Consider the following 124,885-nt stretch of genomic DNA (forward strand, 5'->3'; position numbering starts at 1 on the left):
TGATGGAACACACATGTCATTATTTATCATCCAATCTACACCTAAATTTGTTTTTGTCTCTCCTTTCCTCTTGAACCCCATCTAGCCTATCTTCATCTAGGTCCTAGCATATCTCGAACTATGGCGAGGTTAGAGCTTGGGTGTTTGGCTCCGGCAAGCTGTCCTCTAATCTCCATATTTAGAGGGAAGCCTAGGGGAAGGCCAGCTTTTGGTGGAAGTGGTTGGTGGGTAGGTCAACGAGGTAGATTATGAATTGCCAATCCGAACGGGCCGGGAGAGAGTATGGCCAATGAGGAGGCTTGGAGTGAGGCAACACATCCTGACAAGTTAACGCAATTGTGGACACGGTAGAGGGAGCCACCAGAGACTCAAGAGGGAGGGCTGCACGCCTGCACATGGGCAAGGCACGATGGAGGGGTGTTGGGTGGTGACGGAATAGAAACATCACACTAGTGGAAGGAAGACGAAACGGGGCAGTAAAAGAAAGTATGAGAGCCATCGGATAGGGCAATGGAGAAATTTTGAGCACTTCAAATGTAAAATTTAGGAAAGGAGGGAGTACAGTCAGGCGAAGGGAGAGACTCGATCCCTGCACTTCTTGATAGCTAAGAAGGGCAACTTGAATCGGAGGCTTGGAGCAACCTTATTATTTTCTAACAAAAATGGAATAACATCCCAGGATCCACATCATGACAGAACCCTTAACTTACGATATATGTTGTAGCATAATAAAGTTTTAAAGTTTGAAACTAAGAAAAGCAAAAAAGCGTTCACATGCCATTTCCGCATGAAAATAACAAACATACATTATCACAGATTTTTACTCTCTCCATTCCAAAATGTAAAATGTTTAAGTTTTATCATTAGTCAAACTTCTCTAACTTTGACAATGTATACAGAAAAATATATTACCAAATAAATACACTACTAGGATATATTTTATGGTATATTTAATGAAACTAATTTGATATTAGTGAAACTTACTTTGTACAATCGCCTCCACTTGAATCTCTAATGCACCAGTAATCATCTAGCTAGGCATCTACGACCGAAACTTACTGCGTACCTAATTACCTATCAAGCAATTGTATAACGAGATGCACGTATCTGTACACGCGCGGCTGTTGAGAGATGCACGCACTGATGCTAGTAGCGCAACTTGGAGAGGAGAAATTAAAGGGAATGGAATCTGCATGCAGGTCTCACGATTGGTCACATGCAATGGCCGCTCGCCCGCTCCAAGGATCGGGGCTCTGGAGTCTCTGGACTGTACTGGTCGGCAACAAGTTGTAACAAGCATTTGCCCCCAGGCTTTTGTTTATTTGTGGTGCCTTTCTAATAATTTGATGCCCTATATACTTTGGGTAAGGATTCAACCTGACGCTATATATACATCTAGATTAATCAAATCCATGCGCATTTTCCACATATATATCGCTCCTTTATGCATGAGATGTAAAATATTATATTATGGAGTTCTCCTCTTCTTATTAATTTTCTTATCATCATTTTCTTTCTTAACTGGCCCGAACATTTCTACTGCGCCACATGCATGTACGGAAACCATATGCTGCTGCAGGATGTGAGCTTGTATTCTTAGGGGCGTTAAACTCTACCAGTGTGCAGAAAATGTTCAAGGCCACACGAGATAGGTTTTCTCGAAAGGATGGTGAAAGTTTTTGCTTTTCCGTGCTATTATTAGAAGAAGAGAATTGACCCAGTTTGTAAGGAAAAAACTAGTCCAAAAAAACGATAACTATAGGGGGTAAAAATCCAGAATATAGCATACATCTTTTGGATAGTCTAAAAGGGAGAGAAGTGGACATCAGACTAGATTCAGCGTAGCAGCACAGAATCCAGAATACCGAGCTGAAAGTTTGGAAAAGTGGAAAAAGAAAATTTAAAAACGCCGGAGAACGAATCCTGGATGGACCCTTCAATGCGATATTATTCTTTTTGAAAATCAAAAGGCAAGATATAGATTCTAATACACGAGAGCCCTCTTCTGGTCATGGAATATACTGTTGTGCAACTTGCTCTTTGGAGATTATTCCCACTTAGTGCTCTCGGTGGAGGAAATATATAATTCCAACTTACTACACGAGAGCCTTATTAAGTTTTTGGTTTGTACTACATGAGAAATATGATTTCACCTCAAAAATTAAGAAATGTGAAAAGGATTTCATTGTCATTCGTATAATCATTTGTATCTACAGATTGTTTGCTTCCATCAAGATATCAACTTTGACTTACTCGTAGTCGCTATCAATAGTTATATTTTGAAAAGTGGACGAACACATTAGCGGTTAGCCAACGATATAGTTCTCTATATTCTCAACCACAATATTTGATTAGCCTCTGCTAGCAGAGTATAGCAATTCAGTCCAAATGAAAAGTCTGATAAGAAATTTCCATCCTCGGTGAGGACGTACTATATGTACAGATCCAATGATCAAAAAGCCGTGTTAGGATCAGCACTAAAACGGAACTTGAAGCCACACACCTTCTTGGAGCTAGTGTAGACGTGCAGTACAAGCAGGTCTCAAGATAGCCAGCATGCGCCAAGCGCAAGACTACAAGCAACACATAGAGCCATTGCAAGTTTTACAGCACATGTACAGAGCTATCGGCAGCCTGGTCGCCAATAATCTGCACAGGAGCTCATGTGGTCTCCAGTGCGTACACATGAGCAGCGAGCACGAGTGCCCAGGTGCCCCCTGGCCGGACCAGTCGCAAGTTGCCAGGGATTCTGCACAGTTCGGCGGGGTTGGGTCACGACACGACCTGACTGTCCAGTGCCCATCCGTCCATGCATCTAAGCCGGTAGCTAGCTACACAGCAGGACGGGCTGAAGCGATAAAAAGGTAGACGAGATATATCCCCCACTTCCCTGGGACACAAATCTTTGTTCGTCCTTGGCGACACTCATTCTGGCTCTCCAGGCTCCGGCTCACCGATGCGGCGATGCCTTATTCTCCCGGCTTTCCCGTGGCCCCATCCCACCGGAGAGCCTGCACAGCACAGGCGCCATCCTTCACGGGCCGCCTCCCTATAAGTAGCGCTGCTTCCCACGCTCCTCTTCTCATCACAAGCCACAAGCCAAGCGAGCGAGCTAGCCCTCCTTGTCCAGCAGCTCGCTAACATATCTCAGAGATGGCGTCGATGTCGATGAGCTCGTCGAGGCCGCAGTGGACGAAGAAGCAGGACAAGCTGTTCGAGCAGGCGCTGGCGGTGTACGACAAGGAGACGCCGGACCGGTGGCACAACATCGCGCGCGCCGTGGGGGGGAAGTCGGCGGAGGAGGTCAGGCGCTACTACGAGATCCTGGTCGAGGACGTCAAGCGCATCGAGGCCGGCAAGGTGCCCTTCCCCGCATACAGGTGCCCCGGCGGCGGTGCCCCCGCCAACATGACCATGGGCGGCTACTAGGCCGAGACGACATGACAGGTAAAGATCGAGCTACAGTTTAATGGTGATCCGATTAGTTTTCGGTTCTGACACTGTGTGACAGTGTGAGTCAAGTAGTCAACCGCCTCTTGGAGGGTGTTTGGATAGTAGGTGTTAAATTTTAGCAGTGTCACATCGGATGTTCGGACGCTAATTAGGAGGACTAAATATGAGCTAATTATAAAACTAATTGCATAACCCCTAGGCTAATTCGCGAGATGAATCTATTAAGCCTAATTAATTCATCATTAGCAAATGGTTACTGTAGCACCACATTGTCAAATTATGGACTAATTAGGCTTAATAGATTCGTCTCGCGAATTAGACTCCATCGGTGCAATTAGTTTTGTAATTAGCCTATGTTTAATACTTCTAATTAGTATCCAAACATCCGATATGATAGGTGCTAAACTTTAGCGGGTGGTATCTAAACACCCCTGGTACTCCACCGGTGGAGTAACTAAAAAGGCTTAACGGCAGCTTGAAGCTCAAGTTAGCTGAAACAGATAGTGCTAGGCTACTAGCTCAAGTCTAGTTCTGTGCTAGAATTCTCCTGTACCATACTGATGCTGCAGCTAGTTATTGGAGAGGATCAAAGTTTCTAGAACGTTTAAGTTCGAAAATTGGGCTTCAAGACTGGAATAAGATCCCCAAATTAGTAGGCCCCTCGCAGCTGTTGGGTTGGGTGTCCGTGGCCTCTGATGGTTAATTTGTATGGCAAGTCAAAAGACGACTACCTCCCTAATACATCGTGCTGGAGAACGATTCAGTCATGCCGGCTGCCACCTGGGACTTGCTGAACAAATACCCATTCGTGTCAATTTGTCAGCTCTTGAATAGCATGCCGGTGTATATATGTACTACCATTTCACCAAGGCATCAACTTCTAGACTAGAATCTGCTGCATAGAATCTGTAAAGTCGCATGCAGCTGATCCACGACTCTACTCTTTGTGCAGGATGAACTCAGAAGCACCTGAAGAATCTAGGCGACATTCAAGTCGTCAGTGGGCGTGCCTACAAAGAGAGCAACTCAAGCAAAAGCAAAGTGGCCGGAGCATCCGATCCGAGCCCGCATGTGAATATCTACCACTATCTAGCTAGTTTGCAGATCAATCGATCTCCCATGTAGTATGCAGTAGTCTGTTCATCTATTGTAAAATCTCTGTATGTGTATAATGTATCTTTGAGTAAAAGTGAAATAAAAAGGTCCTTCATTCTGCATCCAGTTAATCAACCTTTGTCCTCGTTCAAATTTAGTAGATTTGTTTCATACTATTGTATAAGATGTGCCGACATTAATGCGCCGAGTCTTTACCTCTCTTTTGCTATGTTTTGCAGTACTCAACGGCACCCTATAACCAAAATCTTGCACATTATTATCCCATGTAAACCGCCAAATTGCACATTGGTTGGACACGCAACAATAATTAGGAATGTAACTTAAGGACACCAAGCAGTTAGATTTTTAACTATACGACCTGTAGCCCGTTAGGCTCAAGTTACACTAAAAAGATTCTGATACTCACCCTAGCTACGGTCACAAATCCTAACGTTTTGGGTAAAATTCAGTCAAAAAATTGAAATATTTGGTTTGGAAACATGAAATTCCTGTTTAGATTCGCCTTAAAAGATACTACTATATCTTATAAATTCACTGGATCTTAAAAAGTATGCTTAGCAGAAATATAGTTATCAAAGGCATGCATTGAAAACTATGCCACACGTCCAAAACATCATGTAGGTTTTTTTTGCTGAAGAGAGTATAATCAAAGTTTCCAAAACATTCTTTACGTTTTTTTGCTGAAGAAAGTATAATCAATTCTTTTTTGCTAGAAAAGAGAGTCTTCATTGATTAAGTCATGGAAGAGTTACAATCTCCGAGCGCTAATTGCTCGATATACTCAGGAATACCCCTAACCACACCATTGTTGAGTTAACTGTGGGAGAGTACTTGTGGGAAAGTATAATCAAAGTTGCAAAAGGAACAACACATGAATGTTGGAAAACTGTGGGAGGGTACTTGTGAATGGGACACTTTTATTTTTAGGAACGCACAAGGAGACATCCTTCGGGCTTTTCCAATTTAAACTAAATATTGGGCTTCTCCCTCTTTCCCTTTTCATCCTAAGTGCATTCTAAAATTAGATCGAATATGATGTAGCCTTTGCGATCACACTTATCTTCCTCTTCTCTCTTGAATCCATACACCGAATCTTCTACAACCTAGAACAAAATATGAGACAAACGTTTAGCTCAAAAATATTGAGGAAAAAGGTAGTTAGAAAAGTTAAGTTTAATCTTTCAAGCCAAAATTTCCAAGCAAAACTTAGTAAAATTTCAAAAAGATTTAAAACATTTTAGAAAAAAGATATTTTTAAAAATGTTTTTGAACTAATTTATGGAAAATATTTTACTAAATTTCTAGCAAAGACTTTCTCCAAAACATTTAAAAAATTTCTATTTCTTCAAAATGTCAAGGAAATTTAAAAAGGACCATCACCATTCTTCTTTGGTGTCTATTCCCCTTTTCAGCATCACAACCTCATCTTACATCTTTTTTACAACAAAAGAAAAGCTCATCTTACAGTTAAAAGGGCATGCGCCTTGTCCTGTATGCCCTTTTATGCCTTAGAGAGGGAGCGATGAAGCCATGAAGAAATAGGTTTTCAGTAGAGGTGCATCAAGGCTTTGCTCTCGTCGGATTCTAGGGTCAGAGTCAGGGTGTAGCGAAGTCATGGGAGATAACATCCATTGTTTGCCCATGCACAGAAAAAAAAAAGAAATTAAAGGGTTCGATTGGTTGTTGGTTCATGTGGGGGATACACTTGTCCGATAAAAAGGTTGCACCATAGGAGAATGGCACACACTCATATTAGGAATTTCACCATTTTATAGGCTATGCATTACTTCGTGCGTGCAGATGAATGAAAATGAATTATGTATGAGAAGCAAAATCTTGGCAGCTTAATGAAAAAATAATGAAAAAACGTGCAGCTCCGCACACGGCAACGCAGAGCGGGTGCAGCTCCGATGCCGGCCTGCACCCCGCCATATGGGCTGAGAATCCGGGCCCAACCGTCGTGCTCTCCCCAAAAGCGTCCATCCCACGCGACCTGAATCCTTGGCCCGCGGGCTGGCGCGGCCGCGCGGGGCGTCAATCTCACGCAACTCCCCTCCCAGATCCCTGTTAAAAAACCAAAACCCTTCCAAAAACCTCTGAAATCCCGGCCTCTCCCCTCCCCTCTCCTTCCCTGTCTCCGCTCCCGAATTCGGCGAACGCCTCCCCACCGCAATGGCGAGCTTCAGCCCCGCCGGCGCCACCGCCGCCAATCAGAACCCTAACAAATCCGTCGAGGTGCGTGCGCGCGCTCGTGCGGCCGCGATTGTGACCGCCCTTCCGCCTCACCGGGTAGAAAATGCCTTCTCCGGGGTTCGATTTGACCCGGTGCTGTTTCCGTTTTCTGCTGCAGGTGACTCCGGCGCCCGAAGACTCGGTCTCCAGTCTCAGCTTCAGCCCCAAGGCGAACCATCTCGTAGCTACCTCATGGGATAAACAGGTGAGCTCCCCGCCGCTGTCAGAAGCCTGTATACGGGGAAATATGCGGTTGGCCTGATAGCTTCCGCGTGCAGGTTCGGTGCTGGGAGGTCCTGCCTGGTGGGGGATGCCAAGCTAAGGCCTCGATTTCGCACGATCAGCCGGTATTGTGATTCATCTTAGCATTTTTTTCACAAGTGATTCATTGCTCCCATTAGCTAATTATATGGATGCAGAGCTGTTTGGTCTGGGGCATTTGTGGGCTTCTAGATCCCTCTGTCTTGCCTGCATTTTGTGATGATGTGACCTGTAGGCTGATTTTGTTCCACGTAGGTGCTGTGCTCGGCATGGAAGGATGATGGGATGACCGTTTTCTCGGGAGGATGTGATAAGCAGATTAAAATGTGGCCGCTGCTGTCTGGTGGGCAGCCCACAACCTTATCAGGCCATGAGGCGCCTGTCAAAGAGCTCGCCTGGGTGCCACAGATGAATCTTCTTGTCAGTGGAAGCTGGGACAAGACTTTGAGGTATGGAGACAAGATAAATTCGATTCCTCTACAATTAGCTCACACAGTAATGTCTGGTCCAGTTCAATGTTTTATTGCTGATGTATTGCATAACAATGGAGGTGCAGCGATGCAGTGTCCACGTAAATAACTTGTAGATAACCTCAACATTATTACCGACAACTTTTGTTTTCACCAACAACTACATATTTTCCTGTCCTAATGCTTACATATGTATAAAACCAAAGAACCCATTAATCGATTTGGTATTATCAAGATGGCTATCCTCGTATTATCAATCTTTTTTCAATCTGTTAAGGTACTGGGACATTAGGCAACCTCAACCAGTGCATGTTCAGCAACTTCCTGAGCGATGTTATGCTCTATCTCTTTGTTATCCTCTCATGGTGGTTGGCACTGCTGATCGCAATGTAATAGTCTTCAATCTGCAGAATCCACAGGTAAGTTACATTATCCTCATCTCCTCTGTAACTCTTTAGATGATTTTGGTTGTATTCTGGCTATACAAATGAATGGTAAGGAATTTAGAACTTCCAACCTGATGTCCTGATCAAATATGTGACCATCCATTTTCATGAAAACTGATTTATTGTGAGTTAGTGAAACCAATACTTGAGAGGAAGGCATACAACCACTTGAGAATGTCGACTGTAATCTAGTCTTACCCTGGTCAGAAAATTTTAAAAATAACAATATGCTGTTGCATTCAGTGCCTCAATCCCGTTCAGTTTTCAATGGGTAAAATGGTCCAATGGTATGAGAAACTGTGGAAGAAAATAGTTTGCATCTCAGTTGTTGAAACATTTATGAGTTCAGAGCTGAAAACTATGATATATTCTCAATCATGTAACATTTCTCATGCGACCAGCATGTGTTTTGAGTAACAGGGTGAAGGGAGTTGCAAACAACGATGAGGAGACAAAATTATTCCTTTTTGGGTTATCTTTTGGCAAAAAGTAGATAAGTAATTAAATGTTGTCTAGTTGCCTTGTTTGTTTTTTATTTAACAAAACAATGGGGTTGAGGCACCCACCTGAACCTGTTTCATCTAATCGAACTCTGCAGGTTTATCCACTAAGGCCTGGTTTGGTTCACTTGCTTAAATTTAAGCACCCGTCACATCGAATGTTTAGATACTAATTAGGAGTATTAAACGTAGACTATTTACAAAACCGATTACATAAGTGGAGGCTAAACGGCGAGACGAATCTATTAAGCCTAATTAGTCCATGATTTGACAATGTGTTGCTACAGTAAACATTTGCTAATGATGGATTAATTAGGCTTAATAGATTCGTCTCGCTGTTTAGCCTCCACTTATGTAATGAGTTTTGTAAATAGTCTACGTTTAGTACTCCTAATTAGTATCTAAACATTGATGTGACACTTGCTTAAAAATAAGCAAAGGAACCAAACGGGCCCTAAAATAATATAAGCAAATCTCTATCATATTTGCACCTTTTGATTTTCTCAGTACCTTGTAACAGGCTGAATTCAAGAGAATTGTATCACCTTTGAAGCTCCAGACGAGGTGTCTTGCCGCATTTCCTGATCAACAAGGGTTTTTGGTAACACTCCAGTTTGGTTTTTCTGTGTATTTCATCTCTACAATAGTCTATGTCGCTAACTGGTTAAATCTTGTATAACACCCAAATGTGGCCTCCATCAAAATGCAAGAAAAAATATATATGAGCTAGTGGGCTTGTCCTTGTAATGTCATACAGGTGGTTGTTTTTGTTTTGTGAAATATGATAGAAAGGTGTTGTAAAGAATTATTATATATTCTTAAGGAGCTAAATATGAAAAAAATATATAGTGGTTATTTCATAAAACAAGTTATTATTGTAAGTATTATCCCAACATTTTCCCTCTGAACTAAGGTGTGGCTAATCCTGCGTTGTTTTTATCACCATTTTGCACACGATTTTCCAGAGTGCAAAGTGGCTATTTTTCAGAGCGCAAAGGAATATCGATGTCAACCCTTTTAGAATTCTTTAAAACAACTGCTATTAGGCATTCATTTCATTTCTCATCAGCAGAGTTTCTCACTTGAAACAATTTCTCCCAATGTTGCCGTAGTAAATAAATTTTATTGACTCGGTGTGATGTATATGATATTCCTTGTTCTTGTTTGCTTGTACCTGTTGCTAACAGTTTTTTAGTGTTTTGGTCCAGAATTGTTAGCGATTGAATCAGTGATCTATGTGGCAGTGGATGAATGGCCAATTACTTGTTTTGCACGGCTGATTGATCTTTTACTTGTTTTGAAGGTTGGATCTATAGAAGGAAGAGTTGGTGTTCATCATGTGGATGACTCTCAGCAAAGCAAAAACTTTACATTCAAATGTCACCGTGATGGCAATGATATATACTCTGTTAACTCACTGAACTTCCATCCTGTGAGATCTTTTTCTTCTATAATATGTTATTCAAATATTTTGTATTATCACTTCCTTAGATTGAATATAGGTTCTTCGAGATCCATAAAACCTTTAATGTTTCAATTTCGAGGTAGAAATTTCACAATCTCACCTTGGACTTCATTTAAATACTGAATACTCCCTCCGTTCCCAATTATTGGTCACTTTAGTTTTGTCCTAAGTCAAACTTGTCTAACTTTGATTAAATTTATAGAAGAAAAGTACCAACATCTACGACATCAAATTAGTTTCATTAAATCCACCATGAAATATGTATTGATTGTGATATATTTAGTACTGTGGAAATTAACAAATTTTTCTATCAACCTGGTCAAAGTTACAGAGGTTTGACTTAGGTCAATAATTTGGAACGGAGGGAGCACTGGCTAACCAGCATAGGAGCAGTTAATTTTAGCTACTTCACAGTTCATTCAACTAAGCAATTCTAATTGTCATGGTATGCATTCCATCCAGGTGCACGGTACATTTGCTACTACAGGATCTGATGGAGGTTTCAATTTTTGGGATAAGGACAGTAAGCAAAGGCTGAAGGTGTGTTTCCCCTAATATTCTTTAAAGATATATCTTACATTCTCTATTGGTCAGAGTAGTTATTGTCATTGTTTTTTAACATATATTTTTATACGAACCATTATATGAAAGGGAATTGGAAAAATAATGTGTAGTAACAATGACCTGGTGGTTGTTCTCTGTGAGCTATTCCATTCTGTCAAAAGCAATTTATATCCTAGAATGCATGCAGTTAAACCATTTTAACTTTGACCTACATGTTTTCATGAATGAGACTGATCATATGAAGATTGTGTAAGTAGACTTGTTTAAAAGATGCTAAAATGGATGATGTAACTATTTATCAGTTTTACAAATTGGAATCGGGGATTGAACTTATGTGTTAGACTGTTTGTTTACAATAACATTTACTCATGACTAGAGGACCTTAGTGATGTCCTTGTACAGTTGTACTATCCCTCTGATCTGAAATATTTGTCATTTTAGTCTAATCCATGTAGAATAAAGGGGGAGTTAAAATATTCCTTTCAGTAGTTTGCCCCTGTTGATTACTCTGCCAGCTCTCTTAGCCCACTGGACATTTGCTAGGAGGTGTTGCATTGAAAACCCCAAATGACATTTGTTTGTAAACTAATAACAACTTTCTAAAATGGTATCCATTTTAGAACAGTGGGATTTGTTGAAAAGTCGGATTTATCTGAATATTAAATGTAAGTTTTCTGCACTCAAGTTCAGATATCGCTCAAGTTCTCTGTTGCTCAACTGTGAAACTGCTCGTGCCTGTGAATGGTACTTATTTTCTAATGAGTAGCAAAAGACCGCTAGCTACTTCAGTGAAACTGCAAGTCTGCTATGCTATATCTTCCTTGTGCTTTGTTTCAACGCCCTGTGTTAAAGAATAAATTGCAAATGATATACATGCACATTGTTAACAGATTGTTTTGAGCATTGTGGTGGTTGGCTACGAAGAGGGGAAAATCTGCTCAATAACATATCATTGATTTGCCAACAATTTGAAACCTTAATATGGAAATTTGTATGTACTGTTTAAAGGTTTACCTCTGATTTGCCCTTTTCTTTAACAGGCATTTAGTAAGTGTCCAGCGCCCATCACATGCAGTACATTCAATCAGGACGGCTCTATATTTGCTTATGCGGTAGGTCATCTGTTGATTTTCAGCATCTGCAGACTGAACTGGAATAACTTATCAGATACACATGGTTGCTTTTGATACTTATTGTTCCTACATGCTTCATAGTAGTTACCAACCATAAGTCTTTCATTCCTCAAGTTATTAGTCTGAAAGTTTAATGATTTCTCATGCTTTATTATATTTCTTCTTGCTGAGACGTGTGTACTAAAAGTCCAAATTTGCTGATCATTTGTTTAGGTATGTTATGATTGGAGCAAGGGCGCTGAGAAGCATAATCCTTCTACTGCAAAGACAAATATCTTTATACATAGCGTGCAGGTTTGTACCCTTTTTACTAGATGTCTTGTGCACAATAATTTTTTGTGTGGTTCATTTGATTTTAGAAAAGCTACAACGGACATGATAAGCTCAAATTGTATCTGTGCTCTTTTTTTTCTTCTCAAACAATTTGAACTGTTAATATGGACCAACTGCAGTTGGTTGATTTGAAGTTTTCATATGTTAACTCGGTGTAATTTTGAATGATCATTTCTATGCGGCTGTTTTGCTTGGATGATGGTAGCTATCTTTTGTTTATTCCTTGTCTGATAGTTTCTTCTTTGATCGTTGCTGTTTTGGTTTGTAGGAATCTGATGTCAAAGGAAAGCCCCGTACTGGAAAGAAGTAGTCATGCCAATGGCAAATTGAAGATTGGTGCTCGTAGACTGATAAAAAAAAGATGAGCTCACTGCTGCTGGTCACTCACATGAGTGGTCCGCTCTTGATTGTTAGGGTATTTCTTCGTACATGAGACTGAAAGCAAATTCAATATCACAACAATTGCTGTATGTGCGACATGTTAGCTGGAAGTAGCCTTAGATATTGTTCTGACGGTAGCTTATCTCTAGAATGGATCTTACTATTAGTAGGTGGCATGAAAAGCACTCCTATATGCAACGTGAGACGCTGGTTACCATTTTTGTCAGATCCATTCTGGTACTGCATCAAAATTTGTTCCCGTCTGGTTCAGAATTTAGGGGCAGGCGAAAACTTGCCTGCCAAATTCTGTGCTAGTCATGCCAAATTTTGCCTGCAAAAATCTGGGTAAAAGTTTTAGGATGGCACTTGGTTGGGTGCCAAAATGTGGCAGCCAAAATTTTGACCTCCAATTGGTTTGATGCCAAAACACAATTGCCAATGTCCATGATTCATACTAGCACACATTTTTAGAACATGTAGCTTGCATAACAAATGTTCACTATTGATAATATATTTACATGTTATGTAAAGGAGTTCAGGAGTTCATCAGATCCAGACATCTTCATCTAAGATCAACACAAAATAATAAACCTTGTGCTATAGCAGTGTACTACTCTCCTAACCACCTACAGCAGTTTTACGTAGGACAAGTTACAATAGCATACTCCTAACAATCTACTACACTTTCAAAATATCACAAGCAAGTGCATTAATGTGTCTACCTAGAGCTCGTCCAAAATGCCACAAGGTTTAGCATCCATATTCGTACAAGGCTACCATACAGTCCAAGATAAACTTCAACATCCATATTCACACAGGACTACTATATGGTCCAAAATGCCATCCATATTCACAGCCTAAAATACCACAAGCTTCAATATCCTTATTCACACACAGCGATCATGTAGTCCAAATTACTACAAGCTTCAATATCCATATTCACGTAGAGATACCATATTCACCTACATACCCACCATTGGTACCATACTTCGGCACGGCAGATTTTTTGAATTTGAACCAAGCGAGTGCCAAAATTATTGGCATTGCCCTGATTTTGGTTTGGCACATTTTGGAGCCCAACCAATCAGACCCTTAGGGCCTAGAAGAAGTCATCATAGCCAAAAAGCACATTTTTTTTTAAATTGAGCTATGGATCCTCATTGTTTTAGAAGCCATTGATGAAAGTACCTTCAGCTCTAGGTAGGAGTATATGTTCCAACATCTAAGACAATTTTGGTTGTCCAAAGTAAAAAAATATACAATTTTTAAAAAGTCTACAATATTGTCTAAGACATATTTTATGGTAGAATAAATAAAACTATTTTGATATTGTAAATGTTGGTCTATTTTTCAACAAACTTGTTTAAAGTTAGGAAATTTTGATTCAGAAGAAAATTAAAACATCTTTTATTTTGGAACGAATAGAGTAAAACAATGTGTGTTGTTTGGATCAGTGACTATTCGTCTTGTGCCTCCAAGCACGTCTTATTTACATTGATATTCTCACAACTTGTGCAATAACAAAAACAATATTGAAGCTTGAAACGACACTGTGAAACTATAAACTGAAGACATGTTGCATAGATATGTTAATCATAAAAAGTAGTCTCACGACTCTTGTTACATGGCATTGTTATTGGATACCGTATACAATTGTTTAGTGTAATGTCTAGTCGAGGGGAGTAGCCATGTTACCTCCACACTACTGATAGACATTTGCCAATAGTATATGCAGTAAACAAAAAAAAAAGAAGAGGAAAATCTCTGGAACCGGTTCCGCAAAAATGAAGCTCTGAAATCGAGCATATTGCAAAGATATCGCTGCTGCAATGGCCATCTCTTCTCTAGAGCTCCTTCGACGATGAACCATAGCCAAAATCCCCTCCGCCTCCTGATGACTTGCTAGCTCCAGCGGCAGCCTTGCCTCCACCAGAAGCGCTTGCGCTACCGCTGCCACCAGTGTAGGCATCACCACTTCCTCCAGCATTTCCTCCGACACCACCGCTAATTTTGGCACCGCCGGATCCACCAGCTACCGCACCAACACTTGCGCTGCCGCTGCCACTGCCGCCGGTGTAGGCATCGCCACTCCCTCCTGCATTTCCTCCGATGCCACCGCCAATTTTGGTACCTCCCGATCCACTAGCTGCCACACCAGCACTTGTGGTGCCACTGGTACCGGTGTAGGCATTGCCACTCCCTCCTGCATTTCCTCCAACACCACCGCCAATTTTAGCACCTCCAGATCCACCAGCTGCCACACCAGCACTTGTGCTACCGCTGCCACCGGTGTATTCATCGCCGCTCCCTCCTGCTTTTCCTCCGACACCACCGTCAATTTTGGCACCTCCAGAGACACCAGCACCCGCATTTGCACCAATACCGGCATTGGCATCGGTATTGGCATTGCCACTTCCACCAGCATTTCCTCCAATAACACCACCGACTGTAGCACTTTTGGAAATACCCACACCAACACTAGTGCCAGCATTCGTGTTGGCATTACCGCTACCAGCTATGTTTCCTCCAACACCCCCAGCAACTTTAGCACCTCCTGAAACACCGATACCTGCACCAATACCAGCATTTGCACCAATTCCGGCACCAGCATTAGCATTGCCACTCCCGCCAGCATTTCCTCCAATACCGCCACCAACACCCCCACCAGCTTTAGCACCTCCTGAGAAACCGATACCCGCACCAATACCGGCATTTGCACCAATTCCTGCACTAGCACCGGCACCGGCACCGGCACCGGCATTGCCACTCCCACCAGCATTTCCTCCAATACCACCACCAACACTTCCACCAACTTTAGCACCTCCGGATACACCAATACCAGCATTTGCACCAATTCCAGCACCAGCATTAGCGCTGCCACTTCCGCCAGCATTCCCGCCAAAACCACCACCAACACCGGCACTGCCACCAACATTTCCTCCTACAGCACCACCAATTGTTGCGCTTTTGGAGAAGCCTATGCCAGCACCAACTCCGGCATTAGCATTCCCGCCGATGTCCCCACCAACTTCAACAGATTTCGCGACATTGCCACTTGCACCAATTCCTGCACCAGCTCCGGCGTTGGCATTGCCACTCCCACCAACAGCTCCTCCAATGCCCCCACCAATTTTAGCGCCTCCAGATATACCAACACCAGCACCAATACCGGCACCAATGTTAGCATCAGCACTAGCACCAGCGCCAGCGCCAGCACCGGCATTGGCTTTACCACTCCCACCAACGCTTCCTCCTACTCCAGCACCAATTTTAGCACCTCCGGACATACCAACACCGGCACCAGCACCAATGTTAGCGCCTGCACCGGCACCAGCGCCAACATCAACATTGGCTTTACCACTCCCACCAACCTTTCCTCCAACTCCAGCACCAATTTTAGCTCCTCCAGAGATACCGGCACCAATTTTAGCGCCTCCGGAAACGCCAGCACCGATACCGGCACCAATATTGGCATCAGCACCGGCGTTTCCTCCAACGCCACCGCCTACCTTAGCGCCTCCGGAAAGAGCTGCATCGCCACCAACTCCAGCACCGGCTTCAGTCTTACCGCCTGCGTATCCTCCTGCACCGGCGCTCTTACTTGCATCTCCAGAAACAGCTTCGTCGCCACCAGCCCCAGCACTGGCATCAGCACCGGTGCTACCACCTGCACTGATACTAGCGCTCTTGCTTGCTTCAGCTACCCCTCCAGCCCCACCGCTAACTTGAGCCCCAGCAGCAGCAGCGGCGGCGGCGGCTTTAGCACCAACGTGAGCGTCAATACCAGCACGGAAATGGATGTTGCCGTGTATGCCAACACCAACTGTTACCCCACCGGCGACTCCTACAATATAAGCAAAGCCATTATATATGTTACGTTTCATATGGTAAAGAGGTGAACCTTGAGTTGATGGTTGACAAAAAAAAAGTGTGAGAATGATTAAGCATTATTACCAGCTGCAGCTTCAGCCATGATTCTCATGCTGGCGGCTATGTCTCCTGCAGCTTTAACAAGGTCGTGCGCCACGCCCTTCAACATCTCTTGCCTCGCCTTGTGTGTCATCGCAACATCATGGGAGATAGCCTTGCAGCTTTCCGAGGCCTTCCTCAGGATGTCCTGCTGAATCTTGAGCGCCGCCACGCAGTCGGCCGCGGCGACCTGGGCGTGTGCCTGGGCAACCTTGGTGAGGTGCATCGAGACCTCGCCGGCCATGGCGCTCATGAACTCCGCTGACTTAATCAGCAGCGCCGCCTTCAGCTGGACCACGAGCTTCACGCTGTTGATGATGATCTCTATGTGCTTCACCATGCGCTTTGCCATTTCTTCCTTGGCCCTGAGCAGGATCGCAGCGTCAGCGGCTGCCTGGTTGCTGGGATGTACCGGTCCTCCCTTATTGGTAACTGCCGCGCTTGGTGTCGCCTTCGCCCTAATTAAGCCCCCAGAAAGAAACAGATTAATTACTGAAGAATAGATCAAGAAGAACAGATCAATAGCACACAAGATATGAGCGATCTACATGCATGGCAATGGAGATCAAGAAGAAAATGTCATCGTACCGGGGCCCGTATTCCAGCTCCGGCTCGGCCGCTGGCTTGCTGGGCTTGGCATGGGACAGCACCGGCGTCGTCCTCCATGCTGCGATGAGCAGCATTAGGAGAACTACGGAAGTATTAGAAGCCTTCGCCATTGCTGAGCTCTCTCTCTAACTCGCCTCCGCACTCTTCTAATGAAAGGAGGATTTTGATCTGAGATGCATGAACGAGCGCGCATTTATATAGGATGGGACTCCCCTCCTAGGCTCCTATGTTTAGTTGTTTCTGACCAAGATGAGCGGCTGGAACGGTTGTGGACGAGAACATTGCTCGGAACGGTAGAGTGCAGAGAGGCAGAGGCTCTCCATTTGTGGTCTTGATTCATGCTTCCTCCGATCCAGAAATGATAGGCGTATTTGAATGGGAGAAAGGTCTTTCAAAATAGATTTTGACTTTTAATTTCTCTTATAATATAATGTCAACCACTAAAAACTCAATATCATCTCAAAATAAATTTAAATACAAATATGTAAATGCAAAATTTATATACTAAATATGCTTATAATTTAACTAATTATTGGTCAAAGTTTGTAAAGTTTGACAGAGGGAGTAGTTTCCAACGTTCCCCTCCATTTATCTGCTCTTTATGAATAGATCTGTAAATAAATAAAAACTGAAGCTGTGGCGCACAATATAGTTATGCATGCGTCTGTGTATTAATTTACACGGATACCTGTATTCAGTCGTAGAACGATTGTTCTACGTACATGCGGAAGCAAAAGGATAAAAATGGCCGCACAATTCACACTCAACAACACTCAGTTGTACAAGCAAGCTTCAGAGAGACGATTGCAAACGCAGGCGGTGACTAGCACTCCCGCTGGCCATGACGACCATGCCAGCAACCTCCCCTCCGGCCTCCCCTACCACCCAACTCGTCCCACACACCTCCATGTCATCGCCGCCGCCCCGTACGCACGTGGCGTCTTGGTCATAGAGCACCTCGAAAACCTTGGGGATCAGTCTGCCGGCGAGCATCTCCCTCGCCAAGCCTCGTCGCAGCTTCCCCGACGTAGTCTTCGGCACGCCGCCGCTCTCGGCCAGCACGACGTGCCCGACCTTTACGCCTTCTTCTTCCCACACGGCTCGTCTTATGCCGTCGCAGATGCTACCCGGATGCGCACTGTTGCCTCTTCCCTTTTGGAGCTCTGCCACGACCGCCACGGACGACGGCGACGTGGCGAAGGCGGCGATGCAGCCTCCTCTCAGCGAATCCGCCGAGCTGTCGAAAGCCGCCGTCTCGACGTAGTGCGCGTGCACGCGCCGCCGTTGCCCGTCGGTGGCGATGGCGTCCGAGCTCCGGCCGAGCACGTAGAGATACCGCTCCGTTCCGCGCACCACGCCGCAATCGCCCGTGCGCACGAAGATCGCGCCGCCGGCTCTCCCGCCGGGCAGCCTGGCGCAGAACACCTGGCGGCTCGCTGACGGGTTCCCGAGGTACCCCGACGCGTTGCTCGGCGAGGACACCCAGATCTCCCCCTCGACGCCGTCCGCAACGGGGTCTCCAGTATGTCCGTCAACGAGGACGATGTCGATCTCCGGCTCCTCGCCGGAAGACGCCAGGGACGGCAGCCTGGCCGACGGCAACAGCTTCTTGTACGACGGGAGGCTCAGCTGGCCAGTCCAAAGTCTCGCTTCCGTTCCGCGCCACGCGGTGGACACGAACGTGCAGTTCTCGGCTAGCCCGAAGGACGGCGAGATGGACGCCGCGTCGAGCCCAGCACGGCCAAACACTTCCACGAACTCGTCGACCGGTGACTTGTAGATGGGTTCGTTTACCAGGATAAGGTTCCGTAAGCTGCCGAGGTCGAGCGGCCGCGTCCCGTGCTCCGGACGTCCTCGCTTGAGCACCAGCGGCAGCGCGAACGACGGGACCGGCGTGCAAGTGGCCCTGAACTCGGAGATGAGCTCGAGCCAGAGGCGCGGTCGCCGGACGAAGGCCGCGGGCGAGGCGAGCACGCAGGTGGCGCCTGCGACAACGGTGAGGAGAAGGAACATGAGGCCGCAGTCGTGGTACTGCGGCAGCCACGACGCGATGACGCTGCCCGGGTGGAGTTCGTAGGCCTTCCTCGCCGCGCGCACGTTGTGCGCTGCGGCGCCCGCGGTGACCACGACGGGCTTCGGGGCGCCGGTCGCGCCCGACGTGTACTGGATCAGGTACGTCTCGCCCGGCGCGCAGCCCCCGTAGCCCGTCGTTCGTCCCGGCTCGTCACCGGCAGCCGCGTCATCACCCGAACCCCGGTGGCACTCCAAGTCACCTACCGACACCCACCGCAGACGCTTCAGCGCGGCGACCGGCGAGTTCATGACCGCGCCAATGTACCCCGCGTCGGCGACCGCGGCGGCCGGCCTCGTCTGCGACACGGCGCGCAGGAGGTGGCGGTGAGCCGCGCCCTGGGTCGCTGTGCCAATCTTGGACGGGTCGGGCGGTACGATGGGCACTGCGACGAGCCCCGCGCGCTGGCACGCGAAGATGAACTTGACCAGGCGGAGGCCCGGCGAGGCGAGCAGGAGGACGGTGTCGCCCCTGCGCACGGTCTCGAGGAGGCCGCGAGCCATGCGTTGCACGGCGGCGTTCAGCTCGGAGTACGTCAACGCGGCGTACGACGGCGTGCCGGCGCGCCGGTCGTCATCGTCGGCCCAGACGAAGGCGGGCTTGGGGCCGAATGCCGGCTGCCTGGCCCATACCGGGAGGTACTGGTCGACAACCGGCTGGTCGGGGTAGTACGGGTCGTAGTTCTCGGTGGACATGGCTGGCGTCGTGCCGTTCTGCCGTGCTGTGCTTGTTACTCGGGGAGCATGCGTGATTCTTGGAGATACCTCCGTACTGGTCCGGTATTTATAGAGCCCATGGCAGTGTGGTTGCTGAGCGAACGTGTACGTGTCATGTGTACTGTACGTCATGTGTACTGTACGTCATGTGTACTGTACGCCTAATGTGCTTGCATTTGCAATCATGTACGTCTAATTTTGTGGACGCATCCCCCAACATGATCGAGAGGAAGGTTGCATCGAAACTACCGGCATTTCTGCACAACCTGTCATTCTGCCATTCCGTGGTAGTGTCTCCCAAAATTATGAACTACCAGTAGTTGCTTTAAAAAAAAGGGAGAAAATATTAGCACGGGATTACATAGAGAATGTGTTCAGCACAGCGAAAGGTCACGTGGTAACCTCCAACGGTAAAATCTGTCAAGTAGAACAATTACCAAATGATTACTCTCTACTGCTTGCTCTTTTACTGACGTCCGGAAAGCGAAGGTAAGAAATTGACATGCGAGGGACGAGGCAAAAAGCAGTGGCTTCTCGTCCTCGTGTCGAACGAAGTTACCGGTGGACATTGAGGCGAATATCCGCGAGATGCCTAGGTAGTTATCCCATCCAGGCTCGCGTGATCGGGACTTGGCAGCTCAGGTTTCACAGCAGTTGCCATTGGTGTCAGTGTCTGTTGAGAGAAGAGATTATCTTTGAGCAGCCTGAACGAACTTGCCATTCCACAGAGAGCGGATTAGTTAATGGCCCGTCTGATGGCCGGTGATATTAGTGATGCGCTTTGGAGGGTAGCGTTGGAAAGACATGTCGCCGTTGATGCCGAGGAAAAGGTGGTTTAAATTAGTGGTCAAAATGCTGGATTGGTGCAGGACATCTAAGATGGAATGCTGTATATATTATGCAAAGACAAAAAGAAAATTATCGCTGGTATAGCCTCGTATCCGGAGTATATTCCTCATGGGCAGGCCTAGGTACGGCCCTTTCCAATATGTTCGTGTTTGCAGAAAATAAAAGTTTAAGAGTTTTTCCCTTTTTTTTTTGTTGCAGCAGAAAACAACGTGGTGTGGAAGTGTGGAACGCGTCACAACGTCAGGCAGGCCGCCAGCCCATATCTGTCGCTCGCACCTGAGCGAACCAGGTCCAGGAAGCCTCGACCATCCCTTGCTGGGCTTCTGTGCCGGCTCAACAGTAACGATGAGCGAATCTGCTGCCTACGGCCTACCTACCACACCCGCTCCGACAGGGAAACCTCTTCCGGCAGTTTTTTTAGGCCCGTTTGGTTTACATTGGTTATGCATAAGCAAATAAATAAATTGCTTATTTGTAGTTGCTTATGCATAAGCTAAAGGTGTTTGGTTTGAGTTGCTAAACTGCATTGAGGGCCTATTTGGTTTCACATGCTTATGCATAAACAACTTAAAATAAGCAAATAAGTTGCTTATGAAACCAATCACTCTTGCTTTTGGGGTTGCTTATTTTTAGCACATAAGCAACACAAGAGCTGCTTATGAGGACTAAAAGGTGCTCTTTACCCCCTACCCTCATTTACTCCCCCTTTCTCTCTCCCCCCGTCCGCACTCTCTACCCCCAGATCCCCTTTCTCTCTCTCGTTCTCTCCCCCAGATCTCGCTCCCCTGCGTCCCGTGCGCCATCCCTGGCGGCGGCGCCCCTGCGCCATCCCTCCGTCGGTGCCCCTGTGCCATCTCTTCTCCGGTCGTTTCCACTCCCTCCGCCCCTGCGCCATCCCTCCGTCTCGCCGGCGACAGCCCTGCCACAGCAGCCACAGCACCTTATCCGCCGCCGCCCACCTCTGCATAGTCCCCGCCATCGCCGCCCCCTCACTATTCAGCTTTGCTTGCCGCCCCCCCTTGCGCACCCACACCACCGACGAGCCCTGCGCTTCGAAGCCAGCGACGGTCCCTTGCGCATCCAAGGCGCCGCCCCCTTCCACATCGACGCCACCGACGGGCCCTGCACATCCAAGCTGCCCCACCCCCTGTTCAATCTCGATCCAAGTGAATCTCCATCCACCGCCGGCCGAGGTCCTCCAGCCACATCTCGATCCGCCACCGGCCGAGGCCCTCCAGCCACATCTCAATCCGCCGCCGGCCGTGGTCCTCCAGCCACATCTCGATCTGCCGCCGTCTGTGTTCCACAACCCAGCCCCAAACCCGAAATCATGGACGGTTACCGTGATTTTTTTTGCAGGGGGCCTCATCCTCGGCAGGTCCATCCTTCCCTCAACCCCCTGGCATCCCCGACTCCGATGAGTTGGAGCTCCTGTCCCAATAGCCACATCACGCACGGGCAGCTCCTAGTGTATTGTTGGGGAGGGTTGGGATGGAGAATCTTGATCTCAACTCGCAGCAAGAGGAATTCCCCTACATCGATGAGTACTCGGCATTACTCGATCGTGGAAGAGGTCATGGCGATGGCGGGAGACTAGGCTCGTTTCAACCTCCCCGTCAAAGCGCAAGTGGTGTTCCGATCGGCCGGGGAAGGAGTGCTACACGAGGTAGTCGCCGTGCTCGTGGAAAGAGTGTCAGCGCTTCACATTCGCCGCCCGCAGGTTCACATTCTTTCCTTCATCATGATTATGGTATGGTTCATTTGTATGGGAGACTTGTAGATATGTTGTACATGTGTTGTCCAATGCTACCATTGGGAGAATTGAAACAATTTAGACATGTTCCAATGCTACTATCCAATGCTACTGTAGGTATGGTTAGTTGTTTGTACAAATGTTGTAGATGCCATGTGTTGTGCAATTCTAATGTTGGGAGCCTTCAAACAATTTAGGCATGTTCAACTATACATAGTTATTTGAAACAATTTAGGCATTTGAAACAATTTAGAAACAATTCTGATTTAGTTGTTTCACTCAATTAGTTATTTGACTAATTGAGTCATTGGACTCAATTAGAATTTTAAACAATTAATCAGAAGCAATTTAGTTATTTGACTCAATTAGAATTGCACACTCAATTAGAATTGTGTGTGCAATTTAGTTATTTGACTCAATTAAGAATTCAAACTCAGTCCTGATCTGATTTTTTCCCATAAAGTGTGTGCATAAAGTGTGTGCAATAATCATGATCTATTTAACTGTGTGCTTACTGTTTGGACTATATTTTCAAAACTGTAGGTGTAAGTCCTCCCCTCCGTGCACCAGTACGGGGAAGGTTATCTCAATTTAGTGGCTGCACACGTGGCACATCTTATTCAGGTGCTGCGGCCTTTCCATCGTTCACGAACACGGTGGATGAAGCAGAGATGGATGATGAAGATGTTGACTCCTTACCTTCTGTAAGCATTCTTATCTTAGCTACCTTTCCATGGTCATGTGTGTTAGAAAAGAACAATTTGAGCTATATTTATCTTCCCATGTTATGTGTTAGAACAAGTATGACAAGGCAAATTGGAGCACAAAAAATACCGGTATCTTTTGTGAACTAGCTGTCGAGCAAATGAGGCTAGGAAATTGCCCAGGTGGGAAGATGAATACAAGGGGTTACAAAGAAATGGTACAAAAAATCAAAGAAAGGACAAACCTGAACCATGCCCCCAAACAATTCAGAAATAGATGGACACAATGCAAGAAACTTTATGAATTCTATAAGTTTGCAATGTCACAGTCAGGATTAGGTAGAAAACCAAATGGTGCCATTATAGCTGACGAGGAGTGGTGGAAAACAAACATTATGGTATTCTAGTTTCCTGAAGAAATTTCAGTATAAGGTTATATGTTTGTGAAAGATCTTAATTGATGTTTTCTTTTGTATTACAGAGTTCAGAGTGCATGATATTTTCAAGATACATGCCACACTATATTGATGACTTACAGGAGATGTACCAGAAGGTGGTTGTGGGTGGGAATTCGTCGACTATACCTAGAGATGTCGTCGAGGAAGAGGAATATGCAGAAGAAGATGATCTTGACCTTAAGAAAGATGGAACTGATGTTTATGCAAGCCCATTGAGTAATAGCAGTCGCAAGAGGAGTTCTAGCACAAAAGATACAACATCTAGTCCGCCAAAGAAAGGGAAAAATCAGTTCCTACACATATTCAAGGGTCTTGTCCACACCATGCAAGCAGAAAGCTCTGAAGACTCAAACACAATAAGAGTTAAGATGGAGTTAAAGATGAAGCAAAAAGAGATGGAGATGGAACAAATAAAGAAGCAGAGGGAAATAGAGATGGAAGTAAAGATGAAGCAAAAGGAGATGGAGATGGAATACAGGAGGAAGGAAAAGGAGATGGAGATGCAAGAAAGATGGAAAATTTAGGAAAGGGAAGATTATGAGATAGAACAAAGCCTCAAGTTGGCAATGGAATGTGGAGCATCAGATGGTACAGAAGAATTTTTCATGGCCACTGAGTTGTTTGCCACAAGATACAACCGAACTATTTTTTTCAACATTAATACAATGAAGCTAGGTTGACATGGCTGAAAATGAAGTGCATCAGGAACAAGTTAAGCTACTGACCATTTAGATTGAAGTTGCTTGAGAGGAACCAAAAATAATGTCTGAACTATTTGAACTAGCTTGTTTTGTGAACCCTTGTTATGTGTGAGCAATCTTATTTTGTGAACCCATTTGTGTGTCATCTGTTATAATTGTGATCCCATTTGTGTGTCATCTGTTATATTTGTGATCCCATTTGTGTGTCATGTGTTGTATTTGTGAGCCTATAGTTGTTTGTGATTTGTGTTCATGAAGTCTGATCATTTTTATTTTGTTTGTACAGATTCCTATTGCTCATTCATCATTGTCGTCTGATTCCGATGAAGAGTGGTTGAAAAGAAGGAAGAGGAGGAGGAGGGCACTTGCTACTGTTTGTGCAGCTGTCGGTATGTATTATTACGACACATACCTAGACAAAGCTAAATATAGGGTTGCAAACCAAACTGGTTATGAATGGGTTATTACTACACTAGGAAATAGGACATCTTGCTACAACATGTTCAGGATGAGTAGGGATGTGTTTGATAGGCTACACAATATCCTAGTCCAATCTTATGGGTTAAAGTCAACAAGGAGGATGACATCAGTAGAGTCTTTAGCTATGTTTGTGTGGATTTGTGGTGCCCCTCAAAGCATGAGGCAAACTGAGGATCATTTTGTTAGGTCAACTGAAACATGCAGTAGAAAGTTTGAGAAAGTATTGTGTAGTGTTTGCAAGCTAGCAGGTGATATCATTAGGCCATTGGACCCAACATTTAGTATCGTGCATCATAGACTGCAATCATCACGATTCTCCCCCTACTTTGATAAATGCATTGGAGCAATAGATGGAGCACATGTGCCTGTTGTTGTGCCAGTGGACAAGGTTGTCCAACATACGGGACGACATGGGTACACCAGCCAGAATGTATTAGCAATATGTGATTTCGACATGAGATTTACTTTTGTTGTTACGGAATGACCTGGGTCGGTGCATGACATGAGAGTCTTCAAAGATGCATTGATCAAGTAAGGCGACAAGTTTCCTCATCCGCCTGAAGGTGCTTCCCTATTCTATGATCCAATACTTGTCACAATAGCTATCCATTGGTTGAATATAACACGAAAATAAATGATTGTGCAGGAAAATTTTATCTGGTGGACTCGGGTACCCAAACAGACCGGGTTATCTTTCACCATACAAGAGTACGAAATATCATATCCCAGAGTTTTGACAAGGACCACTCCCAAGAGGTAAAAAAGAGCTTTTCAATTATGCCCATTCATCACTAAGGAATGTGATTGAGAGGTCTTTTGGAGTTTTGAAAAACAAATGGCGTATTTTGCGTGATTTACTGGCATATCCAATGGTAAAGCAAAGCAACATAATTATCGCTTGCATGGCAATTCATAACTTCATTAGAGAGAGTGCACTTGCTGATGTGGACTTTGAGAGGGCAGATTGTGACATCCTGGCCCAAGACTTAATAGGATTGATAGAATACTCATACCAACAAGTTGCAACTTCTTTTCCGGAAGCTCATCCTCAAAGAACTCCGGGGTTAAGCGTGCTTGGCCCGGAGCAATTTCGGGATGGGTGACCGACCGGGAAGTTCTTCCCAGGTGCGCACGAGTGAGGACAAAGTGCGCAGAAAAGACTTGTGTTGGTCTGTGAGGGAATTCTTGATATCCTAGAGAGCTGCCAGGTGTAAGCGGGCCCGGCCCCAGGGGGGCGGGACGCCACACGGATCATAATGAATGCTATGTGGCGCCTTCGGATGCATTGTCATCACAAAACAATGTGGATACTACTCAACACGGGGATGAAGATCAGGATATGAACCAATTTAGGGATTGGATTGCCGATGGACTGAAGGAAATGCATACATTGGGGAATTCCGGACAGGCAAACGAGGGAAATACAGAAAAATAGATCGTAGCTTTATTGCTTTGTAACGATGGTATTTGTAGAATGTTGAACAACATTTGATTTGAATAAAAAATTTAGCTCCCAGCACCGTGGCAGCCAAAAGAAACTCCGAAAAAAAACAGGTTGCTGGGCGCCAACTCAAATACAGTATGCTGGGCGCCAGCTCCTGGAATTGGCACCAACTTCATCTGGCGCCAAGGGCCAGGCAGCTCCTGCCAAATTCAACTGGCGCTAAGGGCCAGGGTACTTATTAGGGGTATAATTGAAATGGGATGGCCTGTACTTATTAGGGGCAAATATGTCAATAGTAGCCTCATTTAATGCAGATAAGCAACCCAAACCAAACACCTAGAGCTTAAAAATAAGCAACTACAATAAGCAACTTACCCAAACCAAACAGGCCCTAAATGAGGTTACTTTTGATATGTTTGCCCCTAATAATTGAGAGAGACAAAGAGGGAGTCATCCAGCCATAAATAAGGGCAGGGGGTAAAGAGTACCTTTTAGCTCCATAAGCAACCCTTGTGTTGCTTATGGGCTAAAAATAAGCAGCTCTATAAGCAACTCAATAAGTAAGGATGTTTGGTTGCATAAGCAAATAAGTTGCTTAAACTCAAACCAAACACCCCCTTAAGCTACTCTGTGCAACTCTTCTCAACCACACAGCTGTCGGAATAACCAGGCCATGCATGCGCCCAACTGACGGTGCACGTTGACCAACGAGGCATGATTTGCTAGTTGGTGGCTGTTTCTATGGGATTTCAAACTTCGAACTATTTTTTCTCCCAAATCGTAAATTCATTTTTGAATCCGTTTGACTACTATCTTGCTAAGAATTAATGTAATATGAATATATTTTACCATTTTTTAAAAATCAACATTTTGGATAGTCTATCTCAATATTTTAAGTACACTACTTCAACATTTTTAATCAAATGTTGAAATACTTTATTCAAAATGTTGAATGAATCTAATATTTAAAATGTTAAGTATATTAGTTTGATATTTTGAATATATGAGATCACAACAAAAGTCTAAATAACAGCACACGTTGCCTACCTGTAGGCCTGTACCCTTGTGCGTGCTACTAGCTTGCCTCCTCCCTCCTCCTGCCGTCCTGCAGGCTGCGGGTCATGGTTGATGCGAGTGATGCCTCCTCCTCCTCCAGCTATCCTGCAGGCCACAATATGCAATAGGCGTGCGCAAATTGGATCATGTCATAGCTCCTATCCGGCTTCCGGAAGCCAGATAGGAGCCCCGCTCCAACTCCAATTTCATGGTAACAAGCTACCGAAACCTCTGATCCTTGCAATGCAATTCTGTTTGTAGAGTAGCATGTTCATCTTGAACGACAATTAATCAAACTCAACTAGTACAAAGGCGGGAAGCGTCTATTCTTGTACTTAGGCTCATGCTCACAAGTCGTCCCAAACAACAGCGATGCAACAGATTTGTGGAGACATTCGTGACATCAATCGGCATTCGTGGCTTGTCTCCAAACGTAGGCGACCAAACAATCAAACTAATTCCAAATCCTTCCGAATTCCCTGTCGTCACTGCTTGGTGGTTTCGGTGCAGTGACGGACGCGAGAAACTCCTTAATGTATCGGTTGTAGACGCAAGGTCTCTCTAGGTGCACGAGATGCCCTGCCTTCCTTATGCTATGCAGTATCGTCTTCTCGCCTAGCTGCCTGCAGGGCGCAAATCAAAACTCATCTCAACTGTTAAGACATATGCTGATTTCTGGAAGAACAAAATTCAGGTTCCAACTTCCAAGCTTACTCTTTCAATGTCTTGGCGGGCTCGATGTTGAAGATGTTGTCATTCTCTCCCCACAGCAAAAGTATTTTCTGCACAGCCGTTTAAGCGTTTCATCTTATGAGGGAGAAGCGAACCAACTGAAACATTGAATTCAAGTGTGGCGCAATAGTAGTAGTATGGGCTACTATACTATACGTTCTGTTTGGTAGAGTTCCATCTGATTATGATTCTCTATTGAGCTGATTCTACAAGAGAAGTGATTCTGTGGCTGAAAAGTGATTAAACTCTTAAAATCAAGATGGAGAATCACTTCACAGAATCAGGAGAAACTACTTTTTCCTGCTCCCAGCCTCTTAATTCAATTCAGAGAATCACTTCACAGAATTAGCAGAGAATCACTCCTCTTTAAAAAAACTATTTAGCAGAATCATCTCCGAGAACTCTGTCAAATGCACCCTGTATTGGATCATTAAGGGGGTGTTTGGATACCCCGCTAAACTTTAGCACCTGTCACATCGGATGTTTGGATAATTAGTAGTATTAAACATAGTCTAATTACAAAACTAATTGCATAGATGGAGTCTAATTCGGAGACGAATCTATTAAGCCTAATTAGTCCATGACTTGACAATGTGATGGTTATTGTTGCTAATGATGGATTAATTAGCTTTAACAGATTCGTCTCGCGAATTAGACTCCATCTATGCAATTAGTTTTGTAATTCGCTCATGTTTAATCCTCCTAATTAGCATCTAAATATCCGATGTGATCTTGCTAAAGTTTAGCAGCTCGTATCCTAACACCTCTAACTTCTACTTCATGGTATGCTAGGGACCAACTGGTGACTGGCGAACCATTTCCAGCTCTCTGATGGGATGGCTGCCATGCCTATACGTCGAACAGGAGCGGCCGGTTTCCATTCCTCTGATTGGCCAGTTCACCAGGCAAGCAGGTACAGGTGCAGCCAACCAGTCAGGGCCGGCGCAGTCACTGCGCTTGACTACACAGCTCAGAAAGGCACGAAGAAGCATTGACGCCGCAGTCAGACTTAAGGATGGTAACAGGCGGCTTTGAATCGGGTGGAGTGTCGGGCACCTAAAATCGAAATTCGAACCTAAAATCTGAATCCATCTCGAACATCAATTCAGGTGAAAATTCATCCCCGAAATGGAAACCCCCGGAATCGAAACCTGTTCTAGTTCCACTAGACTTCAAGAGGCTCGCGAGCTGCGCGGGCCGAGGCTTACAGGACTTTGTGCATGCGCAACCATCCATGGAGCAAGGAGGCCCGGCAACTTGCAAAGCACGTCTCTGGACCGTGATATGAGCCGAGCTCAGAACAAACTATTCAGTCATCATGACTCATGACACGCACTCGTTTTCTGATAGGATTCCTGTTGATGTCAAGACCATAAATTATCAAACCGAAGCAATAAAGTTCATCCACAAAATTTATTCATATCCAAAATTTGCAGAGTAGGTGCAAGCAAAATCAGGATTTTCTGTTTCAATTTGCACCAAAGTGTCAGAGAAATGTACGCGAAATCGAGCAAAAGAAACAACTTTCCCCATTGTTCGAATTCTCGTTACATCGATCTTGAGGTTAGAGATTAGTAGACTTTGCTGGCGTACAACGAACAAAACCGAATAGATCGGAGCCGGCCGTCACACCATGGAAACGCCGTCTGGGATCCGAGCATCGCTGTCCTCGCGCGCCTTCCTCTCACGGCGCCTGCGGCGGACCAGTGTGAGGATGAGCGCGGCAGCCGCGACGCCCACGAGGTCCGCCGCGGCATCCTTGGGCGAGGCACTGGCGGATCCAAAGAGGCCGGCCTCGTCCAAGGCCTCCTTGACGGCATCGGCCGCGAGCGAGGGCGCGGACCCGACGACCGCGGCGTGGCGGCGGAGCCAGGGGCGGGAGCTGCGGGTGGCCATCGCGGCAGCGAGCAGGGAGATGAGGAGTGCAGGTGGCCTGGGTGGGTGCGGAGTGCTAAGTGTGTTGTGCCGATAAGGATGTTGTCATGTTATATAGGTAGGGTTGCTAGTGGGCTTTTAGTGGGCTGAATGATTTTGAGGTCCCGATGGAGCTCCACGGGTGATTTTAAAAACCCACTCCAAACCCGTGATATTGTGGGTATCCGAACCCGAAAAATTATGGAAAAAACTAGAAACCAAAACCGAAACCCGCAGACCCGAAATCCGCGGATATCCGCCCCCAAACCGTCCCGTTGCCATCCTTAGTCAGAATGCAGTCTGCACCGTGCACTTGCTCGTGCAGGTGCAGCGATTTGTTGAAGACCATCAATGCTTACACCGGCTAATACTATAGGAAATTTATTTCCCACTGTTCAAGCTAGGCCCGGTTTAGTTCTTTAAGAACTCCGAGAATCCCTATCACATCAAATGTTTAGATACTAATTAGAAGTATTAAATCTAAATTAATTATAAAACCAATTACACATATGGAGGCTAATTTGCGAGACGAATCTATTAAAACTAAGTAGTCCATAATTTGACAATGTGGTGCTACAGTAAACATGTGCTAATGATGGATTAATTAGGCTTAATAGATTCGTCTCGGGAATTAGCCTCCATCCGTATAATTAGTTTTATAATTAGCTTATGTTTATTCCTCCTAATTAGCCTCTAAATATTAAATGTGACGTGAATTTTAGTCCGGACTAAAGATCCAAACACCCCTAAGATTCTCAGCTTCCTGGAAAATGCATCGACCAGCTCAGCCGCCGGAATATGGCCAGGGACACCGACCTACAGTGGCATGCCGGCGACCGGCACCTAGTACGGGTCGTCAACGGGAGCGGTGGACAAACCGTACCTGCGGCAAGACGGGGACGGTGGCGTCGTTATTGCTGACCACCAAACCTTCCAGCAGCTCCGCTCTCTCCTTGCGGTTGGAGAACATCACCTGCGATGCGTGCACAAAAAACCACACCGTCGTTCCGTCTGTTACTACTGCAGTACTGCTCAGCTGCAAGCTGTACGTACAAAGACGATACCTCGAGGTAGTCCCTGTGGAGGCGGTCGGGGAACCAGAGCTTCCGGTGGGTGGCGATGGAGAACAGCGCCTTGAGCCCCTTGACGGACTCCGGCAGCAGCAGCTCCGCCCACGACTTGACGCCGATCCGCTCCAGCATCGTCTCGCTGATGGAGTCGGTCATGGCCACGACGGAGCCCGACACCACGAGCGACCGCACCAGGTCCGGGTGCGCCTCCGCCATCTTGAACGACACCATCCCGCCGTAGCTGAACCCGACCACCGCGCAGGACCCCACGCCCAACTTCCGGAGCGCCGCCGCCAGGCACTCCGCCTGGAACCCCGGGGACCGGTCCGACGACGGCGACGTCGAACCCCCGAAGTAGAGCAGGTCCGGCACGTACACGTCGTAGTGCTTCGCCAGCGCGCCCACCTGCATGTATACGTACGCACGGCGTGTGTGTCACGACATGAGTAGTGGACAGGAAAGCCACAGGATGAGCAGGATGATGTCTGAAACGAGTCGTTGCACGGCTGGCGAACCTGGAACAGCCAGGTCACGATGCCCTCGGCGGCGAAGCCGTGCACGAGCACGACGGCGGGCCTGTCATTCTTCGCCACCGGCGGCGGCGGCGGCGGCAGCTTGTTGGTGGCCTCATCGGCAGAAGCTGGCCCGGACGTGACGTCCCGCACGGTGGGCTTCTCCTTGGGCACCTTGTCCTTGGGCACCCAGAAGGTGATGACCGTGCCTGCGCCGTCGACGTCGACGGTGTGCTGCCGCAGCCCGGCCCTCCGGACCAAGAAGTGCAGCAGCGGCTTCCGCGCCTCCACCAGGTTCACCATCCTTGCGCTTTCGAGTTTACAAACGTGTGAGAGCCAATGCTACCGGAACACTCTCTTTGTGAATGTGGCAACAGGGAAAAAAATAAAAGGAACCCTTGGATTGTTGCAAGATGTTTGGGCTGTGGTGAGAGAGCCGAGTCTTGATGGTCTGACCTTATATAAGAGCGGCAGTGCGTAGGATGGAGGGTAGTAGTATTGAATTGTTTGGGTCAGGAGGTAGTTGCGAGTTCGTTCAGCACAGCTCTTCTACCATTCCGTTTCAGCGGGAGGGATAAACATTTTTTGGCCCGCGAAGCGTGACCATGCCTAGCGCTAGCAGCCCAGCACAGGCGCTACTAACATCTACTCTGACACTCTGACTTTGACCGCTTCAATAAGTGCGACGGGGGCGCACGGTTGACCTGCTAGCGTGCAAAAATTTCGTTACAGATGCTAGGAGCCAACCGTGGTGCACCCCCCTGAAATTGATTTCGTTACACCAAATTTGATTTCGTGGTGCATCCCCTGAGGTGCTCCACCAAATCCATGGATCTGGGGGTAGATCCACCATTTTCATGGAGCAGATCTGTGGTGGAGTTGTTGGATCTAAAATCATTTGGCTGAAAAAAATCTAGAACGAAGTTGTTTTTGAGGTTCTAAAGCTGCGTGAAACTTTGCTAAATAGGCCCTGTATCGATCAATGATGAAGGCACGACACAACTAGCACGAGATCGGTTTGCAGCAGTGGGAGATACAAATGGGTGCTAACGTGTTGTTTAGAAATAGGATTTTTTCCCCTATGTGATTTGTTACAAACTTAATTGCCTTTCAAATTTTCCGGTGAGTAAAGTCCATCGGCCATCCTCTAACTTATCACGGTGTGTCGTTTTTATCCCCGAACTCGCAGATTGTAGATTTCGCAGGTGACGTTCCCAACCGCAAATGGGAAATTCAAATGTGATGTTCACCAACCGCAAATGGGAAATTCAAATGTACTTTTGCAAAATAAATGGTTTGTGCACGCATCGCAGGTGATGTTCACCGACCACAAATTTGATTTCAGGTGTCATTTAAGTTTCCAAACTTGCAAATTATATTATTTCTCCATTTATTTTTTTAGTTTGAAGGAAAATTCAAATGGGAAATGCTTATTTCATTGCCAGTGGCATCCAAGTCTTAAAGTATTTCGTACATATTTTCAGATGTATTTTCTCTTATTTTTATAAAGGAATCGGGTGATGTCATACTGCGTTACCGACTAATCGTCTCAACTACAAACATAGCTCTTGACTGGAAACAAAGCACACGCCATGGCCTACGGCTTTGACACCCTGCTATGTTAAGTAGCTGGTACAGGTCACTCGGGCCAAATTTCTTTACAAAATATAAAAGAGAAAATACCTCTGAAATACGTATGAATACATTAAGATTTGGACCTCACCTGCAAATGAAATAAGCATACGAATTTCTAGTACAATGTTGAATGGCGAATTTTGCAATTTGAAAGTTCGAGAACTGAGATGACACCCGAAGCTAAGTTTAGGAAGTCAAATCTTCAATTTGCAAGTTGGGGGTCCGGGATGATCCCAAGTTAACTTTAGGAAGCTAAATATGCAATTTGCAAGTTCAGGAACCGTGATGACATAGCTTAACAAGTTTTAGGACTGTTGATGGACTTTACTGTTTTTCAATTACCAAATCGTAATTAATTGCAATATAAATCAAACGTATAGTTTCTAAATATAGTGCATAGTAGCCATCAACCATGTGAGATACACATGGGTATTTAATTAGATCTGGATGGCCAAGATCAACGTGGACCTGCTTTAAAAGAAACCTTGATGCCTTTATAGTTTAGATTATTGTCTTTTAGCTACATGCGACTGTGCTAATTTCATTGAGCTCAAGATTTCTCAAAACAATTTTTTATACGTTAATAGGAGTGTATATATGCTAATAGGAGTAGGATGTGCGTATGTACGTTTATAGATTTGAGCGTAGGTGTAGGGGCAGATCTAGGGGTCTTTATCGGGGTCAGCTGACCCCGATAAACTTTGGTAAATGCTGTGGAAAAATCACTGCCTAGCATTGTTCAACAAGGGAGATGATCATTGCGTGCAATAGAGCTGACCCTGGTGGCTTTCTCGCCTGGATTCGCCCCTGCATACGAATGCACGTGTCTGTATTATGTTTTGCAAAAAAAAAAGAAACAATATGGCAACATATTTTGTTTTGCAAAAAAAAAGAGAGAAAGAAACAACATGGCAACATATTTGCCAACATGGTAGGCCCCCATATTAGTAGTTCTTTGTGGACTAAAAAAATGGAACAACTTGATGCATATGTCACTATACATACTTGGAATTAGAAATTATATCCTAAACCTCCCTAGTGGAGGAAAGTTATTGTTAAAGGACACTTTATATTCACCTAGCATGAGAAGGAATTTAGTCTCTGTCTCTTAGTTGGAATCTGTTGGATATGATATACTATTTGGAAAAGGAAGAGTTAAAATATTGCTCCATGGGAAATTAGTGCATACCGGTGTTCGTCATGATGGCCTTTATTTTCTTGATGATTTATTAGAAGATGACAGCATTGATTGCTTAGTTGGTGAAGATAACTCTACAATGAGGAATACTAATGATAGGAATACATGCTCGGAATCTTATTTATGGCATTTATGACTTGTCACATATTAAAAAATAGAATTAAGAGGCTTATTAATTCTAGATTTCTAAACTTTAAGTGGGAGGATTTTGGCACTTGCGAGGCTTGTATAATGGGTAAAATGACCCCTGCACAATTTTCAAAGGTGGAAAGATCTAAGGAACCTCTTGCTATAAATCATTCTGATATTTGTGGTGAAATGTCTACTTCCACTAAAGGTTAAAAAGTTTATTTTGTCACATTCATCGAATGATTATTCTAGATATGGTTATGTGTATCTTCTCAAACACAAGTCGGAAGGTTTTGATGCAATTAAGACATTTAAAATTGAAGTGGAAAAGCAGTTGAATAAACAAATTAAGGTTTTAAGAACTGATCATCGGGGAGAAAACACTTCAGGAATTTTAAATGACTTTTGTAAAGAGCATGGAATTATACATCAGTACACTATACCATACACTCCGCAACAAAACGGCGTAGCCAAGCGGAGAAATAGAACTGTTATGGATATGGTTAGATCAATGATGGCATATTATGATCTCCCTTTGTTCTTTTGGGGTGAAGCTTTACATACTGCTATCTATTTATTGAATCATTCACCGTATAAAGCTGTTACAATCACTCCTTATGAAATGTGGACCGGAAGGAAACCCTCACTTCGCCATTTAGTTGTTTGAGGTTGTAATGCTCAGATTAGAGTTCCAAATACTTATCGTGGTAAGTTGCAACCCAAAAGCACATCAGGAATTTTTAGTGGCTATTCTACAGAATTTTTAGGGTATCAGTTTTATAATCTTGAAAATGATAAACTGGTGAAAAGTAGGGATGCAATTTTTTTTAGATCAGCACACACCTCGCCGTGCTAAGCGAGCAAGGGTAGAATTACTAGCAACTCCAAATGAACCACAGATGGATACATCTGGAATTAACGCACGTGGTGAGGAAAATTATACCCCGGAAGGAGACACAAACTAAACTCCCAACACTAACATAGTTAGGAGAAGTGGGAGGAATATACATGCACCATCATATCTAGATGATTATTATGTGTTTTTGGGGGAAGTGCACTCTAAAATCTCAGATTTAGAGGAAGATCCAAAGACTTACACTGAGGCCATTAGTTGTCCAAAATCAAAACTTTGGGTGGAAGCAATGCGGGAAGAATTAAACTCGATGAGGAAAAATAAGTTTGGAAACTCATTTCTTTACCAAACAACCGCAAGCCCATAGGTTGCAAATGGATTTTCAAAAGGAAACTTAATGCAGCAGGTCAAGTGGAAAAATATAAGGCTAGGATTGTTGCTGAAGGCTTTACACAAAGGGAAGGTGTTGACTTTGTGGAAAATTTTTCTCCTGTTGCAAAGTTTATTTCTATTCGTGTTATTAGTGCTTTGATGGCTTATTATGATCTTGAACTCCACCAAATGGATGTGAAAACTGCTTTTTCTTAATGGGCATTTGGAGTAGGAAATATATATGTTACAGTCGGAAGGTTTTGGAGAGAAAGGAAATAAAAACATGGTTTGCAAATTAAATAGATCAATCTATGGTCTTAAAAAAGCTTCACGCCAATGGTACATTCTTTTTGATAATGCTATCACGTCATATGGTTTTTTCAATGATGGAAGGTGATCATTGCATATATACTAAAGTTAATGGTGGCAACTTTGTGTTACTATCTTTATATGTTGATGATGTTCTTATTGCTTCTAATGATAAAGTAACATTGATGGAAGTAAAAGTTTGGTTGTCTTCTAAATGTGATATGAAAGATATTGGGGAAGCTTCCTATGTTTTAGGAGTGGAAACACATAGAGATTGGAATAAACGACTTCTTAGTTTGTCACAAAAGACTTACCTTTGAAGTGTTCTGAAAGAATCTTCTATGAAATATTGCAAACCTGCTACTGTACCTTTAGTAAAGCGAACTAAACTCAGTGAGGAATTATGTCCTTGTACTCCTGAGGAAAAAGAAAGAATGAAGGGTATTCCTTATTCTTCAGCCTTGGGATGTCTTATGTATGCCATGTTATTTGCACGACCTGACCTTAGCCATGCTATTGGAATTCTTAGTAGATATCAAAAGAATCCTGGCGAAGAGCACTGGAAACAAATCAAACATGTACTGCGTCATGTCAAAGGAACTTTGGACTATTCTTTATGTTTAACGATCATAATCTTCAGCTGCATGATTGGCAAGGGGATTTGGATGACCGAAAGTCTACATCTGGTTATATATTCACTTTGGCAGGAGGTGCAATTTCTTGATGTTGCAGGAAGTCGAATTCGGTTGCTCTTTTCATCCATGGAAGCTGAATACATTGTTGCATCTGAAGCAGCAAAGGAAGGCATATGGCTAAGGGAATTTCTTGCATCACTTAAGGTCGTGGAAAGTGCATCAGAACCTATCACTACTTTCTATGATAATATGGCGGCGATCAAGGTCTTCAAAGATCCTAAATTCCAGTAAAAGTAAACACATTGAGGGTAGGTATCATTGTATTCGTGATGTAATAAGGGCCTGTTTGGTTTGAGTTGCTTATGCATAAGCAACTTAAAATAAGCAAATAAGTTGCTTATGGAACCAATCACTTTTGCTTATAGGGTTGCTTATGGGGTTGCTTATTATAAGCAAATAAGCAACTCTTGGGTTGCTTATGGTTGCTTATGGGGAGTAAAAGGTGCACTTTACACCTTTTGCCCTCATTCAATGCACCCTACCCTCCTCTCTCTCTCCCCCTCCCGTCACCGAGCACCACTCCCCTGCCACCCGCTGCCGCTGGCCGCCGCGCCCCCCGCTGCCGCCGGCCGCCACGCCACCCGCCGCCGCCCGCCGCCTCCCGGCCTTCGCGCCACCCGCCGTCACCGGCCTCCGCCCGCCGCCGCCCGCCTCCGCTGCCGCCCCGCCACCCGCCTCCGCGCCGCCCGCCTGCCTCCGCGCCATCCGCCGCCGGGATCGGGTAGCGCAGGAAGAAGAAGGAGGGTGGGGAGGCAAATTGGAGGGTACCAACACAAGGGGCAAATATGACAATGTCCATCTCATAAGCAAGGGTATCCAAACAGCTTAGACTAAAAATAAGCAACTCCAAATAAGCAACTTTAAGTTGCTTATAATAAGCAACTCAAACCAAACAGGCCCTAAATAGACTCAGGAGTATCCGTTTGGTTTATTTGCCTAGGACTAGTATGATTGCAGATCCACTGAATAAGCTACTTAGTCAGGAATTATTTTCTAAGCATACTAGAGACATGGAACTTCAGGTTACTGATTGAAATATTTTAGCCAAGTGGGAGATGTTGGATTTTTTTTATTTGTGGCTATCAACATTTATTTCATATCATATATTATGGTCATTATATATATCACCTCAATGTGGAATTATGTTTGTGCTGGAATACAGTAGAAGAATAAGTTGAGATCAACTCTACTGGAATATTTATTATGTCCGTACATGTTTGACCTGGGTACAGCATGACGGAAGAGTTAGGTTTGTTTTGCAGGATCGGCTCTGCAGGTTGTTAACCCAAGAGATCAGATTGGAATTGATCTCATATATATAACTGATCATGGCACATGATTCACTCATGTGTGCTAGGGACTAATATATTTTAAACTCATTAAACTGACTTGTCTGATCATGGTTGGTGACATGGTTCAGGAGTCACACAGATTTCTCCGTAACACAGATGGAATATTTGTTACATATGAAAGTGGAGTCTATAAATAGGTCCCTACCCTCTAGCCTCATTATGCATTGTGAGCGGTACCACGGATAAGGCAGAGGAATAGAGGGTAGACCGCATAGCTCACAATTTCCAACACTGTCGTCACTGCTTGGTGGTTTCGGTGGCCGTGACGGACGCGAGGAACTCCTTGAGGCATTGGTTGTAGACGCAGGGCCTCTCCAGGTGCACGAGATGCCCTGCCTTCCTTATGCTCTGCAGCATCGTCTTCTCGCCCAGCTGCCTGCAGGGCGCAAATCAAAACTCGTCTCAGTCTCAGCTGTTAAGACATATGCTAATTTTTGGAAGAACAATAATTCAGGTTCCAACTTCCAAGCTTACTCTTTCATTGCCTTGGCGAGCTCGATGTTGAAGATGTTGTCGTTCTCTCCCCACAGCAGAAGTATTTTCTGCACAGTCGATTAACCAACTGAAACATTGAATTCAACTATGGCGCAATAGTAGTAGTAGGGGCGGAGGTCTGTTTGGTAGAGCTCCATCTGATTCTGATTCTCTATGGGAGCTGATTATATAAGAGAAGTGTATCTGTAGCTGAAAGTGATTCTCTTTTATTCTCTAACATAAACTCTTAAAATCAAGATGGAGAATTACTTCACAGAATCAAGAGAAGCTAGTTTTTTTCAACTCCCAGCCTCTTAGTTCATTTCAGAGAATCACCTCATAGAATCAGCAAATAATCACTTCTCTCTGAAAAACTGCTTAGCAGAGCTCTACCAAGCGCACCCTGTAGTGGATCATTATCTTCTACTTCATGGCATGCTAGGGACCAGTTGGTGGCTGGTGAGCCATTTCCAGCTCTTTGATGGGATGGCTGCCATGCCTATACGTCGAACAGGGGCGGCCGGTTTCCCTTCCTGTGATTGGCCAGTTCATCAGGCAAGCAGGTACAGCTGCAGCCAGCCAGCCAGGGCCGGCGCAGTCACTTCGCTTGACTACACAGCTCAGAAAGGCACGAAGAAGCATTGACGCCGCAGTCAGACTGCAGTCTGCAGCATGCACTTGCTCGTGCAGGTGCAGCGATTTGTTGAAGACCATCAATGCTTACACCGGCTAGGAATTTTATTTCCCACAGTTCAGGCTAAAAAGATTCTCAAATGGAAGCCATCATGCTTCGTGGAAAATGTATCGACCAGCTCAGCCGGCGGAATATGGCCACGGACACCGACCTACAGTGGCATGCCGGCGAACGGCAACTAGTACGGGTCGTCAACGGGAGCGGTGGCCAAACCGTACCTGCGGCAAGACGGGGACGGTGGCGTCTTTGTTGCTGACCACCAAACCTTCCAGCAGCTCCGCTCTCTCCTTGCGGTTGGTGAACATCACCTGCGATGCGTGCACAAACAACCACACTGTCGATCCGTCTGTTACTTCTGCTCAGCTGCAGGCTGTACGTACAAAGACGATACCTCGAGGTAGTCCCTGTGGAGGCGGTCGGGGAACCAGAGCTTCCGGTGGGTGGCGATGGAGAGCAGCGCCTTGAGCCCCTTGACGGACTCCGGCAGCAGCAGCTCCGCCGACGACTTGACGCCGATCCGCTCCAGCGTCGTCTCGCTGATGGAGTCGGTCATGGCCACGACGGAGCCCGACACCACGAGCGACCGCACCAGGTCCGGGTGCGCCTCCGCCATCTTGAACGACACCATCCCGCCGTAGCTGAACCCGACCACCGCGCAGGACCCCACGCCCAGCTTCCGGAGCGCCGCCGCCAGGCACTCCGCCTGGAACCCCGGGGACCGGTCCGACGACGGCGACGTCGAACCCCCGAAGTAGAGCAGGTCCGGCACGTACACGTCGTAGTGCTTCGCCAGCGCGCCCACCTGCACGTATACGTACGCACGGCGTGTGTGTTACGACATGAGTAGTGGACAGGAAAGCCACAGGATGAGCAGGATGATGTCTGAAACGAGTCGTTGCACGGCTGGCGAACCTGGAACTGCCAGGTCACGATGCCCTCGGCGGCGAAGCCGTGCACGAGCACGACGGCGGGCCTGTCATTCTTCGCCACCGGCGGCGGCGGCGGCGGCAGCTTGTTGGTGGCCTCATCGGCAGAAGCTGGCCCGGGCGTGACGTCCCGCACGGTGGGCTTCTCCTTGGGCACCTTGTCCTTGGGCACCCAGAAGGTGATGACCGTGCCTGCGCCGTCGACATCGACGGTGTGCTGCCGCAGCCCGGCCCTCCGGACCAGGAAGTGCAGCAGCGGCTTCTGCGCCTCCACCAGGTTCACCATCCTTGCGCTTTCGAGTTTACAAACGTGTGAGAGCCAATGCTACCGGAACACTCTCTTTGTGAATGTGGCAACAGGGAAAAAAAATAAAAGGAACCCTTGGATTGTGGCAAGATGTTTGGGCTGTGGTGAGAGAGCCGAGTCTTGATGGTCTGACCTTATATAAGAGCGGCAGTGCGTAGGATGGAGGGGAGTAGTATTGAATTATTTGGGTCAGGAGGTAGTTGCGAGTTGTTCAGCACAGCTCTTCTACCATTCCGTTTCAGCGGGAGGGATAAACATTTTTTGGCCCGCGAAGCGTGACCATGCCTAGCGCTAGCAGCCCAGCACAGGCGCTACTAACATCTACTCTGACACTCTGACTTTGACCGCCTCAATAAGTGCGACGGGGGCGCACGGTTGGCCTGCTAGCGTGCAAAAGTTTTCGTTACAGATACTAGGAGCCTACTGTATGGATCGATGATGAATGCACGACACGACTGGCACGAGATCGGTTTGCAGCAATGGGATATACAAATGCGATCTTTGTGGTGGGAACTCCCCATGTGTTGGCATCTCGGTAATGGGTGCTAACGTGTTGTTTAGAAATAGGATTTTTTTCCCTGTGTGATTAGTTACAAACTTAATTGCCTTTCAAATTTTCCGGTGAGTTTAGTCTATCGGCGGTCCTCTAACTTATTAAGATGTGTCGTTTTTATCCCCGAACTCGCTGATTGTAGATTTCGCAGGTGATGTTCCAACCGCAAATGGGAAATTCAAATGTACTTTTGCAAAATAAATGGTTTGTGCACGCATCGCAAGTGATGTTCACCGACCGCAAATTTGATTTTGGGTGTCATTTAAGTTTCCAAACTTGCAAATTATATTATTTATCCATTTTTTTTAGTTTAAGGAAAATTCAAATGGGAAATGCTTATTTCATTGCCAGTGGCATCCAAGTCTTAAAGTATTTCGTACATATTTTCAGATGTATTTTCTCTTATTTTTATAAAGGAATCGGGTGATGTCATACTGCGTTACCGACTAACCGTCTCAACTACAAACATAGCTCTTGACTGGGAACAGAGCTCACGCCATGGCCTACGGCTTTGACACCCTGCTATGTTATGTAGCTGGTACAGGTCACTCGGGCCAATTTTCTTTACAAAATATAAAAGAGAAAATACCTCTGAAATATGTATGAATACATTAGGATTTGGACCTCACCTGCAAATGAAATAAGCATACGAATTTCTAGTACAATGTTGATGGCGAATTTTGCAATTTGAAAGTTCGAGAACTGAGATGACACCCGAAGCTAAGTTTAGGAAGTCAAATCTTCAATTTGCAAGTTGGGGTCCGGGATGATCCCCAAGTTAACTTTAGGAAGCTAAATATGCAATTTGCAAGTTCGGGAACCGTGATGACATAGCTTAACAAGTTTTAGGACTGTTGATGGACTTTACTGTTTTTCAATTACCAAATCGTAATTAATTGCATTATAAATCAAACGTATAGTTTCTAAATATAGTGCATAGTAGCCATCAACCATGTGAGATACACATGGGTATTTAATTAGATCTGGATGACCAAGATCAACGTGGACCTGCTTTAAAAGAAACCTTGATGCCTTTATAGTTTAGATTATTGTCTTTTAGCTACATGCGACTGTGCTAATTTCATTGAGCTCAAGATTTCTCAAAACAATTTTTTGGTACCTTAATAGGAGTATATATGCTAATAGTAGTAGGATGTGCTTACATACGTTTATAGATTTGAGCGTAGGTGTAGGGGCAGATCTAGGGGTGTTTATCGGGGTCAGCTGACCCCGATGAACTTTGGTAAATGCTGTGGAAAATCACTGCCTAGCATTGTTCAACAAGGGAGATGATCATTGCGTGCAATAGAGCTGACCCTGGTGGCTTTCTCGCCTGGATTCGCCCCTGCATACGAATGCATGCGTCTGTATTATGTTTTGCAGAAAAAGAAACAACATGGCAACATATTTGCCAACATGGCAAGCCCCTATATTAGTAGTTCTTTGTGGACTAAAAAAAGAACAACTTGATGCATATGTCACTGTACATCCTTATGGAAAGCCAAAAAAAAGCCGTCTTTGGGATCACGGCAAGATCTATGATCTCGGCGTCAGGAGATTTTATTTTGACAGATGGATCGGTAAACCAAACACGCGCTCATGCATGAGCTCATTCCCCCCCGAGTGCACTGTACGTCTGTGGACATGCGAATTCTGTGGGGGCTGCTGCCGGAAAAAGGAACAGGCAAGGCAAGTTGCCCGGCTTCAAATTCCCGATCGATATTTCTAATCCACGGAGCATAACGAGATTGGAGTGTGTCAATGGACATGGAGCGTGAAGTCGACCGCCGAAGAATCGTTTAGTACCAGTACCACGCCACTATCTGGCCGGTCAATCGGGACAGGTGTACGTAGCAGTCGCAATCAGGCAAGTCTGCATGAGCCTTTTGAGTAGTGGCGGTAGCAGTGCTAATTTAATCGGTGCGTGTGGAGTTAGATGAGCGGCTCCCGCCTACCCGAAACAACCGTGGAACGGAATGCTCCTACGCCATCTTTGGTAGCCTTTGCGTGCACGAACAAAAGTTTTCCAACCGCGGAGGCGCGGGGACGACGAAGCGGTCGCTACCTTCTCGAATCCCAGAATGACGGCGACCTCCACCGCAAGGCAAGTCTCTGTCTTTCGATCCCCTCGCCTCGCGCTCGTGCCAGCGATGAAGTGGTGGTTAGGCTCCCGCGGGTAGGCCGGCCGCGCGCCGCCGGACCTGACCCCGCACAGCCCAGCCGCGCCCCGCGCGTTACGTCCCTAGTCCTGTAGTCCACTACCATGAAGCAAAGCTCTCCGGCACAGCACTGGTCCGGCATGGCAGCTTGAGGACCTGGGGCTCCGCGAGTAGTTGGGACGGCGCCGCTTGCGTTGGGAAGAAGAACGTCGCAGCGTTGGGAAGAAGAACGTTGCAGCGGTCCTTGCTAGGTTGACCACTGTAGCATATGCCCTGTGGTATTTGGTACCTGACCGCGCCGGAAAACCTTCAAGACGTACGAGCCTTTGCAAGTGATCTGGTCTCCATTGGGATATATCATATACGGAACATTGGAGGTAGTCAGGTCACACACAAAGCTCCAAGTGTAAACTGATCCGATCGCGGGGGCGTTGTGCAATCATGGAGAGGAACCTCTCCTCATGAACTCGCGCCCCCCCGTCAGTTACCTTTTTTTAGACTGTGTAGTTTGATATCTCTGTTCTTTCTCCGGCCCACGACCGTGGTTTTAGGAGACTGGATGCTACTTCCAGCCCATCAACTAATTCGACCCGTTGTTTGATGGGTTAGGACTTAGGCCGCCGGTAGGTTGGGCCAAAGAGCCCATCCCAGGTTTTACGGCCAGCAGACTGCAGACCAACGACTTGTCATCTTTCATCTCGGGGCATATGATCGGCACAGGTTTGCAATCGAGAACTTAACCAAAAAAAAGGAAAAAGGAATTTGATCAATCCATTTTCACAATATCGATTGTGCTAGCACGCGCACGCTGAACAGTATAAAAGTAGCTTTGGCCTATATATCGTTTTTAAAAAAAAATGGCTTATATATAGGTGCTCTCTGCAAAAACCAACGTAACTGATGCAAAAGACAAAGGAAATCAACAGGACTTCAAAGTACTCGGATCTCGTCCTGTGGAATCAACAGGGATATCTCCATTAATTATACCCAGAACCCATGCAAGTAGTATGCCATTCCGGGTTCACAGATCATACAGGTCGTCGAAAGCCACATCTTGATCGCAGCGAGTGCGTACGGACCTGATGAGAATCCTCATCGATCTGTGCTCCCACCCATTTTAAAACAAGAAATGCCTAAAGTTATCAGGCTAATCGAGATCAAGCATACCCATCACTTTTTTTTAATACGCATACCCATCACAAGCATCTCACAAATAAACGAGTTAGCACTTGACAACGCCGCCAGCTCGAGGCGTGCAGCCAAGCATATACCGCCACAGGCGAGCGAAACCAATGTGCCAAGGGGAGGGCCAGGCCATGACGTGGGACGAAGCGGATGCGAACCGGACGGATCGAGCAGAGCGGAGGGAGCTGCAGCTCGCGGCGCGTGGGGGAGGATCGAGTTCACGAGCGTCCCTCTCGCGGTTCACGAGCGCTCGCGCGCAACCGGACAGCGCTAGCTAGCTAGCTAGCTACTGGTGGAGGCTTGCCGCTACACACCCGCGCCCGGACGCCTTTTCCTAATATTCACCCGTCCTCCAAAGCAAAATATAGCTAGCGAACCATATCGCTGCATCGGTCGCCATATGCAGGGCGTTTTCCTGGAGTTGCAAAGCACGCACCAACCGCAGCAGCCCCACGGGATCCAAGCTGCCTGGAACGCCTGCGCTGTAGTGTTTTCTTGGCCTGCTTTGGGGGTTGGGAGGAGCGGCCGTGGCCGGGTGGGGTACTGGGGTTTGGCTATAGCTGCTTAGCTTTCCCATGGCTACTATATGTGTGTGAAGATGAAAGCTTTGTGGGATGCATGAGCTACTGCAGACGGATGGGTTTCCGTGGGCTGTGTGTTGAGCAGTTGAGGTATGCTAATCAATGAGTGGTGGTGGTTGACATTGCGAGGCTTCCTTTCTCTCTTCGAATCAATATCATATCGTGTATGAGTATGACTTGAGGAAACCGGACACATTGTCGTCCTGTAGTGCAATGAGGCTGCGATTCGGACCATGCGCATACTCCATAAGAGATAAGCATGATGTTCACCTGCTCTTGACACGATTGCGCTACGCTACACACCTTAGATAGCATACGCATGCCTCGTATATGCATGGTTCCAAATATCAGATGTAGCAGGCAATATAATGTCAACGTCTAAAATGGCTTTTATTTATAGCAGATGGGACAATACCCCTGTCCCTACAACCGTAGATAGAGTGCTTTATACAACAAAAAAAAAGTTAAAACTTTCGTAGAAAACAAATGTGGCCATTACCATATATATGCACATACCATAATCTCTATATATAATTAGTGCCATCAGCAACAGGGCAACATTCTCACTACGTATTACTAATCATCTCTGCTAGTATTAGTTTTGCTCTAACAATGCAACAAGTTTGTTTGAGGAAATAAAAAGAAGATTGCAACTGTCTAGCTCCCAGCTAGAATTGCATGCTGCAGTGCTGTCAAAGAGCCAGAGCACGACGCACACGCGTGTGCAAATGGACAAACAAGCGGTGATGAAGCTGTCGCCTTGTGATCTTCTGCATTAACTCGCATATAACTAAAGAGTCACATGCTATAGCTGGTTCCATACCCCGATGGCCAAGGGCAATATATGCCACCGTAACCACCACATATTTTACGACCTAGATTTAGGGCCCCAGTTATGCGATCCAGGATCTACCCGGCCAGAAGGACAGACGACCAAGCTGACACAACGACGGACGGACGGATGGAGCCGCATCTGCATGCATGCATGTTTTGCCTAGTTGTACCGATATCGTCTTGCGACTGTCAGGTTGATCCAGATTCCAGTTGGAGGCGTGAGCTCGTGAGCCTTTGACAGCTACTGAAAGTCTGAAACAAGAAAGCGTAGGTACGGTACGTATACGTGCGTACGTACCGGCGACTGTTGCAGGCCGCTGGCCGGGTCGTGTAACGTTATTATACGTACGTTCCAGCTGCGTTTTTGTAGGCTTACTGCCTACTAGTACAAGCAAAATGTTTCTATCTGGCCCCTTGATTATTAATTAATCTTCGAACGCGACTTGTCGGTGTACTTGTTGTCTTTCAGAGGGTGCTACATGCCGCGACGCCGATGTATATGTGTGTGTGTGTGTGTGTGTGTTATCGTCGAACCTTGCAGGGGATCGATCTCCCATTCCATCTCGTGAGTGAAGAGCACGCACGCGGTCAATTCGTTGGTGGAATGAGGCCCTGATTGACAGAGTATTGTCTCAGACCTACTACACTATAGGTTCCTGTGATGAATAACTCATGCAGATGCAGACCCGGGTCGGCCTATCTGTGTACCGGCGACCAAGCAAGTAGCTGCGCCAGCAGAGAGCATGCATGCATGTGAACGATGTGATGCGCCGCAGGACAGAGAAGCTAGCGAGAGATGTAGCTCGGCACGTACGTGTCGGCCTCTGCGTCTGCGAGAGAGCAGAGTACGCACTGCAGGTCTGCAGCACTGGGTCTGGGTGTAAGGTGTTGTACCTCGACATGTGGAAGGAAGGAACCAACCAACAGCGAGTTGGGTTCAGGGCCTCTTGATTTGGTCCCTGTCTCCTACCGTCACAAGACATGCGCACCCTCCGTACCTCGGTTCTGCTCCAGCTAGCCTCCAACATATCACCGATGTAAAAAAAGCTTCACAGGAGATTTGCCTGCCGCATGCGTTTTGAATGGACTTCACAAGAGGGAGTGTGGCATTTTACGGTGGCAGCACGTAGATCCTAGGAGCCTGGGATAAAGCTCGCTAGGATCTGAACCCGCCCTCGATCTCCGGCGCAGCAGCCGTGTGTCTTGCGAGCCGTGACCTATGGTCTATGGAGCCAGAACCGCGCGAGCGCCCCCGACCCGATGTGGAAGGGCGGTGACGACGGCGCGGGCGGAGGAGGTCGATTGATTGCAGGCGGATGGACGGATGATTGGATGAGGAGTGGAGGACGCAGACTTGCAGAGCGTGGCTGTGCTCGGTTGCCTTTCGCGTGGCTGCGTGGGGGACCCGGCGGGGTTAGTCCGGTTGCGGCAGTTGGGGTCCGCCGGCCGAGGTGCGGACAAGTACGACGCTTCCGCCCGTGACCGTTGCCATGTGACCCCGGGAGAGCACATGTCCATGCGTGATGCCCTCCCATCCCATGGACGGACGGCCGGCCGGCCGGCCCCCGCGCGTGGACGCTTGCTGGCTTTGGCAAGAATGACCGCGCTGCCAGGACTGGTGGGAACGCTGGCACGCGACACGCCGCGGCCTCCCGTGTGCAGCGTGCGGTCATTCCTGGCCACGCATCGCCGGCCGGCCGGCCGGCTTGCCGCCGCCGGTGTTCCACACCACCACCGTTAATTTCTAGCCACATAACCCATCAGCTACTACTCCATGGATTACCTAGGTCATTCCGAGCCACACATGGGCAGTTTCAGCGGCAGCGCCTAAAAGCTCGGAGTAAACTGAGTTCAGCCTTGGTGAGTGGTGAGTCATGGGCAGTGAATGCGAATCGGTCACCCACTCACCCACGCATGCCCGGCTTTGGCTTTCTGCAGCCAATTTGTGGACCGGCCACATACATGTGCGTATGGCTGTACAGTAGCCATGGCACGATGGCAGAAGCGCAGTAATGCTCCTTAAATTGAAGAAAAGGGAGGGCAGGATGACCCATCTTGGGATCAAATGTACGGAGGATCGTGCGTATATTGGAACATGGGCACATGGCAAGGATGCCAGGTCGAGGCAACATCAGTAAAGTTCTGTGAGTTTTGATCATGCTTTGTGTTTCATTCTACAAACCCCTCACTAGGAGGTAGCAATCGCCTTGCCCTCAGCAAAATTTCTACAGATACCTCATTCTAGACAAGTTCAAATTTCAAGCATACTCTTCCTCTCGCACACTAATTATACGCCATACATTGTCCATATGTAAATTGGGATATTTCGTTCTAGCAACAAATCAAAACCAGAAAGATTCTCCATTTTTGGTAAATCAATCCATATCGCCTAATCTTTAGTGCCCTAAATTACTAGTCAAAGACAAGATCAACGCTATAATAACAGGGCTGAAGTAAAAATAATGCCAGATTATTCCCTCGCCTAAAGATAAACAGAAACGGCAGATTATCATGTACTAATAGCACAACAAAGGGAATCAAACGCTACAAATGACTACGGTGGTGACGGAAAAAGTAACAAGGGGTCGGTACAACTTCACTGAATCACCGTGCAGATACAAGATTGCAGCAAATGTCGCCCTTGCGTGCAAGTGAGTTGGGGTCCCATTTCCCAATCATTTTCCATTTCATTTTCATCTAAAATCCTGACAAACGGGAACATGGCCGGCTCTGAGGTTTGCTATTTATACCACCTCTCTTTCCCTCCGCACAAGCCTCTCGCTCCGTGCTCTCTACCTCCTTACCCAGCACATACACACTCCAACCTCCGCACAGCCAATAGATACAGACAGAAGGATGAAGCTGAGAGCAAAAGGTCTAGGCCTCTTGCTTCTCCTTGTCTTGCTTGCTCTTTGCTCCACCATTGATGTCAGCGAGGCGAGAAGAGGCAAGCATTGGAGGCCTAGGAGCTCACCAAGCTCCTCGCAGCTGAAGAAAGGCAAAGGAAAGAAGAGTACCTCCCACCGGCAACATGGCAGCAACCGGCCAAGCCCGAAGCCACCAGTCAGCTCGACACCAAGCCCTGGTGCTGGCAAAGGAAATCAGAATCCGTACCAACCAAGCCCAACTCCGAGTGCCCCTGTCAGCCCGAGTCCAAGCCCTGCCAACGACAGTAGGCATTCGAGTCCCAAGCCGCCGACTCCAAGCTGCGGGAAGGGTCATCAGCAGACATCACAGCCACCGCCATTGCCACCAGCCTCACAGGGTGAGGTCTTCAACGTGGTTGATTTTGGAGCCAAGGGTGATGGAGTTACGGATGATACTAAGGTCGACAGCTTTGCTCTCAAATGCTCTGTTTCAAACTAAATTCATAAAATTATTAAGCACCATGCATTCTCTGAGTTAGAAATTCTCAATACCAATTCCTTTTGTCCAGTTTGTCCTTCAAATGATTTGTTTCAAACTCACCACATGACTTGCATGAGAACTCCATGTTGATCACCTCCAGGGGAACTGTGATATCAACATCTTGTGATTAGAATTTATCATGTATATTTTTATTACTAATTCCTGAATGTTCAGAAATGTGAATTTAGCATGAATGCTTTTGCTATTCCGAATTCATTTGCCAGCACCACCACAGCCTATGATGATGGTTGGCATTTCAATGTTTCCTATGAACATAGTAACCAGTTTACTCTCACTACCTCACATGGTTTCTAGTGCAGAGCCCAAGAAAGTTGTCACTAGTGCCATATTTTTTCTGGAATCTTTTTTTGCGTGTCTGCATGTGTTGCCAGCAATTTGATTTGTTCCCTACTTTGGCTTGTTCTTTCCTTCTCACATGATTGTTTAATCTAATGCATAAACAGATACATTCACACATCTAGCTGGTCAATTTTTTTTTGTATATTTGTAGTCATGGAGAGAAGAAAGGTTACATATCAAGCAAGTTAGGATTCACAATACGAGAACCTTTTCCACATCTCTTACAAGACCTTTCTGTGTGCAGAGGAAACAAACAAAAAATTATTCTAATCTTGAGATTCCCAGGCTTTACAGATAGAGAATATAGCAAAAACTCTCTTTGGCATTAACATAGTCCCCTTTTTTTCCTTTTGCAAGAACACACTGCATGAACCAATAGTACATTTTTTTGTTTTAATTATAAAGCAAAAAAACTAATGGGAAATTTGTAGTGAATTTGCAAGAAAATAAACCTCATTTTAAAATAATCTGAGATATGCACTGTGGCCTTGTTTGAAAGCTCTATCAAAACTCATTTCTTTTATATTTTCAGTAAAACGAACTTAGATTTTCAATTTCTTTCTTAGTGGTTGCAAAATGCTGCTTGTTCCAACATGGAGACCAAAATAATAAGACGCACAGTGCAATTTCTGACTATCTAGCTTAGGGTCTGGGCTTTACAGAGTGTGTTTTCACCTCCTGCTCAATTGATTTTGTGATGCTAGATTCCAGAGGACTGTCTTTTCAGAAGAAGCTACAGCTAATATTTGTGCATGCATTTGCATACAGGCTTTTGAAGGAGCGTGGGCTGCTGCCTGCAAGCAGGGGGCATCTACAGTTCTTGTACCACCAGAACTAGAGTTCCTTGTTGGGCCAATCTCGTTCTCTGGGCCTTACTGCAAACCAAACATTGTCTTCCAGGTAAATTATGCTGTGTCCCAAATAAGATACTCAAAAAAGCTTTCCTGATTACTTTCATAGCCTAAACTGATCAACAAAATGTAGGACAGGTTTGTATTTTGTCTAGTTTGATAAGCATATTGATGGAAGAATAAGTGCAGCAAGTAATTCTGTTTAATGATGCACTCATTTTGCAGCTGGAAGGAACAATCCTAGCTCCAACCAGTGCTAAAGCCTGGGGTTCTGGCTTGCTCCAGTGGCTTGAGTTCACCAAACTAAATGGAATAGTAATTCAAGGCAATGGTATCATAAATGGCAGAGGGCAACAATGGTGGACCTACGCAGACCTAGAGGATGAGGATGAGGATGACACAGTAAGAGATGGCCGCCAAGTGTACCATTGTCTATAAATTACTCAAATGAAAAGTTGATTGTGTTAATTGCTCACCTTGGATACTTTCTTTCAGTACGATGTGGAGCTCGAGACAATGCCACATATTAAACCTACAGTAAGAATATCACTATCTTTCTGCACATAATTATCACATATAGAAACAAAGTAATCACAAATCTGATTTCGTAACCTGATGCAGGCATTGAGGTTTTATGGTAGTTTCAACGTTTTAGTAGCTGGCATCACTATTGTCAACAGCTCACAGTGCCATCTTAAGTTTGACAACTGTCAAGGAGTGATGGTCCATGATGTGACTATATCCTCCCCCGAGAACAGTCTCAACACTGACGGAATACACCTGCAGAACTCAAAAGATGTCAGCATTCATCATACAAACATGGCTTGTGGTAATTCCTTGTTGCATCTAAATTCAAGAGGCATCTAGGCTATACTCAGTAAGCTGAAAAGTTTTGTTTTGCCCAGCTTTAACGCAAAGAAATTTTCAACAACACAAGGCAACTTATATGTTCTAGATATACTCATGAAACTGAAAAGTTTTGTTTTGCCCAGCTTTAGCACAAATAATTTTTCAACAACACAAGACAGCTCATATGTTCTAAAAATATATAAGGCCTTATCTACAAGATAACTCATATGTTCTAAATATATAAGCCTGAAAGGATATACAAAAGTGTGACTTAAAAAGAACTACCTAGGGTCAACTGAAAGCCTGCGCCTCAGTTCTATCACTCCTGTATTCTCTATTCTCTGCATGCCAAAGGACAGATTTCAGAGTAAGGGTACATAAAAAAACTGTTGTAGATAGTACTTGAAACTTCCAACTGCCTTTTACAGTTAATCCAAAGTAGAATAACATCAAGGTGTCCCATTTGTCTTCTTCAATGCAGGTGACGACTGTATCTCCATCCAGACAGGATGCAGCAACATAAATATACACAACGTGAATTGTGGACCAGGCCATGGAATCAGCATAGGTGGACTGGGCCGGGACAACACAAAAGCATGTGTATCTAATGTTACAGTAAGAGATGTCAACATGCTCAGAACCATGAATGGTGTCAGGATCAAGACCTGGCAGGTAAGCTTGGGCACAGACATACAAATAAAATCCTAGGTCAACAGCAGACACTAGTACATGACAATATCACAAAGAAAAACTGAAAAAGGAAAGAACATGCCAGCTTTTGATAGCTACACAAGAGGCAACCTTGGAAGGTTCTAAGAAGAAAAAAATGATGATGCCAAGCAAAACAAGAATACTTAATCAGCTAAATAAATTGAACTTTCGTTTCTTGCAGGGTGGTGTAGGATTGGTTCAAGACATAAGGTTCTCAAATATACAAGTCACAGAGGTCCAAACGCCTATTATTATAGATCAGTTTTATTGTGACAAAAGCACTTGCAGAAATCAAACATCAGCAGTGGGCGTATCAGGGGTCCAGTATGAGAACATCAGAGGGACATTTACAATCAAACCTGTCCACTTTGCATGCAGTGACAGCTTACCTTGTTCAGGCATCTCTCTTACTGGTGTGCAACTCAGACCAGTGCAAGTACCCCACTACCACCTGAACAACCCATTCTGCTGGCAAGCTTTTGGGGAGCTCTACACTCCAACTGTCCCTCCCATAGCTTGCTTGCAGCTTGGAAAACCTGCTGGGAACAACTTACAGACATATAACGATATATGTTGAGACACCTTCGTCTGTTTATTGGTGCTTACTCATGAGTGGTCGTTGTGATACATCCGACCCCTTCGCACCATTGCTTGCTTATGTCCATATATACAGTTATTTTGAGGTCATGTTATTAGATCATTTTAACATTTACATGAAAGAAAACACACATATAATCATTGGAATGGTCATACAGCAAGAGTATGTACTTGAGTTTCCAAAAATGAGTAAGCACAATGACAAAGATTGTTTGCTTAATTAAGCGTAAATAGAGCTACAGCAAAGGATTAAAAGGAAATTAGTAAATACATAACCTGAAGAATCAAATTAATACCTAGAAGTCTATTGCTAAGGATATATAAAAGGCAATAGCTTACCAGAAGTTTAAGGGGAAAATTACATGAACCAAACATAAAAAGCAAATGGCTGTTCAAGGATACTAGAAAATGGTTAGAAAAAAGAGGAATTATAAAATAGCCAGTTTCTGGTTGACAAATGCCACCTGTTAATTGCAATATGATATCAAAGTAGTTGAAAAATGACCACAGATATAACTCTTAGGAAAGGGGGTATCGATGGGTTCGGCTGAAATTATTTTGAAAAATGGCGGCAAAAAGTGCTCCAAAGATATCAAAGTAGTTGCATAATATGCACAGAAAGAGGATGATTGATCAAATTAAATTAATAACTATTCAAAAGAGCATGCTATACAAAGTGTCATTTATAAGTCGGATATATACAGCATGCCTATGCATAAATATTTGTTTGCTGTGCTTTCTAGAACATCAGCTAAACAAGAGAACAAAACAGTGTAAAAACAATCAATATGTAACATGGGAATAACAGGTCCTATAACTAGCTTCACCAATCTTTAACACGTAATGAGGGGAAAAAGAAACTGAAAGCAGTATCCAGAACTGTCAAATATATGATCCAGTTAACCAAAAGATGGGCATGTTTCTTAATTTTTTTCCAACTACAACTAGATATGGTATGTCTCGCTAACTGTCATGAAAAAGTATCAATTGATGGAAACTTTTTCTTCTACCATACTCTTCACATCCATTAACTGAGTTACAAATAAAAGTTTCACAACAATATTGATTCTGGGATGCTAGAAAACTTCTGTGATGCTAGAAATGTTACTTTTCCACCATACTCTATTTAGAACAAGATTTTTTTTCTTCTACCACACTCTTCACGTCCATTAAAACTAAATTAAAACAAAGAATCATATCTATTAGAGTACAGTTTTTTTCCTCCACTCTCACTGGTTACAAAATTCATGGAGCTTTAAGCTATCAATCAATATTTAAAACTTACAAACCTGTCAAATAATTCAAATGGGAGTATAGTCCATGGAAGCATTCCTAGATTAATCTAAGGTTACAATTTTTGCATAGACTTTCTATATACCTTAAAGTATATTGATGGCCAAAATTCAGAAGATTTAGGCAGTTGGTGAAAACCATTTGTTAATGGACATGGTACGTCATTTTGCAGTCATGCTTGTCCAACAATCAAACCGACCAACAAAATAGTATAAAGATTATATGTACATACAAAAGTGTAGCGCCGATTAAGTACAAACATGCAAGCTATTACCATGAACTGCGTGATAAAACACGAAAATGAAACTGGTCCATTAACTATGATTCTGTGATGCTAGAAATGTTAGTTTCACAAGTAACATCACTACTACTTGCATCCTATAATCAAATAGATAACAGTGGTACACTATCTGGCTATATTATGATGTTTTTCCAACATGGCGAACAAATGATGCATCTGCAAGCTGTAAGGGGCAGCTATAGACTTACTCCCTCCATTCCAAATAATAGTCATTTTAGCTTTGTCCTAAGTCGAACTTGTCTAAGTTTGACCAAGTCTATAGGAAAAAATATTAACATCTATAATATCAAATAAATGCACAATGAAAATGTACTTCATGGTCTATCTAGTGAAACTAGTTTAATGTTGAAAATATTTATGCCTTTTTACATAAAATTGGTCAAAGATAAAGAAGTTTGACTTAGGACAAAGCTAAAACAACTTATAATTTGGAACGGAGGGAGTCTCTCATATGTATATCTCTGCAGTATGTTTATTAATAAGAAATTCAAGAGACAAAAAACTCATTGCATAAATAATTTCAGGGAAAACTGGCTCTACAACTCCTTATCCTAAGAGTCATATATATGCAAACAAAACATTTAAGACAGACACGAGCATTGAAAATAAAACCTCATTTGTAACTAGTGAATTTGCTGTTTCTAGTTTAATTGATAATGCAGAAAATTAGACATAACAAGGCTGCCAACACTGCAACTAAAGTAGAGTTTGTATGTGAGCTGTCCCAGAAACTCTTCAGGCTAAAGCTCAGCTTGATGATGTATTTGCAAAATTTCCAGTGTCTGTTCATATAATGGAAAACAAATTTCTTAGAATCATCAGACAGAGAATGAGAAGGTAGCCAAATTAGAAAGGTATCGAGATGAAACAGACCTGCTACAACCCTTCATCTTGAAAAACTAAAGACATCCTTTGCCCCCTTGTAGTTGTCAACAGTTTCAGGAACCGTTAGTCCTGTTGTTTCCTCATATTTCTTCTCTAGGTTCTTTTAGAAAAAGGAAATAACAAGCAAAGAAGTATGAGTTCATGTACCAAAAATTGTATACACTGACATACAGCCCTGGAAAATTGTTTATGCACATGTAATTAATTTTGGTTATATATGAAAGGCAACTTAAGGTGGCATCATTCTGAGAGGGAAAACGTATGCATGCAGATTAAGGAATTTTCTGACTAATCTAAGATTCAAATCATGTAATTATGGCCAAAGAGAATGATGTACACCAAAAAATAAATTAAAACCCACAGTGATTGCTACTAATACCAAATACGAATTTTCAATATAATCCCTGGTGATGTAGTCAAAACCACATTGTACTAACCTTCAGTTCATCGCGTACGGTTTCAAGAACATCCATTGTCATTCTATCAAAGAAAAGAATCCCCTGCAAATACCCAAACAATTATGAGCATCACAGTGATGAGCCTCTGGTCATATATGCATAGCTTGATGACATATTCCCTTCTTTTTAATCACTTTGCAACTGCAGTATTGGCACCGTATGCATAACCAGTAATTTATATGATATTAGACAATAAAACATAAGAAAATATTTAATTACGGTAATATCAATCCTGCACGTCCAATCTAGACTTCTTTTATGTAATGATGGCCAAACCTGAAAGCACCTGATAAGCACACTCTAGGATGACTTGAATTTGCAACCAGAGGGAGTATATGTGATAGCAAATGAAACAGAAATAGCATATATGCATATATGTATAAGCATAGACTTAAACATTGATTGCACTTCCATTTGGCATCGACTTAACATATATTCAGCTGTCACTGAAACAGAACCGATGCATCCCTCTATCATGAGAATTAACATATCTGACTCATCAGTTTGTTTTGTGGACAATTGCATATGTTAAGAGACAAAGGAGACATGACTCAATGGATTGCTAGAAAACTTATGCAGATGGACCCGATAGATATTGGTTAAATACATACCAGCAAATGGTCAAACTCATGCTGGAAAACTCTTGCAGGTAGGCCAGATAATTTTACTTTGATTTTTGCCCCTGTAACGTCTTGAGCTTCAATTTTCACACTTTCTGGTCTCTGCACGGAACAATGGCCACAAAGTTAGCTTTATTTATACGTGCAACTTTTCGTCTGCCGTACAAGCAGAGTCTGATTTGTTTCAAAAAAGAAAAGGCAGAGGCTGATAATTGGAAGATCAATTCCAAAATTACATACTATTTTAGCATGTCAAAGTCATGTAACATGTGGCAAATTCAACCATAAATGTGACACTACGTACATATCCAATGCACACTAAGGTCATATAATGGACAGCTAAAGTCTTCTGCAAAGTAACAAATTTGATATGGTAAACTATTCTCACCACCACATTGGCATATATTCCAGGAAACGATAAGCAGCCTTCTTCAAACACAAGCAATCGTTTCGCAGACTTGTATACCACTGGGTTCACAAGAACAATTTCCTCTCCTTCCCCCTTCACTCCAGCTGGATTGAATACCATAAGCTGCACATTCACTCCGACTTGTGGTGCTGAGAGACCAATGCCATCAGTCCTGTACGAAAAACAACTATTTAATGAACCAGTACAGTTCCTAATAAGTTTGGCATAGTTCTATCTCGGAACAGCAGGCATGCCTATGGTGGATATTTTGCTCACATTTGAAACATGCCTATTGCCTAGTGCAATTGGCTTTTATTTCATCAAGCTTGTACAAATCTAAGAACTACACAAACGAATTCAACACTTCTTCACACAAAACAAATGCCACCTCAACAAAACAGGTCACAAGAAGGATTTCATGAAAATAAGCACTAACTAAAGTCAACTATTGCATGTATCCAACCATGCTAGGCACGCATATTTCTTTAAAACAGCAGCACGTCGAATCGGTGCCTGTTAGCACGATACCCTCTTGCGCATTTTCCATCAAACAGTTGCAGTGCGAGCAACTTCAAACTCTGGAAACAAGCAAGGCTCGGAGTCCAGACTCACTTGTACATAACGTCGAACATCTCGTCGGCCAGGGCACGGAGGTTGGTGTCGAAAGTGTTGATGCGCTTGTTGCGCGCGCGCAGGATGGGGTCCGGGTACTTCACGACCTGGAGCGGCGGCTCGAACCGGAGGTCGGCAGCTACACACCGTGAACACAGCATCAACGAAGTAAGCCGATAGCGAGCAAGTGAGAATTCCCCTAGTGAACGGAGGAATTTCGGAGGAGGAGGCGGTGGCGGCTTACCTGTGGCGAAGTCGTCGTCCTCGGCGGGCGGGGCGGCGGCGGTGGAGGAGCTTAAGCCGCGGCGTGCGCGGGCGGCGAGGGGCATGGCCGGGCCGGCGCGGCGCAGGGACGGGGGCAGGGCTCCGGAGTGGGCGGCGAAGAGCGGGCGAGAGGAGGCCGCGAAGCCGCGGAGGCGCGGGCAGAGGTGGAGGCAGAGGCCCGCGGCCATTGAGCGGCGCCTTCCCACTTCCGCTCGATTTTTCCTTTTCTTCTCCCCACTGACGATTGGGCGTTCGGCGAGAGAGGACGGGCACGCAGTGGCCGCACGACGGCACGAGGAATGACGCCGTGACGAATTCAACACTTCTCCACGCCCAAAATCGGGTGAGCTGGGCCGGTCCGGGTCGAGCGATTGTCGGCCGAATCCAATTTTTCCTACAGCCCAGCCCAGTAAGATATCTTGATTGGACCCAATTAGTCGCCAATGTTCTTTTTTTAGAAATTATAAAGGATAACCCAAACACACATGATCTAGAACAGGAAGAACATCTCCATGTTCAGTACAACCGAACACAGCTCAGCTGTCCTCGCAAAGTGAAAGCGCTCAGCCACAGCTCTCTTCTCCCACCAAGAAAACGTGTCCTACGCCGCGCCGCGCTATAGCACGGGCCCGGCCACGTTCCTCGTCGGCTCGTCGCACGTCGCAATCAGCATCCACGGCGATCGGTCGTTGATCCTTCGAGAAAGTAACCAGTTCCTCTCCGGATCGGGCGGGTCGGTCGCCGAACCAGTAACCAGTTCCATGCGTAGGCGAGGCGTGGAATCACTTCCATTTCCGGAAAGGCGGCCATGGCACGAGGCACCAGTAGTGATCGACAAGTGGCGATCGACCTGCAGGCTGAGACGTGAGATCAAGCGATGCGAAGGTGACGCCAGCTGGAAGAGCTACGCAAGTACGCATGTATGGCCTATGTATGGCTACGCACGTGACGGAAACCGACTCGTCGCCGTCGATCCGTCGCGCACCGAAAGCGAGAGCCTACGCGTACTGCACTGCTCGGAGATGCGATGATCACTTCTGTGCTGCAGCACGCGATAAGATTAGTACAGCTGTGTTACAATGTTCTTCTTCCACTGGCAAGCTGCGAGAATGGAAATATTCACCGGCCATGAATGATCGCATAGTAGTTTCGAGCTGGGTAGACTTGTACGCGTGCTTCCGGAAATGGAAGCGGCTCACTGGCTTAGCGAAAGCAGCCATTCTCTTTGCCCAAACGAGGCAAAGGTTGGAGGCTGCAAGCCTGCAAGCCATGCCAGCCATAAGAAAGAGCATGTGGCTGCAGCACAAATGTTAACATGTGCGTGATAACGTACACGCACCGGTCTACCGTCGTCAGCGCGCCGCGCGCCTATATAACGACCGCCGGGCGCCGAACGAGGAACTATAGATCAACTGCACATCAATAATCGGTCAGTTCGATTCGATTCCACGGTCCACTCACAAAGAGCTTTGGCGAGGATGGGCAGGACGATGTGCGGCCGCGCCGGCGAGCCGGCGGTGCGCAAGGGGCCGTGGACGCTGGAGGAGGACCTCGTCCTCGTCGGCTACATCTCCCAGCACGGGGAGGGCTCCTGGGACAACCTCGCGCGCGCTGCTGGTATGCCTCGCCCCGTCAATCTCTCTCGCCCCACAACTCGCATGAGCTCTTGGTGTGCGAATTAATGATGTTGAAAGATTTGCGTGGACTAAACCATTTCTGATGTGTTGGGTTCGATCAGGGCTGAACCGGAACGGGAAGAGCTGCAGGCTGCGGTGGCTCAACTACCTGAGGCCGGGCGTGCGGCGCGGCAGCATCACGCCGGCGGAGGACGCCGTCATCCGGGAGCTCCACGCGACGCTGGGCAACAAGTGGTCCAAGATCGCCGCGCACCTCCCGGGCCGCACCGACAACGAGATCAAGAACTACTGGAGGACCAGGATCCAGAAGAGACCGGCGGCGCCAGCCAACACCCAGCAGCAACCGTGCCGCGCGCCTGCGGCTGCGCCGACGACGGCCACGGCCGCCAGCGAGGGCGCGTCGTCGTCGTCGTCTGCGTCGGCAAGCCATGGCAGCTCCGCGGCCGAGGACTACTACTACTGGTGCATGAAGCCCAACAACCCCGATCAGCAAGCCTGCTACTCCCATAAGACCGTGGCTGCTGCTGCGGCCGTGGGCCTCGGCGGCTGGAGCGCGTCGGCGGCGTTGACGAGGCAGGACAGTTCGTCCACTTCCACCACCGCCGGCGACGGGTGCAAGCTGACGGGTTACAGTTACCCCTACTACTTCGAGCTGGGTTCAGTCGCCGACGGCGTCATGATGGTCGACGCGGACAACTTTTGGAATGTCGTCGACAACTTCTGGGGGACTTTACCGTTTCCAGATGCTACATTCTGACGCGACCATGCAGCGTGATTTCTGACTTCTGAGGATGCCTAGCTGTAGAAGGGACAGAAATGGAAGAGTGCATATAGTGCTAGTAGTATGATAGTAACATGAATCCTCTGCTATAGGTGTCAGCGTGTAGTTGATGGCTTTTTTTTATCAAATGCTTGATGTCGCGCTTTTTGTTACCGTACTTTATTTGTGGCGAAGTTAAGCTCTGCACTTGTGTGGCTTTCTGTTTCTGAGGTTCTGGTGTTTCAGATTTTACTAGTGTTAGTGCCGTGGGGCGTGGACCGTGCTGGAACCGTGGGCGGTATGCTCACTTCAGCAACAGGAAAATTTGAGTAAGCAAAGAATTTATACTAGTGTTATTAGTTAAAGCAACTTGCAACCTCGGAAAGTCAGAATTCAGCGGCGGCCGAGAGCTAGCCCGAGAGAGAACAGAGAAGCACATGAGCTGCTGCTCAGCGCCCAAGGATTTCGCAAGGACGCGAGGTGGTGTGGAGGCCGGGGCTCAACCGCTCAACGGTCCTGGAGGCTGGAGGCCTCGTGGCTCGCACCCGGCGGCACCAGCTCCCCGGCCAGCGTTCGATTGCGATCGGGACGGCAGCCGAACGTCCGAACCCGCTTTTGCCTCGTCCGCTTCCTTCGGCGAGCCAAAGCCCATTTCGATCAGTTGGGCCCTTACAGGTTACAGCATAGTCTGGATCCGCCGTACACTGAAACCTGCATTTGAATTGTATTCAAATGATTGTAGTCAGAGTACTTTCCCGTCAGAGTCCGAACGCCGAGACGGAAAAGCAGACCCTCCCTCTCCCTTGTTCTGCATCGAACGGCTCCGCTCTGCTGTCTTGGCTGTCCAACGAACCATCAAGATCGACTCCTTCCTCCACAAACAAAACGTGCTCTCCAGCGCAGCAGCACGGGCGCCCACACGTCCGGTCCCCGTCGCCTGTCTCAATCGGCATCCACGGCGACCCGTCGGGGGCTGTGGAGGGCGTGGAGCCCCGATCCTTTACCCGGATCGGGCAGGTGGCCTAACCATGTCCGAGAGTAGGCGAGGCGGCATCTCCTCCGTTTCAGGCATGCTACGGCACGAGGCACCGCTAGCTAGTAACATGCAGGCGAATGAAGCGGCGGCCAGCGTTCCAGCAAGCGAAGATGTGATCGAGAGCGACGCAGGAGGGCTGACTGGCTGGGAGAGCTACATACGCGTGTCTACGGGCTAGGGCTACGCACGTGGTGAAGGGAAGAACTGAACTGACTCGTCGCCGCCAGTCCATCGCGCACCGAAAGCGAGAGCCTGGGAGTGCTACACTGCCACTGCACTACTCGGGATACACACGAGACGCAAGCGATAAGGTTACATGCTTACAGCTGTGTTTCTTTCACTGGCGAGCTGCGAGAAGACGCGGTGATCCGATGGCCGTTCAGCCAGAACCAGAAGTGTGTTTTAATTTCCCCGACTCAGGAAACAGAACAGCGTCCTCACCGTACACACAGCACATGGATGTTTCGTTCAGTTAATTTTACTTCAGAAGAGTTTCTTTAAAAAAAAGTAATTTGGAAGCATAGATCCGTGGCTTGTTCCAATCTGATCCGTGGCTTGGATTTGGTCCAGACTTTCTTTTTTTGAAAAGGAAAGGATTTGGTCCAGACTTTCTTTAGACTTGTACGCGTGCTCCCCGAAATGGAAGCGCCTCAAACGAAAGCAGCCTTCATCCTTTCCCAATCGAGCCAAAGGCGCAGGCCGCAAGCCAGCCATTCCAACAAGAACGTGCGCGCGCTTGATGACGTCCACGTACCCATCCCGCGGCCGGTCCGCGCTGGCGCGCCTATATAATGACCGGCGCCGAACGGTCTACAAGCACACTAGCAAGTGCGTGCGTCAGTTCAGTTCGATATCGCACGGATCCACGCACAGAGAGCAAGGAGATGGCTACCAGGGTGGCCATGGCGTGCGGTCGCGCCGGCGACCAGCCGGCGGTGCGCAAGGGGCCGTGGACGCTGGAGGAGGACCTCATCCTCGTCGGCTACATCTCCGAGCACGGGGAGGGATCCTGGGATAACCTCGCGCGCGCTGCTGGTAAGCATCGACCGATCAGTTTTTGCCGTTAATTTCTTGCATGCGTTCTTGAGCTTTCGATTGAGGGTTCAATTTGCATGGACTAGCTGATTAATTTGTGACGTGTCCCGATACGAATCAGGTCTGAACCGCAACGGGAAGAGCTGCAGGCTGCGGTGGCTAAACTACCTGCGGCCGGGGGTGCGGCACGGCAGCATCACGCCGGCGGAGGACGCGGCGATCCGGGAGCTCCACGCGGCACTGGGCAACAAGTGGTCCAAGATCTCCAAGCTCCTCCCCGGCCGGACCGACAACGAGATCAAGAACTACTGGAGGACCAGGATCCAGAAGAAACCGGCAGCAGCAGCCAAAGCCCCGCACCAGCAACCGCCGGCGGCCGTCGTCAGCGAGGGCGCCAGCTCCGCCGCCGGGGACTACTACTGGTGCGGCGCGAAGCCCGACCCCGCCGATCAGCAAGCGTACTGGTCCCAGAAGGCCGCCGTGGCAGCTGCGACGGCGGCGGCGGGGGTCGGAAGCGGCGAGGGCGTATCGTCGTCCACGCCGACGAGCCAGGACAGCTCCACCGGTGCTGGAGACTGGCGCATGCAGCAGACGAGTAGTTGTCCCTACTACTCGGAGCTGATGATGAGCTGGATCGCCGGCGGCCACAGCGAGACGGGCGTCGGCGTGGACGCTCTGACGACGCACTTCTCCTCGTCCGGCCAGTTCAGCGACAGCTTCTGGAACGCTGTGGAGAATTTCTGGGAGACGAAACCGGTGACAGGTGCATTCTGAAGAGTGCATGGCGATAGTTTCTGGCGTTTCAGTGTTCAGTAGCTCGCTAGAACTGTCAGCAAGCTCGATCGGTATACAAGTGCAGTACCTTAGGAGCATACTGCGTACGGACATGCTTCTTGAGGTATGTCGTAGTATAGTTGCATTACTAGACCACTAGTTGAATGATTGCTCTTGTTGCCGTATTTGCTGAGTGAACAGCTGAACATGGCTAATCAACAATGCACGTGAGAAATCGGCAGCCGGGCGATCGACCTCATCGCCGCGCCATCGTGCGCAGTGTCTCCTATCGTGTGCCAGCTGAAGATAGAGCTGCCCAAAGGAATCGATCGCTTCTGCTTCGATTGTTAGGCGAGATGCATGCTCATCTGAACGATCTTTCCCTGTCACAATGTCACGTACTCTTTTCTATCCCGATGCAAGTTTCACATTTGGTAATGGAAGGCACGCGTATAGCTGGATGTAGAATGGGGGCATCCAGCATTTCGGGAGCTATGCTTGAAACGGAAAACTCGGCACGAGGGTAAAGGGGAGTGATTGAGGCGCTGCGTTTTAGGTGCTCGATCGAGTTGTCCATTTCGATGAACAAAAGCAGATGAGCTTAACTCTGGAGAACAGCTGCACGCACATGCACCTGTTATCGATCGACCGCGTGCAGGAAAAGCACACTACTCTAGGTTGCAGCGAGTGAGGTGTGTGTTCGTGACATTCATGTGATGTTAATCAAGACAAATTTAACTTTGGAAAGGATCACGCCTTTCTTAGTTACCACCCTTCTGAGCGTTCAACTGGCTTATTTTTAATTTTAATTTACAGCTTCAGGACCACAAGGAAAAAAGAATATTGAACCTTGTGCTCCGGATACAAGTGCTGCAATGTTGAAGATTTGCTATGGCGTTTCTCTGCAAATGCAAATGGTCACTCTTCACACAAAAAAATGCAATGATCACAATCCAAATGTTTTTTTTATATCTAATAAAGGCATTTCTGTTTCGTTCATGCATGGCCAAATGGTCACTAGGGAGTGAATTGGGCATAGTTCAGTTGATTAGATTTTTTTAAAATCTAGATTTTTTTAAAATCTATCCACTGGAGTTCAAGTATCTAACTTAGCACATATGCTTATATTTTTAGGTAATTATTTTCAACGATAAACAATAATGCGCACACACACGCCAATTTCGTCGATGCCAAAGCCCGCCAAATTAGTACTACATCTGTTCCATATTGTAGGTCGTTTTAACTTTTCTAGCTAGGTGTATAGTTTTTGCTATGCACCCACGTACGACGTATGTCTAGATGCAAAACAATATTTATGAATCTAGGAAAACCAAAACGACTTATAATTTGAAACGGAGGGAGTACATCAGATACACTCATCTTCTTTAATTACTAAAATCACGTCACGATTCTATTGTAAACCCTCAACGTCAACCTCCGCATATCAGCCATCGCCCATCGGATGGAGCCGAAAAGAAGCGCTGAATGTCAAATTCACCTATAGTGACTTTCGTGCTCAGGTCCCTCGGAGACCTTCGAACCACTAAGTCTTTGGGGTTCAGTCCTCCTTTCATTTCATTGTGAGATAGGCTGTGTTTTTTAAAAGGAAAAAGGAAAGAAAACACCAACATGATACGTGTTGAGGGTACTACTTCTCCTTTACAAATTACTCTTCTACAAATATATTTTTTTGATACGCAGATATAATACAAATATATTTTTTTGATACGCAGATATATATTATATCTAGATTGATTATTGATAGTAAAAGTTATGTATTTAGAAAAGTTAAAATGAAGCAAATAATGGTAACTGGCGGGAAGGGATCTTCGAGACGTGACACGTTACGTAAGCGATGACGAACCACACTGGTATGTTTTGGGCGGGTGTTCCCGATTCCAGCGGGTCGGTCTCTCACCAGATCACCCCCCACGTTCGCAACCGAGTTTGGACACGACTTCTCGGTTATCGTCTTGTCGGTACCTTCGATATGGCGTGCATGCTCGTCTTCGCCAGACGGCCAGAGATAGCTGTTTTACTGTGAATTTTGTCGTCTCAGACGAAGCAAAGTAACGAGGCAAACTTGGTGGGGAGGTCACGGCAGCATAGGAGTCGAGTCAGTTTTGCTTCGCTTCTCTGAAGCATTCCGTTCGTGCAGGCAAAGAATTCAACGCGGTAGCATCTCTGTGCGCTGCACACGCGTGGAATTAAGGTCATGTTTAGTTGTCCAATTTTGAAGTGTCACTGTAGCGTTTCGTTTGTATTTGTGAATTATTGTTCAAATATTGACTAATTAGGTTTAAAAGATTCGTCTCGCAAAGTACAACAAAACTGTGCAATTAGTTTTTAATTTCATCTACATTTAATACTCTATGCATGTACCGCAAGTTTGATGTGATGAGAAATCTTCTTTTTATAGTGCCAAAGTTAGGATTTAGGAGTTAACTAAACAAGACCTAACTCGGAACTACGAAGCGGTTAAAAGTCTACGGCTTACGACTGGTGGCATCGCACTATACAATCTACCACTTGCAGAGACTACTTTCCAGGAACCTGCTACAGGGCAGGCAATTCCTGTTCGAATTCTTGCAATTGAAGCCACGCACTTGGAGGGCGCCCCAAGCAATCACACATCATTGGAGGCTCGCATAGTCGCAGTCGCGGTAGAGCTGGGACTTGGATCTTGCTATTCGTGGGCCGTCCGAAGCACAATATTTTGGCATGGTTCATAGCACGGTACGATAAATTTTGGACCGTGTCGGCACGGCACGAACGTGAGGGTCGTGCCGTGCCTAGAATCTCGACATGTCGAGTGGCACGGCACGGCACGGCACGTATTTTGGACCGTGCTTGGGCTAGCACGGTACGGAAATAGCCTAGTAGCAAATTTATAGACTATATCGTCCTAATATCATTGGTTCTATATGTCATATAGCTTAACATAGCTACTGCCATGAAGAAAATCACAAAATCTACCTTAATCATGATAACGATAGTTCATAACATAACAATGTTGCATTCTCGTATGGCCACAAACAGTCATAACATTCGCCTACAACATCTATTATAATAATGTTTGTTTCCTCTATTAATTTTATAATTTTTTTCCTACATTTGAGAGCAAAGTATGTGCGAGCAAGCACCAATAAAAATAAAAAATAAGCATATATATCGCGAGAGCTATGCTTAGACTGAACGTGCCACGAGCCATGGTACCTAGTAAAAGACTCGTCGTGCCATGCCGGTACGGCACGACATGCCTAACGGTCCCTGTAAGGCCAGGCACGATGCGGCACGAGAGGGCCGGGCCGGGCTGGCGCGGCACGGTCCAAGTCCGAGCTCTAGTCGCAGGGATGGAGATCACCAAGTCAGAGACGACTACTAGAGTACCAGTGTCTTCCGCGATGATTCCGTCAGGAAGTAGAATACTACAAGCCCAGTCATCTGGAGCCTATAAAGTCATGGATATCTTCCGCTCGAAAGTTCCCAGGATTCTTTGCCACTCCGCTTTCTACGCCCTGCCTCGCAAAATCCATACAAAAAGAGTGTCCACCTGATCTGTTCCCAACAGCGCCGGCGCCGGCTCGCGGCCAGCCATGGCGATCGAAGGTGAGCAGCGGCCGCTGCACATCCTCTTCTTCCCGTTCCTCTCGCCGGGGCACCTCATCCCGGCCGCCGACATGGCTGCGCTCTTCGCTACCCGCGGCGTAAAGTGTACCATCCTCACCACACCCGTGAACGCCGCCGTCATCCGCTCGGCGGTGGAACGCGCCAACGACGCCAAGGGCGCCCTGGCCATCGACATCGCCGTCGTGCCTTTCCCCGACGTCGGGCTGCCCCCCGGCGTCGAAAGCGGGCCGGCGCTTAATTCGGAGGCCGACCGCGGGAAGTTCTTCCACGCGATTCAACAGCTCCGGGAGCCCTTCGATCGGTTCCTGGCGGAGAGCCGCCCCGACGCCGTCGTGTCCGACAGCTTCTTCGACTGGTCCGTGGACGCCGCGGCCGAGCACGGCGTCCCGCGGCTGGCGTTCCTCGGCAGCAGCTTGTTCGCGCGGGCCTGCAGCATTAGCATGCTGCGCCACAACCCCGTGGAGGCCGCCCCTGATGACCCCGACGCGTCCGTGCTGCTTCCTGGGCTGCCACACCGCGTTGAGCTGAGGCGCAGCCAGATGATGGATCCCAAGAAGCGGCCGGACCACTGGGCCTTCTTCCAGCGCGTGACCGACGCGGACCAGAGGGGCTACGGCGAGGTGTTCAACAGCTTCCACGACCTGGAGCCGGACTACCTGGAACACTACACCACGACGCTCGGGCGCCGCGCGTGGCTCGTCGGGCCGGTCGGGCTCGCCAGCAAGGACGTGGCGACGAGGGGCGCCGCCGCCAACGAGCTCTCGCCCGACGCGGACGGCTGCCTGCGGTGGCTCGAAGGTAAGCCGTCCGGCTCGGTTGTGTACGTGTCCTTCGGCACGCTGTCCCATTTCTCGCCGCCCGAGCTGCGCGAGCTCGCTCGCGGCCTCAACCTGTCCGGGAAGAACTTCGTCTGGGTCATCGGCGGGACGGACACCGAGGAGCAAGAGTGGTTGCCCGACGGGTTCGCGGAGCTCCTGGCGCGCGGCGACCGTGGGCTCATCATCCGCGGCTGGGCGCCGCAGATGCTGATCCTGAACCACGCCGCCGTGGGCGTCTTCGTGACGCACTGCGGGTGGAACTCGACGCTGGAGGCCGTGAGCGCCGGCGTACCGATGGTAACGTGGCCGCGGTACGCCGACCAGTTCTACAACGAGAAGGTGGTCGTGGAGCTGCTCAACGTCGGGGTCGGCGTCGGGTCCACTGACTACGCGTCGAAGCTGGAGGCCCGGCGCGTGATCGGCGGCGAGGTGGTCGCGGAGGCCATCGGGAGGGTGATGGGCAACGGCGAGGAGGGGGAGGCGATAAGGGAGAGGGCCAGGGTGCTCGGGGAGAAAGCTAGACTCGCGGTGGAGAAGGGCGGGTCCTCGTATGATGATGTCGGACGGCTGATGGACGAGCTGATGGCTCGCAGGGGATTGTGAATATCTGATTGGTGGAAGCACGTCAAGAGTGGGAGACTGCGGATTTGGCGGCGTATGCAAATCTGAATTGTTTTCGGGGATTCGCTTTTAAGTACAGGGGGTTAGGACCGTGGTACCCATTGTACAACCGGTATTACTACTTCAGTACTTTTGTAGTTAGTTTCCGGTCAAATAATCGATACTAAGGGGAGTCTGATTTGCCATTACTACCTCGTCTAGAAGAAATCTACTGAGTTGTTCCTGAATTGCTCTGATTTTTTCCATCTCGAGGAGTGCTTCCTTCGTGTCTCTCATCTATGTCATTGGCAAATGCTATTATATAGTAGATTAATGGATCTCCATAATTAGAACTAATTTATGGTTAAGAAATTTGTATACGTACTCTGAATTCATGGTCGGTTATATGCTTGGGACCTACAAACACAAGGATGAACTCACATACGTAGTATCCGTATAAATTATACCTCGAATTCTGTTTCAAACACTATATATATGGCAAAAGAAGTTATGAAATATTTGTTGTGTTTAAGGAAGTGTCACAAAATGTGGAAATTCAACACATACCGGGAATTCAGGCTTGAAATCAAGTTCTTCCTTAAATTCACATGCATGATGTCGACAGAAGCGAGCCCATGCTTTGTTAAGAATGTCTATGAGATTTTTTTATTGATCTCTTGATTTCCTCAAAGAGTCCATGATATAGACCGCGCTTCAATCAACCGCGATAACAAGGAGTATCCAATGAAAACTGTACATATATGCATAGCAAAGCTAGTTAGTCTTATATTTAACTGCTACTTCGAAAAGAAAAAAGATGGAAAACACGCTCACTTGAAGTTGTACGATGGACGTGTGTACTTCTTGTGATGTTGGTTCTCTAGGAACTTATACATGTTCTTCAAGGTCCGATTTGGTTTATTTCTTATAGTTGACTTGTTTATAATATCCGTGTCAATGAAGCCGATGTCATAGTATCATTTCCTTCGGCAAGTTTGAATCTTCATCCTGCATGATACAAAATCGAATAGGAGTTAAGACATCGCACAATGACTAGAGCGGGGATTTTGAAGTTAGAGCAAATTAAAGACCTACACAACCCAAGAACTGACGAGTGACTTGTCAAGTGCGTCTTGATTTTAAAGGAAATAGAGTTCCTCCAGCGGTACATTTATAATGTCTTCCCTACGAAAGTAATGTTGATCTCCAATCCGAACTTCGAGCATGAGTAAACCGTTGATTGAAGCCTCCATGTACCATTGATGTGTGTTGCAAATCTTCGTTGGAAGACGGCCCACCAATTGTGCCCACATAAGCGGTTTCCCTAACTCAAATTTCCATTTAGTAGCCCTAGGGTGCTTTGGGATGTGATCCTCCCCTCAAAGTTGAGCTAGGGTGAGATTTGTATCGTTGGCAAACAGGAGCAGGTTCTTATCAAACTTCGAAAGCATCTGAAGCGAGGCAAATCGATTGGTTGGATTGAATTTCGAGCTGTGGAATACTTGACCCACTTTTCTTCTTTTTCTAAAAAGTCTTTGTTATTGAGCGGTCATAGTCAGATAGCGGTGGTTTCTCTGTCTTTTTCTCCATACTTCTAATGAAAGCTCAAAATTAACCTTATCAAGTGATGGATCTTTATTCATAGGAGGATTTGGTGCGAAGTGAGTTTTAACCTTAGCATCTACTACTGCGTCGATTTTCGCATCAGTCATCTCGTAAGCTTTCTTGAACTCTGGTTGCTTCTCCTTCGGCTTCTTCTGCTTCTTCTTTGTAGTCGCAGTAGGCGGAACTGAAGGCGTCTTTCGCCATTTAGCCTTGCTCATAACAGGGGAGGTGGACTCATGCTAGGATCCCTATCAGCTGGTGGAGAGCGTGGACTCATGCTAGGATCCCCATCAGCTGGTGGCCTCATGCTAGATATAATTTGAATTTATATCTGAATATTATGTCGATTATTTGAGCAACAAGATGGTTCTAAATAAAAAGATCTCGTCGAGATCTACAATTTCCATGTAAAGTTTATCTCCATCCGAATTCATATGAAAAAGTTATGATTTTTTGAATATGTGCTGTCCAGAGAAGGAAAATTCCGCCGTTCAGCTGATGGTAAGCTTGTTGTAGTGCACATTACGCTGTTTCAGTTGGCTATAGCCGTTTCAATGCGTATAGATTTGCAATTTTTTTTATCAGGACATATATTTTTACAAAATGCTAAAATAAAAAATAAAAAAGATTCGATCAGCTTCAATTCAGTTTTCGTGATGGCCCAAATCTAGAAAGCCTCAAATGCTCAAGCCTTGTCCGTCACGTTGCCATTTTTGAACCTGGACCAAGTTTCTGTGATGGGCTGATGGTTTTGTAGCTTCTGTTTTGTTTTCCACCCGCCGCGCCGGCCCAGCCAGGCTATACCGGGCGGGGGAGCAGCAGCTGTTCAGTTTCAGTTCCGCTCAAATGGGGAAAAAAAGGGAACAGTTGTTCCGTTGACACGAAACAGTCCAACCTCCCTATAAACATGGCGACGGTGGCAGCCTGAAAAACAGAAGCAGTCGTGCCTCAGATCATCCGTAGAACCCTTGTTCATCTCCCCAGTTTCCACAGGGTCTACTCCTCCCCGGAGCCCCCCATTCGATCCTTCTCATCCCATCCCCTTCCGCCGATCAACACTGCACGCTACCCTCTCGCAAGGCCGGCTGTCCGGGGGTAGCCAGGCGCCACGGTGGCTGCTCCTGGATTTATCTACCAGCGCCGTCCTCTTGCGCCGCCCGGCGCGATCTCGGGAGTCCCCGCCGGCGAAGCGAGGGGTTCTCTGATCCGCGGCTTCCTTCCCCCGGGTACGCGCTGTTTCTTCTCTGCACAACTCTGATCATGCGTGCTTAACTGCTTACCCTAAATTTCATTGCGCTTCTTCGTGGATAATCGCAATGCTAGAGACACTCTCTAGTGTACGCGCCCGTGCCGTTTCCAAAAGGCCGCGGTGCCGTCGTTTCCACCGATCCGTTGCCCCGACCTCTCTCAGGAGACGGGAGGTGGAGGGACAAGGGATTCATAGGGATGGGTTGTTTTTTTTTTTTCACCATAAAACAAAGAGAAGGAACAGCAAAACGACATGCTCGCAATCGATCTTGGAAATGTACCCTGGATCCAAGTATTCAGGGTACTATTTTTTTTATTGTTTGACTTCGGATTTGGGATTAGCATCGTTTCTCTGCCTCTCTTTATGTTTGGCGACATTGTGCTGTTTATAGGCTGGAGCCAGCCGTCGTAGACTCGTAGCAGGTGCAGGTCTGCATAACAGCATAAACATAACAAAATGTAATCCCGGGGCTGACGTTCTATTTAGTATTTACTAAAACAAAGTTTGGTAATGATATGCATGACCATTTCCATTGCTTGCATCTGTAGCAGATTAGCAGTACATCCTAGCAAGGAATATAATCCTACTGCAGTAAACTAAATGTACCATTACCTATGGGAAGACAGTGGACTGCTATTTTGAACACTTGCTAAATACTCCAAAATCTTCCACAAATTTACTACAGAAGGAACAATGGTAAGGTAAAACATCCGTTTGCGGTGTTCAAAATGATGGACGGATCTCGGGCGACGAACTGACGATGAGGTTCGCAGCCGTCTGATCACCGTTTCAAGTGTGGTTCGGCAGGTTGGGCAGCCATAAGACCTGACGTGCGCCCCTTAACTTTGGCTACACAACATAGTTAAAACTGCATCAAAGCATGGCGTGCGCGCCTTAACATTTCCGTTTAGTCGGCAACCAGCAAAAACGTGTGAGCGAAGCTATTCCTATGATTATATAAACCAGCGGAACAATCCGAATTGTTGAGTTATTATCCATAAAACCATTTGGTCGGTGTTTCGATGATGATCACTGAATCATGGCTTATTGATGATTATTGACAGGCGGCAAAGCTTTGGCGCCAGCGGCGGTCGAGCTTTCGAGCGTGCGCACGGAGTCACGCTTGCACATCGGGCGGTAAACAATGGCGACAACGCCAGCGCGCCAGTACCGCTTCCCCGCGCTGCCGGAGAAGGAGGAGGAGGAGGACGACCAGGCGGTGACGCGGTGCAGCAGGCAGTCGTGCGGGACGTGCAGCGCGTCGGCTGTGGCGAGCTGCGTGGCCCTGTGCTGCTGCCCGTGCGCCGTGCTCAGCTGCCTCACGCTGGCGCTCGTCAAGGCGCCCTACGCCGCGGGCCGGCGGTGCGTGGCCAGGCTCGCCCGGAGGCGCCTGCGGAAGGCGAGGGCGAGGCGCGTCCGTGACCTGGACGACGAGCAGCAGCAGGGCCCGCGCCGGAGCAAGGAGTGGGGCGAGCTTGCTCGTGCGGCCGCGGTCGGCGTCGAGGCCAGGGCGAAGGTGAGCTCCAGGATGGACGCCTTGGAGAAGGTGTGGGCGGACATGTACCAGGTCGGGCTCTGGGGTTTCGGCCGGCTGTCCTTCTCGTCGCCGGTGGCCGGGGGAGGAGGCGACTGCGACAAGGACGGCGACCCTGCTTCTGAGTGAGACGTACACTGGCTCATCACTCTAAAGCAGCCATGTCTAATGTCTTCTTGTACAAACCTTTTTTTTTTGTTTCCTTTGGCAATGGCCTGTACAAACTTCCCTTGCTGGACGAGACGCGCGTGTGGATTTTGTGATGGTGCGGATCGTGGGCTTGGCATGGTATTGGAGTGCGCTCTGCCTGGTGTGGCTCGTGGGCGACTGCCGACTGATCACCTTCATTGTTGCAGCAGAACTCTGCAACAATTGCACGTGATTGTACAAACTGCTTTCTGTGGGTGATGTGTGGTGCTTTTGTTCGTGGCTTGTTGGGTAACACGGTAACAAGACTGTTGCATCATAAACATACCTTTATTGCTGCATCAAAACTATGTACAAGATTGCACTCAAGCCTCGGTACAATCACTGCACGCACTCTCATCTGAGCTCTCTGCTCCTTCCCATCCACAAGGAAAATCAAGAGGAACGAGCTCTAGCTATTGCTTCCATCAGCAACTAGCAGGCCCGTCACTCCGTCAGGGCAAACCCAGGAAATCTGCCTGAATTTTAGACGCATCAGCGGCTAGCCTAAGCCCTGCTTGCAGATAGAGCCTTGGCTAGTCAAACGCGACGGAGTAGTAGGTGTCGTACGTGCACCTCCTCCTGGCGGACATGAGCCTGCCCAGCTTCCGCTTGCAGAGCTCGAACCTGGCCGGCCGGTCGTCGCCGGCGCCCTGTGCGGCCGCGGCCGCGGCCCCACCCGGCATCGCCAGCTGGCGCTCTAGCTCGGTGAACTCCTCGGGCCGCCGGACCACGTGGTCGTAGCAGATGTACCGCCCGCCCGCGGTGTTGTCGCCCATCGCCTCGTACGCGCGGACATGCGCCTCGGCCACCGTCTCCACGTTCGCCGTCGCGAGCAGGCCGTCGGACAGCATGGCACGAGCGCCTGCATGCGGCCCAGATGTCAAGCGAGCCGGTCAGAGAGATGAACAACACATGGTGCGTACTGTACGAGCCATTGCATTTCGCAGTACGGACCTTTGAGATACGCGATGGACGCGGTGGAGTTGCGGCGGCGGAATCCCGGGCCGGTGACGAGCGCTGGGCAGATGGTGACGAGCTTCAGGTCTCGTCCCCGGGCTGCCCTCCACGCTGCCTTCTCCGCTGCCGTCTTGCCAAGTGCAAACCACAGCTGAAACGATGCATCACATTATTAGATTTGTTCAATTTTTCAACAGGAAAAACAAAAGGTACTATTGGCCGGTGCCTCGTTGGTAAATGTTTCAACGGTTGCTGAGTGCTTTTCAGCACCAGCGAACCTGAAACTTGGTGGTGTCAACTTTTACAAAGATTTCTTCCTATCTCTCACCTTGTTGTCGCGGCAGAAGCTCTCGTCGCTCCAGCAGTTCTCGTCGATGATGGTGGGGAACCGCCGGTCATGAGGGTAGTTCTGCCTCCACACGCACGCCAGCAAGGAAGAGGTGAAGACGCATTTCCTGACCGACTCTGTCCTGACGCACGCTTCGATCACCCGCTCCGCTGCTTGGGCTTCTAACCGTGCCATGTGTTTCTGTCAAAATCAGGGATCTCCATATGTTAAACAACAAATCTCTTCAGCCTGTATGTCATTTTGATGTTCCAGTAACTACTAAAATTTGATTCAAAAAATCTTGCTGGCAGAAGAAACAGCATCGCTACTAAAAAAAAGGTCAAGAAACAAGCCCCATTGTCTGCAACAGATTAAATTGCATATGAGGTCTAGATAAGATGCGTTAGGCAATTGACGAAAAGGACCGGACTAGCTTAGCCACCTAGTCAAGATTTTAGCGCATTTAAGACGAGCATGTTAGTCCAAGTCTGTCCAGGACATTTTCAGTAGTAGTTACCACAGCATATGACAGCGATCTTCTGGCTGTATGTACTGTACACTCTACTGGCCAATTGGGTATTCGACAAAATAGTGAGCAGGTGAGCACTAAATCCTCCACCCTCCTGTTGTTTACCACCAATCACCATAGGGTGCTCGCTTTCAGCCTGGAATCTAGATGCTTCGGGTGATTAGGGACCTGCACCTGCCGGTCCTAACTGCTAACGACTTCACGCAGCCGGAGCCAATTCAGCGAGGGAGGCTCGATCGTATGATGTAGTGTTTCCTAATCACTTTGGGGTGTTATAAACCCATCCAGAGTGGTTGCATGATATGTTGACGCCGTGAATAGGTGGTTGCATTGTCAAACTCTTGTTGCCATGTGAAATCAAAACCAGACGATAAACCTTGAGATCCCTGGCGCTAGATTAGGTGGGCGAGTATGATGACACCGCTTCTAGATGCTTTAGTGTATCCCAACTACTACACTGCAAGACTTGAGATCCCTCGTTCGTGAGCAGGGTTGCCTTCAGATCAGTTGGAACTCCGAAATGTCAAATGTCCAGGACGCTGCACGGGTACAGCCCGTGAAGGTCCGAATTAAGCAGTCTTTCTTCAGGAAGCTGCACAAGAAGTACAGCTCGAGAACGAGAAGGTCCAAATTAGGAACACTTTATTCAGAAAGCCACTTAATTTTTTGCCATCTTTTCCTTGTCTTGTGGCCTCTTCCGACAATCCTATCCTACCTATAGTTGCTTTTGCACCTTCAACAGAAGTACACTTCTAAAATCACGGGTTGGTGAGTGTCGTGCTGAAGGTACTGATTTTTTTTCTTCTTTTTTCTGGTCAGCAGCTCAGCACATGCTACTATTGTACTGTGCTAGGCTAATTGGGTGTAGGGAATCCACTTAATTCACACTCAAAAGGGTATGTAAAAAAAAAAGACCAGGTCTTGTCTCACAGTAGGTCACACACGCTAACCAACAAACCAACTGTTGTGGTGGAACAGATTTTCGCATCGTGTGTCCGTGTCAGGAACTCAGGATATCCTGCAGTCCAGGATCCCTTGTCTGTGACACATGCTATCACGCCTCCAACGTGGCGGGCCACGCAAAGGCCGTTCCTGAGGCGTGCGTGCGTCCACGTCTAGTGCTACTTCACTTTCGCTGAGCAGATGAACATGGGGGCGCAACGCCAACGCAGTTGCATCGTGTTCGGTGTTTCAGCCTCGTCAACGCTTGCCTGGTCCTAGTGTCCTTAAAAGTGTCTCTCAATGATGAGAGCGACCTGTCTCTGTTGCCCCCCAATTTATTCCTCTCTTATTTCATAAAAAATCACCGTAGTTTAACAAGTTTACTATTTAGCAGAGGCACTTGATTAGTGCTTGCTCTGTTTTGCCTTGGGCCAATCGTAACCTCTCTTCCTGCTAGATCACGGCACCATCCTGCGATCGCAACTTGGTGCTAACCGAACCATATACTTTCTACCCCTAACCCAATGTCCTGCTTGCCATTTTGTTTTTTTTTACTTTACTTTATTAGCGATTTCCGACTTCAGAAACCTTCTATTCTACATCGAAAGGCCCTTGCCAGTTATCAAGAAGCAACCAAAAAAAAAAAGACTCGTAACCATCTTGACTTGTGCGATTATTCGCATGTCGCACGAGCAAATGCAAAAGCTTACGTTTCACGCATGTTGCTTTCGCCTACATTTTCTAACGTGATGTGAGGAGCTAAACATTCAGATTTACTACTAAGTACTACTGTAGAAGTTAATAAAGTTCGCCGTACTACTCACCGTGTAGCCGGACATGCCCCCGGGGTCCACGAAGGCGGAGGTGTGGAACACGCCGGCGCATCCGTCGAAGGCGCGGTGCAGGCTCTCCGGGTCCATCACGTTGGCCATCACCGTCCACACCCCGTCCCGGCCGTCCTCGCCGAACATCTCCATCTCCCGCAGCTTGTCCACGTCCTCTGCCAACACAGCACGCACGGGACAACCTGTCCGTGTCAGACCTTCACCTCACGGTCAGAAAATCGAATAATGGAAACAGTTGAAATCTCAATCAGCTTCTTCTTGTTTGAAGGAAAAAAACTCTCTTATTCAGCTTCGCTGTATGAAGCGGCAGCGATAACTATCAACCGGCATGGATCTGTTCGTAGTTTGTTTGTATTTTGTTAGCCTATCCTAATATCGCAGTCCATTCCTTATCCCCGACGATTTGGTTCGCCCATGGGAACCTGAGATACGAAACCTCTAGCGGACGAACGCATCGCGCGTCAGAGAAAGACTCTACATCGATCTGAGTTCTGCAGATGGCCCATTGGCATTCAGAAAAAGTTGCAGGTTGAGGTGGAGCTTTCAGAAACCTAAACCCATTCACCTGGTTCACCACGGCTACATCTAGTACTCATTCGTGCCAAATGGTTGTCGTCTGCTTTCTTGCATCGAGATTTCAGTGCGGGTTCAGGCCTTCAGGGTACCGTCGGCACCAACAATTACTTGGCCAAGAATCTGTTGCTAGCCGTTGTGGCTTAACCAACCTACGCATAGGGTTTGGTTCGACTAGGAAACGTAGAGGGGACCCATTATACTCCACTAACGATTTGTTAAATCAGGTGGTGGTGTCAAAGGAGCACCAGTCAAAAAACTAATCATCGTGACTTTCACAGGAGGAGGAAAAAAGAAGAACGACTAAAACGTGATGCAGTTGACCCCAGAGGATTCGTTCTACGGTCACGTCTCCGTCAGAAAACATGGGCAGCCGTGGAAAAATACAGCCTGATGATCTGCTCGTGTACGATTTGTGGACTACTCCGAATGAGTCGAGCAAACCGGAAGAATCACAGGAGATTCCAATTACTGCGTTCCAAAAGCATCCGATTGACCAAATATCCAATGTGCGAGGAAATAAACTATCTACGAAACGGGATCAGCCACGCGCATGACAGCGCGGACGGTAGCTCAGCTTCCAACCATGGATCTAAAAACGTGCAGATTAACTAACCTGTGAGAAGCACTCTGCGTGTTTAATTTGGTTTGGCCGTATAATATTTGGCAATCATTTCTACGTGGTCAAAGTCTGACGCTCAGCGGACGTATTATGGTTCCGTCCTTGCCGTTGCAACGGTGTAAGTTGTAATATCCTAATCCTTAGAGTGCCTGCGGGCAGTGTCCATTTTGTATTAGGGAGCAAGTTAGATCGATGATAGATTGCTCTTGGTATTTGGGAAACGCTACCGTCCGAGCGTCCGGACGCGTCGGACGTCGTTCCACTCTTCTCCGCTTCCTATCCATTCTCACAGTTCTTTTTCTTCCCCATCCCCTTTCTCCTTCAACCTTCCACCCGGTATCCTCCTCCTCCACTCCGGCAGCCTTGTCTCCAACCCGCGCCCCACACCGGCATCCTTCTTGCCCACCTTGACGGCGTCGCGCTTCCCTAGCCGGCAGCCTCGTCCCCCACCCGCGCCCCACGTCGGCGTCCTCCTCCCCACCTCGATGGCGTCGCGCTCTTCCACCCCGACGGTCTCGTCCCTCACCCAGGCGGCACACCTCCCCCCACTCCGACGTCCTAAACCCATCGGGAGCGCCCAACGCCCTTGGATCCAGTGGCCCTCTCCCCAACCCCGGCAAGATCCGAGCAAACCCCTGACCCTCCCCTACCCCGGTCGGCGGCAGCCTCCTCAGATTCGGCGACATCTCCTCTCCTTCGGCCGACAACGGGCAGGCTGGTTGTCGTGGATTGAGTATTGCAATAGGTACCTCATGGTGTTGCAATAGTTATTTTCGGATGTTGCAACGGTGGCTTTTGATGTTTCATCTGTTTTGCAACAGTCTGACTTGCCAGCAATCGGGTGTTGCACCAACTTGTTCATGATGTTGCATATAGTTGTTTTCTTTGTTTCGTCTCTTCTTCTTTCGTTGTTGCAATGTTGTAAGAGATGTTTTTTTGTTGTTGCAATGTGTCTGTTTTGAATGTTGCACGAAACAATTCGGGATGTTTCATGCACGTAAAGGTGTTGCAATCCTCGGTGTTGCAAGTGTTGATTTTTGATATTTTGATAGTTATTTTTCAATGTTGTGACGGAGCGTCCGATAAAATAAAATTATTGGACGTCCGGACGCTAGCATTTCCAAGTATTTTTGTCGTGTTTCTTTTGGTCTTTTCAGTAGATCATTCTGGTGGGGCAACCTATGGGAAAACTAGTTTTAGAAAAAAAAAACACCAAAACGACTGCTGTGAAAACTATGTGACAGAGCCATACTATGCTTTGGAAGTGGCCATCATAACTACCACCCGATTATTATTTTTCTTTTTACTAAACAGGGATAAGGAAAGAAAGAAAAGGCAGCGTCTGCTCTAGAAAGTGACCAAGAGTAGAACGAGCCAGTGAACAGTAACTCCATTTGGGCCTATAGGTTTAGTGTGGCTACTGGCTACAGTGCCGGGGATATCATGAGCCACATCCATTGACCAACCCGCTCGCGGCAGTTGGTGAATGGTGACGCAGCAGCGTTGCATCGTGCAGAAAGAAAAAAGAAGGAAGAGGCCATTGCAAGAAGCCGCTGTCCCTGTCCCGCCAGCCAACTCATCACGGAGGAACGAAAAGCTCAGCCAGAACGCCAGATGAAATGAAACCCCGCGGCAGCGGTCTTTTTATCAAACGGGGAGAATAAGAAACGGAGCAGATGAAATTCCTCCTATTCCAGGCATGCCGCATGCCGAAGCAGCCCTCCAAAAAAAAGGCATCCCGAAGCACGTGACGGGTCGCCGGTTGCGGGCGTCAGCGCACGTGTCTTCGGCGCACGGCGCCGCCGCGTGAGCCCAACATCTCCGCTTCGCGTTTACCTATTGACCACCGGTAGCGGTAGGTAAAATGGTAATCCTGTCAACCGCGCGTGGATTCATCCACCCACCAATGAAACGAGCGCTCAAGGCTCGCGCGCGATCGCTTTCTGGGCTCGAAAACGACGGGGTCTTCCACCATTTTAATTTACAAAACCCCTCTCCCGGCCGCCGAGGTGCGGCGAGCGGTGGTGTGACGAGAGCGAATTGCGACCGGCCGGAGCCGGGACCCGCGTGGCAGCGGTGCGGAAGGCCAGCAGCCGACCCGCGACGAAGGCGCAGCAGAAGGCAAAGACGGCAGGGAACTAGGGAAGGAAGCACCGAAGCAGCAGCCGGGTAGGTGGTGGGCGAGGGGGGCTGACCTTGCGTCTCGAGCGCGAGGCGGACGGTGTACCCGTGGCGGAGGAGGCGGTCGACGACGGCGAAGCCGACGAAGGAGATGCCGCCCGTGACGCAGACGGCGCGCGCCTCGGCCCCGCCGGCGTCGGCCCCCGGGGCGCGCTTGGCGCCCGCGTGGCCCGCCGAGCGCCGCCACCCGGCCGCGGCGCCGCCGTGCCCGCCGCCGCCGCCTAGGAGCGCGGCGCGCAGCTCGTCCACCTCCGCCTGCAGGCTCTGCGTGCTCCGCAGGACGCCCATGCCTGTCGCGCGTGCGCGAGCGTGTCCGCGGGGCCGGCCGATCCCTCCCCTGCCTGCCTCTTCTTTGGTGGTGGAGTGGTTCGCGAGTGTTTTCACGGGTGGGGTTGGTGCGCGCAGGGGATCGGGACGTGGTGGTCTGGTGGATAAATAGGGTGGATGAGGGCACTGGCCTCTGCTCTCGCTGCGTATGAGCTCTTGTCGCGCGCGCGAGTTTGCCTTGGTAGGTAGGCTTGTGCGTTGCGGGCGCGGCCCGCGTGGCCAGCCACCGAGTCGTGGACTGCTGGCTGCCTCAGGCTCTGTCTGCTCTTCCGCTTTGGCCCGGCTAGTTTTTCTCAGGCAGTCAGGCTGATGAATCTGACTGAGCTCACAGAACGCGGGGGGTAGTTGCGCTGGGCGGCGAGGATTGCTCGGCCGTTGCTATCTGACGGTCTAGCACTGGGCAACAGGGGTCTATACTTACTCTAGTTAGCATATTTATTAATTTCCACTTCTGATCGGACAGGACAGCGTCGAATTATCGCAATAATTCGACACTATGGAGAAGAAATTGGGATCCGATATGCACCCTACTGTTCTGTCCAATCAAAAGTAACTGGTGCAAGCAGAAAAAGGGGAAGCAATGGCGAGTAGCGCCTCCTTCCACCACCTGACGCCTCTCCTGCTGCCCTGCCTTCTCCACAAACCACGGATCTTCTCTCCCTAATTCCTCTTACTTGCTCCTCATCGCGTCATGGATTTCTCCAAACTCAACTTTCAAATTGGTAAGGATTTCAGCTCCAAGGTTCATAAGCTCTTTGGCTTGCCAATAAACTCTGCGGGGAAGCCAGCAGGCAACGGTTTTCTCCTACTGGTATCTTTCAGTCGTAAAAGATCCAGACTTTCGGATGACTCAGTTGTCATTTGTCTGCAATCTGTCTTGGAAGGAATTGCCAAGGATTTTGCAGTGTTTCAACTTGAAGAACAAATTTTCAGGATTGCTGTCTCTTTCAAACAAGTTGGTTTTTTGACTCTTAATCTGAATGATGTTGCTCGTGAGTTCTTCAAGCTACACTTCTTTCTTTGTAACGATTTGGGTTTTCGGAAAGCTCTTCTTTTTGCCATATCGAATTCCGGTCCCTCCTTTCCTTGGGAGGCTGCTTGATCATCATCTTAGGGTGCGTTTGGTTTCAAGGACGTGACGGGATGGGACGATCCTATTTTTGCAAGTGTTTGGTTGGGAAGCATACGGGAGGTCGTCCCTAGTAGGGAATATATCGTAAATATTCGGGACGCTCCCGTCCGCCAAAAACGAGCGGACGGGGTCGTCCCACTTCAACGCCGTCGCCTCCCGTCTGTCACGTGAGAGGGAGCAACAGCGAGCGGGCGAGCTCCGTCGCGGCCGCGCGGGCGAGCTGGAGCTCCGTCGCGGCCCTCCATGGCTGGCGTGGGCGAGCTCCGCTGCGGGCGCACGGGCGAGCTGGAGCCGTGACCGGAGCTCCTGCGGGTGGAGGCGGGCACGGTTGGGGCGGATGCGGCCGGAGGCGGGGGCGCCCGGGAGGATCGGGGGGTGGCGGGGTGGAGCACGGGCGGTGCGGGCGTGACCCAGGGGCGGCGGTGGGGTGGATCGGGGGGCAGCGGGCTGACCTAGGGGCGACGGGGTGGAGCAGGGGCGGCGCCGCGGGTGGAGCAGGTAAGGCTAGCGTGGCGCAAGTGGAGGAAGAAGATGTTGTTAGTATAACAAGTGGGCCCCACAAACGGTGTTTAACGGAAGGAGAAAACGGTGCTCGTCCCATCTGTTGCAATCTTTCCAACCAAACAAAAAATTAGGACGAACCCATCCCATTCAACCAAACATGAAATGGGATCATCCCATCCCAAAAAACTGGGACGGGACCATCCCGTCCTACATTGTCTCCCATCCAAACACATGCTTATACTCAGGTGGTGAAAGATGGTCTTCCTCCCCTCTCGGATGCTAACAAAACTCCCCTAGGAACTAATCCTGCAAGATCAATGGATCATTCTCAGCATCGAGGCTTTGCCAACATGGATGATCAAAGCAAGAACTTCTCTTCGGTTTTCCAGTGTCTGAAGTTTCCTCGTCGATCGGTGTTTGAGAGATTGAGTTTTGGGAAATCTTCTGATAATTTTCAAGTTTCCAACAGTCAACGGGCTTCATTGGTTCCTGGGTCAAACGACCCAACTTTCTCGAGGCTTGGTACTGTTGCAGGGCTTAGCAATTATTGTGTCAGATTTATCTCCCAACCACTCTAAAACCTCTTGCAAAAATGAGATCAAATGTTAGCACTGCAAACAATGGGAACATGTATTCAAATCATGCACGCTTTTTCACAGTCTTCAATGTTTTACTGAGTTAATTGGGCTGACGGCTACCTGTAACTTCTCATCAACCATCACAACCACCTGCTGGCCTCCCAACGCTAGGTTAAATTGGTTTAAAAGGGATGTGTCGCTGGATAATGGGCCTGGTCCTAGTGGGCCTCCTTGCTTCTCTTCACTAGAAGACCTTGGTCGTACAGTGCTGGGCATCCGGAGCGACACTGCCCCTTCGGCTTCTTCGCCTCCACCATCTTCCTCCCAAGAAAACCCCAGTGCCACTATAGCAAGTGCTGGCGACGAAGCTCCCTAGCCGCCAGCGATGGCGTACCTGGACGTTGATCCAATGCCAATGCTTCTCTCAGGGTTCTCAAGGGTGCTCGTGGAGGGAAGACAGAAGTTCATCAGAGTGATCACCTCAAAAGCAAGACCCTCCAATGAAGACCCGGCGATCGTCATCGTTTCCAACCTGCCACTGGGTGAGATTCCATTCGCTGATATCTGCAATATCATTCTGGGTTTGCTAGAGGAGGATTATGGGCTTCGAGTCACGGAAATACAGAGATGTCCCTTTGGTAGAGGTCAAGTTGATGTCCGCTTGAGTCGTGCTTCTGACAGAGATAGCCTAGTCATCATAGCCCCCACCAATTTTATGGAATGAGTCTAGCATTCGTTAATCACAACAGGGGGGGCAATGCTAGGAGAGTGGTTTTTAATAGAGAGTGTTGGTTGATGTTGATTGGTTATCCACCCGACAACCATAATATTGAGGAAATAAGGGACTCGATCAAATCGTTTGGAAGATTGATATGCTAGCAGAAGGATAATGTTCTAGCAAAGATAATCATAAAAGCAAGAGTCACAGATTTACTGGATTTCCCTCATTACCTCATCTTTTTGGTAGGTGCTGACTTTGAAGGTGTTTCTTTCACAGTGCAATGTGAAATAATGCAACAAGATATACTTGGAGGTCAACTGCAGAATGAGGATATACCTCTAGGGGGACTAGATGATAACTTTGTCCCTCCTGGGCTTGGGGGTAATTCTCAAGCACATCACTTTGGCCATAACCAGCTCCCCCAGGTTTAGCATCCCCTACAGAATGGCAATCAAGCAGCTCTTGATATCCCTGACTTGAATGTAAAGCCTTTTGATGAGGGTCAACTTGAGGTAGAACCTGTAGATCAAGATGAGGAAGAACCAATTGAAGATTTGGAAGATGCAGCTAACCAAGATCAGCAGGTTGAGCCACATCAACAGGAAGGGTTGGACTTGCAGCTCAGCATCTCTGTTTCCTAGGCCTCTTCCACTAGTTCAGTGATGGGGGGGCTGTAACTCTTATCGGTTAGCCAATGGTGGAAACAATCAAGACAACATGATGAATATTGACATTGACAATGCAGTGGTTGAGGAGCATGGTAACCCTGACCCTGAAATTATTCTCGCTCTACCAGTTATGGCTCAGGATCAGAATGTTGAGATTCCAAATGGGATGATAAATCAGGGTATTAACTAGGATTTCCTGATGAACAGTGCTGTGGCTAATGAGCAGGCCAATTCACCTAATGAGCCCCCTTACCCCAGTTACCAGAAAATCAGAATGACAATGCAAATGAGGCAGTTGGCCTGAATGAAGAGAATGAAGAAAATCAAATTGAGCAACACATAGACATTGATCAGAACTTTCTTCTTGACTTTCTACCAGCCATCCAACAGCAAGATAACCACAGCTCAGTGGCGCCTCTCAACTTGAATGTGAGCATCAATATGGCACTCACAAACTTTGATGTCAGTGGGGAAGCTGATCCAGGTTGGAATGCTTTTAAGGGTAACTTAGGATCTGGGCCAAGCATTTCTCTCCAGTGCACTGTCCTAAACGTGTGGTTCAGATTCCCTCAGATTGGGGCTCATTATTTACTGTGATGCTACTATCACCCTCTCATTTTGAATGGACCAAGACATTCTTGTCATTATAGGCTTGGAAGTTCATGATAAGTTGCACAAACACATCCTTAATGATGTCTTTTGCTCTCCCAGTAGATTGTCCAGAAAAGGCAGAAGTAAAATGTGACTCTCTCATGGAAATTGTGGGAAGCTTCCCCATTCAAAATGACACATATATGGGTGCACCTAAGATCTTGAGTGACGAATTTTTCTCAGAAGAAGCAAAGAGGTCTTACCCCCCGGTTGAAACTGAAGCAAGAAGAAGTCCTAGAATCAGGAATCATAATGATGGATTCAAGCACAATAGTTGTGCCAGTAAGAATTGTTTGGCGTGTGCTGCCACCCCTCCAGCTCTTACAAACAAGATTATCAAGAAGGTTGGAGAGGATTTCTGCAAGATCAAGCCTGAAGCAATGACTCAAGATGCACTTTCCAGCAAGAGCAAGACCAAGCAGGCAGTTGGAGATAAGAAGGCCCCCAAGATGGTGATTTCCTCCAAGAAGGACAAAGGAAACGAGAAGAAGGATGATGATGCAGTGGACCAAGAGTCCAATAAAAAGATCAAGAAGTAATAGGGACTTTTTTGTCCAGCATTTTGTTATGTTTTATCCTATCATGATGAAAATGAATCTTATTTTGTTAGTCTGTAAGGGTGTTGGGATGTGGACCCTTTTCACCTCTCTTAAGAACCTGTGGTTGAACATGGCAGTACTTATCTTTTACTTGATGTTTTACTGCTCTAATCTAGTGTTTCTGTGGATGATTGTATGCTATGCATACAATTTTCTATTTATATATCTAGGATTGCATCAATGAATCACGGTTAAAATAAAAGAAGTTGGGTTATCCTAAGTTGGAATATCAAATGAATAAACTCTGATGGGAAATGGAGTGCTGTCAAGAGTAAAATAAATTAATCCAAATGTGATGTTCTTTGCCTTCAGGAGACGAAGAGATAATTCTTTGATGCTCAATACATCAAAAACTTCTGCCTATCACAATTGGATGAATTTATTTTCTTGCCATCAACTGGGAATTCAGGAGGAAGTCTTATCGCTTGGGACAACAATAAATTCAGTGGTCACTTAGATTTTCAGAATGAATATGCCCAATCAGTTGAGTTCACATGTAAATTAACTCGTGAAAATTGGATATTAACCAATATTTGTGCACTATGTACTTTAGAAGGGAAAGTAGCTGTCGGGGATAGATCCCCAGTACCCGTAAGGAAGGAAGAAGATAGACTTCTACTAGGATTCTCTTACAATCCTACTAGGACTCATATCCTGTAATCCTACTAGGACTCCTCCTTGTAACTGACTAGTAATCCCAACCCTGGAGTATATAAAGAAGGGCAGGGGTCCCTAGATCGGTAGGCCAAGACCTCATAGAACCACCAAGAGGACCAAATCCTCAACACCAAACAAGCGCAGGGCGCAATATACAACACTCTAAATAGGACATAGGGTATTACGCTACTCTGGCGGCCCGAACCTATATAAATCCATGTCTTGTGTCCTCGCTTTTACCTTCGAGTTTCGGGTCCGACGATCCCCCACCAACCAATCTACTACCTCAAGATACCCCTCGGTAGTTGCCGGGTATAAAACAATGAGATCTGGCATGCCAGGTAGGGGTGATCATCGAGATCATCAGGCGAGCTTGAAGGACCTCATCTTCAACATCAATCTACTTGGACCAGCATGATGATGTTCCGTATGAGATCAATTGGCGGATCAGCTCATATCTGCGTCAAGTTCAAGGTAGCTAGACTGGATTCTGTATCCCATCTGACTTCTTGCGTGGCGCAAGGCTTATTGTCGCCGTGTCAGAGTAGCTACGTTCATCAACCAGTAGGTTCACTGCTATCTCGTCCTGCACCGAATCAGAGTCGAACGAAGACTCTGTTCTCATCCGCATGCAAGCATCAAGATCAAGGCAGAAGATCCATCAACTCCGTAATCGAGTTGAAGTCGGGAACTCATGAAGCAATGCTAGTCCGAATCAACGAAGGCTAATTGAATATTGCATCTACAGTTAAAGGCTGCCGCATTGCCATGCATTGAGTCCGAGAGAGAATAGACATCAAGAAAAATTCAAGAGGATTACTGCACGATTGCTGCTGCCGCTGCTCCTGTACGGCCGGAAGATCAAATTCAGCAAAAAGTTGCTACATGCACATAAGGCCTACTAGGAAGCTTCAAGATTTTTTCGCTCAACATACACGAAAGATGTGCGCGAGCATTACTACACCAACTTCCAGCCGCATCAACTCGCCGAGGACTACTCGTCTCGACTAGAAACTAGTCGAGGGCGGGTTTCACACCATCAACAACTAGTCGGAATCGACTCCGACTAGTCGACTTTATCAACAACTGTCGCGGCTTCACGATGACCGCCACGGCTTCGTCGACAATCATCCACGAATCAAGCTAAGTCATTTTTTAATTATTTTATATAATTTTTCTAGCTTGTTTTTCGCATGCAGGGCAACGCGCCAAGTACTTTTTTGTGTACGCCTCTCGACGAAAATTACCCTCCAAAGCTACACTTTACCAATGATTCCTACAGCATATTGACCGACAGCCATGGGCTTGGTACACCGAATTACGGAGGTTATCGCCACGGGTTTTGTGCACTGAGTTCTGAAACTCCACCACCAGGCTTGGTACATCGAATTATGGAGGCTATGGCCATGGGTTTGGTGCATTGAGTGCTGGATGCTCACAACAGCTACACCCTAAGGAGGCACAAATCTTATGCGCGGCAACACGCACTCTTCTTGCCAAAAGGTAGAAAAGTTTCATCGACTACTTTACGTGCAATCGCGCTCTCTTTTGTAGCAATGGCGACTGCTTATTCTCAATGTCTTCTCTTAGGGTTTGTTAATCTACTCGAGCAGAACACGCCTCAATCCATGGGAGCCTCAGATCTTCTGTCATGCCTAAATGCTAGGACATGTACGTGAGACAAAAGTCTCAGACGCCAAGCGACAGTGCCAGTACGCGTACACGAGACAAAGATCTCACACGCAGTAGCAATGGCTAAACAGGAACTAAGAGTTTAAACGTAATAGGCTAACTACTTGGGAAAAATATGGCCGAAACAAGAGCATAACATGAAACATTTACATTCATCATTGAATAAATTTCGGTAGTATCTTCGAAATTCTACAAATATGCTACATCATGTATGCATCTCTTTTTGTAGGTCAAGCTTTGATGATGACTCTCCGAGACGCTCAGCGTACCTACAATGGCTACGCTAGCTCCCAGGCTTTGGGGCTAAGCGCCAATTACTACTCAGAATATCTCCAGTGGCTCAGCTAGCTTCCAAGCTCAGGGCCTAAGCACCAAATAACTACTCGACGTGGCTCCTACGACTCACCTGGCGCATAAGCTCGGGGGTTGGACGCCGTAAAACCACTCAGATGACGACTAGCGTGAAGACTAAAGCTTGCTAGACCCCCAAATTGATTAATTAATCATTCCAATGCTTGGGGACTGATTAGCTACACCCAACCGTTGTTTTTTTTCAAGACAAAGGCAGAAGATTCAAGATTTTGACCCTCAACCTGATTATTTAATTCAACCTAAGGCTCGGGGGCTACTCCATATGGAGTGCGACTTTCGCCACCCTCCATATCACATTCCAAAGATGAAGATTACAAAATCTAGATGATCAGGACTTGAGCACACCATAGCCTCATGGAAGTTTTGAGGAACTTTGAAGATTCAGCCAGACAAAGTACTCGAGGAGCACTAAACTACTCGGCGAGGATCTAAAAAGTACTCAAAGACTGCTACATTCAGCTATGAAGCGCTAGGAGGTTTGTCGAGGATAGATCCCTTGTACCCGCATGAAGGAAGAATACAGACTCCTACAATGATTCGCCTGTAATCCTACTAGGACTCCTTGTAACCGACTAGTAATCCCACCCCTGGAGTATATAAAGTAGGGAAGGGGTCAAGACCTCATAGAACCACCAAGATGATCAAATCCTCAATACCAAAAAACACCCAAGCGCAGGGCGCAATATACAACACCCCAATTAGGACATAGGGTATTACGCTACTTTGGCAGCCCGAACCTGTATAAATCCGTGTCTTGTGTCATCACTTTTACCTTTGAGTTCCAGGTCCGATGATCCCCCACCAACCAATATACTACCTCAGGATGCCCCTCGGTAGGTTTCCAGGTATAAAACACCGCTAGTAGCATTCTTAAACTGGTTCAAAAGGATAAGCATGCGTAATGAGGTCAAGTGGCTCATTGTAGGGGATTTCAATCTTATTAGAAGGCTTGGACAAATAAGCAATTGAATCCATTGCTTGAAAGATTGGACTGGTTCTTTACTTCCAATGCTTGGACCTCATTTCTCCCAAATTCTTTTGCATCAGGTCTCTCCAAAGATACTTCAAATCACACTCCATGTGTCATTACAGCATCTACAAATGTACCCAAGTCGCAGATCTTCAGATTTGAGAATTATTGATTAGAACATGAAAATTTCATGGTAGTTCTTCAGCATGGATGGAACCTGCCTAACTCTTAAACAGACAGTGCCAAAAAGATAGGGGCAAAATTTAAAAATCTGAGAAGGATCTTTAAAGCTTGGAAATCCCAGTTGCCTAACCTAGCTATTGCTATTCGAAACTCGAAGGACATTATTCAGCTCATGGACATTATTGAAGAAACCAGAGATTTAACTATGGAGGAATGGAACTTTAGAAATATTAGCAACAGAAAACATACTAGAAACAAAGAGGAACTATAAATTGGGTCAAGTTTGGGGATGAATGCACTGAGTTTTTTCATGCCAATGCATCAATTAAACATAGAAGAAACACCATTACCTCCTTAATAGATGATTCTGGGCATGAGCTACTACAACATGAAGCCAAGGCTAAATTACTCTAGAATGCCTTCAAAGAAAGAATGGGATTATCTGAATTCACCTATATGTATTTTGACCTCCCTTCTATCCTTCTGGCAGATGACAATTTGGAATGGCTAGAAAGCCCATTCACCAAAGAGGAAATTGATAGGATAATTGCAGACCTGTCAAATAATAAGTCCCTACGACCTGATGGCTTCAATGGAGAATTCTTGAAGAAATGTTAGCCTATCATCTCACATGACTTCTACAAATTCTGTGAGGATTTCTTTGAAGGGAACATGTGTCTGAGAAGTATTAACTCCTCCTACATTACCCTGGTCCCTAAGATAGATAGTTCATCCCTGGTTTCAGACTTTAGGCCAATCTCATTTCTAAACTCTTCCATCAAGCTCATCACCAAACTTTTTGCTGGAAGACTTCAGCAGGTAATTCTGAGGCAGATTCACAAAAACCAGTATGGGTTCATGAAATCCAGATCAATATATGATTGCCTGGCTTGGGATTTTTAATATCTACATATCTACAAATACTCTAAGAAAGAGCTTACCATCCTAAAATTGGACTTTGAAAAATATTTTGATAAGACTGAGCATCAAGCCATTCTAGATATTCTGAAATGCAAGGGATTTGGGGAAAGATGGATTGGGTGGATAAAAGACATCTTAGGGATAGGGACATCATCAGTCCTTCTTAATGGGGTACCAGGAAAAGTCTTTTATTGTAAAAGGGGAGTAAGGCAGGGAGATCCTTTATCCCCTCTCGTCTTTGTGTTGGCTGCAGACCCGCTCCAGTCAATCATCAATGATGCCAAGAACCAAGGAATGCTCAGATTACCTCTACCAGGAAGAGCAGGAATATATTTTCCAATCATCCAATATGCAGATGACACTCTTCTTATCATGGAACCTTGTCCTACTCAATTATTGTTTCTCAAAGATATTTTGCATACATTTGCAGCATCCACTGATCTCAAGGTTAATTATAACAAATCAATCATGGTACCCTTAAAAATGTTTGAGGGAAACTTGGAAGATCTCTCAAGAACTTTGGACTGTCACAAAGATTCTCTTCCTTTCACCTATCTGGGGTTGCCTCTAGGGACTTCCAAACCAAACATTGAGGATTTCATGCCTCTGATTCAGAAAATTGAAAGAAGACTAAGCTGCACCTCCACCTTCCTGTCCCAAGGTGGTAAATTAGAATTGGTAAATTCAGTCTTTTCTTCATCAGTAGTATTCTACACCTCAACGTTAAAGTTACACAAGGGAGTGATAAAGCAACTGGATAAGTATAGGAAGCACTGTTTATGGAGAGGCTCTAATCTGAATTCCAAAAAGCCCTCTAAAGCTGCTTGGCCTATATTATGTGTACCTAAAAATTAAGGGGGATTGGGAGTCACAAATCTGAACACACAAAATGATGCAATGATGTTAAAATTCTTGCACAAGTTCTTCTCAAAAGTTGATATCCCTTGGGTGAATCTAATCTAGGAAAATTACTACAGTAATTGGCATCTACTAGGTCAATACCGAAAAGGATCCTTTTGGTGGAGGGATATAGTTAAATTATTGGACACATATAAAGGTATTGCGTCAGTGATAGTCGAAGATGGTTCCACAATACTCTTTTGGAAGGATCTCTGGAATGTAATTGTGCCTTCATAAGTTTATCCTGAACTTTTCTCCGTTGCCAAGAATTCCAACATCACCTTCAAAGTTGTTGTCAATATGCCAGAACTCATCCAAAATTTTAACCTTCCTCTCACAACTCAAGCTCATGAGCAGTTCCTGGAGTTAAAAAATTCATTCTTAACATGCCATTTGTGGATGTGATAGATCATTGGAGATATATTTGGGGAAATGCCTTGTTCTCAACATCTAAAGTGTATAAAGCTTTAATTGAACAGAGGGTCGTTCACCCAGCATATCGTTGGATTTAGACGTCCAAATGTCAGATGAAACACAAGGTTTTCTTTTGGTTATTGCTTAAGGATCACCTCAGTACAAGAGATCTTCTCCGAAGAAAGCTTATGGACCTCGATTGCTATACTTGTGATTTATTCATTCTACAGAAGAGGGATACAATGGCACACCTCTTTCTATGATGTAATTTTGCCAAGGCATGTTGGAACTTAATTGGAGTTTCAGTAATCACCACTAGGCTGCTCTTGCAAATATTCATGCTCATCAAGGACAAGCTTGCGGTACCTTTCTTCATGGAAATCATTGTTCTGATGACTTGGAGCATCTGGACAACAAGGAATGATTAGATGTTTAATGGCATTTATCCCTTGGTGAACTTATGCAAAAGGAAATTCCAATCTGAATTCTCCTTGCTACTCTATAGAGCACGTCTTGCCTTGATTCCTGCTATGACTGATTGGGTGCAATTTTTGCAATTTCCATGAAACCTACATGTTATTTTAGTTTTAGCTCCTTCTTTATTCCTGTTTTGTTTTGTTATACTTTGACCCTTTATTTGGTTTTTTTCTCCAATTAATATATAATCAGTAGGGGCTTGCCCCTCCTATTCTCTCAAAAAAAATGATGCAAGCGCCGACCTGAACGCCTTGAATAGTGAAGGCCATGTAGGCAGCTACACTACGCTGATTCATGATAAGGAGAGAGAGAGAGAGAGAGAGAGAGAGAGGAGCTGCAACGATGATGATGGAGCGGTCTCTGACATCGAGCACACAGCGCCGTAGCCGCCGCGGCCAGGTTGGCACGATTTCTGATGCTGGCGCGGCGGCGGCTTACGCTGGTGCCAGCGACGAGGGCAAAGCTACAACCGAGGATTGAAGAAGTGGAAGCGGAAGGAGGGGAGAGAAAGGTCATGGTGGAGGATTGTGCTAGAGGAAGAAAAGCTCTAACTGCAGCGGTGGATGCGGTAGTATCGGCTTTGGGAAGACCTAAAGTGCGGCATAGCGTATAGCCTTTGCTTATGAAGTTCTAGGTGGCCGAGTCAGATTCAAAGGATGAGGTGGAAATCGAGTTGGAGGAGCCGTCGATGGCCGAGTTCATCATAGAGGCTCAAGCTATAGGATTCACAGTGGCTGATCTTGGATAGGTCGAGAAAGAATTACAAACTCCATTGTCGGTAAGTTCGAATCAGTCTAATTTGCACCATAAAGATTTGCTTTCGACAAAAATTCTTGACTCCTTGGTTCAACGAAAGAGGGCTGTTAATTCCTGGCAAGGTCCATTACCAAAGCTAAGGATTTCACCACCAAGAACCATAGAGAATTTCATCGACAAGCTGCGAGTAATCAGAGCAACAAAAGTAGTACACGTTCATGCCAACAGGGCTTATCATCGGCAAGTGCTGGTGATGCTCATGTTGGTTGCCGATCGGTGCTAGTAAAAATTGGGAAAGAACAAACTGCATGTGCGTTAGCTCATGAGCTCGGTGAGGATCTCGCAAGGGCAATATCCACGGAGGAGGAATCATGAGAGGTTTCAAAACTCAAAACGATATTCGGATTATTGGTGGGCCAAGATGGTCGAGTGATGATTGGGCCTGCAGATGGTTTAGGCCCACACCAGGGTTGATCTCTTTTCTCACAGACTGGAACTAGAAGAACAACCATAACCATTCCTGCAAACCATTGCAAGCTTAATGCACGTACGCAGAGGTGGTGCACTATGGTGGGAAGAGATCAAACATGGCAGCGAAGGAAGGAGCATCGGTGCATGCGAACAACCAGGTGCAGTCGGGTGGTCGTAGTGGCGGCCAGGGCCAACTCCTCACAAGCTGTGGTCAGGGTTACAACCCTAGGTTTATTCCAGGGTTCAGCCCAGGCTACGGCGGTAAGGGAGGCCATGGCGGTTGTGGCCATGGTAGCCATGACCGTCGCGGTGGCGGCGGCAACTATGGTGGATGTGGCGGACGTGGGGTGCATGACAACTTCGACAACAACTTCTATGGCAGCCATGGAGGCTACCATGGAGGCTTCCATGGGCGTGGCCATGCTGGAGGCCAGTTTCCTAGTCACGGTCGTGGCGTAGCTGGCTGGAAGGTAGGCCCTGACCATCAACAAGAGCTTCTGCAGGAGATGCTTGTAGGTGGCACTGTTCCTCCTCAGCAACTGGTGCTGCTGCTAGTGGTGGTTCTGTAGTGATAGGAAAAGGCCAAGAGGAGCAAGTATTACCAGGGACATGTCTTACAAAGGGTCATGTCCTTACTGATTGCACTATGATAATTCATTGTGGTATGTGTGATAGTGATAACCATGTCACAAAGGCATCCCCATATCAAAAGGGTGCCAAACCTACAACGATTCCATGTGGCTTTGCAGTGGAGGGGCTGGGGTTTTATTACATCCCGTATAATGGTAAAGAAAAGGCACCACTTGAGAACAAAGTCACGGTAGTGAAGGTCACGAAAGGTTCCATGACTATGGCAAATGTCATAGTGGAACTAGATCGTCTACTACCAAATTACAAGGGTACTTGGATTGTTGAAGAGAAGGGTCCGAATAGGTTCGCAACCACATTCCCATCTAGCGAGGATTTGAAGTGGATGGTATTGTGGGGGCCAGTGGTAACTAAAAATGTGGAGGCAGTCATGGAAATTGAAGAAAGTGGTGATAAAAATATTTACAAATATGAGATTCCAAAAGTTTGGATCCAATTCCGAGGTTTGCCAAAAGATTTCCTGGAGTTTCCTATCATCTGGGCTGTGGGTTCCATTCTCGGATCGACACAGATGGTGGATATGAAGTTTACCAATGAGCATAATATAGCTAGGTTGAAAGTAGCAGTACTGGCCCTTGAACTAATCCCTGAGTGGGTGGATGTTGTCATTGGTGATTACGTATATGAGCTACAATTTTGAGTTGAAAAGGAGGAGAATGTGGTAGACCCAGTGCCCATTAACATGGGCATTAATCCGAAGGGTGATGAGGATAATGGTGGTAATGTGGGAGAGAAAAAGGGTGAATTCAGTAATGAAAACACAAATGGGAATGATAACATAACAGGAAGTAAAGATGGCATCAATGGTAAGGCAGCACCACCAATGGGGAGTTCTCATTCAGGGGCTGTACTAGATGCAAAGCTACAACATACACAAGGGGCACACAAACCAATGGTGATGCTCACACCTACTGGACTGCAGGAGCCATGGAAGGCCGAGGTGATGCCGGTATGTGGAGTTGTGAAGAAAGGGGTTTGCCAGCAACAGGAGAAGCCAAAAAACCTCACGACCAATGCGTATGTCATGCCCACCCGCAGCAGCAAGCGGAATGCAGTGGCAAATGATGAAGATTCAGTGGAGAAAGCAACTAAACTAAAGGCAAAGAAGAACCTCGATGTTACACAGAACAAAGGTACTAATCTACTTTTGTTTGCCTCACTTGATGATTCTACTATTTTTTCGAATATTAATAGTGTGGAGGTGTCTTTAGGTTCTTCTATTAACTGTAATACCTTTGTTAGTGAGCTGAAATCCACTAAGATGAGTAGGCTGTGGGAGCTAGATAAGGATGAACACACAATACAGAATGATTTAGCTGAAATTAGTGATGAAAATTTAGAGTTTGTTGAAGAGCTTAACCCATTAGATTTGAATCTCTTCTGCAGGGATTTAGTTGAGGGGGTAAGCGATTAGGACTGTGAACCAACACTTGCTCTACAGGACTCACGCGTAAGAAAAATTTGAGCTCTCATGGAAAGAACAAAATGGGGGGGGGGTAAGAAATAAAAGATAATTGTTGTTAAAATGAAAGGGATTTTTTGGAACCGTAATGGTTTGTGGGACTCGAGAAAATTTAAATTCTTGTCGGATCTTACGAAAGAGTTAGGACTTGATTTAATAGCCTTATTAGAGACAGGGAGGAGTGCCTTCTCAAAGTCTTTTCTTAAGAACTTATGTGTTGACAAAGAGTTTTTTGTGGCATGCCAAACCCCCTAAAGGTCGCTCTGGTGGTATGTTGATAGGGATTAACCTGCTGATTTTTGATGTTGGAGAAATAGAGGAGGGGGAATATTTTGTTAGATTCAAAATTAGGAATAAAGAAGATGATTTCAAATGGAATCTGGTGTCAATCTATGGTGCTGCTCAGCATGAGCAGAAAGAAGCTTTTTTAATGGAATTAGTACAACTATGCACTAAAGAAACCTTACCTACCATCTTAGGTGGTGACTTTAATATAGTGCATGGCCTTTCCTGTTTAATGCAATCATTGATGCGTTTAACTATAGAGAATTGGCAATGTCGTGCAGGCAATTTACTTGGGCAAATAATCTGCAAAACTAGACCTTTGAAAAATTAGATACAGTGTTGGCGTGTACAAATTGGGAGTCCAAGTTTCCACATACCATTGTCCAAGCTTTAACTCGTGAGATTTTAGATCATACATCATTGTTTTTAAATATGGGAGATTCAAACACATCTGGGAGTCAACCGTTGTTCAAATTCGAACTCGGATGGTTACTACGGGATGGGTTAAGACATGGCTTCTGAATTTGGCATAGTGTGCAAGAGAGCCAAACACCTCTAGAGAAATAGCAAGCAAAATTAGACGGCTTCGTCAATATCTACGAGGTTGGGCTAAAAATATTAGTGGTGCATGCAAAAAAAAGAAAAAAAAACTACCTTATAAGCTCGACAAATTAGACAAAAAAGCTGAAACAACAATGTTGAGCCCTGAAGAAGTAAACCTAAAACATGTACTAAATGAGAGGTTGGTAGAGCTTTTAAGGAAAGAGGAACTAAAATGGTACCAAAGGGCAAAAAAATGAAACCTTTTAGAAGGTGATGGAAACACGAAATATTTCCAGTTAGTGGCCAACGGGAAACATAGAAAAACATGGATGTTCCGTCTTGAGCAGGAAGGAGGAGTCATATGTGGTGATGCTGATCTAAAAAAGTATATCACCAAATATTATTCAAATCTTTTTGGCCCATCTGGTACAAATAATGTATCCATGGATGAGTCACGTGTAGGCGATATCCCTCAGGTTTCAACTGAGGAAAATGATTAGCTCATTGCAAATTTTACCGAAGAGGAAGTAAAGGAAGCAATTTTTCAAATGGAGCATAACAAAGCTCCAGGTTCGGATGGTTTCCCTCCAGAGTTCTATCAAGTCTTCTGGCACATTATCAAGGATGACTTGATGGTTTTGTTTGAAGAATTTCACCATGGGACCCTAATTCTCCATAGCTTAAACTTTGGTACAATAATTTTACTACGAAAAAGTAGTGAGGCAAGGTAGATCCAGCAATATAGACCGATATGTTTGTTGAATGTTAGTTTTAAGATCTTTACTAAGGTGGCCGCCAACAGGATAGCAAAGGTAGCTCATAAGATAATTAGACCTTCACAAACTGCATTCCTTCCAGGAAGAAACATACTGGAGGGGAAGTTATACTACATGAAACTATACATGAGCTACATACAAAAAAGCAAGACGGAGTCATTTTAAAACTGATTTTGAGAAAGCATATGATAAAGTGAAGTGGGAATTCTTGCAACAAACCTTACGAATGAAGGGTTCTTCACAAACATGGTGCAAATGGGTAGAGGCCTTCACCCAAGGGGGGAATGTGGGGATCAAGGTGAATGAACAAATGGGATCTTATTTCCAAACTAGAAAGGGGCTGAGACAAGGTGATCCATTATCGCCAATACTATTTAATATAGTGGCTGACATGTTGGCTATCATCATTGCTAGGGCTAAGGATGTAGGGCAAGTAAAGGGAGTAGTCCCACACCTAATAGAGGACGGTTTGTCTATTCTGCAATATGCAGATGACACTGTGATTTTTATGGACCATGATATTGACAAAGCAAGGAACATGAAATTATTGTTATGTGTCTTTGAACAATTATCTAGGTTAAAATTAATTTTCACAATAATGAAGTCTTTTGCTTTAGGCAAGCAAAACAACATGAAACAGAATACTCTAGGCTATTCGGTTGTAAGTTGGGAACGTATCCCTTTTGCTACCTTGGCATCCCAATGCATTTTAGGAAATTGAGTAGCAAGGACTGGAAGTTTATCGAGGAACGATTTGAAAAGAGACTAAGTGGGTGAAAGGGTAAGTTGTTATCGGTAGGTGGTAGACTGGTCCTCATTAATTCAATTTTATCTAGTTTACCAATGTTCATGCTCTCTTTCTTCGAGGTCCCAAGGGGAGTTCTAAAGAAGATGGAGCATTATAGATCAATATTTTTTTTGGCAAAATGATCAACATAAGAAAAAATATAGACTAATTAAATGGAAAATTTTGTGTCAAACAAAAGAACAAGGTGGTTTGGGTATACAAAATCTGGATATACAAAATAAATGCCTACTTAGTAAGTGGCTATTTAAGCTATGCAATGAGGATGGGATTTGGAAAGAATTAATAAGAAATAAGTACCTAAATAACAAGACATTAGGCCAAGTTATGAAGAAACTAAGTGACTCGCATTTCTAGATGAGCCTAATGAGTGTGAAGGACCGGTTCCTTAGCATGGGCAGTTTTAAATTGCAAGAGGGAACGCAAATAAGGTTCTGGGAGGACATATGGCTGGGTAACCAGACATTAAGATCCCAATATCCATCCCTATATAATATCGTTCGTAGAAGATATGCTACAGTTGCGAATGTATTTAGTTATGCCTCTAAACATCTCTTTTTGGAGAGTTTTAGTTAGAGATAAACTAAGAGACTGGCATAACTTGGTAGCAAGACTTTTGAATGTTAACTTACAGGAAGGTAGAGATACTTTTGTTTGGTCCCTTCAAGTTAATGGATCCTTTTCGGTGATGTCCATGTATAAGCATATGATTAATAGTGGGATAAAAGTCACTGAGGAAATTTGGCGTACAAAGTTACCTAAGAAGATGAAAATCTTTATGTGGTATCTAAAAACGGGGTAGTCCTTACAAAAGACAATCTAGCTAAGAGAAATTGGAATGGTAGCAAGATCTGTTGCTTTTGTTGCGTGGAAGAGACTATCCATCATCTTTTTTTTTGAGTGTTCATACGCTAGATTTCTATGGCGTGCGGTACATATTGTTTTTGGAATTGCACCAACATTGAACTTTGAGGATTTGTTCCATCAATGGTTCAAACAGGTGGGGCAAAAACCAAACCCACACTTATTGACAGGGGCAGTGGCTTTGTGTTGGGCAATTTGGCTCACAAGAAATGTGTTGTTTTTGATAAATGCCAACCAAAAACTTTTATGCAGGTTCTTATCAGGGAAACGCATTGGCTTCGGCAGTGGGCGTTGTTGCAGCGCAGTGATGAGATAAAGGAGACGATGATCCAGGCATGCCAATCACTGGAGGCATCGGCTCTTCGCTTTTTTGCTTCCCATGGATGAACATTTAGTTTACGGATTGGCTTTTTATATTTTGGATACTCTATTCAAACCTTATGCGATGGTGCGTGTAGCGTTGGTCTACTACGTGTAATAATGTGTGGACCGATTCCCTTTTGTTAAAGGAATGAAGCTCGAACTCTTTCCATTATAAATTTCATTATAAAGAAAAGGTAGCTACACTACGCTTGTCAGCTTCCAACAAATGGAGGCGGGAGTAGCCACGCCATGCAAGCAACGCGGACCAAAGGTTTTGATGGTCCTGCTACTCCGATTTTAGAATCAGAGATTCTCTTAACTGTCCGGATCTTGACTGAAAGCGCACCATGTGATATGGCAATGAGCGACCGTATGATGGAAGAAGTAGTTAATTATTGGGCAAGAGAGAATTTTGTACCTTTTATAATAATGATAACACACACTAGATTGTTGAGTCGTCCTTTAAACTCCTTCCAGATTACAGACATCATGACATGAGTTCTCTCAACTTTTTGTACATGGGACGTGTTTCAAACTGCGGCTACGAAGCAAAGGAGCACAGTACAACACACCTAGGGAGAGTTCGTTCGTTGGGTCATTCACGTGCCAAGCTGCGATTGGCGAGTGGTGCTCGCACCGAGCATTGCCGGTGCAGCAGTTGAGAGCAGACGGCATCATTTGGGGGAGTCGGGTCCGGTGTCAGGGACGGCCTCCGTGTTGGTGCACAAATACAGAGAGCTTCCCCAGAAGTGGTTCCTGGAACAAGTCGGACACATGCAGGCCCCTACTGAAAATTGATGCAGTGTAGTCCTGCCACTTTAGGGTGCGTTTGGTGAGGCTTCAGGAGCGGCTCCAGCAGCGGCTTCTACTAAAGCCCTACCAAACGGGCACTCCAAGAATAGCTCCTCGCGTGAAGCCATGAAGGAGCTGGAGTTCTTTTTTATTGGGAGGGAGAAGCCAAAAAATAGTGGCTCCTCCGGCTTCGCCCCGTCCCTGCGCTGTTTTGTACCAGAATGCCCTGGGCGGTAGCCATTGCAGCACTAAGACTAGCAGCGGCTAGTCGGAAAAGAGGAGCGGTGGACGCAGCACGGCGGCGGGAGAGAGCAGCAGAGGCGGCGCGACGTCGGTGTTGGGGGAGTGGAGAGTGCAGCCAGGCACCAGCAGCAGCGCTGGAGCTATGGTGGCGCCTGTGATGGGACCGGCGTAGCGGGGCCAAAGACACGCGCTGCTTGTGGGGCAACGGGACGGAGGAAGGAAGAGTGGGGTGGAGGCGGAGGTGGAGAAAGAAGGCGGCTGAGTCAAAGCAGGACGGCGGTGAGGTGGGGCCGGAGCCTTGTGCGGTGCCTGGGGACGTGGCCGGAGCGGAAGTGGATGATGGAGGGTCAGCGAACGGGAGGGGGGGCAGAGGAAGGAGGGAGGAGGGTCGAAGTATTGGATAAGGTAAGAGTGAAAAGATAAGGAACTAATGGGAATGGATAAGGTAGAAAAGAAATGGAGAAAGAAAAGAAAAATATTGATCATTGAATAATCCATACTTATATGCATTAATCGTTTTGATTTCATATGAAATGGCATTATAAATTGAGAGAAAACATAAAATTCATTTCACATAGCTGGGGCATATTGGACATTTGACCCTTCCATGCAACCATCAAAATATAGGTGAAGTTGTTTTGCTAAACATTTTTCAAACCGGCTCCATATTCACCACAAAAGCCGCTCCACTAGAGGAGCAGGGTCAGAGCTGGAGCTATTTTTGGAAGAGTTGAAGTCCTACCAAAACTAGTTCTTAGGGCCTGTTTGGATGACATGTCCTAAACATGTCACATCGGATGTTCGGACGCTAATTAGGAGGACTAAACATGAGCTAATTATAAAACTAACTGCAGAACCCCTATACTAATTCGCGAGACGAATCTATTAAGCCTAATTAATCCATCATTAGCAAATGGTTACTGTAGCACCATATTGTCAAATCATGGACTAATTAGGCTTAATAGATTCATCTCGCGAATTAGACTCCATCTGTGCAATTAAATTTATAATTAAATTATATTTAATACTTCTAATTAGTATCTAAACATTCATTCGCAGGACATGTCATCCATGCCCTTAATTTCTGGCTCCTGACTCCCTGTGTCAAACAGGTACTGATGTGGAAGAAGGACCGGCCAAGGCGTGGTAGTGCGCGCGGACGTGGACTCGGACCAATCACAAGTTCACTTCCTGTTGAGAGCCTCTCTGATTACTCCGGACCAATCACCGGGAAGAAACGGGACAGGGCACACAAGAAAATCGTTTGTTCAGCGTGCTTGCTCTGCTTCGCTCGTAATCGCTGCGTGACTAGGGCAGGGAGTCGCTTCCCCGAAGCCGCATTTCATTTCCAGGCAAGGTGTCAAGGTGAAAAAAGAAAACAAGTCGTGCGAGCAGAATTATAAGACCATGACCTCATATTATATTGCAACAAGTCTTGTATGAATACGGCCTACCGCTCTAGATTGTATCGATACAAGTGGAACGTGGAACAGTCCTAATATATTTGGCATTCATACACTACGAATACAATGCGCGCGACGCAGTGTGTATATATTAAGCCCGCTCGTTTTCCTCCTGTGCCACGGCATTCTCTATTCTGAAATCTGAAGGGTCGTTATGTAAGAGCAGCATGACGCGCGTGCAGGCAGCTAGCTATCCGTTTGTTTCTCCGCCAGATTATTTCTGGGTATGGGTAGGCCTTACGGTTACGGGAGGCGGTTTTTGTTCTGGTAGAGCCGTAGTGCTACAAAAAGCATGGACCAGTTTGCGTTGTGTGGCTGTACCCTGCGTATACGACCACATCAGCTCTTTTTCAAAAAAAACACATCAGGACATCACTATAATTGGACCCTTGCCTCATATGTAAAAGTGTGTATTGTAAAACAACCGGACTTCGTATGGGTGTAAAAGAGGACTAGAAGTCCTAGTCCATTGTCCGGTTGCTTGTAGGCTCTTACCAAAACTTTAAGCTTAGTTCGGAGTATATATATCGGAGGAGCATCCCTATTATATATCGATATGAGGAATAAAAAAAAGCTCCATCTATATTGCCTCTTGTCTTCATATCTACTTTCTCATGTTCGTGTGCTTGTCGTGAAAGACGTGAAAGGGAGAAGATCCGAACACCGGCACGCTATTTCCATGCAGTACTCCTGCTGTCCTGCTCCACATGTTTTCACTTTCCCAGTGACCAAGTGTAGGATAATCCAGCTTGGATATTCGGACGGTCAGATGCCAAAGTATGGGGTAAGTTCAAGCCTAACGCAATAAAACATTCAACTTGGGCATTGTTTACTTTCCAAGTTGGGAGTTGCAAAATTAGCATTTTGCCATAAATGCGACACTGTAGCGTTTCGTTTGTATTTGTGAATTATTATCTAAATATTGACTAATTAGGCTCAAAAGATTCGTCTCGCAAAGTACAACAAAACTATGCAATTAGTTTTTGATTTCGTCTACATTTAGTACTCCATGCATGTACCGCAAGTTTGATGTGATGGGGAATCTTCTTTTTGCATAGTGCTAAAGTTGGGAGTTAAGAGTGAAGTAAACAAGGGCTTGGAGATTCCTACCGTGCAATCGTATATTTTTCTTTGGAACCGACAAAAGCAGTATATGTCGAATAGAAGAACAGACACTACGTCCATGGTCCGAAGGTAGTGGGACTGCTCCTGCCTGGCCGGATAGTTTTACCAGGAAATGCTCGGACTGGAGTTCACTACAAATCGGAGCCGGAAGAGCGTTAGTCAAATCGGTTTGACTAGGTCCTATAATTCGTATTCAGCTTCAAATAATACGGCCTTGGATTCGGTCTGCGTCAAGAGTCCGGCCAGCACTAGCAACCAGCCACAGCGTTCGGCCGGCTCGCACCTGATGATGAGCTGAACCACGTACACTACACTGCAGATGCTGCTCACCAGGGCAGGCTCCACAGCGCCCGGCCAATTTGGTCTGCAGTCAACCACTAGACATACACATAACACATGCACCAAAAGGTTACCGTTGGCCAAGCGGTTTTCTTTTCTTTTTTTCATCTTATAAGCGACACGAATGCACGGCTGCACACACACACAAGAAGGGTACCAACAGGAATAGCAACGTACACGTACAGACACCGTGCTAGGCTCACTGCCTCAATCAACGAAGCCGCCGCCACCTCCTCCTCCTCCTCCTCCTCCTCGATTCCCCGCTCTGCCCCGCCTGTCCTCTGTGCCGCGTGCTGTCGGGTCACGGCACGGCTGGGTCCCGCGATCGACCGAGCCGACGGCGACCGCAGACGGACATGATGTATCACGTCGTTCACGTGCGTAGGTGTTGGTCTGCTGTCGTCTACCTGCGCGCCCGGGAAGAACCACCTGCTCTGCTGCCGCGGTGGCCGTCGTCCTCGCCCTCGGCAGCGCCGAGCTCGGCCGTGGAGAGGTCGTCGGCGAACGCCATCCGCCGGAACAGCTCGATGTCCGCCGAGTACTGCCGCGAGTCGTACGCCGTGCTCTGCCCCAGCTTCACGCCGTTGGTCAGGTCCGACGAGCACTCGTCCACGTCCAGCGATCGCCAAACCTTCCCAGACCACCGTTCGATTAGGACACGAGGAGTGCTAGTAGCTTACGACACTTATGCCAGTGGGTCAGAGCGTGCTGGTTATACCTGCACCATCTTCGGTCTCTTGGCGGCTGAGTGGCGCACGCACGCGGCGGCCGCCTCCACCATCCGCCGCATCTCCGTCTTGGAGAACCTGCCCTCCAGCGCGGGGTCGGCGATCTCTCGGAAGTCGTCCGTATCCAAGGCGTCCATGAGCAGGACCCGGGCCTGCAAGCAGGATTTGCGCATGAGTGCAGCGACGTGACACCAACTGTAGGTGTATATGCCAGGAGATGGTAACAGAAAGACAAAACCACTTGAGGTTCAGGTACCCATTCGACTAGGCTCTCTTCTCCCAGGGGCTGTGACGCGTCCACGGGCTTCCGCCCGGTGATGAGCTCCAGGAGCACCACACCGAACGAGAAGACGTCGGATCTGTCGGTCAGCTTCCCGCTTGATGCGTACTCCGGTGCCATGTACCTGCGGAGCAATGCTGTTCAGTAATCGCAAAAAAAGAGAAAAAAAATTGATTGATATTCAGAGGGTAGACGATGTGATGGATTCAGCAAACGCAAGGCAACTAATTTTTCTGACAAAACAGGCCAGGCTACAAGCCCAAAGCCTACAATAATCTCCAAGACGAACTGCTGGTTGGGCCAACCGAGAAGGCTTATTTCTAGCCCATTACCGTAACGTGATTGATCTATGATGAGTTCAACAGCGACGTGATGCTTTGCTTACCCGAACGTGCCCATCACGCGCGTCGAGATATGAGTCAGCGAGTCGTTGGTTAGTTTAGCAAGCCCGAAATCTGCAACCTGTTCGCCAAATCAGTCGTCGTATACCAAGACAACATACAGAGTCAGGCTTTGGAGCTTCGGGATGTTGAATTCTGTGCTGCAAGTCAACTAACCTTCGCCTCGAAGGCGTCGTCTATAAGAATGTTGGCCGACTTGATGTCCCTGTGTATGATCCTAGGATGGCCTGCAAATTAACGTACGAGAGGCAGTTCTTAGCCGTAGGAAACAGAGTGACAAAGCTACCAAGGATAGGAGCATCGCACGATGAAGACGAACTAACTGTCGTCAGTCACTTACAGTCTTCGTGCAGGTACGTCAGCCCACGCGCCGCGCCGATCGCAATCTTCATCCGCTTATGCCAATCCATCACGGGAAGTCCTTTTCCTGCAGATCACATCCAACACTCCCATTCAGCAACAAAGTCTCCACAAGATTCATTCATGGATGCCTGTCGAAGAAGAAAGCAAGCTACGGATCGAGTAGTATCTAGGTAGCAGACCGTGCAGGTGGTGGTCGAGCGTGCCGTTGGGCACGAACTCGTAGACGAGGAGGCGGTGGTTCTCGGTGACGCAGTATCCGACGAGCGTGACGAGGTGGCGGTGGTGGATGCGGTTGATGATGTCCACCTCGGCGCGGAACTCCTTCTCCCCCTGGCCGCCGCCCACCTTGAGCTGCTTCACCGCCACGCGCCGCCCGTCGCCCAGCGCGCCCATGTACACCTTCCCGAACCCGCCCTCGCCGATCACGTTCTCCGCCGAGAACCCGCCCGTGATGCCCAACAGCTCGTCGTACGTGAACCACGACTTGGACCCCGACAGGTCGTACGAGTTCGTCCCGCTCGGCGACGGCGCCGCCCCGTTCGACAGCTGGTACACGTCCGGCGAAACCACGTCTGTAAATAATTAACAACCGCGTTTAATTTAACAGCTGCGAAGGCATGAATGATATAACAGGTGAACAATGTCGGGTGGGTGCGGGCACCGACGTTCCGGCACGACGACGTTGTTCTTGCGTGGCGGTAGCGACTGCCGCCGCCTCCCCCGGTTGTTGTTGAAGCACGCGAAGATGAACAGCGAGGCCAGTGACAGGAGGAGCCCGGCCACGGAGATCACGATGAGCACCTCCGTCTTCACGTTGCTGCCCGAGCCTCCCGCGGGGGGACCCAGCGGCGGGGCGATCGCGCCGGAGCCAGGCTGGCCCCTCCACGTGCCTGAAGGAGAGCCGGACGCTGGCATGATCACCGTAAGGCCCATTGGTGGAGGCCGCATCTGGTGAGCCGGACTCTTCCCCGGGGCCGGACGTGCCTGAGCGTCCGTGTCTGGCGGCGTCGATGGGGCCTCGTGCGGCGGCGGCGGTGTTTTTGATCCGGAGCCGGACGTGGCATTTGGGGGAGGTGGAGGGCTCGCAGCTGTCTCTGAAGACGAGGGTGGCGGGGGCGTGGTCGATTCGAGAGGCGATGGTGGCGTTGATGGCGCGGGTGGAGGCGGCGAAGAATGCGGAGGGGGCGGCGGGGGCGACGTCGACGGGGAAGGGGGAGGAGGGGACTGGTTTGTCGGCTGCGGCGAGGGCGGAGGCGAAGCCGGAGGAGGCGGGGACGCCGTCGGCGACTTCTCCGGCGGACTCGACTTTATCAAAGATTGCTCGAACGGCGACGTCGGGCTGTGTTGGCCTGAAGGTGCCGGAGGCGGTGGAGACTGCTGCGCCGGTGGCGGCGGCGGGTGCTGAGGCGGCGGTGGTGTCGGCGGCGGCGGAGACGACGAGGAAGCCTTCGGCGGGGGTGGCGCCGACGACTGCGGCGGCGGCGCATTCGGCCCCGGCGGCCCTCCCGCGGGGGATGAGGCCTGATGCTCGGTCGACGCCATGAGGACGCGCGCCATCACAGCGCCGCCGCGCGCTCACCTCTGCCGTCGTCGTTCTGGGGGATCCTTTAGGAGCCGGAATGGCATCTCAAGCGCACGCCGGCAGCGGGGAGGCAGCGGCCGGGCCTCTCACAGTGGCATCGGGAGACGCCGGTCCGGCGGCAGGCAGGCCGAGCTAGGCAGCGTGGAGACACGGAATGAGCCTCGCCTTGGCGAGAAGACGGCCGCCGCGTATTGTGCTTGTGCCCTTTTCCGTTTTCCTCCGTAATTTTTTTCGTCTGTTTTTCCTTGTCTTGCTTTTCTTGGAATGGGTGGAGGTGGAACAGAGCAGCTGCAGGGAGCATCGAGAAACATGGGCGGCCGTAGGAGGAAACCGCCGCCAACTTGATTGTTTTGAGCTCGTCAGGAAGACGATGCCAATGCAGTGATGGACACGTGAGCTAGCTCTTCACCTCTCTAAATTAAGGTTGCACATGCTAAATTTAGGTACAATGCAGGTGGTGCAGAAGATGTGAGAATTGAGGATACTTATGGCTAATGAAATGTACAGGTAGCGCAACCGCAAATGAGAGCGTTCCAAACTTCGAGAAGAAAATTTTGACAAAAATTCATAATGTAGCAGACTCTCCTGAATTGTGGATGGAAAAACTAGCACAAAGAAGGTAGGTAAGTTGTGAACTTGTAGGCGTGCGGCCCATCATAACCAAGCCCAACCAGTCCAAGTCAATAAAAATCATCTGGGCCAGTAACTCATTCTAAGTTGGGCTTCTGCAGTTATGATGGCCCATGGCATTTTCAGGAGTTGTTTAATCCTACTTCTAAGTTCAAACAAAGCACATGCTGAAGTGCATTTGAAACCCCCTCAAAAAAGTATATATTTGGAATATTCACACGCTGACTTTAGGTACTCGCAGATGGAAGAATTTCTCAAATATGAATTTTAAGAAACTATGCATGGTATAATTTTATTCATATAATTTTGTAGATACTCGTGCAACGATCCTCAATTCCTCATGCAGCTTTGAATATTTTTCATGTTTTCCATGGAAGAAACATGCCATATGCACGAAGTTCCACTATGTTTATTAATACATGTCCTACTCGTACTTTGGGTTGTTTACAAAGAATACCATCCTCCATCACGTGTTCTCAGCGATAATTCTTGTGTTTTGCCTTTTGCTTCAACGGTGCTAATCAATCTAGAATGGTTGCCCCTCCCCTTTTTTTTTAAAAAAAATAGAATCTCTATCTCTAATGTCAAAACGTCATTAAGACACCATCACATCACTAGCAGATCAACCTCCCAGCACCCTGTATCATCCATTACCAAATTTATCAAGCGTAAAAACCACTCTGAATTTGGGAGGGTCTAGGACGTGGGGGGGCACTGCACATTGAACTTCCAAACTTTTCAGAGTAGAAAGTCACGGCTGGTCCAAACCTGATTTCTCAATAAATTTCTTAAGGAACACAGTAGTTCGCACCTAAAGGTTTTTAATGAAGGAAGAACCGGCCTCTCCTTAATTCGAATCCCTTTTATTAATTTGGCAAGACCGTATTACATACGCGTAAAAATAAAAGATCACAGCATTTGCTCCTCTACTACTCAAGCTTTTTTTTATTTTTGACAAAGGGTAGTACTACTCAAGCTTAGCTGGCTCCCACCAACAGAAGCCGCAAGGCCAAGGAAGCCGAGGCCGGCAAGGACTCTCGGAAGTAAGAAGCTTCCTGCTGCTTGGTCCCCAAGCCGGTCCGCCCTTCATCTAGAAGGAACAGAGCTCGTTGCTTGGAGTACCAGTCCACCAGCTAGCTGCTGATTGAGGAGGATCAAGAGCACAAAAGGCTGTGTGACTCCACGTCTCTACCCAACCCAAGGCAGGTCCGCCGTGGGACCCGTAGCTAGTCAGGGCCTGCCTGCTTATCCACTCCAGCCGTTGACCCGCTTGATGAGGAGCTCTCCTCCTGCAAGTCAACTCGGAAGCTTGTCAGTGCTTCTAGTAACAGAGGTTGTATTGCCTGTTTGGATGGATCGGTAGGTAGATGTTGTGCAAGTCGCACATTATTTGGAGGACTGGAGGCAATCTGGAAGGAGCATTTGTTTTTCGAACTGCGCGGCTGCTTGAGTAACGACCATGTCCATGTGGAACAGATGCAGCACTAGGGTGCATCTAATTCCCGACCAACCAGCGACTTTCCTTTTTTTTGGGGAAGATTTCAGCTCTGCAACTTTCCATTTTTGAAGGTACAAACTTATGAACATAATTTTTGCGTATAATTTTTAAAAGAAAAAAATATGATCATAACTTTTTTATATAATTTTTTACACATATTTTAGTAAACAAAGTTATCATGATAACTTTCTTGCATAATTTTTTTCAAAGCACAACTTTTACGCATAACTTTTTACCGGATAAAATTATCATACAACTTGTACCATATAATTGTACTAATATAACTTTTACAAAATAACTTATATATGTTACCATTTCTATGTTCAAAAAATTATACACACAACTTATTGAATATAATTTTTGTATATGTAACTCTTTCTAGTCAAACATATATATTTGAATGTAGTATACAGAAATAAAGTGGTAGATTAAATATAAGGAGAAAAAAGAGAAAGTGAAAGGAAAGGAAAATTGTTTGCATCTCACGTGTTAATGATTCTATTAGTATGTGTTAGTCACGAGTTGAAAATTGAAAACGAAACAGCCGTGGACAGTTAATCATGAGTTGGAAGAGTTAAAACAGTAGGATCATCACGTCACTTTTGGAGTCCACTCACTAAGGGGGTGGATAGGGATGTTGGGATAAGTTTAGTCCGTGTCACATCGAATCTTTAGAGTCTAATTAGGAGGATTAAATATGAGTTAATTATAAAATTAATTACACAGATAGAGACTAATTCACGAGACGAATCTATTAAGCCTAATTAATTTATTATTAGCAAATGATTACTGTAGCAGAACATTGTCAAATCATGGACTAATTAGATTTAATAGATTCGTCTCGCGAATTAGCCTCCATCTGTGCAATGAATTTGATAATTAGTCTATATTTAATACTCCTAATTAGAATGTAAACATTCGATGTAACAGGGACTTAAAAATAAGCAAAGGAACCGAACACCCCTTATATCGTGTCCCGTGTTGATTGCTGGAAGCGCTGCAAGCGCTCACGTGCAAAACCAGTATTGCGTGCAGCACTGTCCAATCTTGGTCGTGTGGGTATACACTCAGTCCCTTCTAAACTTTAACACCTATCACATCGAATGTTTGATACTAATTAGGAGTATTAAACATAGTCTAATTATAAAACTAATTGCACAGATGGAGTCTAATTCGCGAGACGAATCTATTAAGCCTAATTAGTCCATGATTTGATAATATGGTGCTACAGTAATCATTTGCTAATGATGGATTGATTAGCCTCAATAGATTCGTCTCGCGAATTAGACTCCATCTGTGCAATTAGTTTTATGATTAGCTCATGTTTAGTCCTCCTAATTAGCATCCGAACATTCGATGTAATCCTGCTAAAGTTTAGCACCTCGTATCCAAACACCCCCTTAATCCGGGATACGAAGTCCGGGGGACAAAGACATTCTGTTCTAGAAGCCGCGACCACAGCACTTCTGCGGCTTTCATCCGTGTCGTTGTCACGGAGTATGCCCTTTTCCACCACGAGGAATGGGCACCGCTTCTAGTACTGGTTTGTTTCCCATTAGAGATCAGTCAGCCTGCAGAAGATGGCAGATGCATTGTATTGTAGTGGGACTGGACCTGGAACGGAACATTCCATGCCTGCTCGGAAAGCGGGGCCAAATATTCCCGGCGTTCCATGACGGGTGGAATGTCCTAATAAAAGCGGCCGAGCTTATCAGTGGCTGCTGGAAAAAAGTGGAGCCGTTGGAACGAGGCGACGACGAGGGAAGACGGAGCTGCCCGAGATGAAGTAACAAGCCCACCCACCACAGCGAAGGATCGGCGCCGGTGCCTTTGGGCTTTGGTGACGGGGGAGCGAGCGTGCATGCCGGTTGCAGTGGTCTCTTATCCGGCGTGGCGTACTCCATGGGACTGGACTCGCAGGAGTTTGACTGAACAAAGCAAGCGAAGCATGTATTGTGCCATGACGAGTGACTGCGAATCTGTCAGCGAAATGATCTCACGTGATAACGAAAATTCATTATTCTAAGAGCAAATAATCAGGAATTCAGGATGATATTTGCGTGGGGCTGCGGGAGTGCAGCAGGTTGCCTTGCGAGTTGGGCACCTGAAGGCCATCCATGCTGGCTTGCTCCTCCGCCACAAAGTCGGATCTCATTAACCACGGATCACATCCGCAGACGAAGTTCGAAATTACCCGCCAAGTTCCTCCGGTTAACGACGCACGATAACGCACGGCCCCAGACTTACTTAGGCCTCCCGCTCTCCGACACCAAGCTCCTGCACGCATCCTCGACAAACCGGCCATCCCCGTCGAGAGGTGTATCCTGAGTTGGCGCGTGCAACTCCTCACGTGCGGTGGGCGCCTGATCTTGACCAATGCGGTTATGTCTCTGAAGCAGGTGTACGCTATGGCGGTGATCTACCTACATCTGTCCACCATCGAGCGCATTGACAAGCCCCGCCGGGACAGGCTCTGGAAAGGCACTCCACGTTGCTTTGGCGGGGATTGCCAGGTCGCTTGGACAACTGTGTGTAGGCTCAAGGAGGAGGATGGCCTCGGCATCATCAACATTGAACTTCAGAACACCTGCCTCCTTCTCAAGATGGTGGACAAGCTCGTCACCGGTCACAGTAACCCTTGGGCGGACTGGGTCAGGTCTTGGTACTCACCGGAACGCCGCTCGCCTCCAACATCCTCATGGATTGTCTTCCAAGGGCCGCTCCCCCTCTACAGGGTGCTCACCGGCGTGGCGCTCGGGCGGGGCGACTCCACCCTCTTCTGGCACGACAACTGGTCGTCGGCGGGGGCACTCGCCACGGCGTTGCCCGCACTCTACTCCCATTGCACGGCGCCAGGCATCATAGTGGCTGTCGCATTCCAGACCGGGGCGCTCTTCCTCCCCATGCAACCGCACTTGAGCGCCGCTGCTGTTGCGGAGCTCTCTACCCTCTGCAGCCGCCTCAACGAGCTCCGCCTCAAGCCGCGATGGATCGTCGTCACCTTCTCTGGGGGCATGAAGGCACCTTCCGCTCGGAGCGGTGTACCGATGCTCAAGCAAACCGGGTGCGGCGCGCCGCTCGCGGAGGCCAATTGGGACAACTTCGCGCCTGTCAACGTGGGAGGGTCTTCTTGTGGTTCCTGCGACATGGGAACACGCGCACTAGGAGCTTTCTTCATCGCCATGGTGGGCTGGGGACTGACCTATGTCCCTACTGCCCCGACTCACCGGAAGACTTGGAACACCTCTTCTTCACCTACCCCCGCATCTCTGCCTTCTGGGCTGCGGTCAACCCTGGAGCGCCTCGTCAAGGACTGCTCGAGCTGAGTGACACCGTCCCCCTACCCTCCGAGAAGCTCTGCCACACAGCCTCTCTATTGCTATGGGTCATCTGAAAAAGCCGCAACCAGATGGTGTTCTGCGCCGCCATGGTGGCCGAGGTGGCTAGCCTTGTGTGGCTATGGGCCATCAGGGCTCCCTGGTGTCTGGACCTCACCCCCTAGATGATTGGTGCTCCACCATTTTTATGTAATTTCTGCTTTTGAGTGATTTGCTCCCCACTCTTGTGTACTCCGCGCCGACGTTATAAACACCATCGGGTGGGCGATCTCCGCCCACCGTTGCCGCCTAAAAAAACCAGGTAACACACGTATGTGGTAAAATGACGGATTGACTAATACGAGAGACGGTGCTCTTGCTGGCACGCAGCACATGTGTCGTGCGTGCGGCGTTTGGTTCCCTTTGCTTATTTTTAGCACGTGTCACATCGAATGTTTAGATACTAATTAAGAGTATTAAACGTAGACTATTTACAAAACTCATTACATAAGTGGAGGCTAAACGGCGAGACGAATCTATTAAGCCTAATTAATCCATCATTAGCAAATGTTTACTGTAGCAACACATTGTCAAATTATGGAGTAATTAGGCCAAATAGATTCGTCTCGCCGTTTAGCCTCCACTTATGTAATGGGTTTTGTAAATAATCTACGTTTAATACTCCTAATTAGTATCTAAATATTCGATGTGACGGGTGCTAAAAATAAGTTAGGGGAACCAAACCAGGTGGAATTAGCTTCACGCTCATGCTCAATGCTCTTATTAGAGTCAGTTTCGACACCTGATGAATGCTACCGTATGAATTTTGCCACCGATCATTTCCGTCCAGTTCCTCTCGGATTCTTTTTTGAGTTTGCAAGTTTTGTGCTCAAAGCTCTACTAGCTTGGTACCACGAGAGCTCCCGGGTCATTCAGTAAGCAGCCTCGGACAGTACTACTCTTCGGTGCAACGGAAAGAAAAAACCAAATGCACGAAGTACAAACACGCGCAACGCGCTCGCTTCGTGCACAAGCTTAATTGACCCTGTTAAATTGTTAGCTAAGCTCTCAAGGGATCGATTGAGCTACTAGCATGATTTCCTCGTTTAGTAGAGTAGCAGTTCTGATGGAATGGAAGACTCGTGTGGAAGAGAACAAATCAAGTTGCTTCGTACTGGCAAAAGGGCCTGTTCGCTTCAGCTTATTCAGCCGGCTTATCAGCCACCAAACAGTGTTTTCCTCTCACAACAAATCAGCCGTTTCAGCTTTTCAGCCGGCTTATAAGCTGAAGCGAACAGACCCAAAAGGCCAATTAATCACGAGGTTGTGCAAGGGAAAGGAAGCCTGTCATCGGAATCGTTATGCCTACGCGAACCGAGAGTTCAGATAAACGCACCAGGTTCGGGTCCTAATTAGCCCCGCTAATAAGTTGAAACCCGGCCCAAACTGCTTTAAATTAACTCATTCCCCCATCCCGCCCCGTCCTATAATTTTATTATCTAAACCCAACCCTACTCGCTCCACCAATTGATATAACCTATGGATTTGATATGTGAAATTATGAACATATGGGCCCCGCATAAAGAGTCAGACCCTAAAACGAAAACCTCACATTAACACCTTAAAATTTTAGAGAAATTAATCGAAATTTGTTGGAGATGACTCAGTTTGACGGTCCGCTATTTTATGCAAATTGTCGCGGCTGGACTTTAGATGGGCCTCGCGTCCAAAGCTAGACCGTAAAACTAAACCTCGCGTTCACACTTAAAATTTAAAATTTAATCGTCGAAATTTGTTGGAGATGACTCAGTTTGATAGTCCTTTCCTTTGTGCAAATAGTATGAACTAAATCTACATATGGGTCCCATGTCAAGAGCTGAACAGTTAAACCCATACAGACTGAAAGAAAAAAGAACCACTTCCAACCCGCACTCGTGATATACCCAACTCATTAGATGCTAAAACCCATTTTAACCGATTCAAACACACCCCACGTCACAACCCATCCCAAAAACCATTTCAACCCGCTCCATTAGCAGGTAACCTGGAGTATATCCTCTTCTCAAACATAGAAAGGGAGAAAATAGAAACTGCTGGCTCGTAACTCGTATAGTCCGAGAACTAGGCCCCAGGAGCTGTGCGTAGCCGTACACAAGCCGCCAGTACGGAATGAATATACGGAGTGGAGATGCTAGTCCAGGCCTCCAGGGTGATGCGGCGGCAGAAGCGGCGACTGGCGTGGCAAGGCGGCAAAGCTCACCGTGCGACAGGTAGCGCATTTGGCCAAAAGTCCAAACGTTTCACGGCGCCTGGAAAAGTGCCCTTCAGATGGCCCCCGACGCGTCAGGCATGCACGGCACTCGGGCAGCACGGCAAAGTCGGCACTTGGCACACGGGCGCGCTCGGGCCGAGAAGGCGGACGCGCGCGGGCGCCGCCCCCGCTTCCAAGCAGGCGGGAAGGAAGCCACCAGGAGTCCAGGACGGCCGCGATGCGGGCACTGCCGGCGCGCTCTGACCTCATGGCTCGTGCAACCGATGCCAGCATGTATGGAACCGCGCCGGGGGTCTGGCTCGCCCTCGCACCGCCGCGCCGGCGCCGCTACACTACACGCGTGAATAAAGTAAGAAGGTACTGTCGCGGTGCTGCGAGGCGGCGACACCTACGCGGGGTTAGTTGCCGCCCTATCCGTCGGGCCGTCCCTGGTTCCCTGAATCCCTGCCCACGCCGAGTAGGTCTTGGCGATCGGGTGATAGATTGGTTTGGTTTGTGTTGCAGCAAATCAGGAGGCACATGCCCAGACTCGAATCGTTGTCCCGTGGCAAATTTTGGAGCGTGTGGCGTCTCCCACGTGTCGACAAGTATAATACACCAGTGACGCAATAATGGATTATTGTTATGGAGTTGGAACGAGTTTTCACAATTTCCATGTGCTTGCTCTCTTCTCTTGCGTTCGATACGGCGGCTCGTGAGTCGTGATTATAGAAGAGAAGGGACCGCGCGCGTGTTGCCATGCGAAGTAATGAAATGGCCGGTCCGGTCGATGGTGATGACAACCGTACTATGCGGGGCTACCACCAGGCCCCGGTGCTACGGGCGAAAAGTGCAAAACAAACAGTTCAATATGAGAGTTTCTGTGCGGATGAAATTTCCCCGTTGCACACGCTATTTGTCTTCACACCGAACGGTATTCGCAACACAGCTGGATCACAGCCTTCCCCAGTTTCCCCTTGAGCTTACAAGACGCCTACGTGTGCATGAGCTTTATTCGATCCAGCCGACTCCGCGGCCTCTCTATCTACAGCTGACCGGATTAACGGCTGCTTGTCTCGTCACAAGCAAGCGCGATCTAAACCAATTTTAACCGGGCTAAACCAATGCAAAGTGCTCATGTTTAGTTGGGTGACTAAAAATATCCCAGTTTGCTATGCTCATGTTTGATTAGCTGCACAAGGTGATAAGATGGCCCTATATTCGCTAGAGGTGAAATTACCACCGTCCCATCCTCTCCGGTCCTCTCCTTCCTCCCCCTCATCTACTACTCCTCCTAATCCCCAACCCTGATGGTGCGCTGCCGCATCACCGCCCTCCTCGTGGTGTCGCTCCTGCTCCCGCTCGCCCGCCCGGACTCCTCCTCCCTTCCGCCGCCACCACCAACACCTCGTACGACGAGCTCCGCCTCCGGGGCTACCCTCGGAGCCTGCTCCTGGTAGAGTGTAGCTATCAAGCCTCCCAAAATTGGGTGATGGACCGATTCATGTCCGCATTGAGCTTCGCCACAGTCGGATAAACCTCAAGCATGGTCGAATCGAGCTCCAGCGCCGCCCGCGGGCCCACATCACCGCTCGCCTGCTCCCTCCGGTTGGGGTCGTCAGCCCGCCAGACCGCTGGCTAGGCGTCCACCGCCATGAGCCGCGCCTCACCGTCGCACCCCCGCCACCGCCGCAAGCCAGCCGGGCGGCACATGCCCCACCCGCTTCGCCCACGGTACCTCTGTCCCGGTTAGCAACGCGTTGAGCTTTGATGCGCCAAGGACTTCCGGAGGCCGCCGCCGTCGCGGCTGATGGCAGGGCGTAGGTGCCCGCGCAGGTCCGTTGGGAATGTGAGGTACGCGGTGTATTCCAGCAGGGAAGACAAGAGGGTGAGGCGACTCTGCCAACTTGAACCACCGAGGCTTGTACGAGCCTACGTTAGTGGAAACGCACGCTCGCTATGTTCCCAGGAATCCAGGCAACGCCCCCTCTTTTGCACTACTGAAGCTAGGCTTAGGAGCATCCAATCACATGCATGCTACATTACCGAAGCCTATTCGAGGAACCAATCACTACTCGTAGGGGGTGTTTGGTTCCACGGACTATAATCTCTGTCACATCGAATGTTTAGATACTAATTAGGAGTATTAAATATAGACTAATTACAAAACCAATTGCACGGATGGAGGCTAATTCACGAGACGAATCTATTAAACCTAATTAATTCATGATTAGCACATATTTACTGTAGCATCACATTATCAAATCATGGACTAATTAAGCTTAATAGATTTGTCTCGCGATTTAGTCTCCATCTGTACAATTGATTTTATAATTAGTTAATTTAATCCTTCTAATTAGTATCTTGATGTGACAGGAAGCGAACATTAGTCCGTTCAACCAAACACCCTTTTCGATCCAGCCGATTCCGCGGCCCGACCCGATTAACGGCTGCTTGTCTCACAAGCAAGTGCGATCTCGGCAAATCCGGCGGACCCTGGCCCTCTTCGAGAATTTTCGCTAAATCATGTGTAAACCCGGGAAAAAAGTTGCAACAACTCGCGCACACGCACACGGAACGCAACCGACACCATCCCCAAGAAAAGAAACGAACACCGCGTGCATCACGAGTGACGTGTAGCGGGGCCGAGGCGGAGGCGCCTCCCGTCCCAAGCTTAACAGAGCAGGCGCCGCGCGAGTCAGAGGCTCAGAGCCCCCTTCCCTTCCAGAAGGTCGCCTCCCGCTACCGGTTTCCTCCTATTTATACGCCGCTCCCACCTCCCCAACCAACTAGCAGTTGCTTCCCTCCCTTTCTCCGAACCCCCAATCGCAAAGAAATCGAGCAGCGGACAAACGAACATGCGGGCCATGGCAGAGGACAGGCCGGGTGGCCGCCGCCAGGAGCGAGCCACCGCGGACCTTCCGATTCCAAGAGACGACGGTGGCTCTGTGGCGTCCGACGACGAGGACTCCGACGGCGAGTTCGAGTTCCCCTTCGTGAGCCGGGAGCCGGCGGCGGCGGGCGGGGGCGCCGCGGCGGCGGACGAGCTCTTTGCGGGCGGCCGCATCCGGGCGTTCTACCCGGTGTTCGGCCGGGTGCTGGACGACGCCGCCGCGGCGCCGGCGCCGAGCTCGAGGGCGCCGCTGGGGCGGCTGTTCCAGCTGGAGCAGGCGCGAACCTCCTCCGTCGCGTCCACGTCCTCCTCGTCGTCTTCGTCGTCGGCGTCGACGGCGGACGCTGAAGCGAGGCTCGACGGCGCGCCGCCCGACAGCTACTGCCTCTGGACGCCCGGGTCGTCGCCGGCGTCCTCGCCCTCGCGGCCGCCGCGGAAGAGCGGGTCGACGGGCTCCATCGCGCGGTGGCGCCGCATCGGGGAGCTCGTCGTCGGCCGCAGCCACAGTGACGGGAAGCAGAAATTCCTCTTCCTCTCCGCGCCGCCGTCACCGGCCAGGGACAGGGACCACCACCAGTCCCCCGCCGGCTCCAAGTCGAAGCCGCCAGCGAAAGGAAGTAAAGCCGCAACCGCCGCCGCCGCCACCGAGCTCGACACGGTCGCCGCGGGGCGGCGGATGTCGTACGGCGGCGGCAAGGCGTCCCCCGGGGGGCGGCGGACGTTCCTGCCGTACCGGCAGGACCTCGTGGGGCTGTTCGCCAACGCCCGTTCTGAGCCCCGACGCGCCGAACCGTCGCCGCCGTGGAGGACCCGTTCCAAACAGTGAGATTCAAGTTTGAATCCGGGATTTGAAATTTCAGACGATTTGACCTGGTGATCCCCTGCAACCCTTCTTTGTGAAGACCAGTTTTAGCAATTTAGCATACGTGTGGGGTTAAAGCGGCCAAGCAGGTCAAAAAGAACAAGTGTGAAAGTCAGACAAAGCAGGGGAAATGTGAGCCTTCCTTTTCGGATTCGTCGCGGCAATGAGGTCCGAAGTCGGTGGCAGCCACTTGAAATTTGTGATGAAGGTGGTAGGCGAGTACAGTACTATGGAGAAGTTGAAAAAAAGTTCGTAACTTTATATATGTGACTTTGTACATACGGTGTATATAGGGAGTCCTCCCCCTAAAGTTTAGCTCCTGTTATATCGAATGTTTAGATACTAATTAGAAGTATTAAATATAGACTATTTACAAAACCCACTATACAGATGGAGGCTAAACGGCGAGACGAATCTATTAAGCCTAATTAATAATTAGTTTTCGAATATTCGATGTGACACGGACTAAATTTTAGCTCGAGGAACTAAACTAAACGCCCGTGTATATTAGCGAAGAATTCACCTTCCCTTGTTAGCAATCCCTTCCAACCAGTTTTGATTTTCAGCAAAGCAGGTCGCCAGCCCAGGCAGCAGCGCCAGCCGCGGACGCCTGAGATCGCTGCCTTCGAGGCAAGTTTGGCAGGACTCAAAGCAAACAGGCCCAAGTTTTTTTTAAAAAAAAGCAAACAGGCCCATGCATCATCCAACGGCTATTTAAAAAAAAAAACCCCGAGAGATCAGAAAAACTAACTGCGATTTGACCGATTTTCAGGCCTCAATATTATGTTTGGTTCGTATCATATCGGATATTTAGATAAACTAATTGCATAAATGAAGACTAATTTGCGAGACGAATCTATTAAGCCTAATTACGCCATGATTTAATAATGTAATGCTACAGTAACATGTGCTAATGATGGATTAATTAGATTTAATAGATTCGTCTCACGAATTAACCTCCATATGTGTAATTAGTTTTATAATTAGCTCATATTTAGTCCTCCTAATTAGTCTTCAAATATTCGATGTGATATAAATTTTAGTCCGGACTAAAGATCAAACATCCCCTTATTTTTGCCCACTACAGAGCTGCTAACGCAGTATGGTTTCAATTACCAAAACTTTCCCCTTTTTTTTCACCTGAACAGAGATCGTTTACCGAATTCTTTTCATCACCTAGCGTTTGAGTTGACCGCCTGCCCGCGCGCAGACCGTAAGTTGCCGGGAGCAGAGGGAAGACCGTATGGAAGAGGGTCAATGCGTTGCCGGTGCAGAGCCACTTGCTAACAGAGTACTCCTCCTCATTACGTACTCCAGCTCTTAATCACGCAATTAGCCAATAGCCACTCCACGAGCTTGTTGCGCGCAAGCTGGCATGCAGACGTGCGCACGTACGCTTTGGACCGGTCAGCTTGGCGCTGACACTCCCATCCGATCCAACTACACAAGCAGAGCCTGTCCCTGGGTTGCATTGCGTTCGGTAGTTTCAGTCAGAATTCAGATACAGGTTAGGTTTGTGGTAAGGTTTCGTTGTGGCTGGTGCCGGTAGAAACTCCAAAATGACGGAAAGGGAGCAAGCTAGCTGCACCGGAATTTTTACCAGGACCTGGCGTTAGTCAACCGAGTGAACGGGCGGATTGCTAGAGATCGGGGATGACACGATCGAGCTTTTAATTCAGTGCCTTTTTCTCGCGCGCGTCAGATCAATCTCGCGGATTGGTTCAACGGCGGGGACCTGTGGCTCCACGCGTTCGCACAGACAGTGCCTGCCTCGGACAGGAACACTGGTCGTCTCCCGCATTTTACACCAGGACACCGGGGAGGCAGCAAACGCGTCAAAGCTAATCCGGTAATCCCTCGTCGTGCCAGTTCCCTTCTTGTGCAGTAATAACTGGAGCAGCGAGTATACGTACGAACTCGGTGCCACGCGATGTGAGAGATGTTCAGCTTTCAGACTCACCTAACTGCAACACTGTGTTTGGTGTGATTAGTTGCAGGCTATGTAAAAAAGGGGACAACTCGACGGTAAAATACACAAGTCAACAACTAAATTTTGCGAGTTAGTTCTTGCGTCTTGACCGACACAGGTCAGCCGGTGTTGTTTTTAACCTCCCAACCGGGAGGGTGTCGAAACAGCTAATGTGGGCGAACAACACTCGTCGGAGCACGTAAAACAAAATGCCCGGACTGAGCATCCGACTCACCACATCTTGACCTTTTTAATCTCGACGGAGCTATCCCATGTCTTGTTGGGGAATGAGCATGTGCGCTTTCACCTACCTCCTACTGCATTTTTGTGTTCCTTGAGGATGGAGCAGTCCACGACATATTTGAACTTCCTTCTTGTCCTGACCTGCATAACCTAACACAGCAGACGTATGCACCAGGTTACTCTGGGCTGATTGGTTCGCAGCACGCCCCCTCGTCCAGACTCCACGCGTGCGATCTTAGCTTGATTGGTTAGGTATTGGGCTTGATCCGCAGCATGCAAAAAGTTCCCCGAGCCTGACTTCCAGGGTGCAGCTAGAACCTTCGTCTCCTTGGAGCCTGGCTGGCTGGATGCGGCGTCGAACACGCGGGTAAGCGCATGTAAGAGAAAAATAGGTACATACATGTAACCAATCAAAATCTCCCTATAACCTGACTGACACGAACCAAGCAACCAATCATACACCTCTTGTGCGCAATAAGCCTGTCCTAGCCGGCCTGGCTCCCTCGTACGAGGTGGGCTACGCTGAGAAGAGAATCAATCAAACCCTCTGAAATCTGAGCACTGGTCGGGGAAGGAGCGGTGTTGGAGAGCTGCCGGACGAGAAGTGACAGCAGTGGATTCTTAATTCCTTGGTCTTACGTCGCTGTTTCGGTTGTTTATGGATTTGACGTTAGTCACAAGTACATTTTAAACTGGAAGCACTCACTAGAGCAAACCCTATTTATCAAGTCGTCAGCCGAAGTTACAGTTGCCAATCTAGTTTGGGCCGGTTTGGGGTTGAACTCAACTACATTGGGCTTTTCTAGGCCTTCAGTGGGTTGGGCTATACTCCAGGGGAAAAAAAACAAAAATGAGTGGGAATACTAAAGCCCTTATGCACATCAGCATGGTGTCCTTTTCGCAGTTGTGTACTTGACAAAAATCATTTTTTAAACGATGTACTTGACAAAATCTTGCAGTTTCTATAATGTTTATGCCTCTTCTTGCTTCTGCCCAGCAGTTCCTTCATTGTAAGTTTTTCGAGATGAATTGTTTAGAAGTTCACCTCAAAACCAAGAGCTCTTTTATACTCTCTCTATTTCATAGATCGTTTTGGTTTTCCTAATTTCATACGTTTTGCTATGTATCTAGACATAACCTATAGGTAGATGCATAGAAAAAAATCTGTATCTAGAAAAGCTAAAATGACCTACAATTTGGGATAGAGGGAGTAGTTGTTTATAGGTACCAACATTTACTTTGAGGTACTTTTTTCTCCTTTTTTCACTCTTGATTTGGAAAAGACAATTAAAAAAATTAAATTTATGGCTCCCCACACATTGTGTGTGGTGGTCGGCGACACCGAGAAGACATTCATCCTTCTTGATCCTGTCATCCAAGGCTCATGGAGGATCTCGACATGGTATCAAAATCCAACCCCACCCACCACCACCACCACCATCATCATCACCAATCGCTGACCTCACCTTTTCTCCTAGTCCCCTCTGATTGGGCGCGGTGTTGACCTCCACCTCCACAGGTTGAGGCCCCTCTTCATACTAATCTGAGATTAGGCTCAAGTGACACGCTTGTTCCAAATTTGGCGATCAATTTTTGTTATTTTATAGTAGCCTACGTGGTGTAGTAGATGCCTGACTTGGACCTGTCAGATGTTATTGCTCCTAATCTAAGGGTGGAATTAGCTTTTACTAACGATATGTCATATCCTTTTGCAGTGCAGTTTGATGCTATCCTCAGTCATCTCAAATCATTAAGCAGTGGTTATTTTTTTACCAACAAATGTTGGTAACATGAATTTTAACTGTTTCAAAATCACAATTCATATAGAATTCATAATCTTTGATTTGTTTTGAGAGCTCAGTCTACCATGCTTAGAATGAGCTATTTTGTCATCACACTCTGTTGTACGGCCTAGTTGAATGAGCTAGACGCGGCAAGTTAGCAACTTTGAAGCTTCTGGAATGTGAGATCCTATATGCTAATCCACATTATTTATCTTTTGCAAGCAAACAAGTACAGGGGACCATACCTTTCTAATATGTGCTATGTTGTAATTATAATGTTAGTTTCATCATGATTTGTGAATTGTTGATTGAGATGGCACATTTTCACTTATTTATCATGCATAATGTATTGCATTTTTTTTACTATTTTTGTATATAGGGTAACGTGATCGGAGTACGTAATTGGTCAAATAACACTTTTTGGTTGAGAACTATGAAAATTGGTTAAATTTGAAAATGTTGAGGAAATAGCAAGAGTTAGTTAGCCATTTACTGTCAGGCCAATATTGGGACAGTATAGGCACTTGTTTCAGTTAAGTCACTCTAGTTTAACATCTCAATTCAGAGTTATTTTATTTTCCATACTATGTTAATTTCTTTTTTCTACCTCTTTGTATCTTCTAATGACTTAGGTATGTGTACTTATAATTTTGAGGAAAGTAGAGAATTGTTAAACCAAAGCGTAAAATATAAACTCCAAAAGTTTGCATTATATGCAATTAGACCATATTACTGAAATAATAATCCTTGCTCCGTTACTGCATTTTACTGGTGAATTTTGTCATGGTATCCGTTGCGCCTGGTTGTTTGGTTGGGTGTTGACGGTCGTTAAGTACCAAATATGACCGTCAATATACTCAAGAATAAAGGAGGGTTGACATTTCTTACATGCATATTTGGTTTTGAATAATGTAGTTCCACTTGTCCTTAGAGATTATTTGATTGTAGGTGAAATAATATAAAAGGATGGAGAAAGCACTGGATCCAAGAAGCGCGCTTCCAACCAATAGGAGGTTGCCACATGTGCCTCCCATGGATTGAAGGGCCCACAAACTACCACAACTGTCTCAATCCACCGGATAACGCACGCAACCGTCATTGGGATCCACCAGGCAGTCACCTGGAGAAAGGCGGTTGCAAGAAGGACCCACATGGGGTCGGCCAAACCAGGGGTTCAGCCGAACCGCCATTGGCTCCTCTTGCCTCCAGCCTTCACGTGGCAACGATTGACAGGCCCCCTATGTCGATTATGGGATATTCCTCGAAGATTCCCTGCCAGAGCCGCCTCTTGGAGCCTATAAATATAAGGGTAGGGGCTCCATTCTAGGACACACACCACAAGTGAATCATTTTATCCCTCTTAGCTTCCAAGTTAGTGGAGTTAGGCTAGAGTAGCTCTCCTTCAGGTTCTAGGTCTCCTTGGAGTCTAGAGTATAACTCTTGTATCTTTTATTCCTAGGTTGACATTATTCTATTCAAAGTATACATATTCTTTATATAGTATTGTCCTTGGTTCTTATATGCATGAGTTAGAGATATACGCTCATATGTTGGTCGTATACCTTGCTATCATAGTATAGGCTTATATACTCTCATGTATGCCTTGAGACCATGCTTCAGTACATACTCTGTGTGGGGACCGTCCCTCAGGTGTCCCCACTTAAGCAATACAGTGCCATTTCCTGGACCAGAATCCAGCACCAGCATTAATCGGAATGTTTATCAAAGTAAGAGGGGAGAAAATAGAAGGGTTATGATGGTGTCATCTTCACCTTTAAGGAGTAAGCAGGAAGCAATCAATGCACAATGGAAAGATGAAAGCTGGCTCCCTAGAAGACCTGACAAAACAAGCAAGATTGAGTACTTTTGCCAAAAATACTCAGCAAGTATCTTAACGTTGAAAAGTTAATGACATGTAAGGTAAATCAAGGTAAGATTGGAGTTTTTATACAGAAAGTTATTTGTATGCAAGGTGTAACACCGTTGGGGCTTTTTAAAAGGAAGTTGTTATTATGATAATGTTATTTTAAGGGGTTATGAAACTATCTGGGTAAATTTTAGTATTCAAAATAGAGGATAAAAGCATGATCAAGGGTTGGTGTCAAGACTTGCCTTGCTTGTTGAGCGACGAAACCGAATCGTTAAATGGATGGCTACCTCCGAGGAGAACTTAACTTACTAGTAAACAAAGAAATAAACATGCAACCAATCACCTCAAAGTTATCCAAAGCTCAACAGAAGGGTTTTAAGAAGGGTTGTGAAGGGGGTGGGGCTGTGGGATAGGATTTAGACGGCTTTCCTAAGTTTCTTGTGATTTCCTATATGTCATGTGATTTCTCCTATATTTTATGTGGGTTTCTTGATGTGAGCGCATGGGTTTGAGGATGACTTGATGGTGGTTTCTATGCTATGGGGTTTAAATATGTGCTAAGAATTTCCTAAGCTCTTAGGAATGATTTGGAAGTTTGGCATGATTTCTAATATAAAGAAAATAGGATTTATTAAGTGGCTTCCTAGTTTTGGGGGTTTAGGACATAAGTTTGGGGAGGTGAACTCATGAATGTGTCTAGAATATATTTCTAATATTTTTAGGAATTTATTTGATATTTGTTGATGATCGTTAAGTACCAAATATGACCATCAATATACTCATGAATAAAGGAGGATTGGCATTTCTTACACGCATATTTGGTTTCGAATAATGTAGTTCCAGTTGTCCTTGGAGAATATTTGGTTGCAGGTGAAATAACACAAAAGAATGGAGAAAGCAACTATACTCATCAATATACTCATCAAAACATATTTCATAATTTGCATAATAATGATGTTAGGTAAGATTTTAGGAAATTCCTATATGATTGTTGTTCGATAGATGAGTTTGAGAGGAAATTGGTAGAGTTCTTAGAGATGAATCAAGTTATAAGTCAGGACAATTGGTTGCATTAAATGTATCAAATGAGGAACCTATGGTGTGCTGCATATTAGGAGTACAATGTTTCTTAGGATTGAGGAGCAACCAACGGAGCGAGAGCCTAAGCTCTAGACTTCATATGGACATTGCTGTTAAAATGTCATTATTTGACGTGCTACAACACTATGAACATTGCCTTGCAATATTGCGCAGAACTGAGGCGAAGTTTGACATTGAAGTATTGCAATCCGTTCCATTCATAGAGCCAGATGCTTCAAATATTGATAACCACATTGCCCAAGTGTTCACACCTATGGTCTTTGACCTGGTCAAATGGAGCATACATGCTGCCAGCAAATGCATTCTCCTTGAATTACTAAATGGATGTGATTTGATTTTCGTACATTGTGGTTAGGAAGAACAGTACAGAGACAAATTTTAAGGTGCATTGTGTATTGAAGGAAGCCTCGCTGTTCTTGCCGTAAGCTGCAATGCAAAGGCACACCATGTTCGCACATATTCTATGTTTTGAGAATATTGCGAGTATATTGACTTCCCAAGTGGTTGCATGTATATTGACTTCCCAAGTGGTTGCATTCCCAACAGGTGGATGACGAGTGCAAAGTCAAGATTTCCTCCAACTACAAAAAAATAGCATATATGATTAGTCGAAAAGCCTGGAGAGGTACCGCGAGTTACGAAACTTGAGACATGCAGCATCCTTTAAGCCATATTGGCCTACTGAATCATATGAGCGTATGAAACATGCTCGGCAAGGAGAAGCTAGGACCCATCTAGTGGTAAAAAAAAATGAATGCATAAGATATGGTCGCTACTTCCACAAAACAGCAATTTGATTATAGAAATGGGGAAATATTATGGATCTTGTGCATGTGAAAGGCCGAGGTGGACTGAAGAAAAGACTGAAGGCAATGAAGAAGAAAAGATCAACAATTAAATGCAGTCGTTGTCATCAGGAGGGTCACAATTGGCGTACTTCAGGATCACACAACATTTTGATTAAACCATATGGTGCTTCCCTCGCAAGGTCGAGGTAGTACATTTTATAACTCCAATTTAATCTAGCACACTCCAAAGTATACACCAAGGGACACATCTCCAGTTGGCAGGTTTCTTAAAAACATACATGTCCTTCCTCCGTGATGTTTTTCGAGGTTATAAAAAACTTCCACTTCCACCACATGAACTCTAGTTTCCATCACAAGATCATGAATTACAACTAATCAGCTCAAAATTACAAAAGTATATGAATAATAAATATGTAGAATTTCAAATGTGCATATCATGTGCCATATAATTAAATACCGGTTCTTCTTCCTCAGAAAAACGATAATGAAAATA

General features: G+C 47.0%; 16 protein-coding genes and 1 long non-coding RNA gene across 17 annotated transcripts; 8 read left to right on the forward strand and 9 right to left on the reverse strand.

The window, feature by feature from the left end:
• Positions 1 to 3,071: 3,071 nt before the first annotated feature.
• Positions 3,072 to 4,679, forward strand: LOC117855260 (protein RADIALIS-like 3). The gene is made up of 2 exons (XM_034737570.2): positions 3,072 to 3,447; positions 4,406 to 4,679. The coding sequence occupies exon 1, from the start codon at positions 3,154 to 3,156 to the stop codon at positions 3,427 to 3,429; it is 276 nt and encodes a 91-aa protein (XP_034593461.1). The 5' UTR covers positions 3,072 to 3,153; the 3' UTR covers positions 3,430 to 3,447; positions 4,406 to 4,679.
• A 1,964-nt stretch (positions 4,680 to 6,643) lies between these two features.
• On the forward strand, positions 6,644 to 12,580 carry LOC117859257 (protein RAE1). Its single transcript, XM_034742469.2, has 11 exons — positions 6,644 to 6,804; positions 6,920 to 7,006; positions 7,080 to 7,148; positions 7,318 to 7,511; positions 7,810 to 7,951; positions 8,999 to 9,079; positions 9,782 to 9,910; positions 10,406 to 10,483; positions 11,548 to 11,619; positions 11,854 to 11,934; positions 12,242 to 12,580. Exons 1-11 carry the CDS (start codon positions 6,742 to 6,744, stop codon positions 12,281 to 12,283), a joined length of 1,038 nt encoding a protein of 345 aa, XP_034598360.1. The 5' UTR covers positions 6,644 to 6,741; the 3' UTR covers positions 12,284 to 12,580.
• A 1,335-nt stretch (positions 12,581 to 13,915) lies between these two features.
• Positions 13,916 to 17,264, reverse strand: LOC117855455 (uncharacterized). The gene is made up of 3 exons (XM_034737811.2): positions 16,912 to 17,264; positions 16,309 to 16,781; positions 13,916 to 16,198 (listed from the first exon to the last, which is right to left on the reverse strand). Exons 1-3 carry the CDS (start codon positions 17,040 to 17,042, stop codon positions 14,199 to 14,201), a joined length of 2,604 nt encoding a protein of 867 aa, XP_034593702.1. The 5' UTR covers positions 17,043 to 17,264; the 3' UTR covers positions 13,916 to 14,198.
• Positions 17,265 to 17,579: 315 nt separating this feature from the next.
• Positions 17,580 to 19,949, reverse strand: LOC117858809 (uncharacterized). The gene has a single exon (XM_034741942.2). The coding sequence runs from the start codon at positions 19,849 to 19,851 to the stop codon at positions 17,725 to 17,727; it is 2,127 nt and encodes a 708-aa protein (XP_034597833.2). The 5' UTR covers positions 19,852 to 19,949; the 3' UTR covers positions 17,580 to 17,724.
• Positions 19,950 to 27,384: 7,435 nt separating this feature from the next.
• LOC117855562 (uncharacterized) lies at positions 27,385 to 31,839 on the reverse strand. Its single transcript, XM_034737948.2, has 5 exons — positions 31,396 to 31,839; positions 30,875 to 31,285; positions 30,694 to 30,783; positions 27,879 to 27,946; positions 27,385 to 27,787 (listed from the first exon to the last, which is right to left on the reverse strand). Exons 1-5 carry the CDS (start codon positions 31,693 to 31,695, stop codon positions 27,619 to 27,621), a joined length of 1,038 nt encoding a protein of 345 aa, XP_034593839.1. The 5' UTR covers positions 31,696 to 31,839; the 3' UTR covers positions 27,385 to 27,618.
• Positions 31,840 to 37,937: 6,098 nt separating this feature from the next.
• Positions 37,938 to 40,454, reverse strand: LOC117858764 (uncharacterized). The gene is made up of 5 exons (XM_034741891.2): positions 40,016 to 40,454; positions 39,495 to 39,905; positions 39,322 to 39,411; positions 38,410 to 38,477; positions 37,938 to 38,311 (listed from the first exon to the last, which is right to left on the reverse strand). Exons 1-5 carry the CDS (start codon positions 40,313 to 40,315, stop codon positions 38,173 to 38,175), a joined length of 1,008 nt encoding a protein of 335 aa, XP_034597782.1. The 5' UTR covers positions 40,316 to 40,454; the 3' UTR covers positions 37,938 to 38,172.
• A 7,782-nt stretch (positions 40,455 to 48,236) lies between these two features.
• LOC117858763 (polygalacturonase At1g48100) lies at positions 48,237 to 52,408 on the forward strand. The gene is made up of 7 exons (XM_034741890.2): positions 48,237 to 48,975; positions 50,185 to 50,316; positions 50,493 to 50,669; positions 50,763 to 50,804; positions 50,889 to 51,096; positions 51,598 to 51,788; positions 52,009 to 52,408. Exons 1-7 carry the CDS (start codon positions 48,505 to 48,507, stop codon positions 52,402 to 52,404), a joined length of 1,617 nt encoding a protein of 538 aa, XP_034597781.1. The 5' UTR covers positions 48,237 to 48,504; the 3' UTR covers positions 52,405 to 52,408.
• LOC117858766 (uncharacterized) lies at positions 49,959 to 51,018 on the reverse strand. Its single transcript, XR_011898172.1, has 3 exons — positions 50,880 to 51,018; positions 50,744 to 50,799; positions 49,959 to 50,291 (listed from the first exon to the last, which is right to left on the reverse strand). It is a non-coding gene; the product is annotated as an uncharacterized lncRNA (long non-coding RNA).
• Positions 52,409 to 54,510: 2,102 nt separating the features above from the next.
• LOC117858765 (peptide deformylase 1B, chloroplastic) lies at positions 54,511 to 57,533 on the reverse strand. The gene is made up of 7 exons (XM_034741892.2): positions 57,247 to 57,533; positions 57,003 to 57,141; positions 56,370 to 56,562; positions 55,973 to 56,083; positions 55,341 to 55,403; positions 54,892 to 55,003; positions 54,511 to 54,800 (listed from the first exon to the last, which is right to left on the reverse strand). The coding sequence occupies exons 1-6, from the start codon at positions 57,452 to 57,454 to the stop codon at positions 54,905 to 54,907; spliced, it is 813 nt and encodes a 270-aa protein (XP_034597783.1). The 5' UTR covers positions 57,455 to 57,533; the 3' UTR covers positions 54,511 to 54,800; positions 54,892 to 54,904.
• A 578-nt stretch (positions 57,534 to 58,111) lies between these two features.
• LOC117858454 (uncharacterized) lies at positions 58,112 to 59,870 on the forward strand. The gene is made up of 2 exons (XM_034741525.2): positions 58,112 to 58,883; positions 59,005 to 59,870. The coding sequence occupies exons 1-2, from the start codon at positions 58,745 to 58,747 to the stop codon at positions 59,658 to 59,660; spliced, it is 795 nt and encodes a 264-aa protein (XP_034597416.1). The 5' UTR covers positions 58,112 to 58,744; the 3' UTR covers positions 59,661 to 59,870.
• A 1,649-nt stretch (positions 59,871 to 61,519) lies between these two features.
• On the forward strand, positions 61,520 to 62,730 carry LOC117858728 (uncharacterized). Its single transcript, XM_034741854.2, has 2 exons — positions 61,520 to 61,734; positions 61,856 to 62,730. Exons 1-2 carry the CDS (start codon positions 61,584 to 61,586, stop codon positions 62,506 to 62,508), a joined length of 804 nt encoding a protein of 267 aa, XP_034597745.1. The 5' UTR covers positions 61,520 to 61,583; the 3' UTR covers positions 62,509 to 62,730.
• A 3,220-nt stretch (positions 62,731 to 65,950) lies between these two features.
• LOC117857599 (scopoletin glucosyltransferase) lies at positions 65,951 to 67,804 on the forward strand. Its single transcript, XM_034740350.2, has one exon. The coding sequence runs from the start codon at positions 66,105 to 66,107 to the stop codon at positions 67,557 to 67,559; it is 1,455 nt and encodes a 484-aa protein (XP_034596241.1). The 5' UTR covers positions 65,951 to 66,104; the 3' UTR covers positions 67,560 to 67,804.
• A 138-nt stretch (positions 67,805 to 67,942) lies between these two features.
• LOC117857601 (uncharacterized) lies at positions 67,943 to 72,369 on the forward strand. The gene is made up of 2 exons (XM_034740352.2): positions 67,943 to 70,387; positions 71,475 to 72,369. Exon 2 carries the CDS (start codon positions 71,555 to 71,557, stop codon positions 72,071 to 72,073), a length of 519 nt encoding a protein of 172 aa, XP_034596243.1. The 5' UTR covers positions 67,943 to 70,387; positions 71,475 to 71,554; the 3' UTR covers positions 72,074 to 72,369.
• Positions 72,370 to 72,402: 33 nt separating this feature from the next.
• Positions 72,403 to 79,678, reverse strand: LOC117857600 (cinnamoyl-CoA reductase-like SNL6). Its single transcript, XM_034740351.2, has 5 exons — positions 79,125 to 79,678; positions 75,714 to 75,889; positions 73,419 to 73,619; positions 73,088 to 73,241; positions 72,403 to 72,995 (listed from the first exon to the last, which is right to left on the reverse strand). The coding sequence occupies exons 1-5, from the start codon at positions 79,396 to 79,398 to the stop codon at positions 72,667 to 72,669; spliced, it is 1,134 nt and encodes a 377-aa protein (XP_034596242.1). The 5' UTR covers positions 79,399 to 79,678; the 3' UTR covers positions 72,403 to 72,666.
• Positions 79,679 to 101,678: 22,000 nt separating this feature from the next.
• Positions 101,679 to 104,149, reverse strand: LOC117855808 (proline-rich receptor-like protein kinase PERK12). The gene is made up of 7 exons (XM_034738195.2): positions 103,763 to 104,149; positions 103,561 to 103,647; positions 103,377 to 103,447; positions 103,205 to 103,281; positions 102,796 to 102,943; positions 102,530 to 102,691; positions 101,679 to 102,442 (listed from the first exon to the last, which is right to left on the reverse strand). The coding sequence occupies exons 1-7, from the start codon at positions 103,974 to 103,976 to the stop codon at positions 102,215 to 102,217; spliced, it is 987 nt and encodes a 328-aa protein (XP_034594086.2). The 5' UTR covers positions 103,977 to 104,149; the 3' UTR covers positions 101,679 to 102,214.
• Positions 104,077 to 105,463, reverse strand: LOC140222984 (uncharacterized). Its single transcript, XM_072294248.1, has one exon. It carries the CDS (start codon positions 105,138 to 105,140, stop codon positions 104,184 to 104,186), a length of 957 nt encoding a protein of 318 aa, XP_072150349.1. The 5' UTR covers positions 105,141 to 105,463; the 3' UTR covers positions 104,077 to 104,183.
• A 10,108-nt stretch (positions 105,464 to 115,571) lies between these two features.
• LOC117858153 (uncharacterized) lies at positions 115,572 to 116,998 on the forward strand. Its single transcript, XM_034741165.2, has one exon. It carries the CDS (start codon positions 115,720 to 115,722, stop codon positions 116,578 to 116,580), a length of 861 nt encoding a protein of 286 aa, XP_034597056.1. The 5' UTR covers positions 115,572 to 115,719; the 3' UTR covers positions 116,581 to 116,998.
• Positions 116,999 to 124,885: the final 7,887 nt, after the last annotated feature.

Source organism: Setaria viridis, chromosome 5, assembly GCF_005286985.2.
Source record: "Setaria viridis chromosome 5, Setaria_viridis_v4.0, whole genome shotgun sequence".
NCBI lineage: Eukaryota > Viridiplantae > Streptophyta > Magnoliopsida > Poales > Poaceae > Setaria > Setaria viridis.

What these genes read in the sequence shown, in the direction of transcription:
- LOC117858763 (XM_034741890.2), top strand. Translation starts at nt 48,505, where the DNA reads ATGAAGCTGAGAGCAAAAGGTCTAGGCCTCTTGCTTCTCCTTGTCTTG. An exon ending in GAGTTACGGATGATACTAAG is followed by an intron (nt 48,976 to 50,184) that starts GTCGACAGCTTT and finishes ATTTGCATACAG; the next exon opens with GCTTTTGAAGGAGCGTGGGC. An exon ending in TGCCACATATTAAACCTACA is followed by an intron (nt 50,805 to 50,888) that starts GTAAGAATATCA and finishes AACCTGATGCAG; the next exon opens with GCATTGAGGTTTTATGGTAG.
- LOC117858764 (XM_034741891.2), bottom strand. Translation starts at nt 40,315, where the DNA reads ATGGTGAACCTGGTGGAGGCGCAGAAGCCGCTGCTGCACTTCCTGGTC. An exon ending in TCCACAGGGACTACCTCGAG is followed by an intron (nt 39,412 to 39,494) that starts GTATCGTCTTTG and finishes CACGCATCGCAG; the next exon opens with GTGATGTTCACCAACCGCAA. An exon ending in CTCGCCAAGGCAATGAAAGA is followed by an intron (nt 38,312 to 38,409) that starts GTAAGCTTGGAA and finishes TGCGCCCTGCAG; the next exon opens with GCAGCTGGGCGAGAAGACGA.
- LOC117858809 (XM_034741942.2), bottom strand. Translation starts at nt 19,851, where the DNA reads ATGACGTACAGTACACATGACACGTACACGTTCGCTCAGCAACCACAC.
- LOC117858153 (XM_034741165.2), top strand. Translation starts at nt 115,720, where the DNA reads ATGCGGGCCATGGCAGAGGACAGGCCGGGTGGCCGCCGCCAGGAGCGA.
- LOC117857599 (XM_034740350.2), top strand. Translation starts at nt 66,105, where the DNA reads ATGGCGATCGAAGGTGAGCAGCGGCCGCTGCACATCCTCTTCTTCCCG.
- LOC117857601 (XM_034740352.2), top strand. Translation starts at nt 71,555, where the DNA reads ATGGCGACAACGCCAGCGCGCCAGTACCGCTTCCCCGCGCTGCCGGAG.
- LOC117855562 (XM_034737948.2), bottom strand. Translation starts at nt 31,695, where the DNA reads ATGGTGAACCTGGTGGAGGCGCGGAAGCCGCTGCTGCACTTCTTGGTC. An exon ending in TCGTGACCTGGCTGTTCCAG is followed by an intron (nt 31,286 to 31,395) that starts GTTCGCCAGCCG and finishes GTATACATGCAG; the next exon opens with GTGGGCGCGCTGGCGAAGCA. An exon ending in TCCACAGGGACTACCTCGAG is followed by an intron (nt 30,784 to 30,874) that starts GTATCGTCTTTG and finishes CACGCATCGCAG; the next exon opens with GTGATGTTCTCCAACCGCAA.
- LOC117855808 (XM_034738195.2), bottom strand. Translation starts at nt 103,976, where the DNA reads ATGGGCGCGCTGGGCGACGGGCGGCGCGTGGCGGTGAAGCAGCTCAAG. An exon ending in CGCGTGATGGGCACGTTCGG is followed by an intron (nt 102,944 to 103,204) that starts GTAAGCAAAGCA and finishes ATTGCTCCGCAG; the next exon opens with GTACATGGCACCGGAGTACG. An exon ending in AGAGACCGAAGATGGTGCAG is followed by an intron (nt 102,443 to 102,529) that starts GTATAACCAGCA and finishes TGGTCTGGGAAG; the next exon opens with GTTTGGCGATCGCTGGACGT.
- LOC117855455 (XM_034737811.2), bottom strand. Translation starts at nt 17,042, where the DNA reads ATGGCGAAGGCTTCTAATACTTCCGTAGTTCTCCTAATGCTGCTCATC. An exon ending in GAGCTGGAATACGGGCCCCG is followed by an intron (nt 16,782 to 16,911) that starts GTACGATGACAT and finishes GGGCTTAATTAG; the next exon opens with GGCGAAGGCGACACCAAGCG. An exon ending in CATGGCTGAAGCTGCAGCTG is followed by an intron (nt 16,199 to 16,308) that starts GTAATAATGCTT and finishes CTTATATTGTAG; the next exon opens with GAGTCGCCGGTGGGGTAACA.
- LOC117857600 (XM_034740351.2), bottom strand. Translation starts at nt 79,398, where the DNA reads ATGGGCGTCCTGCGGAGCACGCAGAGCCTGCAGGCGGAGGTGGACGAG. An exon ending in GGGGCATGTCCGGCTACACG is followed by an intron (nt 73,620 to 75,713) that starts GTGAGTAGTACG and finishes TGATTTTGACAG; the next exon opens with AAACACATGGCACGGTTAGA. An exon ending in GTCCATCGCGTATCTCAAAG is followed by an intron (nt 72,996 to 73,087) that starts GTCCGTACTGCG and finishes GGCCGCATGCAG; the next exon opens with GCGCTCGTGCCATGCTGTCC.
- LOC117859257 (XM_034742469.2), top strand. Translation starts at nt 6,742, where the DNA reads ATGGCGAGCTTCAGCCCCGCCGGCGCCACCGCCGCCAATCAGAACCCT. An exon ending in ACCCTAACAAATCCGTCGAG is followed by an intron (nt 6,805 to 6,919) that starts GTGCGTGCGCGC and finishes TTTCTGCTGCAG; the next exon opens with GTGACTCCGGCGCCCGAAGA. An exon ending in TCAATCTGCAGAATCCACAG is followed by an intron (nt 7,952 to 8,998) that starts GTAAGTTACATT and finishes ACCTTGTAACAG; the next exon opens with GCTGAATTCAAGAGAATTGT.
- LOC117855260 (XM_034737570.2), top strand. Translation starts at nt 3,154, where the DNA reads ATGGCGTCGATGTCGATGAGCTCGTCGAGGCCGCAGTGGACGAAGAAG.
- LOC140222984 (XM_072294248.1), bottom strand. Translation starts at nt 105,140, where the DNA reads ATGGCGCGCGTCCTCATGGCGTCGACCGAGCATCAGGCCTCATCCCCC.
- LOC117858765 (XM_034741892.2), bottom strand. Translation starts at nt 57,454, where the DNA reads ATGGCCGCGGGCCTCTGCCTCCACCTCTGCCCGCGCCTCCGCGGCTTC. An exon ending in ATGAGTTTGACCATTTGCTG is followed by an intron (nt 55,404 to 55,972) that starts GTATGTATTTAA and finishes GGGTATTTGCAG; the next exon opens with GGGATTCTTTTCTTTGATAG. An exon ending in CCGTACGCGATGAACTGAAG is followed by an intron (nt 55,004 to 55,340) that starts GTTAGTACAATG and finishes TTTTTCTAAAAG; the next exon opens with AACCTAGAGAAGAAATATGA.
- LOC117858454 (XM_034741525.2), top strand. Translation starts at nt 58,745, where the DNA reads ATGGGCAGGACGATGTGCGGCCGCGCCGGCGAGCCGGCGGTGCGCAAG. An exon ending in CAACCTCGCGCGCGCTGCTG is followed by an intron (nt 58,884 to 59,004) that starts GTATGCCTCGCC and finishes GGGTTCGATCAG; the next exon opens with GGCTGAACCGGAACGGGAAG.
- LOC117858728 (XM_034741854.2), top strand. Translation starts at nt 61,584, where the DNA reads ATGGCTACCAGGGTGGCCATGGCGTGCGGTCGCGCCGGCGACCAGCCG. An exon ending in TAACCTCGCGCGCGCTGCTG is followed by an intron (nt 61,735 to 61,855) that starts GTAAGCATCGAC and finishes GATACGAATCAG; the next exon opens with GTCTGAACCGCAACGGGAAG.